The sequence below is a fragment of the Macrosteles quadrilineatus genome, unplaced genomic scaffold (genome assembly GCF_028750875.1).
Source record: "Macrosteles quadrilineatus isolate MER2022 unplaced genomic scaffold, UCM_ALF_1.0 Scaffold_1__1_contigs__length_201487025, whole genome shotgun sequence".
Taxonomy (NCBI): Eukaryota; Metazoa; Arthropoda; class Insecta; order Hemiptera; family Cicadellidae; genus Macrosteles; species Macrosteles quadrilineatus.
In genome coordinates this window covers 53364583-53494490 of record NW_026542594.1, presented here as the reverse complement: position 1 = coordinate 53494490, position 129908 = coordinate 53364583, and the positions used below count along the sequence as shown (strand labels likewise).

Below are 129908 nucleotides of genomic sequence, written 5' to 3'. Positions count from 1 at the left end.
CAAAGTAGGATCGTTTACAGTTATGTTTATATTTTTCATTTCATGAATAATTTGTGATATTTTGCGAATTGTTGATAATTTATTTTTCTCTATTGTTTAGGTGAAGTGGTAGAACATTATGGCTATGGTAGATGTGTAATACTATAGAATACTGTAAATTTAAAAAAGCAAATTTTATCAAACTGTGTCCTCCCTTATTGCAAACGCAAAGCTTGAGTATAACTGCAATAAGCATTTTATACTTATATTCCAACCCCGTACGAAGGACGGGTACTCTGCTAGTGTGTTAATAATTCAACAGCTTATTGTTATCTAATTAATTTTTCTTTATAAATGTTGTTGTTAACAATTTGCATTTGTAATTAAAGTGTGTTCATTAGGTTTAGTATGTGATTCTAATGTTATGTGCTTAAACTGTACCATTAATATTAGTGAGTAAAGTGGTGTATGGATTTCATAACTATTATTCTACTAGAGACCGTTGTGTTTAACCACAACGGGTACTGTTGCTAGTTAGTATATAAATGAGTTCTTTACTCTTTATTTGTAATATAAATTACATCATTATATTATGTAATGACATTTTTAAGAGGGTTGACCCAATTCCAACTGTAAATTGTATGTGTTGTTTAAATAACTGGGGTTCTGTCATTAACTTGTACAAAACTACAGAGTCTATATTTAAACAACTTAATAATCACTTCTACATCACAAACACAACACACAACATTGGATTGAGAACAGACTGTTGCTAGTAGATCTATAAAGCAATTCCTTTGCTTCCTTCATTAGATATAAAATATGGACTAACAAGATTGGGCAACATTTAATTGCGAAGCATTCGTTTTGGCTTGAAACTGTCAGATATTGTATTTGCGAAGGTTATTATGTATTCCTATACAGTAATAGTTTTTCCAGTATATCTGGAAAAGTGCACACTAAATATGGAAACCAACTCCTGTTCTGAATTTAAGAAATTTCTACTTACTCACAAGATTCCCGTACGTAGAACGGGCACCAGCTAGTAGTTAAATATACTTACTTTAATAAAACCACTCGGTCATTATAGAATATCTACTGTGAAATAGGGATGTGATTCCTAATTCCAAATCAACTAATTATTATTTATTATTTAATTATCGTCTTCAAATTAAGTGATGGTTGCTTTTAAAATAATAAATTTAACATAAGCAAATCCATATCTATCTGCAGCAAACCTTCAGACTAAGCGAATTTCCATTTACCTGGCTTAATTAATACAAAGATTAAATATTCCCTTAAAATGGTCATTTTTCCTATTAAAATAACATTAAGTTAATTTTAATATGAGTACTTAGGTTTGCTGCTACAGGGAAGAAAGGTGTGCTTTTGTTGAAATGTTGATAGCTAAGTATGATTGTTATTGGTCTGCCAAACCTGTAATACTTTACAATTGCTCGAATTCGAGCAACATGTACACTAGTACTTTTTTAATACGCAAGCAGGATTTTTGTGACGATTACTCCTCCGAAACTACTGAACCGATTGACATGTTTTTGGTCTCATTGGAAAGAGCGTAACGTGAAGTTGTGCAGGAGACTTTCATTTTAGGGAAATAATTAGAGAGTGAGGCCCTGGGGCCCTTTAAAGTTTCGTATTTCTCCATAGATTAACATGGGAAACAAAAATTGTTATGAGCCTCCAGCTGTGCTGTTGTCAGAAATTAAAAGTGAGAAGAAGAACATAATGTTAATTGTAAACAGTCAATAAGTTTGCTAATTTAACAGTTTGCTACAAACATTTACTGACTTGGTTGAAATGAAATGTTTACTATTTGAATTTGGGTTGGCGTCAATATTACAATAGAAAAAAGCGAGAGAGCCTGGATAAATTGATGTCTTCAAAAGAAAACTGAATTAACACTGTGCTGCATTTCTTAGTAAGCATTGAAAGAGCTGATTTAAACTATGGAAATATAGGAAAGTCATTTATAACACCACCAAGGAGAAAAAATAGAATTTTTTTTAGAATTTATAATTGTTATTATGGCAATCTAATGAGGCTATGAGTAAGGCTATTTGTAGAAAACACTAAAAAAAGATTAGCTTTTGACAAATGATAAGATATTTACAGAGATTATATCGATATGTTATGTAGCTACATCATGAGTATTTCCAAAATCTTTGAGTCGAATCTTTTTTACATTCGTCAGAAATTATGACTGTTATTCGTTTTAAAATAACGCCTTTAATACTTAGCATTTGCTCGAATTCGAGCAACAGGGACACTAGTTTAAAATATTGAGTCTTCTTGCAAAATTAATGTCGACATTATCTAGGGGTTGTTCGGCAAAAACTTTATTTTTAATGATCCCCCAAACAGAAAAATATAACGGTGTAAGATCGCAGTACCTTGAGGGCCAATCAATTTGCAAGAGAATTTGAAGTTTGAAACAACAATTAAAATCTATGCAAATATATAGTTACAATTGTAAAAAACCGCTTTGAAAAATGCATTGAAGTTAGTAAAATAGCATATTTTGAACAATTCCTTTAAGTTTACAACCTATGTGTAGTGTAAATTCAGTTTCAATATAATTATTATATAAGAGTCATCTGCAAAAATCGTCCCACTAAAATTAAAAGGCATCATGCGTGGGAACGCATATAGCTTCCGTTTCCCAGGAAATTTATAGACTTTTGAGCACTAACTTCTGTCACATTATTATTCTTAATTCCTATCCAAAATATAAAATTTGTTTAGTCGAATTTGACGCTTTGGTAAACTAGTCAGTCTACCACTTGAGTTTGACCGTGTAAGTTGGTGTCCGTCTAAATGCACAATGTTAAAATGGGCTAAAAAAGTTATAATAAGTTCTCATAACTTTAGAATGGATCAAGATTTCTAAAAACGGATTGCAGCATCATATTCAGCATAAAAATCTAGTTTAAAACAATGGGTCACAACTCTACCTTTACATTTGAAAAAAACTTTGTATCCAATATGGCAGATCCAAGATGGCGGCCAAAAATGTATACCCAGTCAAAATGAAGTACTTACTACTCTACAATGATCTGACGTGGTCCGGAGTTGATATCTTAAGAAATGTAGAAAAAAGTAGGGGGGGGGGACTCATTTAAAACTCACCCTGTATATATAGATATATATAGATGACCATACGTGGGGTTACGTCATACTCCCATGCGCGCGTTTAAGGGTTTAAATGAATGAATTGGTGATATGAACCAGCCATTACGACAAAAGCAGCAGCAGCTGTATCTTCGTTCTCCATGATGAAGGTGCACCGGTGTAGGTCATCGAACTATGGTGTAGGTAGGTGTGGATGTAGAGTAGAGGGCAAAGAATGTGCTTGCTGTATGAGGAGGGGTTGTAGGGAAATGTTGGCGCGTACTGTTTTGAATGGAAACAGCGCGCCAACATTGTTGGGACAAAATGTTTGATGGAATCACCCAGGCCCCGTGAGCTGTGCGGCACGGTCCGGGCAGTGCAGTACAGCACAGGGTAGCAGGGTAATAGTTAGCTGGTCCCGTATTCCGAGGGCCGAAAAAGGTCCGGATAATAAAACGACTCCACTGTTCCCAAGGGATCCAGGTTTGGGCGGCTAATCCAGCGGGGCAATGAGGCATGAAGCGTGATGTAAACAAACAATAAATACTTGCATTCATGTGCTCGTCAAAGAATGGTGTGAATTTTTGAATTCCCTCACCAGGTCATCATCTCATCACAAAGCTCTAACATGGATGAGGATGAGAGCTGTGTTCAAGTTTTGAAATAGACTAACTATGGAGTCTATGGTTTTGGTAAAGTAGGTGAACTAATGTCAATTCAGGTACCTACCTATTTAAAAAAAATGTGTACACAGTTTTTACTTTGATGTACACATGTAGCTAGGTCAAACAACGCATATAACCTCACTACATACAAAACATTCGGAAACACAACAGTGTCATCACATCTCATCGCATTTGTATAATTTGTTACCAAGGCTGGACTAGGTTATGGATTTGGTTCCGCAAATGTTCAAGATTTGTGATAAAATTTCCTACAATTATGGTTCATTCCAATCCACGAAATACATGCACAGCGTTATGTGATATATATGGCCAAGGCAAAACTACCCCACAAGTTAATGAATTATCAAGTAAGAACAGGATGATTAAATACATGGGTCGATGTGGCAAGAGAAGGAATTAAAATTGCTGAGATCGAAGTAAGAATGTTACTGCTTTCTGGAGAATCAGATATTTTTATGAAACAAAAAAAACTGATTTAATATGCTGATAGAATTCTGTATTTTTATGACCAAAGTTGATGATAACTTATAAATCCGGATACAATCTGAATGATTTTCCTAAAGCAGATGGAATTAGTGGTTAGTAATAAATATTGACTCTTTCCGTAACATTATAGACTAATTATATGAACTCATTCTTCCATATAGTGAAAGTGGCTTTGGTATGAAACAAACTCATGAACAAACTATTATAAGACTCCTAAAAAACCTTTTGGGCAACCTAAAGCCGATAAAAAGGTAGGAAATATTGTGTTAAACGAATTCATCAATCACGTTTTTTAGGGAACACAATCATCATACTTATTATTGCTTATCCTCCCTCCATTTAACTAAGATTCTAATGACTTCACTCTATCCATCGCAGTTAGCTGAATTCAAGATTAACCGTCGATTTCGACGGGGTTCCACTAGTAGAAGTAGAATAGTCAATTGAGAAGTGTATAGACCTAGTCAGCGATACCACCTTCCATAGCATACATGCCTCTTCCATAATCATTATCACAGATCACATAATCAAAATTCACAGTAGGCCTACACATAATTTAATTTAGGTGTCATAGCATCAAAACTAATCGTCAAACCTATCCTTAAATAGTATATTTCGTACCTAGGGCCGAAAATGAGGTTTTGCCGGCTCGAGATAGTTTTTAAGTTCGAGACGAAGTCGAGAACTTAAATCGATCGAGAGCTGCAAAACCATTTCGGTCCGTGGTACGAACGCTATTTTTCACCACACTATACCCTATTACCACTATTCACCACTATAATAATGCACACTGATAGTCAACACAACTACAACTTTAAGGTTATGTAAGGAAATAATTTGAGGAATCAGCAAAAATAAAAATAAATAGTTGCTAGGCAACGGTGACAATAACACAATTCTATTGCATTGCTATGGATTTTGATTGTGTATTTAAAATGCATTCATGTTTTAAGTAAGTAAGCGGACAGCTGATTTTGCGGCCCCGGCCTGCAAAAACCTGCTCGGTCCCCAAATTACGATGACAGCTGGCATGGCCAGCAAAACGTAACTTTCAGCCACCAATTAACGTATGTAATACAGCCAAAAACATCATGGTGTGGTGAAAAATCTATTTCACTGCATTAATTGCTAAATAAATAAGTGTAAACAAAGAAAAGTAAAAACAATAACAGTTTGTTTTGAAACAGCTGTTTGGTTCAAATAACATTCATTTGAAAAAAAAGAACTGGTCACATAGCACGTAGCAGGAATATAAAAAGTAAACACCCTAGTAAAGCTAATGACGTAATTGTCAATGTTTATTATCCATACCGTTATCAGTTCTAGCCTTGATAATTAACCACGCTCATTGAATAAATGTCCATCGTAATTTCCCATATTATAGTTAATTTAAACTACAATATATTCATAGTTGAAATAAAAGTGATATTTTCACGTTTGGGGGCGCTGATGTAGGCACCCCCAAACGAAACGTAACCACAACTGAACACGATTTCATAAAAGGATGGTTTGTCTAATTGCAGTATCCTTGGTCAATGTTGACGTTGTGTTCAATCTATGTCATCCATCTGTTTATCTTTGTATAAAACCCGGCTGAGGTAGTGGTGGTAATTTAAAATCGTGATTCCTGATTATTCTTGATCTTCTTTTTATGACATCAATATTTTCGGGCCTAATCCAAACAAAGTTAAAGCAGACAAACATTAATTGTAAACAAAAAGCTACCATGAAGAATGAAAACATGTAAACTTTGTTATTTTTCTATTCTTTCCTTGAAAAGTGGAGCAGTAAAATAATTTGCATTTTATCCTTTTTTAAGACTCGTGTACCGAGCCTCGATTTGTACTGTGGTTTAATTAATTTTGTTGTAAACTATTTTAAACTGTGGTCTAATTATCTCTACTAATCTTACTTATCCTTATATATAATACGTGAAGGCGATTTTTAGAAAACACTACTCCTCCGTTAATAATGGACGGATTTTTACAAACGACGTGTCAAAATAAAGTATTATTTGTGTAGACGCCCCCTTTCACCAATTCATGTAGTAAAAATCCTCGGGCTTTGCCCCACAGGCCATCAAAGTTGGAGTTTCTCCCATAAGATTAACATGGGGGAATCTAAATATTTGATTGGAAACTTTGTCCCCACTAATTTGAGAGAACGGTTGGGCGTAGAAACTTGGTAGAGGTGTCCAAAGAAAGGTCTTGGTCTGTAGATGAGTTAAAAAAATAAAAACTAAGCAAAATCCCTTAGGACTCTGTCCCAGAAGCCTTAAAAGATCCCTCCACAGAGTTGTTTACATTTTGGCCACGAGAATAATACTTTTTAATGAAACAGCTGTTCATTTTTAAATTGTATTTCAAACAACACATATTTATTGGGAGTTGAATTCTACCAAATAAGTATTTGTAATGTTATTTTCTGATTTTAAAATTGATTTTCTTCTTTATCATGCCATGTTTTGCAATATAACGTTCCATTACGAAATCAGTGGAAAATCCTTTTATCACAGTAATTCTTAAATTATTTCTTATTGAACTATCTTATATCTATTGTACGGGTTGGTGTGTGCATTTTTCGCCACTTTTGCCTACATTTTATCATATTATTCTACAAAATATCAAATATTTATGTAGAAATGTCTGCTCTTATTGAGTCTAATAGAATCCAAACTTAGAAACGTTGCCTAAAATGGTACCTATCTTGACAAATTATTTGCACCTGCCTATATTACGGACTTTGGCGCACTGAATTTGTAACATTATTGAAAATAACACAACATTTTGGCTGTAAAATATGGTACAAAGAGAAAATACAATTTAAGCAGCTACTGTCATGACAGAAATGTCATATTCCTTTTAAACTAGATCACATAATCCTTTGACTGGGACGGGTGGCGTCGTCCTGTAATCCAACTACTAGGAGGTCACGAATTGTGGATATTTATAGGAATGCACTGTGGATGCGATACTCCCTGGTGTGGATTAACGTCCGCACGAGTGAGTACTACGACTACCCGCAGTGCTATCCTGATAATTATACCAATATTCATAAATACCAATGCAAAAAAAATTGGTTCCAATTCAACTATAAACTGTAGGTCCCTTGGTTGCCATTCGCTGTATGGGCTATTAATTAACAGCTGTATCCAAGGAATGTCGGCCTTAGTCACTAACAAGACTTCAAGATCGTGCCACTCATCCTACACTCATCTCCATTCATACTTTCTTCATACATTCTTCCATTCACTTGGCTTACCTACTATGAATTGTCGTCATAAAAAAAAACGTATTAAAGGATTAAAGTATTTATCATATACGTTGATTAACAATATGTAAACTTCAATATATACGTAACAGCCATTTTACAGTATTTTTGCTTTTTGGAAATGTTCCATTGCTGCTATGTCATTTGCATTATTTATCGCCAATGAAGCCGCCAAGATCATAATATGAACTAGGAGGTCCCTAACAGTTCAAGAATAAAAGCCAACTTTACTTCATGTATTCCACTACACCTAACATTCCGTAGAGAGATTATATTGACAACTTTATGTTATTGATAAGGCCGAGACAACTAACTGACATCCCCCATGTCAAGGAATTCCAGCTTTATCAGTAACCCCATAGTCAATTTCTCAAAACTATGCTAGAGGGTTTATTCATTGGCACAGAAGTACGGTATGAGCTGACGCGACGTGACGAAGGAAAATCAAACTTACACTGTAACGGATATAACTCCCTTTGAAGTTAGAACGTGTCTTCTCAACAAACATATATTTTTTCTCAAACACTGATGAAGTCGCCGAAGTGTTTAACTATAAGATCCACCAATACGATTTAAATACTATTAAAAGGTTCTACCAAAGGAAGAGATACCATATAACATACTAATAATAACTCCGATGACGTACAGGATAGGAAATATTTTAATCATTGAATGAACAACCAAATTTGGCAACTAACGCAATATTGTTATTTTTTTACACTTATTACTCTTTGAACAATGTTAAATGTTTAAAATATGTATATTTCACCCAATTCATCGCAGTTAGATGAATTAACGTAAGCCTTGAAAGTAACCGTCGATTTCGACGGGTTTCCCCTAGTTTCCTACAATCAATGACAAAATAAGAGTAAATAAAATAACTTCATAGTTCCATAGTTTATATTTTACCAGCTGTTAGTTAAAACAAATTATATTGCCCCAAAACAAATCGAAGACTACAAAGATTGCTTTAAAAAATAATTTGAACATCCTAGTATTTTACTATGTGTAATTTAATTAATCCGTCATCCTCTTACAGAAGAATTGAACGTTTCAATGATAAGCATTACACATAGTATAAATAAGTCAACCCTAAGTATGTCTTTATATTTTTATCCAAATGCTGAATTTGTGACACAAAAGCTGAATGTTTACAGCTGTTATGTTAAGAAAATTATTTTATGCCAAAAGCTAGTTTAGAATCTTAGCGTCGGCTGCTAGACTTTTTAAAAATTAAAACTTAATTTATAAAAAACTGGGATCCTAAACTAAAATTATGGCTTCGACATTCCCTAGTTCTCAAAATAATATTTCTTTCAACACAAAAATCATGAAAATCCGTAGAGTGGTTGATTCAGAATCTTAAAAAAAAACACTGTTTCGTTTTAATATTATAGATAGATGAAGTACACTTTTTCACGTAGGTTAGGCCAATAATACAGTAAAATAACAATTAAAGTGATAACATAAATTAATACAAATCAAGATGAAAATGATTACGGGATGGAAATGCAATTTGCAAATGATTGCTGTACTGCAGATTAGAAGATATCCGATTAAATATCAAGGCAATAAGGATTGATAGTATTAATGAAGTAAAAAAAGTTAGTTTACACTAGATTGGTCGAAAACTTAGATATGTGAGACATGTCAAATGCCTGAAACTTCAAAGGGAGTTTTCCTTCGTCACAACGCGTCAGTTCTTATCGTACTTCTGTTCAACAAATAACCCTCCAGCATAGTTTTGAAAAATTGGTTGTGGGGTTACTGTTAAAGCTGGAATTGCGTGACATGGGAGATGGCAGTTAGCTGTCTCAGCCTTATCATTTTCATAAAGTTGTCAATATAATCTCTCTACAGAATGTTAGGTGTAGTGGAATGTACTTGAAGTGGAGTTGGCTTTTATTCTTGAACTTTTAGGGACCTCCTTGTTTAAATGGTTGCGCAGCTTCATTGGCAAGAAATAATGCAAATAACATAGCAATTTAGCATTTCCAAAAATAAAAATAAGTACTGTAAATTGGCTGTTACGTTAATATCGACGTTTACATGCATTGTTAATCAACGTATCTTATAAAGGATGATGTGATCTAAATTAAAAGGAATATGACCTTTACGTCACGACAGTAGCTGCTTAAATAGTACTTACTCTTTATGCTATTGTTTACAGCCAAAATGTCGTGTTATTTTCAATTTTGTTACCAACCCAGTGGGCCACGGTCCGTAATATAGGCCACTGCAAATAATTCAAGATAGGTATACCATTTTAGGCAAGGTTTCTGTGTTGAATGAATAAATCAAAGTAACCTCTCTGAAAAGTCTGCAGTAAATTGAAGTTTTCCAGCTTAATGACTTTCTAAATCATACACATATTTCTACATAAATATTGTAAAATGTTTTATCCAGTTGCTCTAAACTATTATTAATTTAACAAAATATGGACACGGCTCATATGGGCAACGTGTCCTTTTGCACTTGTATTATTGTGTATTGTATAACACAATCGAAGATTTGTCCAACGTTTGAAAACATGTATGACAATAATTTCATGAACCTATGATGATCTGTCTAGAATAATATCATTGATAGTCAAAGATAATATGATAAAATATAGACAAAAGTGGTGAAAAAGGCAGACAGCAACCCGTACAATAGATATAAGATAGTTCAATAAGAAATGATTGAAAGAGTTACTGTGATAAAAGGATTTTTAACTGATTTCGTAATGAAACGTTATATTGAAAAACATGACATGATACAGAAGAAAATTAATTTTACCTAACCCGCCATGTTAAACTTCCCTATCCCAAGCGTGATGTATACAACTTCCTTACTTCTCGAGTGATGTAAAGTATCAAAAACTCACTCGGTGATGTAATGAAACCCATTTAAATAACATTTAGTGATTAACTTAAAAAATATACATCTATGGAGCCAACGACGTTCAACGCTAGAAATCAGCTGTGCTCTTGAATTTTATTGTTATGTTTTGAAGAATTTTCCTAACCTAGCTTTTGTTTGTAAATGAACGTTACTGTTAGAAGATGAGTGAAATGGATAATGATTAATATTGTTCGTAACCTCCTGTATATTGTCGGGTCAGGTAAAATCTTGTACGTTAGCGTGTTTATACATCACTTAGGTAAATTATGCAACTCGCTTCCGCTCGTTGCACAACCTTCACCTGCGTGATGTAAAAACGCTCTTACTACACTTGTAAAGTAAATAGCTACCAGCTGCTATACCCGTGCTTTGCAACGGGAAGAAAATGTGACCTAGAGAGCTATTAAAGTGGTGCTGATGTGTGTTTTAAAATACAGCAACTCTATGATTTAGTTTGAAAATATAAACTGATTTAAAAGCGCAAACAGCGTAAACCTACTTACTTTCAAACCCCTACTTTTGATGTTAATAGATCCCTAAGAATATGGCAACATACCTTAGCATACTTTAGCAATACCCTTCATGAATAACATGTTTAACCATAATCCTTCAATTTTAGTCAAGCCTCTTGACATGTAGCTTACTCTTAAATTAAAAAATGAAACTTTGAGCAATACTTTACAAAACGTATACAACCTCACTAACCATCCTCAATCTACATTCACAACACCAACGTCTTTTTCGAGTAAATAAACAAACACCAGTTCATTGTACAGACCAGCTGTTTCATTAACTAAATTAAATTAAATCATTTAAACATTGAAAGCATGCCAGGCGTAGCCCTTTGGAAATCAGCCTGTGGGGCAGCCCCCTCAGGGAATTCGTCCATTTCAATACTTTTCGGCAAATCTACACACTCTAAGCTTCATTTTGATGTGCCATATGCCTATATTTTCATTTGGTAAATGACCTTAACCGTTTACATAAAATTTGATTGTATCACTTTAATAATATAATAGATTACAAACAGAAAATAACATTGCAAATACTTCTTTTGGACAGTTCAGTAACTCCTAATAAATGTGTGTTGTTTAAAATACAGTTTAAAAATTAACAGCTGTTTCATTAAAAAGTATTATCCACATGACCAAAATGTAAACAAATCTGTGGAGGGATCTTTAAAGGCTTCTGGGGCAGAGCCCTAAGGGAATTTACTTAGTTTTTCTTTTGATAACTAATCTACAGACCAAAACCTTTATTTGGACACCTCTACCAAGTTTCTACGCCCAGCCGTTCTCTCGAATTAGTGGACACAAAGTTTCCAATTAAATATTTAGATTCCTCCATGTTAATCTTATGGGAGAAAACTTAACTTTGATGAATAATCCTGCCCAAACTAATAAAGATTTCAAAAATTTAAAAACACTTTGCAAAACTACAGATCAGGCCATTTTTTTTTACACTTTATTCATTAAAATCGAAATTCAATCTATGCCTGGCTTGTTCTCAGCCAGGTCTTTGCCCATGAGAACGTGACTTGAACTTGAGATCTTGCGATCATCTTTACTTTTCATTTCTATGAGGGGTCAGTGAACGTATTGTATTGTTCATGAGTTTGTAAAGAAAATGATTTATTAATTTAAATTTTTAATTTTCATATGTTTATAAGGGCATTTAACAACTGCGCTATTAATAAGTACTGTAAACCATATTACTGTAAAAGGCCGGTCTTTATAAATTATATAGTTCTAAAAGAAATTTCTATTTGACCTCTTTGTCACAAAAACATACTTCTTTGTATAATGATTGTTATGTAAATGCAGTTGTCATCGTAATTTACAATTATTGATCTGTCTAAGTGTTATTTTTTCAATAAATGTAAATATCTTGTTTGGTAAACAAAGGATGTAATTGAATCTGTAAGTTAAGACAAGTATGCGAAAACTACAGTTTTCCATTAGCTCAAGCCTAAATTATATTGTATTTAATCTAGCTTGTTATATTTCGTTATTTTGTCACGTAAAAACATTTAAATTATGTATGATGTATAAATATAAAAAATGTAACAACAAATCCATTTGAAAGTAAAGTTTAGACATTGGTACGGTCGACATTGGTACATTATCATTGGCGAAAATGCTCATGCACATTAACATTATTGCGGCTATGTGTTTAAGTTGTAACATGGTTTAGTTTCATATAGAAATTTGAGAAAATAATTTTTATTTTATTTTTTGTTGTAATGATTTGAAATTAAAGATTTACATTTACAATAGTCAAGAGTAGTCTGCAGTGGAAAGACTTCTTGATAAGAAAGCTCTGGAAGCTTCCTTATCACCTGGTCCAGTGCATGTGCTGGCCAGAGTAGGGGTAGAAGGTTCCAGAACTGAGATATCTTATATAAGGGAGCTGCTTCCACCATGTGGGGTTGTTAGTTCAAGAGTGTAGATGTACAGTGTCCAGACCTGGGGTGAATTTTCTGCAGCCTACTCAATGAGTAGTAAGTTTATTTTATTTTTTTATGTTATTTTAATTCATTCACTTTTATCCCTCCCTCTCTGCTAATTATTGTAATAACAAGAAAGACCATAGATGTTTTCTTATTAGATATTTAACTTTTCTTTCAATTAGTAAAAGATGTAAATATAAAATGCACCTTTTTTATTCTTTTAGAATTTATTTAATAGAGTTAAATTTGGATCTAAAAATAATAAATGCTAATTAAAGTAAAGTTTTTAATGTTTCTAGAAAAGTTTAGCAATTGTAAATTTTATTTCATTCAGGAAGAAATTAATGTAACCTAATTTAATTTCGAAGGATTTTAATTCAATTGTTTAGCTTTTCAATTTAAAGAAGTTTGAAACATTAAAGAAATATGTATTTGTATTGTAGACAGATAAGCTAGGAACGGGTTTGTTTGTTCACAGGGCTCAAGTGTGTACCAGTGATTAATGGTTTTAAAATGTCCCATAAAAAATATTAGCCGAATGTTTTAAATTTGTTGATTTTTTATATTTAAAGAAAACTAATGGAAGTAAATAAATTTCAGTTTGATTTTGGGTTTGGTTTTGAAAGTGTTTAGAAGAAACTGTTTTATTTTAAATAAACCATGACTTTTGTAACAATGATGAATTTTTATTTTGGGTCTCCTCTTAAGGCCAATTCCACTAAATAGAAGATAATTGATCTTGGAAATAACGTTACAAAGTTGAGACACGTTTGTAGAAAACACTAAAAAGGCAATCTTCTAAACAATTTAAAAATATTTACAACTTTAATTATATAGAAATGTTCATAACACAGTAAGTAATTCCATTAGTTGCATAAGCTTTTACGTGAGTCTTTTTAATTAATTGAAAATTAAGTCTGTAATAACTCCTAAAATAGCTCCTGTAATACCGGTACTTGATAATTGCTTGATTTCTAGCAACGAGTACACAAGTTAAAAATTCAACAATGCATTAACATAACAAGCTCTCTTTCACGCTGCAAGACTAGTAAACGGCAGAAGTAAGGCAGAACGGCAGAACTGCGGTATTGGTTTACCATACACGCCTGCAACGATGCGCTGCAAACCGCGCGACGAGTAGCTAAATGAACCGTAGAGTAAGTGAGCCTTCTAATATTTGTAGAGGGTTCACTTACTCTACAGATCATTGTGCCAATGAACTGTAGAGTAAGTGAGCCGTCTTCTATTTGTGTAATAGTTATCATGAAATAGGCTCGTATAGTATACGAGCCTACTCCTGTAATTTATTTAAATTCAGTATTTTGGCTCGTATACTATACGAGCTTATTCCTGAATTATTCAAGAATTCATACGCTTGGCTCATAGGCACTATGATCTGTAGAGTAAGTGAACCCTCTTCATTTATTTGATATTTTTGATCGGCTCGTATAGTATACGAGCCTGTAGTGCAAGTGAACCTTCAATATTATTTACGAAGCTCGTATAGACTATGATTTGTAGAGTAAGTGAGCCATGTGTTTTAAGAATTACATATTTGGAGGCTCATTGTGTCAATGATTCGTAGAGTAAGTGAACCCTAACCGGGCACGATTTGTTTTTCAGGATTAATTTTGCCAACAGTGTCATTTGGAGGCTTCTGATTGACTATAATGAAGGTTTACTAATCGAAAAATTAGTTCTGTTCATTAAATAAAATCATAAATACCTCAAATTCAATTTTATATTTTTTAAATCATGAAATTAAACTGTTATAACCTAGCCAAACGAACCAGACTTGCTGATAATGAAAAATCGAATAAAGGTTTAATCGAAAAATTGTTCTGTTCATAAAGTAAAACTATAAATGGCTCAAATTCAATTTTATAATGCTTCAATTATAAAATTAAAAGGTCATAACCTAACCAAACCAACAAAACTTGCTGATAATGAAAAAATCTTACACAAAAAGTTAGTACTATTGGGGGGATTCGAACGCCACCAGGCCCACCCACCCGTTTATCTGCCCATCACTCTATCCACGACCGTGAAGACAGCTATCGCCAGCTAACGGCGGGTGGATAAATCCGTGCCCCCACTACCAATCCTCTGTACAGTCTAATAAAACGGAAATAGACTCCGAAATGCTAAATTGGGTAAACACGTTAAAACCCTTTTTTAAACAATATAACAAATGCTGTAACCATTTTCAACCACATTAAAACAAATAAGATGTTAACATGTACTTAAATGTTCCTACGAATGCTACGAAGTGAAGTGCTAAATTGGGTAAACACGTTAAAACCCTTATTTAAACAATATAACAAATGCTGTAACCATTTTCAACCACATTAAAACAAATAAGATGTTAACATGTACTTAAATGTTCCTACGAATGTTTCAAACATCCAGCCTAAAGTACCTCCGAATGTACAAAACGTCATAAAACTTGGTTGTAAACATATTGCGCAACTTTTTATTGTTTGAGATATTAGTATATACTTGTGTGCACAACATATAAAAAAGTCAAGAAAAAATAAATATATATATTTAGGTTAATTTGAGCTTGAAGTCTAGCTAACACCTCCACGCTACAGGTACTCAAAGTTTTTAAAGCATCATAAGACTAAGTTGTAAACATATTGCGCAGGTTTTTATTGTTTGAAATATTAGTATATACTTGTGTAGTGACAATAGAAGGGCGAGAGTTCGCTGCTCTGATAGATATGGGAGCCGTAGTCACGTTAATCGGTACGGCAGTTGCACGTCACTTAGAAAGGTCAGGAATAATGTCTGTTTTGACTCCCATGGTGGTGAGACTCGCCAACGGTAGTTATTCGAAGTCGGACAGGTCCTATCACTTCAAAGGTCTATTGGGGCGAATGGAAGAGTTCCATGCTGTGTATCTTCCCACACTTACCAGTGATATAGTTCTCGGGATCGATAGTTTTAGACCGACTAAACTTGGTGACATACCACTTGGAGGTAGAGAATACGAGACCAGACGCGGCTGATGGAGTGAACGAACGGCACGGTGTTGAGGCTCAGTAAAAAAAGGGGAGGCCTTCTTTTAGGCAACCTTTCACCTAGGTACCATTTCACTTAGATCACATATCAAGTTGGTACCGACAACTCAAATCGGTCAGCTAGGTCCCGGCCCCTCCCTTCTGGGGGAAGGGCGTGGCTTCGCCGTGGTCACGTGTTTCGCGGTGCGGTCGCTTACCCTCTACACTGCTGAAAATTCCCGCGACTTCTTTGAATTACCTCTACTCCACCCAAATTTCATCCTTCCTTCTTTTCGTTTCTTGTTCTGTTCTGCGTTTCTTCTTCTTCTTCTCTTCTAGATCTGAACATTCAGCAGTGTAGTGATGTGACGAGTCGAGTACTTTCCCTACTCGAGTCAATTCGACTCGATACCACAACTACTCGAGTCGGTACTCGAGTACTGGACTCGATTCCTTACCTGTATAGCACCGAAGCTCTGTTGACTCGTAGCTGCCGTGCGAATACTGGAAATGGAACTTATTTGACTCGGACTCGGGTCCCTTTCTTTACTCGAGTCGGACAGACTTAACTCGGACTCGTTTTATACTTTGTGTAGATTTAAGATGAGAGCGAGTTAGGTTATTTATCTCACATTGAGTTAATAATTAATTATGGATTTTATTCGTTATTATAAAACTTAGATTAATAACAAACAGTGTCTTGACTCGAGGAAGCAAATTACTCGAGCGCTATGTACTCGTAGCGGATAGTTTTGAAACTATATCTTGAACATTCAGCAGTGTCTTTTTGGTTTTTCTTGCCTTGAAGTTCTTGTTGGCTTTTGATACCTGATGCGCATTTCGCCACAGGTTGTGGCATCTTCAGAGTTCACTATCCTACACTTACATTCTAATATATACACAGTTTATATATACAAGAGTCACTGTACCGGTTCACATGGTAGCGTTTACACTCGCGGCGCGGCGGGCGTGTGTTGCGAGCGCGGGGTGTTTACTTGTGCCGGGATCGTTGTTAGACTGACAGAAACAGTGTCTGGTGGATGGACGGGTTGGGGTGTGGAATTCCCAGAATTGTTGTATCTGCGACGTTGTCTATTTTCTGCGGGGTTGCCAAATCGGTTGGTTTCTATTTCGTACATGGTCTTAAAGATGATGGAGTTATTGAAGTCCTCTTTTATGTTGAGTAGGCTGTCGGGTCCAGATTCGGTGACTTGTTTATAGATTTGGTAGCTTTCCTGTATTTTGGCTGTGGTTTTTGACTGGGTTCTGTTCAGGATAGTAAGGGAATCGGGGAATGTTATTGAATGAGTATGGTTTTGTTTGAGGTGTTTTGCTACTATTGAGGTTGGATTTTTGTAGTGACTAGTGTTGTGTTCTTTGAAGCGTTGGGAAAATGATCTATTCGTGTAGCCAATATATTGTTTGTTACATGGCGGATTGCAGGTTATTTTGTACACTCCTCTGTCTTTTTCTATTGGTCGGGCCTTTGTACTTGCTTCTATGTCGTATAGTGGTATGGGACAGTTTTTTACTTGGTATGCAGGTGTGTAGCCAGATTTCTTGAAAACTTTGCCAATTTTCTCTGATATTTTGCTAGTTTATTTGATTGATATATATTTTGGGTTTGGTTCGGGGTTTTGGGCTGTAGTCTCGTTTTCAGGTCCGTGTTTTATTTTCCTTTTCATTTTGTTTATAATGGGGTCAATTATGGTGGGGTTGTATCCATTGTTTTTTGCTATTGTTTTTATTATATTAATTTCTTTTGCATATTCCAGGTCGTTGAGGTTGTAGTTTAATAGCCTATAGACTAATGAACGGAAGGCAGCCATTTTTTGATTATATAGATGGTTGGAGTCGGCAGGTATTATGAGGTCCGTTTGGGTGGGTTTCCTATATTCCAATAGCTACCTTTCCTGTGCTGTTTTTTGTGATGGTTAAATCGAGGAAATTTATACGATGGTTTTCTTCTGTTTCCATTTTGAATGTGATGTTGTTGTGAATTTTGTTAATGTGGTTTAGAAAGAGATTAGATTGTCGTTTATTGCAGTTCATTACAAGGAATGCGTCGTCTACATATCTTGCGTAGAAGGTTATTTTGTTATAGAACGGGTTTGAATCAGAAAGGATGTGTTGTTCTTCGAATTCCTGCATATATAATTCAGCTAATGTGGCAGATAAAGGTCCACCCATGGGAAGGCCTTTGGGGTCATAGTAGATATTTCCCTTATATGAAAAGTAGCTCTGTTTAGTTATTATGGTAGTTATTTTAATTATGTCATTAATTTCATTTTCTAAAAAATTGTTAGATGATTTTAGTCTATTTTTCAGAACTTCTATTGCTTCATTGCGTGGAATGTTTCCGTACATGTTATTTACATCAATGGAAGCCAATGTATATATCTCAGGAATATTTTGTGATTGAATCTTCTGAATGAAATCTTTACTATTTTTGCATGATACTGTGGATGTGTTAGGTAAGTTGTTTTTGATTAGTGCGTTGATGTATTTTGTATGATGGGGCTGGAATTGCATTAATGACCGGTCTAATTGGGTTTCCTTCTTTGTGGGTTTTTATTAGAGGTTTGAAGGTGGGAGGGGAAGGGTTGGTGTTGTACAGATATTTGCTTGTGTCTGGGTTTATTATACAATTGTTTTCGATAAAATCTTTTCGTTCTTTAAACTGGGTTATATCATAAATTAATCATGGCCAGCCAAGCCGTCCCAGTAAATCAAACTATCAGCAAACTCACAAGCAAAATGATCCAATTGATGAAAACTGAGTTGAACATAGATTTTAACAAGACCTGTAAAAAATCCTCAGTTACTCCTAACTATGTATCAATAATAATTAGGAACAAATCAGAAGCAGCACAAAAAACTCTCAAACAAGCTAAATTAATTTGGATAAATAATGAAATAAAAACGTTATACAAAAAGAAAGCTCATCTCCACAAGACAGTCAATCATCTAAAAACAACCCTAATCCAAACAACACCCAAGGATGAATACCTCAGAATATCAGCACAAATTAAAGAAAGAGTTGACAAAGAAAGACAATGCAAACAATCCTCCCAAATTAAACAACTTGAAAACCTTCTGAAAAATTGTAATAAAACCACTAATACTTCAACAGACCATCCCTTTTACCCCAAAATAATTAACCTTACAGAGATCGAATTTGAAGAAAAAGAATCCAAATTACTGGAAAAAAATCCCAAATTTCATCCAAAACACAAACCAAACGAGAACCAACATATAGTTCAAGCACTAATAAACACCGAAATAGCCCTTAAAAAAGTAAAACCAATTGACAGAGATAAAATAAGATACAACACTGTGGAAATAATAGAGAAAGAAATTAAACGTACAAATTTAAAGAAAACCCAACCCCCAACAGAAACAAAAACCATCCATAGCATCAAACAAAAACTAATTGAAAACGAAGCACAAATAATCCCTGCAGACAAATCTAATTCCACGGTAATAATACAGAACAACGATCTAGAATCAAAGGTAGAAGAATACCTACAAAAGAATGATATAATCAAAATCCAAGACCAAACTAAAGAATACAACAAAGAAATTAAAGATTTTATCGAAAACAATTGTATAATAAACCCAGACACAAGCAAATATCTGTACAACACCAACCCTTCCCCTCCCACCTTCAAACCTCTAATAAAAACCCACAAAGAAGGAAACCCAATTAGACCGGTCATTAATGCAATTCCAGCCCCATCATACAAAATACATCAACGCACTAATCAAAAACAACTTACCTAACACATCCACAGTATCATGCAAAAATAGTAAAGATTTCATTCAGAAGATTCAATCACAAAATATTCCTGAGAGATATACATTGGCTTCCATTGATGTAAATAACATGTACGGAAACATTCCACGCAATGAAGCAATAGAAGTTCTGAAAAATAGACTAAAATCATCTAACAATTTTTTAGAAAATAAAATTAATGACATAATTAAAATAACTACCATAATAACTAAACAGAGCTACTTTTCATATAAGGGAAATATCTACTATGACCCCAAAGGCCTTCCCATGGGTGGACCTTTATCTGCCACATTAGCTGAATTATATATGCAGGAATTCGAAGAACAACACATCCTTTCTGATTCAAACCCGTTCTATAACAAAATAACCTTCTACGCAAGATATGTAGACGACGCATTCCTTGTAATGAACTGCAATAAACGACAATCTAATCTCTTTCTAAACCACATTAACAAAATTCACAACAACATCACATTCAAAATGGAAACAGAAGAAAACCATCGTATAAATTTCCTCGATTTAACCATCACAAAAAACAGCACAGGAAAGGTAGCTATTGGAATATATAGGAAACCCACCCAAACGGACCTCATAATACCTGCCGACTCCAACCATCCATATAATCAAAAAATGGCTGCCTTCCGTTCATTAGTCTATAGGCTATTAAACTACAACCTCAACGACCTGGAATATGCAAAAGAAATTAATATAATAAAAACAATAGCAAAAAACAATGGATACAACCCCACCATAATTGACCCCATTATAAACAAAATGAAAAGGAAAATAAAACACGGACCTGAAAACGAGACTACAGCCCAAAACCCCGAACCAAACCCAAAATATATATCAATCAAATAAACTAGCAAAATATCAGAGAAAATTGGCAAAGTTTTCAAGAAATCTGGCTACACACCTGCATACCAAGTAAAAAACTGTCCCATACCACTATACGACATAGAAGCAAGTACAAAGGCCCGACCAATAGAAAAAGACAGAGGAGTGTACAAAATAACCTGCAATCCGCCATGTAACAAACAATATATTGGCTACACGAATAGATCATTTTCCCAACGCTTCAAAGAACACAACACTAGTCACTACAAAAATCCAACCTCAATAGTAGCAAAACACCTCAAACAAAACCATACTCATTCAATAACATTCCCCGATTCCCTTACTATCCTGAACAGAACCCAGTCAAAAACCACAGCCAAAATACAGGAAAGCTACCAAATCTATAAACAAGTCACCGAATCTGGACCCGACAGCCTACTCAACATAAAAGAGGACTTCAATAACTCCATCATCTTTAAGACCATGTACGAAATAGAAACCAACCGATTTGGCAACCCCGCAGAAAATAGACAACGTCGCAGATACAACAATTCTGGGAATTCCACACCCCAACCCGTCCATCCACCAGACACTGTTTCTGTCAGTCTAACAACGATCCCGGCACAAGTAAACACCCCGCGCTCGCAACACACGCCCGCCGCGCCGCGAGTGTAAACGCTACCATGTGAACCGGTACAGTGACTCTTGTATATATAAAATGTGTATATATTAGAATGTAAGTGTAGGATAGTGAACTCTGAAGATGCCACAACCTGTGGCGAAATGCGCATCAGGTATCAAAAACCAACAAGAACTTCAAGGCAAGAAAAACCAAAAAGGTAATTGATTAAAACTGTTCTTGAAACTGGGTTATATCATAAATTCAGCAGTGTATTAATACGAACTGTCAGTGTCAAGCTAAGCACACAAGCGCTGTCTTTACCTTTACCTTTACCTTTACCTTCGATGTCTTCTCCACAATCTGGTGATTGGGGAATCGTCAATATTTGATTGAAGTAGCTTTGATGGGCCCTATTTGAGGTGTTGGTATGTATGTTCTTCAGTGAATTCTGATAGTGAGTAGTAGGGTCTGACTGTTAAGTACTCTTTTAGTGACTTTATGAAGATGTTTGGCTTGTTTATTTTTTTATGTGTTGTGGCAGGAGATTGTAGAGGGATGATCCTGAGTGAGATGGTGATTTACTGGTTTTATTTAGTCTGTGGCGTGGAAGGTGAATGTTGTTTTTGTTGCGGGTATTGTGGTTGTGTTGACTGGATCGAAGGATTGGATTTGAATTTACTATGAGGATTATGGTCTCCAGGATGTATGTGGATGTGATGGTCAGGATCTTGTGGTTCTTGAAGAGTGGCTTGCAGTGTTCATGGTAATTTTTCCGGAATATTGTTCTAATGACTTTCTTCTACGAGTAGTTGGTCTAATTTGTTCTGTGCTGAAGATCCCCAAGCCACAATGCCGTATCTAATGTGACTGGCAAACAGTGCATGATATGCCATAAGTGCTGTTTCTTCATCCGTTATGCTTCTTATCCTTCTTATTGCAAACAACGCCTTCGAGAGCTTCTTGCAGAGGTGGTCTATGTGTTGATGCCAGCTGAGGTGTTGGTCAACTATGATGCCAAGGAATTTCGTTGAGTCTGCTTCTACGAGTTTTGAGTTGTTGGTTTCAGGATTTTTTGTGCATGTGGGGGTGAAGTTGATATGCAAAGTTTTTTTGTTATTTATTGTTAGTTGTAGGTTGTTACAGATGGTTGTTATTTGATCTATTGTTGAGTTGATGATGCGGTTTCTATTTCCATTTCTCACAGTTGGGGTTATTATTGTAGTGTCATCTGCAAAGAGCACACATTTTTGGGTGCTGTCTAATTTGTCTGGGAAGTCGTTGATGTATATGAGGAACAGTAAAGGTCCCAGTATTGAGCCCTGTGGTACACCTCTTGTCACTTGTTTGATTGATGATTTTACTATATTGATTGATTTGGGGCTGTAATGATTTATTTCTGTATATTGAGTTCTGTCTGTGAGATAGCTTTTGATCCATTTTAGGGCTTGATTTTGTATTTTGTATTTTTCTAATTTTTGTATAAGTATTTTCCAGTCTAAGGAGTCAAATGCTTTCTGCAGATCGATGAATATGCCTGTGGCCGTTTGTTTTTCTTCCCAGATTTCCGCAATTTTGTTACAAAGGTCTGCTATGGCTGTTGTGGTACTAAGTTTTTTCCTGAATCCATGTTGGCATGACGTGATTATGTTATTTCTTTCCAGGTGTGCAATGATTTGATTGTGTATAGCTCTTTCCAGTGCTTTTGAGAGAGTGGGTAAGTTTGCTATGGGCCTGTAGTTACCTGGGTTCATTTTGTCACCTGCTTTAAATTTAGGAATGATCTTGGCTACTTTGAGTTTGGATAGGACTTCTTCTGCAGGATCTGCTAGGTTCTGCTTGCAGGATTGATGTGTTTATTAAGTGTAAGAGTGGTTCTTTTATTTCGTCAGTACAATATTTTACTATTTTTCCCGTTATATCGTCAAAGCCTGCAGAGTTTGTTGAGTTGAGCTTGGAAAGAATTTTTTCGAGTTCAGGGGTTGTAATTGTATTGAAACTGTCCAGAGGAGTGATGTCAAGATCTGTTGGGTCTTCAGCTGTGTGATTTAGACTTTGTTGTGATGTCGTAGGTCCCAAAAACGTGTTGTTAAAGATGTTGCTTATGTGATACGGATCAGTGACTATTTTATTGTTATGTAGTAGTTTGTAGTTCTCTTGTGGTGTATCTTGTATTTTATTCCTCTCTTCATTTATTGTGTTCCATACCATTTTTACTTTGTTGTCAGCTTCTTGTATTCTTTGTATTGTTTGTAGTTTCTTTTTATTCCTCACATCCGTGTCGTATTCTTTCTTTAGTCTTGAGAAGTTTTCTTTATCCTCAGGAAGTCCAGTGTCAGACGGCATACAATACAGTAGATGTGTTGTATGGTTGTATGCACTGCATCCATTAACAATTAATAAACTAAACTTTCTAAACACTTTTTATAAACAGTTGTTAATGTAACTAGGGAGCATGGGTGCTTAGGTTGCGCTTTTTATGATTTGTTTTACTAATAGAGCTAATAGTGACGGAAAATGGTTGCAATAATATGTTCAATGTTATAAACTCATCATCACCATCAATGAAATTTAAACAAAGTTGTTTAAATAATGTTGTGGGCTTACCTATTTTTTGCCTATTCTTGACCGAGCCAAAGAAGTTGTATTCCCCACGTTGTGTATATTAGCCGCTTACATATTAAATGAATGATCCGGTTGATATTACAGATCCACTCAAAAAATATTTATAGCGGCCTTCCGGCTTTTTTATTTTTTTTAACTCATTTTTATAATATTTACATATTCACATTCATCGTAAAAATACAGGATTAATATATAAGTAAGAATATCACAAATTTGTATATAATATTACACGTCATATTTACAGTACGTTAAACTAATTACAATATTAATAATAAAACACTATAACAAACCTACCGTACCGGTATATAAAAAATATATATAACACTATAAAACACATCAATACAACTCTGTACATTTAATAAACATGGTAAAATTGTAACAATTTTAACAATACAACACGAAATATGTAAATCATTTGCTGTAGTGGTATTGTAATGCCGCTCTTGCACTCCTCTTTCATAAATGTATAAACATTTGCCACGATTTCCCTACTCTGACTATTTAAAACCTTACCACCAATCCCTACTTTCGATTTAAATTCTGCCATGACAAAAAAACTCACACACGTTTCGTTATGAAAACAGTCCACTTCACGATCCACTGTGACACTGCACAAGCACAACTCACTACTGAGTAAAGACACAGTGCTTAGGAACGTACAAGATTTGTCATAACAGCGCCCTCTCTATTAGTCATAGTTTGTTTAGGACGTCAACCCCGTGAGTCAGTCGAGATGTTCGCAGAGTTGGCCGGTCGGAACGCGGGATCTCACGTCTGACAGTCCGATGTTCTCAGAACGGTCTTAAGCTAGTTTCCACCCTCCCCCCGCCTATGGTGCCGTGCCAGGCCCACAGGCCACCATGAGCCAGCTTAGCTGACGCTAGCTGTACCTGAAATCATGTCTCCTCGCTGACGGGATAAAAAATATAGATTTTATACATAATTTCAAAAGTTATGTAGCAAAATATGTATCATTTTGATAGTTTATGTTATTATAAAAACAAATGTAAAAAAAAAAAATTAAAAATGTTATTATATGCTAAAAAAGTTTAAAAGAATTGTTGAATTACGAAAATTGTAGGAAAAAATACCAAAGTTTGCTAAAAAATGCTAAAATGAAATAACTATTATTATTATAAACCACATGATTGTTTTGTGATCATGATTAGAATAATGAAAAACACAAACCCAAACAAATATTTTCATTATTTAAGTTTCAATAAGGAAAAACAAAATCATCCGCGAAGAGACAAGTGTCGGCGAGGGGGACGCGCCAAGGTCCGCGGCCAACAAGGTCTACGACCACCAACCTGACCTACGATTGGTGGTGCTAAATGTCCGAGCTGAACCAGTTCCGTGACGGGTGAAGGGGATGTAGTCGTGTTTGCTGCCGGTACACCTTGTTGCCAGTGGCCGACGCATCTGTTAGGCTGGTGCGGTCAGGACAAAGTCTCCTTTACATAACTAATATGCATTGTTTATTGATACTATCATTATTATAGTATTTAAATGGGATAAGAGTAAGACTAATACAAAAGTAACCCGTGCTATATATTTTTATTTTAGCATTTTTGCTACTAAGATAAATAAATCTGGTTTCTGCTTATTTTCTTAGAATAAAAAAATCCTTTTGTATTTTTTGAAGTTAATTACCCTTTTCGAAACCCTCCTATAGTAGGTGAATAATTTACTTTAAACTTTGTAATGTTAAATAAATATTTTAAAATCAGAACGATAATTAAACTTTTGGCCAGAAGATATCATAATAAGTTTTATTTTAAAAAAGGCAACTTAAATTTTTGGGGAATGCTATTATTGTATTAATTGTAATAATAGATGAGTGAACGAAGTGAACGAATCTTCTTACTACACATATATTAACAATTGAGTTATTTGATTTTACAAGGAAATCAATGTAAAAATAAAGCTTGTTATACATAGCCGGCACTTATTGTATATGTATGGCTGAGTACCATACGAAACAACGCCTGCAAAAACTAGTATACCTTTTGCAAACTCCAACTCCGCCGTATTGTGGGATGATAGAAACGCCTTTTCCATTCATTTAATCAATGGATTGTTAATCTTTGTTGCTTTTAATAATATTTTAGTTATGCGCTGCTATGTTGTAGTATTGTAAAATTTTTCAAAATGACATCATATTTTCAATTATTAATATAGTACTAGAGAACCCGTGAGGCTCAATGAGCCGCATAGTATGAAACATAACGCCAAGAAAAACATTAAGCTTAAATTCGAATAGGTAGTTTTAGTTACATCTTAGAGTTGTTTGAAAACTTATTAGAAACTAATTTTAAATATCTCTATTTGCGTCGTCAAGGCTCACTTACATTACCGGTATTTCTGCTCTCAGTTTTAACTGATGACTTCTAATGAATGCTAAACGATCTGCTTCAATTCGAGGTATTAACATGCTGCAACAAAGTGTTTCCAGAATCGAGAACTTAAGAAAACCTTATATGCCTTACTGATAACCTGTGTTAAGTAATTTAAGTCGAGTCATTTTATTTCTTTGATTTGAGACATACACCAACCTACTCAAACGAATTTTCTCCGTAGAGAATCCTGAAAAATGGGGTGATATCAACCATTTCATGTGCTACATGTTTTAACACAGAATACAGTACCTAATACAAAAAATCACACTTATTTTAATAAGGAAATAAATTGAAAGAATAACAAACAAATAAGTACAGCTAAGGTATTTTTAACATTAGGTATATGGAAAGTTCGCTTTAGAAATTAATTACGACCTTAAAGAGCAATTTACGAAATAATGGATAGTTTGGATAGTAATGGAAGTTTGACAGTTTAACAGTTTGCTACAAACACTTGGTTGAAATGAAACATTTACTACAAGTGTACATGTTGCTCGAAATCGAGCAATTGCGAAGAAGTAAAGTACGGTAGTTGTTTAAAAACAAATAACTTATTTAAAACCTAATAAAAGTCATAATTTCCGATGAGTTTAAAAGACTCAACTCATAGATCACGTACCTAACAGTTCCATATAATCAACATTTCTTGTAAATATTTTATCATTTTTCAAAAGCTGATCTAGTTTTTTAGTGTATTCTACAAATATTTCCCACTTCGCCGCATTAGGTTGTCCATGTTGATCTTCGTCAATGATATTGTAGTCTGCATGGTACTACCCATTGTTGCCAGTACGTTTACAAATTTCTGTAATTTTTTTACAACGATAACATTTTGTTTACATTACTTAAGAACTGCCTGATTTTCTGCATAACCTCTCTATCACAATTGTATTTGCTTCAATTGGCAATAATTTGGCTAGTTACTGTTATAACGTATGTTATATAATTGAGTACACGTATATTCAATTATATACGTGTATACTCAATGGATAAATTTACCTGAAAAAATGCAGAATTGAAAGGCCTAATATTGTTCAGATGGTTTTTTTGTTTCCCTTAAATGTGAATAATGCAAATCCTTCAATGAAAGTTTTATTAAAGTTTTTTGGATGTAGTCATATTATTTTAAAATCTCTTGACTTTTAATAAAACATATATTTAATGTCCTTGCCGTAACAGTTTAATTCAGCCTTAGAGTGTTTTCCTTTGCCAATAATCATAAAGTTAAGTCCGTGTTTCCTACAAAATAGTAACACTTCGACTAACATCCTTGTTCATTTTTTGTGGGAATATTCATACTGTAGGTGTTCTTCATTATCTAGGAGGTAAAATATATCAAATTACCAAGGCTTTCTCGATTATTTAAATTGTAAATTAAAGTAGTACATTTATTTCATTTCTATTCAACCAAAATCAGTACATGAACCCAATGCGTTTCGTTGAATTGAAAGATAAATAACAGCAATTAAATTATACAGCTGATCAAAATGTAAACAATTATGTTCTTCATAAGGAAAAAATGGGAACCTTTAAAGCCACTGGGGCAGAGCTTAAGGGACTTTTTCATAAATGTAAGGCCAGTTTGCAAATCTACTCGACACGCTCTTTCCAATGAGACGTCAATGGATAAAATCCGTTAAGAAATGGCGGAGGAGTTCAACCGACAAAGTTTCATGTAGCGTATTAATTAAAAAGATTTGAATTTGGGTTGGCGCAAATATTACAATAGAAAAAAGAGAGAGAGCCTGGATGAATTGATATACTAAAAAGAAAACAGCAACAGGGACACTATAACAGTATATCTTCTATTATTACTTATTTAATACGCAAGCAGGTTTTTTGTGACAATTACTCCTCCGAAACTACTGAACCGATTGGCATGTTTTTGGTATCATTGGAAAGAGCGTAACGTGAAGTTGTGCAGGAAACTTTCTGCTTCGGGAAATAATTAGAGAGTGAGGCCCAGAGGTCCTTTAAAGTTTCGTATTTCTCCATAAGATTAACATGGGAAACAAACACTGTTATGAAATTCCAACCACTGTTGACAGAAACTAAAAGTGAGAAGAAGAACATATGTTAATTGTAAACAGTCAATACGTTTGCTAAGAAACTATTGATTTCCTATAGGGAAATTCGCTAAAAAACCAAGTGTTGTCCAGTAAATAGAGATAAAAATAGGGGGGTTAACTTACAAACGGTCCGGTAAGTCGAAAATTTTTATATGTTGTCTAGGATGGTAAGCAGTTGTTTAAAATGAAAAATGCACAATTCTCCCCCTCCGCGCCCGCCTCCATATTGAAAAATCAAAAAATTCTGTACGTTCTAGAGATTTTCGCCTATATCTCCGTTTTGGTGCGTTTTAGCGAAATATATGTAATGACAATGTTGTAGACAATTAAATTTCCTATAAAATAAGTATAACAATTTGGTTCTAAGACTTATGGTTACGAAAATATTTAAATTTTTGTACAATAAAACGTCAATTGTTTTGTTATTTTGACAAATCTCTATTAGTCCAAGCAAACTAAAAAAACTGACACAGGAAACGTGAAAAAATTGCAAGAAAACGTTTTATGGTTTTATTTTGTAGTGATGGGTCTGCAGAGTGACGTACTAAAAGTTGCCAAAAATCGGCCAACAGAAAACCTCCTAAAATCACAATAAAAAATGGCGGCTTTTCTCAACATTGGACAAATTTGAAAAAAATATACCACATGCATATTTTATTCAAAATTTTGTGAGATTTTGACTTGGGACGACCACCGAAGTTTATTGGGTGGTTAGTACTTCATTTACATAGGGAACTCATTTTTGGCCGCCTTCTTGGATTCGCCATATTGGATATAAATAAAGAAAATTAAATGCAATGATAACGTTGTGACACATCATTATAAACCAAATTTTCACGCTGATTTCAATGCCGAAATCCGTTTTTAAATATCTGTTTACGTTTTGAAGATATATTCAAACGAAAACTCTCCCCCATACATTTCTTATGGAGGTTTCGTACTTGGAATGTTTTTAAATACCATCTTTCTTATATCTCCAGTTCTTATCAACGCTTGCAGTTCAGTATAGCCTTTAAATATTCTGTGATGTAAGCGCTTTCACCTATTAATCATTGAAATCGAACGAGTTAGTGATGAGCTACAATCCCCAAAACAATAACAAAGATTAAAAAAAAGTTAAATTTCATATTGTTTTGGGTTTGTAGCTCGTTGCTAACAAGTTCAATTTGAACGATTAATAGGCCAAATGAAAGCGCTTACATCACAGAATATTTAAAGGCTAGACTGAACTGCAAGCGTTGATAAGAACTAGTTTCGGGGTTAAAACCCCATTTTCAAATCTCTTCAGTCGTCAAATGTCAAACATATTTTCTTGCATAAGCCGTCGTCAAAATTACTTCACACATACACATAAACACACACGAAAACATTTATATTTACAAATCATGTACATGCGCGTGAGGCCGGCCGAGGACAAAACCAGACTGAACTGGAGATATAAGAAAAATGGTATTTAAAAACATTCCAAGTACGAAACCTCCATAAAAAATGTATGAGGGACAGTTTTCGTTTGAATATATCTTCAAAACGTAAACAGATATTTAAAAACGGATTTCGGCATTGAAATCAGCGTGAAAATCTGGTTTATAATGATGTGTCACAATGTTATCATTGCATTTAATTTTCTTTATTTATATCCAATATGGCGGATCCAAGATGGCGGCCAAGAATGAGTTCCCTATGTAAATGAAGTACTCACCACCCAATAAACTTCGGTGGTCGTCCCAAGTCAATATCTCAAAAAATTTTGAATAAAATGTGGTATATTTTTTTTCAAATTTATCCAATGTTGAGAAAAGCCGCCATTTTTTATCATGATTTTAGGGGGTTTTCCTGTAGACCGATTTTGGCAACTTTTAGTACGTCACTCTGCAGACCCAACACTACAAAATAAAACCATAAAACGTTTTCTTGCAATTTTCTAACGTTCCCTGTGTCAGTTTTTTTAGTTTGCTTGGACTAATAGAGATTTGTCAAAATAACAAAAAAAATTGATGTTTTATTGTATAAAAATTTAAATATTTTCGTAACCATAAGTCTTAGAACCAAATTGTTATACTTATATTATAGGAAATTTAATTGTCTACAACATTTACATTACATATATTTCGCTAAAACGCACCAAAACGGAGATATAGGCAAAAATCTCTAGAAAGTACAGATTTTATCGATTTTTCAATATGGCGGCGGGCGCGGAGGGTGGAGAATTGTGCATTTTTCATTTTAAACACCTACTTACCATCCTAGACAACATATAAAAAAATTAGACTTACCGGACCGTTTGTAAGTTAACATACTGGACTACACGTGGTAGGGACTTAAACGTGAAATCTGTCCATAAAACACATTCGTCTGATATAAGGTTTTTGCGTAAAACTTAAGCTCTTAATTAGGACATTGAACTATGATAATTATTATAATTCATTTTTATTTTAACAATATCTATCCACTACCGTCAATGCGTCGATGATATTATTTAGCTACAACTGCAGCGACCCTTGTCGCGGCTGTAGCTACCTGCCGCCGAGAGAAAGCTCGCACCCCAACACAACAGTCTTTGTTTGGGTTTCAAGGAACGCAAACTCTTTGTTCTCTTGCTCGCAAAACTGGACCCTCTGGTCATCGAACCGCCGCGCCGCTCCGCTTCTGCGGTGTTATGCAGCCCACGAGGCTTTGCACCCCCTGTGGCCACCCCGTGTTTTGTAGTAGGTGTTTGGTGTTTGAGGGCATTTGTCTCTCAACAGTTATTCTCTATTAATTGAGATGGTACTCAAGTAAGAGTACCGATAACGTGCCCGGCATGTCATTCCTTTGTGGACCGAGTAATTAGGGGTTGTTATTTAAATTAAATGAATTGTTGTTTTTACATATTTTATTTTACCCAATCTGGCTGCTTCCATAATTTATGTTATTTCAATTATACATACACTCACTCACATTTACGTACGGAAAACACTTTAATCTGTCATATTATTCGTTATTATAATATGTCGTATTATTATTATTATTATATTAAGAATCTACACGCTGAAGAAACACTCTTTTCCATTTTTAAATTCATAATCTCATATGTAATAATTTATTTATCTTAGGAAGGTGGCTAAGGGATGAATGCGTCCTAAAAATAGCCTACTATTATGGAGGGCCCACCACGAAAAACAGTTTTCTTTTAGTTAAAAAAAGTTTGCTCATTGACACTGGGAACATTGGGTCACTTATTCTTGCCCCATAAGGAAGCCAATGGGCCCCATTTTTAGGTAAATCTTCTTCTAATTAAATAACAAATACTTATCATTCTATTTTCACTCACAATTTAATAACTCTTTATAGGTGTATTTAATCTTTTAACCGTGATTGAAGGGGTATACTGTAAGACATAATAAGTGGGCCTACAACGTATGAAATCACTTTATAATGCAATGTAATCATTTTCGAATTAAATAATGCAAGAGAGGAGATAGGATTATCAAAAAACTAGCTGAAGCCGGCAGACGTTGTCTTGCCTTTGGCTATTTATATAATTTAAGTATCGAGTAATAAAAATCCAAACTAATTCCAGGAATATTACAAAAATGTGTACGTTAGCTTATATATTAAAACGTAACAGGTTTTTTTTCATTTCACGATTCTAAATCAACCACTTGACGGATTTTCATCATTTTTGCGTTGAAAGAAAGATTAATTTGAAAGAAGCCAATTTTGGGAACTAGGGAATGTCGAAGCCACAATTTTAGTTTAGGGTTTCAGTTTTTTTTAATTAAGTTTAAAATTTTAAAAAGTCCAGCAGCCGACGCTAACATTCTACTCTAGGTTTTGGTATAATACAATTTGCTTAACGTAACAACTGTAAACAATCAGCGTTTTCGACACAAATTCAGCATTTGGATGAAAATGAAATGACATACTGTAGCCTACGTAGGGTTGAATTTCTATACTATGTGTAATGCTTTTAATAATTGATACGTTTATTTATTCGGTTAGAGGACGAGAGATAATTTAAATACCACAAAGTAAAATTAAAATAATAGATGTTCTAATTTATTTTTTCAACAGTCTATAAAATCTTTAGATTGTTTTAGTGCAATATAATTTGTTATAACTAACAGCTGGTTGAATATACAAATATTCTAAGAACTATGAGGTTAGTTTATTTACTCTGTGATTTTGTCATTGATTATAGAAATTAAGTAAGATTCTATAACCATTGCTTTATACGAATCGAAGCTCAAGAGACTTCAAAAGAAAGCTTATGAAAATTGTTTTACCACCCGAATATTTGAGGACAGGTTGGGAAAGTAACAACGTCCAGAAGTTTTAATTAATCTTGGTAGCTTTTTCTTTACAATAAACTTTGAACTGCTTAAACTAAGCTTGAATTGGGAATAGACATATTGATATAACTATATACAATTTTAATGGACTGCTCGATTCCCGTACGTAGGACGGGCCAACAGCTCGTTTTAAAATAAAACTATTTATTCCCGAAACATACCATTAATTTACATAGCATGTTATAAATTATACTTCATCCATATATTTTGTTAGAAAAACAAATCTATTTAAAAATCATAAAATTTAAAATTCCTCCCGGACCGATTGGAAAGCCTAATTCGTGTAGATTTGCAAATAGTTATGAAAGTGTGATTTTATTACTTTTTGAGGAGAAAAAATGAAAATAAACAATAATACATTTAAAACGCCTTTTTTCCAAGTTTATATTTGTAGCCAACTTTAGACTGTCTTTATTGAGTATTTTCAGGAAATACATGATAGTAATTTGTAGGAAATTTTATTCTCTATCAAGAATATCACCGTCCACTTTGGTCGATTTCCTCACCATTTAAAAGTTACTCTATTTTCAAAAACGTTAAGCAACCTCCCAATTTATAGTGGTGAGAAAATACTGAATGAAAGATGTTGTTGTTAAACTTTGTACAATTAAATCTACAGTTCTACTGAACCGATTTTATTAATTAATAGGTCATTGGTAAGCCTAATTTGTGTAGATTTGCTAATAATTATGGAAGTTTGATTTTTTAAAGATTGACTAGATGAAACCCGTAAAAGTCGACAGTTACTGTTGAGGTTGCAAGCAAGATCGTTTGACTATAAATCGATGATAAATAACTCTATTTTTTGAACAATTTGTGTTGTTCGTGATTTAGCTGTGTCCTTTAGGTACGTCCGATCTTAATAATCAATAAATCAAATGGAAGCTGGTATTTCACTGAAGGTTCTTAGGTCAAAACAAATAGAATAACGTAATTTGAATTGAGTAAAAATATCACAAACTAAATTCCACATCCAAGATATAATCAAATTTATGTTTTCTGATTGAGCGATACAGTATCTTGAAGTTAACTGATTAAAACAGTGCTTTAGGTAAGATTATTAAGATCGGAATCTTAAAAAAAAAAAAAAAATAAAAAAAAAAATAAATATTTTCGTTGGGTAATACATTAGAAAAATTAATGATTATGTTTGATCACAAATATTTGCTTGCATAACTTTATTTTAAGACCAAAATTAAGAAAACGGGATGGGCAGAAGAGCCAAACGAACTTGAAAAAAAAACTAATTTAACTCCCATAAGAAATGTACAGGGACACATTTTGTGCATAACTCGAAATTTACGTAAATAAAAATGAATGCCGATTCTTGATTGCAAATCTGTAGTGCGTCCATACCTTTAGTTTGAGGCCAAAAATTATGAAAATCGGTCGAGTAGAAGAGCTAACCCGACTCGGAAAAGAAACCCCAAATATTATTATAGATGGCCATAGGTGGTTTATCAGTATGCATAATCTAATCATACGAAACCTTTTGTGTTAATAATTAAACGGCTTATTGTTATTTGATTGATTTGTCTTTAATTAAATGTTGTCGTTAACAATTTGCATTTGTGTTTAAAGTAAATTATCATTCTAATGTTATGTGCTTAATCTGTACCATTAATATTAGTGAGTAAAGTGGTGTATGGATTTCAAAACCATTAATAATCGTGGAATAGATATGATAATTGAATAATTATTTTTCGTAGCCAAGCAAGTTTACGGTACAGTTCTCGCAGCTAGTCTGGGCGCGCGGTCGCGCTATGGCAGGGGGTGTAGAGGGGAGTGTTTATTGCACATTTCTAAAAACATTCGGCCCACACGGCACACTGGGGTTGTTCAGCGCCTCACTGCTGTCTTCATGGCTTTGGCGTGGGGGACGGTTAGTACACAAGGGTCCGCGCGCCCAGACTAGCTGCGAGAACTGTAATTTGTACAATTACTACTTTACAGAAAACGGTCTCATTAGTCAGCCCGCAATACAGCAGTGTTTTGGTAAAGTATCCTACATTTTGCAGGCGTAGTTACGAGTGAAGTAGTCTCCAGTTGTCCGCCGCACCGTTTGGTTAGGTCGGCAAAACCAAACTGTGCGACTCAGAGGCAAGTGGGAGGGATTGTTGGTCTCATGCTCCGCCGGCCGCAGACCTTGCGGAAACTAGCGCGGGGGAGATTGACAGCGGGGGACCTAGGTATGACTCCGTCGGCGAGGAGACTAAAGGCGTCTGCGAGGAGAAGAAGGAAGTATGAAATTTACTGAAAACGTCAGCTATTGAAATATATAACCTGACAAAAAGTAATATTTAATAACAACACAAACTTGTAATATATATACAGTATAAAAGTACAAGTATACAAAGAGTGTCAGCTTTTGAAATAACAAAAATACAATATTTAGTCACAACACAAACTCATAATAATTAATAATTATATGGACTGTTCTTCAAGAGGAAACAAAGTTTAGATTTACTGAAAACGTCAGCTATTGAAATTCTGACAAAAAGTAATATTTAATAACAACACAAACTTCTAATATATACAGTATAAAAGTACAAGTATACAAAGAGTGCCAGCTTTTGAAATAACAAAAATGCAATATTTAGTCACAACACAAACTCATAATAATTAATATTTATATGGACTAATGGACTGTTCTTCAAGAGGAAACAAAAGTCTAGAACAAAACAGGTTTTTCAAAGTTGAAAAACAGACGGTCTCCCTGGAAAGTCATTTTAGGTGTCGGCAGAATTCCCAAAATCTCATCACAGCTGATCCATGAAATGTCACTTGGGTTAGGTTGAAAAATCTTGTTGTCGTTCGTTTTTAAGAACATCACTTCTGCCTCCCTGTCGTCAGATACCTCTCTTTGGATTACAGCTACATAGTTTTTTTTATTTTTATTCCCCAGATTGAAGCTTACAACTATGAACACTTCGGGTTTCAAATCATGGTAGTCAAATTTTGAATCGAAAGTGATGTTGATGAGTTCTTTAGGCTCATCTTCATCTGAACTGGAGTAAATATCTGAAATTCTAAGTTTAATTTTTTTTGTGTTTTTTTTTCACTTCAGGCACTTCAAACAAGGGACCGATTGTGTTGAAATGAAAATGTCCACATTTATTGTCACACTTGAAACAAGACATTGTTCGTCCGTACATATTTATTCCATTCCATAAGAGCTGACGTATTTTCATCATTCCCTTGATTGGGATCAACTTTTGTGGAACTAGTTTTTTGAACTTTTCTATTTCCGAGCTAGCCACTTCAACTACATGAGTAGAGCTAGTTTTGAAGGCATTGGTTAAGTCTTTCGCACACATAATATCTAAACCATGTAAAACTAGGTCGTCAGCATTTCTTTTTAAGGACTCTCCAACCCCGTCCATGGCCCCTTTCCCATGGCCGGCTTCCATGAAGTTCCAAGAAAACTTACTGATTGATTTAAAAATCGTCAGCAAGCGTTCTCTCATGAAGTATACATTTGTCTTAGTTCTGTATTGTGAGGAGGGGCTGTCCGAAAAAAAATACACAGTGTGTGTTTTCGGAAAATCTGTTGCAGCCTTTTCCAAAATGGGCTCTAAATGAGCCCAAACGGCATATGCCATGTGATCTATGTTGTCTGAGTTGGTACAAAAAGATTGGCATTTGATTTCGTTGCCATTCCTGTAGTGCATGACTCCTGTATGTAAGGAGATTTGGGACTTGGAAGCACCGAAGTGCATACTCTGTATTTCAGTGGAACACTTGCTAACATAATTTTGAGAGAAATCGATCTGAAATACCAGTTCTCCTTCCTTAAGATTCTCTAACACAGAGTTGAGTGCATCCCATTGATGCTTCATAGCATAGATGTGTTGTTTGAATTCAATGATTTATTGATTTGCTCCTTAAACATTTTTATTACTTCGTCAATAGGGTACTCTTTTGTAAATTTCACAACTTTCTTTATTTCTTTTTCTTTTCCCCTTATCATTTTCTTCTCCGTTTTATTCATCCACTGACTTAACTTGACCACCTGATCAGAATCTTCATCAAAATAAACTTGATTGACAATGCATTTCTTACATTTTCCAAACATACAGTTTTTGTTTCTTGTGGAACAAACTAATGACTTAACTACTTCATGGGCGGTTTGGAATACAATTGCCTTGGCTTTAGACAAAGCATTGACAACAAATTCAATATTGTCATGTTTTGAACATGCGCATGTTTCTCTGTCTCTGGGCTTAGGTTTTTGAACCCAAAAAGGACGAGCCAGAGTGAAGGTGCTATAAGAAATTGTTAAGTTTGTTTCATCAACAAATCTCTTGTGAAGATTTTTCAGTGAGTCTAGTAGAACTCAACGTTGCATTTTTATATTGCGTTTTTTAACAAAGTCTTTCTTTCCAGGCATCATCTTGGAAACTGTATCGTTCAAGTAGAACTTTCTAAGGGCCATTGCTTCTTTTACAGAAACTGTTGAGTAAGTCTTGCGATCAAATTTTAATTCACCATCTACCATCTTCTTATTTCTATCATACGAAACAATAGACGTGAACTGTTTTTGTACCCTGTATTTTCTGAGAATTTTTGTTCCAATGACTTTAGCCATTATTTGGCGTTCTTTAGATTTTGGTTTGCTTTTTTCTATTGATGATTTTATTTGTTTTTCAAGAACGTATCCTGCAAATAGTCTTTTTTTATTTTTGGAGATATTTTTTCGGATCCTACAAGATGTCTTACTTTCTTGCAAGGTGAAGGTGAATTTTTGTTCTTATTTTGCTCCCTATAAAGTCTTTTTTTATACTTTTCGACCTTGGAATTTAGTTTTTTATTTTCTTCTTTCAGCTTTTTTAGTTCTCTATATGCTTTTGCCCGGTCTCTCCGGGCGACCTTTCTTCCTTTTTGCCTTTGCCGTGAACTTGTGTTCATAACTGGTAGGCCTATGTGTTTTATTACGTTTATCATTGTTTTAGTGTTAAAAATAAAATGTTGTGAGATACGTGGTGCATTATAAGAAGATTTAAGTGATTTTGAAGGGCTGGTTGATGATCCTGAAGAAGTTGGTAGTGATATTGATGTAAATCATCCGCCAGATTCCTAGCTATGGTTAGGCTAGCTAACGCTAAATGTACGAAATCTGTTTTTCACCCATAACTTATTTATTTGCAAACCTACTTCCTTATATTACTATATTTTTGGAATCCTCATAAAATTTTGAACAAAGTGGCTATTTAAAAAAATTTGTAGACCTATGAATTATAAACATTTATCGAGCGCAAACATAAAATTGTTTTATTTATTTTATAATTTTTGAGAAATAATAACCCTACAAAAATGTTAGAATTTCTTTTGTAATGTTTTATATATAACGTTGAAACCCATAATTTTCCAAACAATATGATATATAAAACAGTATACTATAGAGTGTTTTTCAGTTTCTAAGGTACATTTTAATAAAGTCCTGCGATTGCGCAATAAATGGGCGGACATTAATACCATTACTATGGACACTTGGAGGGTTAAAATACCTTAAAATGAAAGTCTTCGGTGCCTTAGAAAAATGTTAAGGTTGTTTTCATGTATTATAAGATTGTACGAATTGGCCTACTTAATTTTAGGAAAAAATAAGCTGGCATCGCAAAATTTCACAGACACAGAAATTGGTGCTTATCAGCTAACTTATAACTTATGATAATATTTTGGCCTTAAAACTCAAGCAAACCTTACTTACTTGGATACTTGAAGTCTATGTCGTTGACCGATGATATCGGTATGACTGCGTCATATTTACCTATAACCCTATCAGAACTACAATACTACCTACTATAATATTCAGAAATAATTAGGCTGGTGCCCTATTAAAGAATACAATTTAGCCTACAGTGTCAACATTTTAGGTGCTAAGTGTCTTTATCGTTATTCATGCAATGTTTTAAAGTCCTCAGATTATCCTAAATCTTTCCTTCCGGATCGATATCTGCCATATGAATCTGTTGACAACCTTACCTAACATAGGCCTAACTGCCACAGTGAGAGTAATAGTGACACTAACTTATTACTCTTACTGTGGCAGTTAATAGTGGCTGTAATTTTAATGAAATCCCTGTAAAAAAAACAATAAATTGTATTAGCTAATTTTGGTTGCACTTACATATAAGGCCTGTGGCACAGCAACATGGAAGTATTTAGTGTAAAGTAATTTTGTTATCTGACGGAACTTTGAAACCTAACTATACCTGATTTAGTATTCTATTATTTTTACTTTTATTACTTCTACCTGGTGTCAGCGCAAGTGTAGCCTTGATTTTTAAATTTTTACAGCTCATTTCAGTAGAAGCGAATTATTATCTCACACTCACAGTTTTGTCTAGTTTGGTTTTTTGATTGAAACAGTTTAAAAATCTGAATCAGTAAAGGACCACCTCTTACTTTTTTTATCGAGTAATGTTATAAAAAAACTAAGGCCTTTTTTTGTTTCAGACTCCAATTGAACCCATGGAGATTAAGACGCCAAGACAAAGCACAGGGAAAATCAAACGGACATCAGCCAAATCCACCACAGCAAACACACTCAAATTGATAGCTCAGTTTCTCCAATAAAAAAAAAAACTCCAAATGTAATGATCTAAGACTTGGATAAAAGAAGATTCACTTTGTTTTTGTGAAATGTTTAAATACACTGTATTTGACTAATTAATCTATATCTATTCTATCTATACTTATTTAATACGCAAGCAGGATTTTTGTGACAATTACTCCTCCGAAACTACTGAACCGATTGACATGTTTTTGGTGTCATTGGAAAGAGCGTAACGTGAAGTTGTGCAGGAAACCTTCTTTTTAGGGTAATAATTAGAGAGTGAGGCCCTGGGGCCCTTTAAAGTTTCGTATTTCTCCATAAGGATAACATGGAAGATAATTTTTATTTACAGAAACATATGTTTGTTACTTGAAAATAGTCAAAGTCTACTACATAATAATTGCTGTGTATTATGACTGTTAATGTATACTACATTTCAATCAAGGATTGTGTACCTTAAAGTTTACTCATAATGGATCTCACTACTTTATTTTAATGCTGGGAATGGTAAAATTTAGTTGAGAATAAGTTACCATATTTAGAAAACTTTACTACAATAATTTTTGTATTTTAAATCACAAATCTTTGACATTATTAATTCATTAGAAACGAAACAGCTGATCGAGAAATCAAACAAATCATCTACTTCATGTAAATAATGTTTTTACACAAACATAGTTTTTTTTTTAACCAATAAATTGATTCTTTTTTACTTGTGGGTGTATTTTGAGTTTGCAGTTATGAAAGCACCAAGCCAAGTAACTTTTGTCAAATTTTCTTTATAAAATAACAGTATTAATGAATTACTGCATGACCTTGACAAGTCAGGTAATTAATTGTCAGTATACCAAGGGGAAGAAGAGTGGGTGCTCGAAAGCAGACGAAGGCGGAGACACCAATCTAGAAAATCCAACTGAGCTTTTAAATATAGAGGTCAGTGGATTGCCAAGACACAGATTAGACTAATAAAAGGGGGGCAGTGGTTTTATTGACGAGAAATATCAAAAAGGGCCTCATTAATAGCACAAGGCTTCATGTGATCAGAACGGTTAATGTAAAGTAGAATGTAAAGTCCTAACTGGAACAAATGAGTAGGGACATATTTTGATTTTGAGGATACAAATTTGCCTGTCTGAAACAAACTTACCTTTTAAAATGGAGAGATGCTAATTTCTGTTATCTTTGGCATTTGCGGCAGAAGCACTTTAATTAAAGAGCAGCATTGTTCTTACCCAGACCAATTTCAGTCATGAGCAACTATAATATATGTTGTTTTAAGTAAGGCTACATCTTTTAATATGATACGCATATTCATAACGAAAAATTCTGACCAGGAAAATATTCCTGAACTTTATGACTAAAATTGTAGTATTCATGGAAGTGCTTTTGTGATAAAAATATTGTTTTTTAGTCTTTATTTTAAAAGTGTTTTCTTCAAGCAGTGTATGACCCTCAAAATATGCTACATAGGCCTATTGGTATGATATGATAACAAGTTTTATTGAACGTGTTTTTAAAAATCTAAAAAAATAACTAAAAAATAACTAGAACACTTATTAATTTACTAAATATTATACGCATACAGCTAGAAAATGGCCGGACTGCTTCCCTTCTAAGGCTTTATTATTACCGTAGGGACCTATTTAATTTTCGACGTCGAGTCAATATTCTAACACGATGAATTCGTTTTCTAATTTCATATGTTTTTTGCGGGGCATTGAGCCGCACAGGTTCACTAGTTTGTTTTATTTACTAAACCTCAACTTCCTCATCAATAAAATTCCTATTGTGCCTGTTTCTAAATTGGTTAAGTTACTCTTGCAAAATATATTTTATTTATTTCAAAGTCATTATTTTTTAATATTTTCATTCTTGCAATTTGGAACTTTAAGTTATTCAAAATCCTTAACTGTCCTTCAGCATTGGAATTGTGCAATGTCAATGTCTCACAATAATTATAATTGCCTAATGAAGATCTCAACTTATAGCCAAGACAGTCAAGCGGTAACAGTGGTAAAAAAAATAACATTTTTTAGCACTCTAACATGGATTTTTACATAGCCTAACTTGAAAGAATCTAAGTTTCAGAGGTTTACTGTTTTCATGCCTTGTTAATTGCCTAAACTTGATATAATATAAGCTATTTTGAAATTCATTTAATCACCCTTAAAATGGTGATTCTAATCTAGTAAGGAATAACTTTTGGTATTGTGTCTTTAAAAGTCTGAAAAACAAATTCAAGAATTTTGTAAATGTAGCCTATTTGTGAGTGAATCATAGCCTACAGTAATAGGCCTTAAAATGCATGCATGGTCATGCCTTCTTAAAATAATATATTTGTTTTATTTGCTTTTACATACAGTTCTGCAGTGCTAACAGATTGTTATAATCAAAATTATTATAACTGTATAAAAAAAAACTACATCTATTACTTTTAGGTCATTAATAATTAGTTAGAAACGTTAAGTATGATTTTTAGCCAGGATATATACTCTCTAGTTATAAAACAAAGGAATGCTTGCCATACTAGAAGCTTGATTATAAATATGTTTAGAATTTTTGGCCCCAAGAACTGAATATGCAATGAAAACCTACTCACGTTCAGATGTTCAAATCAATTTATAATGTAGATATATTACATGTACCTCTGAATTTTTGGCTATGTCAGGTAATTGTAAATAAAGACTAGTATTAACAGAAATGTTATCACAACAAAACTCATTTATTTATTTTTTTTCTAGTAAGAACTCGAAGTCGAAGGTTGAAGATGCGCTATCAGCCCATTTATTAACATGCAATTTAAATTTCGCGCCAACTCCGGCCTCACGCAACCATGGCGGGCGTTTGACACGGCGGCGCGGTGGTGGGGGAAGGCGCGCTGGTGGGTGGTGTTACGAGAGACAACGGTTACTTAAAAAAAACGACTAAACAAAACACAACAAACAAAATACAAAACAACACTACAGTACTCGACGTTCTGTACCCACGAGCACCTTAGCTTCCACATGCACAGACAGTGCCGGATTTACCAATAGGCCAATTAGGCCGTGGCCTAGGGCCGCAAGCAAAAGGGGGCCACAGAGGATTGAAAAAAAAATTTAGATAAGAATCATTTTTTTAAATCATCAGTTTGCCGCGATCGCAGGTGACGATAATGATGTCTCCGTGATTGTGGACCGAGAGAGAGGTTCACGATTTCGCCGCGGCCGCGGGTGAAAGTGAACACGTCCCCGTGATTGCGGCCCGCGGGATATGTTCAATATTTCACCACGGTTGCGGGTGTCGATGATACATGCATCTTCGGCCCACGGAAGATTTTCTCGATTTCGCAGCGGTCGCGAAGGTCGGTGATGTCCGTGATTGTGGCCCGTGGGAAAAGTTCACCATTTCGCCGCGGTCGCGAGTGTTGAAGAAGATGTTCCCGTCATTGCGGCCCGCTAGAGATGTTCTTGATTTCTCCGCGGCCGTGGGTGTCGATGATGATGTCCCCGTGATTGCGGCCCACGGAAGATGTTCTCGATTTCGCAGCGGTCGCGAAGGTCGGTGATGTCCGTGATTGTGGCCCGTGGGAAAAGTTCACCATTTCGCCGCGGTCGCGAGTGTTGAAGAAGATGTTCCCGTCATTGCGGCCCGCTAGAGATGTTCTTGATTTCTCCGCGGCCGTGGGTGTCGATGATGATGTCCCCGTGATTGCGGCCCACGGAAGATGTTCTCGATTTCACAGCGGTCGCGAAGGTCGATGATGTCCGTGATTGCGGCCCACGGGAAATTTTCCCGATTTTACTGGGGCTGGGGGTGTCAATGATGGTGTCCTCATTATCACAGTCCACGGGAGATTATTTAACACGACTTTGCTACGGCCGCGGTTGATGGTGATGACGTCCCCGTGATTGCGGCATGCGCGAGGTGTTCACGATTTCACTGCTGTCGCGGGTGACGGTGATGATGTCCTCAAGGTTACAGCTCACGGGATGTGATGACGATTTCGCTGTGGTCGCGAGTATCAAGGATGATGCACCTTTGTAGCAGCCTGCGGGAAAAGTTCATGATTTTGCCGCGGTAATGATTACCTATGATGGCTTTGATATGATTTAGGAGGGATGCCCACGATTTCATCCACGATCACGGTTATCGATGATGTCCTGTTGATGCATTGGAAATATTCACGATTATTTCTGCGATCGCAAGGAATTTCCACCACAGGGGGAGGGCCGCCCAAGTAATTTGGCCTAGGGCCGCAAGTACCCTAAATCCGAATCCGGCACTGTGCACAGAAGGCCTTGGAACAGCTCCTGGGATAACAGCTATTTGTGTAATAGCTTCACTGTATATCTTTAGAGATCGATGATCTTTATTGGACCTGGTTAGATAGTTGTTTCTTGTTCCAGATGCGAACTGTGCATTGGGCATTGTGATTTTGTAAAGGTGTTTATTCTTTACTGTTTGTTTGTTTACTTTTGACTTGTGCTTTGAGCTGCTTGAAAAGGTGTTTTATGATTATGAAAATTCCAGTGCTGTGAGTGTAATGAAGCTGAACTGTTATTAGGGTATTGACAATTAAATGTTTTGTGTGCATGAATTATTTATGAAGTTTTAAATGTTCACTTAACCTAAAGTTATATATTTCGGATTCCTCAAGAAAGAGTGATTGTTATTATGTTATGTTGAGTTGTGTTTGTTTGTGTTGTCGAAAATTCTATACACACATTCGACATTCCAGTTGACATTTAGAGCCTAACTTAGGCCTACCTACTCTTATAAATAGATAAGTTATTAATTTATCTTTTTCATAGGCAATGGCTTAAACTTAGACCTAAACTCAACTGAAAGGCCCAACTAACTTAAAATAAACCTAGACCTACCACTACCAAAACTGCAATCTAACAAATTCACACACAAACACAACTCAACCTAACCTATTAACAATCACTCGTTGTTGAGGATTCCGAAAAATATAGGTTAAGTAAACATTTAAAACTTCATAAATTAATAATTCATGCACGCAAAACATTTAATTGTCAATACCTAATAACAAATCAGCTTCATTACACTCACAGCACTTTCATTTTCATAATCATAAAACACATTTTCAAGCAGCTCAAAGCTCAGGTCAAAAGTAAACAAACAGTTAAGAATAAACACCTTTACAAAATCACAATGCACAGTTCGCAACTGTTGAAAGAAACAACTATCTAACCACAATAAAGATATACAGTGAAGCTATTACACGAATAGCTGTTATCCCAGGAACTGTTCCAAGGCCTTCTGTGCATGTGGAAGCTGAGGTGCTCGTGGGTACAGAACGTCGAGTACACAACACTTTACTATTACCATTGACTCATAGTCAATGCTATTACCTTACCCTATTACCATAGACTAACCAGCACAAGTAGACTTCTCATGCCATTGTAAATTTTGAAGCTCGTTTTTCATGTCTAGTTCATTTACGCCACACTGGGCGCTAGTGTCGACGAAATTTTGTTTCTATTATTTTAGGATTAATTTCTTGATTTGTGTTTTACTTTTTGGTTCAATAACTAGGGGACAATTTATTGTTTATGATTGATCGTATTATTTGGTTAAACGAGGTTTTAAATGACTGTATTAACGGGAAACAAATTGTAAACAAAACACGACCTCTACTTAAACCGTACAGAACTAACAATAAAATTATCTTCAGCTGTTCGGTTGATTACCGTCGTGAAGTTAGCGGCTCTTTTCATCGGCGCTTTTTCGGATTGTAATAGATATGGGTTGGTACACCTGCGGGCCCCACAAACGTGTTTTGCAGGGATGTAGGAAACGTAATTCAATGACAATACGGTGCGAACTGATGTTTTTACATTTATATAATGTCAATTATACCTTGATAAAACATGTATACACGTTAAAACTAATTAATTGGCGTATTTTAAAAGGCATATTTGAGACCGTACTGTACATTATACGTAGCTATGGCTTAACATAACGCGATCAATTAAAACTTAGAACTTAAAAAAGTGCATAATCTTTTTCCTAAGCCCATCACACCAACTTTGAGCTATTCTAATGGTTATATACAATGTGTAGAATAACCAGTATGAGTATGATTGAGGCAGTCCCCTAAATTACGAAGTTATATGGCAAAATGTATATGGTTGATAGGAACTTGCATCAGGAAAAAGTGCACAATGTTGACCCTAAGCCCATCACATCAAATTTGAGGTATTCTAATGGAATATACAATGTGTAGAATAATCAGTATGAGTATGAGTAAAATGTAGGATTACTGGTGTCCCATTTGACTTTTGCCACTATTTCCTAATGAGTAACTTTGCCAGAATACAATTTTATGTGATGATTCATAAACAACATGTCCCATGCATTTAAAGAAAATAAATAAGTTTGAAGCAAAATGTATTGCCTTCATTCGTTTTACGGTATAATAGAAAAATTGAGTGTTGTTTCTAAAATCTATAGTGGAAATGTAATTATTTCGTACAGTAGTTTTAATGAATGGAATTCAAATTTTCCAAGTCTATGGTTGATGTAAATGAGTGTATTAGGCTATATGTAAAAATTGAATATATAATTTAATTATCTTTCTGATGGTATAATTAGTTTGTGATGGGCTTAGGCGCTAAGGGCAAACATTGTACACTTTTTCCTGACGCGATATCCTATCAACCATATAGACTTGGCCTTTTATAGCTTCGTAATTTAAAGGACTGCCTCAATCATAATCATACTGATTATTGTTGTTGCTGTATATTACAATTATAATTGCTCAAAGTTGATGTGATGGGCTTAGGAAAAAGATTGTGCACTTTTTCCTGACGCAAATTCCTATCAACCATATAGATTTTGCCATATAACTTCGTAATTTACTGGACTGAATCAATCATACTCATACTGATTATTCTACACATTGTATATTACCATTAGAATACCTCAAATTTGATGTGATGGGCTTAGGGTCAACATTGTGCACTTTTTTCTGATGCAAGTTCCTATCAACCATATAGATTTTGCCATATAACTTCGTAATTTAGGGGACTGCCTCAATCATACTCATACTGATTATTCTACACATTGTATACTACAATTAGAATACCTCAAAGTTGATGTGATGGGCTTAGGAAAAAGATTGTGCATTTTTTCCTGACGCAAATTCCTATCAACCGTATAGATTTTGCCTTATAGCTTAGTAATTTACTGAGGTCCGTGAAGTTGGCATACCCATATTAGCGTATCCACTTTTGATCATACCAATCGTTAGTTCATCGTTAGTTCTCGATAGTTCCCAAATTTTTTCGTTAGTTCTCAAAAAATAAAAAAGTTATAGCCGATTATAAGTGGGTACGCTAACTTCACACTTCCGGGTTCTAGCACGCGCCGTTTTCTGAGGAGAAATGTTTACATCTATATACCAATCGTTAGTTCTTCGTTAGTACTCGATAGTTCCCAAATTTTTTAGTTAGTTCTCAAAAAATAAAAAAGTTATGAAGCATACAAAGTGGGTACGCTAACTTCACAATTGTAGAATTTCCAGCGGGAACAGTTTTTTTACTATAAATGCCTATATCGATATACCAATCGTTAGTTCTTCGTTAGTTCTCGATAGTTCTCCAAAATTAACGTTAGTTCTAAAAAAATAAAAAAGTTACGAAGCATAAAAAGTGGGTACGCCAACTTCACAGTTATAGAATTTCCAGCGGGCACAGTTTTTTTACTATAAATGCCTATATCTATATATCAATCGTTAGTTCTTCGTTAGTTCTCGATAGTTCTCCAATATTTACGTTAGTTCTCAAAAAATAAAAAAGTTAAGAGGCATACAAAGTGGGTACGCCAACTTCACAATTATAGAATTTCCAGCGGGGACAGTTTTTTTACTATAAATACCTATATCTATATACCAATCGTTAGTTCTTCGTTAGTTCTCGATAGTTCTCCAATATTAACGTTAGTTCTCAAAAAATAAAAAAGTTAAGAGGCATACAAAGTGGGTACGCCAACTTCACAATTATAGAATTTCCAGCGGGCACAGTTTTTTTACTATAAATACCTATATCTATATACCAATCGTTAGTTCTTCGTTAGTTCTCGATAGTTCTCCAATATTTACGTTAGTTCTCAAAAAATAAAAAAGTTAAGAGGCATACAAAGTGGGTACGCTAACTTCACAACTATACAATTTCCAGCGGGCACAGTTTTTTTACTATAAATGCCTATATCTATATACCAATCGTTAGTTCTTCGTTAGTTCTCGATAGTTCTCCAATATTTACGTTAGTTCTCAAAAAATAAAAAAGATAAGAGGCAAACAAAGTGGGTACGCCAACTTCGCAATTATAGAATTTCCAGCGGGCACAGTTTATTTACTATAAATACCTATATCTATATACCAATCGTTAGTTCTTCGTTAGTTCTCGACAGTTCTCCAATATTAACTTTAGTTCTCAAAAAATAAAAAAGTTAAGAGGCATACAAAGTGGGTACGCTAACTTCACAACTATACAATTTCCAGCGGGCACCGTTTTCTGACTATAAATGCTTATATCTATACACCAATCGTTAGTTCTTCGTTCGTTCTCGATAGTTCTCCAATATTTACGTTAGTTCTCAAAAAATAAAAAAGATAAGAGGCAAACAAAGTGGGTACGCCAACTTCGCAATTATAGAATTTCCAGCGGGCACAGTTTATTTACTATAAATACCTATATCTATATACCAATCGTTAGTTCTTCGTTAGTTCTCGATAGTTCTCCAATATTTACGTTAGTTCTCAAAAAATAAAAAAGTTAAGAGGCATACAAAGTGGGTACGCTAACTTCACAACTATACAATTTCCAGCGGGCACAGTTTTTTTACTATAAATGCCTATATCTATATACCAATCGTTAGTTCTTCGTTAGTTCTCGATAGTTCTCCAATATTTACGTTAGTTCTCAAAAAATAAAAAAGATAAGAGGCAAACAAAGTGGGTACGCCAACTTCGCAATTATAGAATTTCCAGCGGGCACAGTTTATTTACTATAAATACCTATATCTATATACCAATCGTTAGTTCTTCGTTAGTTCTCGATAGTTCTCCAATATTTACGTTAGTTCTCAAAAAATAAAAAAGTTAAGAGGCATACAAAGTGGGTACGCTAACTTCACAACTATACAATTTCCAGCGGGCACCGTTTTCTGACTATAAATGCTTATATCTATACACCAATCGTTAGTTCTTCGTTCGTTCTCGATAGTTCTCCAATATTTACGTTAGTTCTCAAAAAATAAAAAAGTTACGAGGCGTACAAAGTGAGTACGCTGACTTCAAAATTATAAAATTTCCAGCGGACACCGTCTTCTGACTAAAACGCTTATATCTATATACCAATTTTTAGTTCTTCGTTATTACTTGTTAGTTCCCCAATATTATTACTAGTTCTTAAAAAATAAAAAGGCAATAAGGTCTTAAACGTGGTTATGCCAACCTCACACCCAAATCATTCCTAGCGTGCACCCTTGTCTGACTAAAAGTGCCTATATCCTAATATTAATCGTAAGATCTTGATAGCTCACCGATTTTTTTGTTAGTTCAAAAAAAATTAAATAAATAGCCGTATAGCCAGTAATGAATAGATAAACTTACTTAATACTTCTGATTTCCAGCGCGCACCTTCATTCAACGAAAAATGCTTACAGTATACGACTATACAACTAAATAAATATTGTCTCGACCCCGCCATACCCAATACGCCATGCTAGTGATGTGTTGTACACATTTATTCCATCCACCACTCCAGTCTCCAGTTTGTTCAGGTCCGTATGACCTTCCAGTCTCGATCCGTGCAACTGTCACTCGTTACGTGTTACGTTTAATGATGTAATTTTATAATACTAATACCGAACACAAACAAATACAAACAATACAAACGATTAGTTCAATTAACCAAACAGAAGTTCTTTGATCGTACATATTTTATCTGCTTAGTCCAATTCAAATAATCACTGCTTATAAATTACTTTATACCATTTTACTTAGCAGACTCTGGTTTTCATTTTGATGGATAGTTTATTTTGTTTCCATGATGGACTTTTTATAAAATACACTTTTTCACACAACTAAGTAGGTATAAATATGATTTCATTGCTTATCTAAAACCAATTTTTGGAAGTGTTGTCTTTTTTGGATGTTCTAATTAACTGAACATATTCAACTGTTAAACATTTTGATACCGTAATCAAAATTATCACTCCTAAAAAATAATCTAGCCGAGTGACACCTGCAACTACTATTGCGGATATCACAGATAAGCGCTATCCTGGAACTGATAAGCAAACCTTTCTCTTCGAGAATCATAATGTGATAGTTATTCTAATGTCAGTGTTACTTTGATTTTCATTGTGTGAAAATGAATCAAATTACAGTGCATAGAACTAAAAATTGGTATATAGATACAAGCGTTTTTAGTCGGAAAACGGTGCCCGCTGGAAATTTTATAATTTTGAAGTCAGCGTACTCACTTTGTATGCCTCGTAACTTTTTTATTTTTTTAGAACTAACGTAAATATTGGAGAACTATCGAGAACTAACAAAGAACTAACGATTGGTATATAGATATAATCATTTGTAGTCAGAAATCGGTTCCCGATAGAAATTGTATAATCGTGATGTTAGCAAACCCACTTTGTATGCCTCGTATTTTTTTTTTTTTACAACTAACGTAAATATTTGAGAACTATGGAGAAGTAACGAAGAACTAACGATTGGTATATAAATATAAGCATTTTTATTTAGAAAACTGTGCCCGCTGGAAATTCTATAATTGTGAAGTTGGCGTACCCACTTTTTATGCTTCGTAACTTTTTCATTTTTTGAGAACTAACGCAAATATTGGAGAACTATTGAGAACTAACGAAGAACTACCGATTGGTATATAGATATAAGCATTTATAGTCAGAAAACGGTGCCCGCTGGAAATTGTATGGTTGTGAAGTTAGCGTACCCACTTTGTATGCCTCGTAGCTTTTTTATTTTTTGAGAACTAACGTAAATATTGGAGAACTATCGAGAACTAACGAAGAACTAACGATTGGTATATAGATATAGGCATTTATAGTCAGAAAACGGTGCCCGCTGGAAATTGTATAATTGTGAAGTTAGCGTACCCACTTTGTATGCCTCGTAACTTTTTGGTTTTTTGAGAACTAACGTAAATATTGGAGAACTATCGAGAACTAACGAAGAACTAACGATTGGTATATAGATATAGGCATTTATAGTAAAAAAACTGTTCCCGCTGGAAATTGTACAATTGTGAAGTTAGCGTACCCACTTTGTATGCCTCATAACTTTTTTATTTTTTGAGAACTAACGAAAAAATTTGGGAACTATCGAGGACTAACGAAGAACTAACGATTGGTATATAGATGTAAACATTTCTCCTCAGAATACGGCCCGTGCTAGAACCCGGAAGTGTGAAGTTAGCGTACCCACTTATAATCGGCTATAACTTTTTTATCTTTTGAGAACTAACGAAAAAATTTGGGAACTATCGAGAACTAATGATGAACTAACGATTGGTATGATCAAAAGTGGATACGCTAATATGGGTACGCCAACTTCACGGACCTAATTTACTGGACTGCCTCAATCATATTTATACCGAGTATTCTACACATTGTATATTACCATTAGAATACCTCAAAGTTGATGTGATGGGCTAAGGAAAAAGATTGTGCACTTCTTTAAGTTCGGAGTTTTAATTGATCGCGTTATGTTAAGCCATAGCTACGTTATAATGTACAGTAAGGTCTCAAATATGCCTTTTAAAATACGCCAATTAATTAGTTTTAACGTGTATACACGTTTTATCAAGGTATAATTGACATTATATAAATGTAAAAACATAATTTCGCACCGTATTGTCATTGAAATGCGTTTCCGACATCCCTGCAAAATACGTTTGTGGCACTCGCAGGCGTACTAACCCATATCTAATACAATCCGAAAAAGCGCCGATGAAAAGAGCCGCTATCTTCACGACGGTGACGGTGTTCCTTAGGAGGATGAGAAATCTGTTTTATCTATGCTATTATATTACGGATGTGGATGTGTGCTTGTTGAGTGAAATAGTCTAAATAGGTGAGTTGCTTTTGTTTGTTTACATGTTCAGGTTTAACAATCTAAAGATTCAGCTAAATAAAAACAAATTTAAAAAAATAATAAATAAAATGTTGGGTATTATAACGGTGTATGGTATTACTTAAGCATGGGACCTTAATTATTGCAATCTTAATTAAAACGTCGTTTTGTTGTTTAGCTTATTACGTTAAGTCAGTCAAGTGAGTTTTCAAAACATAGGCCTAGGGAACTTAAGTTATTTAGTTATTAAGTAGGCTGGCCTATACCATAGACAAAAAGAATTAAATATAGACCGTCAGCTGTGCTGCGGTTACCATAGGTTCTGGCGCACACCGCTTGGAGCACCACGGTAGTTACGGCGTACGCGCTGCGTAAACTACAGCGGTGTGCGCCGGAACCTATGGTAACCATGGCAACCGCAGCACGGCTAGTAGTCTATATATAATTCTTTTTGTCTATGCCTATACATAACATAACAGTCCTAAGGAGTACAGTTTATTATAGTGATCCACGATTGTGAGATGTTACAATCAAAACGTTTTGATTGTTTGAACCTCTCGAGACGTTTTGATTGTATTTTTTCTTAGCGAGAGGTTCTTACTGGGAGGTTTCATCGAGATATTCGTGGTGATTGTTTCTTTTCAGCACGCTTCTCTTGTAAGTATCTGGTATTCGTCTAAAAGAGAAGCGAGAAGTCCTTAACGAGTTCATGACAATTGTTTCGTTAAGTACGGTATCGGCAATTATCATCATTCAATTTTTATTGCATCTGCCGGGGATTGACCCCCAATATGAGGTCTAGCCTAACTTACTTAATTCAAAACAGAGGAAGGTTTATGGATATAGGCTAACTTATTACTTCCTTTATCTAGACGGAATAAGTAGTGACTAAACCACCCTTAAAAGACTATTGGTCTTTTAATTGACGAGACAATATATTTTACTAACAAAATGTTTGTATTTAAATCAAAATGTTGACAAGGAGACTAAACGTTCTCGTATATGTTATGTTAAGGCCTAACCTTACAGGCACACGGTGTGACTGTTTTACAACTTACGTTGCAAACCAGTTGCGCTTGCAACTGCTTTGTGACCTCGGCAATGTATTGCAGTCGGGAGGCGCACACGACGCAACTGGTTGTATGCGATATCAAAAAAAGTTTGAAACCAGTCACATGCAACCGTGGGCCCAGTGTTGCAGTTGCGTTGCAGACTTCAGTTGCAAGAGACCACGGGGTGTTTTTGTGGTGTTTGGTGGTATTTTGACGGCCGTATAGTGTTTTTAGTGTTTATAATTTTCTATCCGAATAGCTCTGGCTGCTACAAACAGCCTAGGACTAACATTCTTTTCAAATAAGGGTGAACCCAATGCTCTCTCAGTACCTACTCTTCGCTGTCTTCGGTACTGATAATAGCTGATATCGTCTTCTTCGTCTGAGTCTGACATAGTAAGGGCACTTAAGGCCTTAAAACAACGTATCGTCACTAAATTGACACTCCACTGATTGCACAATAGACGCAACTGTAGTTGTAAAACAGTCACACCGTGTGCGGACAGAAGAAAACTTTTTTACTTTAAGCCTAAATGGTATTTTTCTCATAGGCCATTTCAAACACTTTTTTCTTCTTCCATTTTTTTGGCAAACACCTTTTAACGTATTTCACACCCAAAAATGCAATTTAAAATTGAGTAAAGTGTAATCACTAATTGGCACATTTGACCAGTAAATGTGTCAATAACACTAACCTAACTTAACTTAAAACCTAACCTAACCTTGGGTTTTTATGCTAAATCGGTAATTTTCAGCACTTTGCTAACCTAAGCATGGATTATGTTGGGGTGGGTAAGGTTAGGTTAGATTAGATTAAACTTAGATTTGGATAAGTTACTTAGGTTGGATTAAGTTCTAGGCCTTATTTGGTTTACCCAAAAAAGGTCATTTTTGGCAATGCTATAGGTATATATATTTTTTTTCAAACCTGATCGGCATTTGCCGAAAAAGTGTTTGAAATGGACTAAATAATACAAAAAAATAAACACATAAAAAAGTAAAAAAGAAAATTTTTAAGCCCCAAACTTAATTGATAGGTATCTAGCTTTTATTGCGATGTTCAAACACGATTTTCAGGGTGAAATAGTAATTTCCCCCAAAAGTGCCAGAGGTTAAAATCTGATTAAAATAGCCTAATTTTGGCAGATAAAGTAAAAAAAATGCTGTAGCCTATAACATAAATAGTAGGTTATTAGGTCAGTATTACCTAATTCATTTTCAGTCTGAGAATTGTATTTGTAAAATCTTAGTCCAGATTTATAAAATTTGCACACATAAATTGTGCATAGGGATGGGGTTCAAATCATGTGCTTAGCCTACATGGTTTCCTTAATTTAAATGAAAGAGGTTTACCAAAACCTCAGGCCTACAATTATAGAAGAACGTAACACATTTGCTGAGAGAAAATTGTTTAAGAACTAATTTATAAGTTAGGTAAGTTAGTATAGTAACTTGAATGCTAACATTTTTTATTCGGTAAAATCCTTCTATTGTGTCGAAAAGTCGAGAACGAGTAAGCAATAAAAGTCAGGACCAAGAACTAATTGTTGATTTTTGAAGCTCAAAGCTTATCAGTCATGTATACTGGTGGACCCCACCTCCCACTGTGAGCTTAAAACAGCATAGGCTGGCCGCTGCCATAGCGTTCTACTCTGACACGCCACAACACTGTCCCACAATACAAGTCCACACACATCCAAACTGCATTAGTTTTTGTATAGTAGTGTTAGCAAATAACGAGCACCGATGAAGGCCAGGTAAAGTCCCGTCACACGCACACACCCCCACACTCACAAGCGCAAGGAACAGGTAGGTTGTTCGACCGATGAATAGCGGCCTTTAAATCCCATTAGTCACGCCTCATTGAATACTCTACTTAAAAGCGGATATGAACCAAATCATTATTTGCTAAAGTAACTTACTTGATACTGTGTGTGTTATGAATGTTTGGAGTATTTCAATAACCTAAAAACTGCTTAACCAATTGAGCTGATTGTTTTATGAGTAGAGCTAATATAACCACAAGCTTAAACAGGGTTGGTACGGTCAGGGAAAACCTGGAAAACCTGGAAATGTCAGGGAATTTTGTTGGTCTGGAAAAGTCAGGGAATTTTGGAAAAAATCTGGAATTTCTCTTGAAAGACTACATTTTTTACAGATATGCTACATTTTGCATCTACGTCTCAATACTTGGTCAAAAACATCGAAGTTTGACGAAAACATCGATGTAACAAAAACATCTGGAACCTACCATCGATATAAAAAATATCGAACATCGACAGACATTCTATCATCACCCTCTGATTACTGGCTTAATTGAACGCACCGAGCTCCCAGTGTTTCTACACGACCAAAAGAATATAATCCTGGTCACTTGGTTAAGAAATCCCGTTTAATCCCTTAAGATTTTTTATGTTAAATTCTGAGTGTTGAATTGGACATATTTAGTTTAAATAGTTGTTTTAACATTGCTATTATATTTTGTTAAGGTAATTTTTTCGATTGGGGTTAGTTTTTCACTAAAATAAAAGCATAGTAAATAAAAACGGACGTCATAGCCAAAACTCCTGTTTTATCCCACATCCCCTTCAAATCCCGCTCATGCTCTAAAAATCCTGTTTTCGGGATCTTATCTTATCTTATCTGACAGGGGCAGGTCTTTAAGAGACCTTTAAGCACTTCATCCGAAATCGAATTATTTGGGGTGCGCAATAATTGCTTTCTTGTTGACCTACAAGTTAAGGCGCCCAATGAATGCCTGTAGCTTCCCAATTAGTTCATCCTCAGGAAGGTATCTACCTCTAGCCATATTTCCAAGAGTTATCGATCTAGCGTCAAAGAGCTTGTTACAATCAAAGAGTAAGTGATCAGCTGTCTCTTCTGACCTATCACAGTACCTACAGATCGGTTCACCATCATATAAGCCCATCCGTTGTAGATGTTTCCTGAATCTTCCATGACCAGTTATCAGTTCAACAATTAATTTAATTCTTCGTCTGTCTAGTCTCAAGAGGTCACAGGCAACCTTTTTAGAAGGCCTAAACAGAGTAAGCTGGCTGACCCTAAGAAGGGGAACATCGACCCAGCGTTTGCGATGCTTTTCCTTGGCCCATGACGCAATCGCAGAACATGCACTGTTTCGTGAGATGCCACAGAAGGGTTGTGGGCCTATCATTGAAGTCGCAGAGGCAGTATTTGCCAATCTGTCTGCAGCTTCATTTCCTTTAATGCCTGAGTGTCCTGGCACCCAGCAAAGCGTAAGGTCATTTCTCCTACCCAACTCAGACACAGAAGCAAGACAATCCCACACGAGCCTGGAGTTGAATTCGTAAGAGTTTAATGCTTTTAAGGTCGCTTGACTATCAGTATAGATATTGATTGTTTTGTCTCTGATATCTTTGTTAAGATGTTCTTGAGCACAAACTAGAATGGCAGTGACTTCCGCTTGAAAGACAGTTGGGTACACCCCCATTGGAAGACAAATGCCAGTGCCTCCATTCATCCAATGCACACCTGCTCCAGTGCCCCCATTTTTGATCTTAGAACCATCAGTATAGCATTCTAAATCACCTGTGGGTATGGGTCCTTTTCCGCCAGACCAATCCTTCCTATCTGGTATTAGTACTTTGAAAGGCTTTCCAAAGGAGTATTTTTTGGACATGTGATCTGAAGGCAAGTGCAATTCATCATTATGTACCACCTGAACAATTTTGGAGTGCCCTTTATTGTTTCCTGAGGTTATCCATAAGTATTCGCATCTAAGGCGTTGGGCTGTTTTACTTGCTACCACCTTGATGTAAATGTCGATAGGTAGCATATCAAGCAGACAGTCAAGAGCCGCTCCAGGACAGCTGCTTACTGCCCCAGTTATCATTATAAGAGCAAGCCTCTGAACTCCTGCTAAAGCTTTGACAGCTATAGTAGATTCCATCTTTGGCCACCACACAAGCGAACCATATGTAAGGGCGGGTCAAACAACAGATACATACAGCCAGTGCATAAAAGTTTAGGCTGTAACCCCCATGTGCCACTTACCATCCGCCTGCATGCCATAAGGGACCATTTGCCACGCTCAGTGACTTTTTGAAGATGTGGTCCCCAGTGAAGTGATCTGTCCAAAATTACACAAAGATACTTCACCTGATTCTGAATTGAATGAATTGAATTGAAAAATTCTTTATTGTTCATTTCAAATACAACAGGTAAAATACAATACATATTTATACACTTAAGTTGTACATAAGTATTGTATTAGTATTACATGTTTATTGTATTTATTCGAATATAAACTAAAAACACAATACTCTTCACAACATAAATCTAACTAATTATTTTATTAAATAACGAACAATAAAGCCCTGAGGTTACAGAACCTGTGCGGGAAACAAACATTTTTGGTAGTTGGAGCAACTCGTGGTTGGAAAGTCCAGCCCGTCACCATTACCACACTATTTTTATTACAAAATTAAAACAATATATAAAACTAGGCTTCAAACAATAGCTTTAACACAGCAACCTATCACAACAAAACCTTGTCTACCTATCTATTTGAAAACTGACCCTATACTGTCAATCTTCGTGATTACAGTACTATTTTGGAGTGTCCTGAACTTACAGCTTATTTGGACATATCGAGCATCCCTGACTTAATAAGTGCAAGATTATTAAAAATAACTATGATGTACTGTTAGACCAATGAGGTAAAAAATGTGTTTATACTATCTATTTCGAGCAAGTAGTTTCGTGTTAATTTGCTGAATACATTGACGTTTTCACTTGCTTTGATGGGCTCGGGAAGAAGGTTATAAAATGTGGGAGCCAAATATAAGAAGAATTTTTTAAATATTGTTAGTCTAGGTTTGGGTACATAGACGTTGTTTTTACTTCTTAGTCTAGTATGTCTTGGATTTGTTCTATCAGTGCCACATCTATTGAAATATATTTTCAGAACTTTGTAAACATATAGATTCCTGATAGGTAATATTTCAATAATTTTGAAAAGTGGGAATGAAGGTTCAGTTTTGGTTTTATTTAGCATTATCCTGATGAAAGATTTTTGTAAAGTAATGATTGGTTTTAGGCTGGTAAAATATGTTCCACCCCATATTTCTATTCCATAATCTATTTTAGAGTTTATAAATGCGAAATAAATTGTTCTCATCAGTTGAGTATAGCAAACGGACCTAAGCATATAAAATATTTGTATGTACTTGACTAATTTTGTTTTTAAGTAATTTATGTGCTCTTTCCAGCTAAGTTTGCTGTCAAGCCATATCCCTAGATATTTTATACTATCCACTTGCTCTAGATTTGGACATGTGCAAAGATTTTGGGCAAGGGAGCAAGTTACTTCATGATATTTTAGGCCGGTACAAAAGGACAATTGTTTAGTCATATTAAAAATAATATATTTTGTTTTCGGGCTCATAACCATAAGGTTACTTGAAAACCAATATCTAAGCATATTAATGTCATGTTGCATTTGATCCTTGAGGTCTTGAATGGAATTCGCCTCATAGGATAATGCAGTATCATCAGCAAAAGCCACCAACTTGCCTTTAAAATTGCCATTACACAAGTCATTGACATATATTAGGAAAAGTGGACCAGACAACACTGACCCTTGGGGTATTCCAAACTCAATTTTACCCTCTTCACTCACTGTATTGTTTACTTTTGTGACTTGCCTTCTACCCTCTAAATATGATCGAAACCACGCCAGTGGAACTCCACGAATTCCTGCATTGTACATCCTACACAATAATATGCCGTGGTCTACTGTGTCAAATGCTTTCATTACGTCTACAAAAATACCGGCACAAAGTTTACCATCATTAATGGTTGTGTATACTTCATACATAAAGTTTATTAGAGCAGAGCTTGTATTTAATTTACTTTGAAAGCCAAATTGATTTTTGCTAAAAAATCTATGCTTATTTAGAAAGTTAACCAATCGCACCTTAACAATCTTTTCTAGAATTTTTGAAAAAATAGATAAAAGAGCTATTGGTCTATAATTGTTTGGGTCATGTTTGTCATTTTTCTTGAATAATGGTATTATTACAGCTTGTTTCAATTTTGATGGGAATTCACCACTTGATAAACTTAAATTAAAAATATATACTAGTATGTTTACAATGGAGTTAGATATTTCTTTTATTACAATGGGTGTTACGTTGTCATATCCTGGGGATTTGTTATTTTTCAGATTCTTTATTATCGTTAGTATTTCTTCCTCGTATGTTGGGTAAAAGAAAATTGAGTCATTGCATGCGAAACTTTGGAATTTATCTTTGAGCACATTAAATTCATTATGAAAACAATCTTTATCACTATCAATTTCTTCTCTTAAATTCTTGGCCACTGAACAGAAGAAATCATTAAGCATGTTTGATACATTGGCTGGAGAGCTAATCATTTTATCATTATTATCTTTCAAGACTATGTTAGATTTATTAATTTCTCTATTTCCTGTTAATTCTTTTATAAATTTCCATTGTGTTTTACTATTGTTTTTGTTGGTTTCAAATAGGTTTGAGTAGTAGCGTTGTTTTACGTATCTAATATGATTTATCAAGGCATTCTTTTGACTTTTGTACATATGTTCTTTTATAGTGTCGTTAGGATTTTTTATATGTTCCCTATAACTTTTGTTTTTTTGGTCAATACTATTTTTTATTGTAACGTTCATCCACGGGGATTTAAACTTACACTTAACTTTGACAATTTTATATGATTTATTAATGCAGGAGTGTAGTTTGTCAATGAAATGATCAAAAACAATTGAGGCTGAGCATGTAGTAAACACTTTACTCCAGTCCATTTCGTTTACAAACACTTTAAGAGAGTTTAAGTCAAGTTTCCTCAATTGATTCTCATTGCTTTCGTTCCTTTGTGTAAACACTTTATCATGACTCCATTAACATGACTTCAGCAGCTCTATTACAGTGCCCTGCAGTCTTAGTGGGCCGATCCCATCCAGTTTCCTCCTTCTTGTGAAGGGTACTATTACAACTTTCCTGGGATTTATAGAGAGCCCATCTTCCTGGTACCAACGGTCCACTACCCTTAAAGCTCTATTCATAAGGTCAGTTATGGTTCCGTGGAACTTTCCAACCACAAGGATTGCAACATCATCAGCATAACCTAAGGCGAAAACCCCACTTTTGTTGAGTGACCTTATAAGGTCGTCTGCTACCAAATTCCAAAGGAGAGGAGAGAGAACCCCCCCCCCCCCCCCTGAGGGCATCCTCGAGTAGTTCTTGCCTCGATCGTGTCATTATGGAGTGAGAGCCTAACCTTCCTACTGTGAAGCAAGGATTCAATCCATCTACATATTATACCGTGAAAACCTCTTCCTCTCACCGCATTAAGAATTGCTGGAGTACCAGTATTATCAAAAGCACCTTGAATATCGAGAAAGGCACCCAGGGCCACTTCACTGCTCTCTAGAGCTTTCTCAATCTTGCTTACAAGTTGGTGCAACACAGTCTCGCATGATCTTCCTGAGACATACGCATGCTGATTATTATGAAAAGGATGTGTCCTAAGAGCTGTATCCATCATATATCTTGAGACCAACTTTTCTAGGATCTTAAGGAAGAAAGAAGATAGATAAATGGGTCTAAATGACTTAGGATCAGTGTAACTATCCCTTCCTGGTTTAGGAATAAATGCGATACGTGAATTACACCACCCTAAGGGAATGTGTCCTAAGGCTAAGCTGGCTCTGAAAAGTTTTCGGGATAAGTTAATAATCCTACGTATGGAAACACTGCTAGTACCGGGATGCGCGGAAGGATAGGCCAACATTCATCGTTTCAATTTCAATACGATACTGAATACAATTCCTCATTGAATTTATAAAAAGAGAAAAGAATTTATTTATAAAAATAAATACATCTGCCTTAAAAAATAAGGTTGCCAATGACACAGAAAAAATTATACAAGATAAAATTGTATAAGACTGATTAATTTTGATGTTTGCCATATAGATGATTTCTCATTATGCTCAATGAACCTCTTAATGTTTCATGAGTAATAATTTTCAAAAAGGATCTGTCCAAATCATATTGTTTCCAAAAGTTCACAAAAAATTTTGATAATGTTCCTCTTGAACCAATAAACAATCCAATCACCTCAACTTTCCAAATTTTAAAATTTTGCTTGAAATATTCAAAGGTAGGATCATATTTTTTTTTCTTTTCTTCATTTACTTCGTTAGGTTGATTTATGTTTATTTCAAATCGAATTGTTGAATCGAGAATTATGCCTTTGTTAGTTTCTCTTTCTATCAATAAAATATTTACTCTTCTGGTGCTTCCTTTAGAAGAAAGACAGTGTACTTCTTCTTGCACTTCCCATGTGTTATACCTTTTTCGGAAGGCATTTGCTATGATACTTCTTATTTTGTGATGCCTAGTGATTCTTAGAAGTTCACCAAACGGACAGAAGCCAAGGGCATGTGCAAGGGTTTCAATCTCACCACAGGCATGCCTGCAGCGGTTATTGCCCTGACTTCTGCTGTGGAGAACACGCACTGGCACCACATTTGCAATCATTTTTATACTGTCTTTCCACTCAGATTCTGACAAGCCTTCTTTATTAATAATACTTTTATTTCCCGGAGTATAGTCTTTGAAAAGTTCAACACCTTTACCCTTTCAATACTGATTCAACCTTTAATAAACTAAAAAAAACTGCACTTGTAGGAGTTCATAAAAAAAATGTTATCCTGTTAGTTGAAACATTTAATAGTTTAGTTTGGTATTACTTTTTGTCTCCGGTACAAGCATGGTAGTTATTTTTCCTATATCACATGTTTCTTCCGATATAAGCCGATGATATCGCAAGCAAAATATCGATATATATATCAGTATCAGAAGCACCGTATCGTCTATCTGCTAGTGTCAAGTCAAGGCCAAGTAGAACATAAAGTGTGAGGTTAAGTTAGTTGGTACTCTTAATTTTCCAGATTCCAGATGTTTAATTCTTTTCTTATTGGTTTTATGAGTAAACTATTTAGGCCTACATTTTTTCTAATAATTCTCGATTCTGACTATTCGATATTTTGACTGATATTATACTTGACTGATATTAGACTGATATTATACTTTTTCCTGGAAAAAGTATAATATCAGTCTGGAAAACCTGGAAAAGTCAGGGAATTTCATTTTCCAAAATCAGTACCAACCCTGTTAAAGGAAATAGTCATCTTTTATTTTAATATTCTACTAGTCTTCTGCCCTGACAGTTTATTAAGTCCAATGTTGTTTTCAAAGTAACCATGAAAAGCCTTTTGAAATGTCACTCAAACCGGTACGGCAATCAATAGTTTTATTAACACTTATGAAGTCAAATGGGGCAAAGCCCGTGGGTAACAGCTAGTATATATATAATTAATAGGCAAGCATTTTTCTTTAAAACCTATTTTCTCAGCTCGTGCACATTGTAGGGAAAATCCACACATATTTTAGAAAGATATTTTCCTGTAGCAACCTGTTTTTTCTATACAGAACCTCAAATTAAAATAGGCTCAAAAATAAATGCGAAAAAGGAATTAAAAAATTATAAAAAATTAACATGGGTCTTATGGTTTGCCATGCTGGTGATGAAATGACTATGAAATATGAACAGGAAATCAAAACAAATAGAAGAAATTCCAATTACCGGTTTTATTTAAAGCATGGGGTGAAAATAGAGAGGTCTGTAGGCTACATTACATATTTTTGGCACTGTATTACACTGGACGACCTCTAGTATATATTAGGCCTAATATAGGCCTAGAGTTATATATGTGTCCATGAATGCGATAACTTGGGTAATTTATGTCCGATTTTGATGAAATGCGGCTTGAAGGTGTAAGACAGGATAAACTTGAATGAATTAACGAGCCAGCATGATCGGACAATGGGAACAGGGTTTTACGGGGGGTCTTATGGGATAAAAATTGGTTTTTCTCATTATTGACCCTCAAAACACAAAACTTCACAATTTCTCTGTAAACCTTTTTAAATAGTCCGAAAAAAATTTAGGATATCAAAGTGTATTTATTAAGTGTTTTTGATGGTTTAATATTTTAGAAGTTCAACTTCGGTCAGTTTACAGTATTATTCTGGAAGTTTTAAAATTATTATGTCATACATAGACTAGGGTGGGTCGATAAAATCAATAATTTTTTGTTGTTGTAATACCTTGGAAAAGTTGCCAAAGTGTGAGACCAAAACAGGGTAAAAATATTTAATATTAGTAGTTATCTTCCGGTCGCGCATGTGTTCTAAAGATTGAACAAAAAATGAACAAATTCACTTTAGCGCGGCACTTTTGGGTCAGTGACCCGGGTGACGCCATGTGATTCCGAAGTTTAAGATTCTGAAGTTGAACAACAAGATGGTCATGATGATGTATGTGCTCACAAACTAAAATTTACAATTCTAGTGACAGCAACCAAGAATATTAACCTAAACTTCCAAAAAAAGACCATCGTAGGCAAATGAGGATGGACTTTAACTCTACTGTATTGGTTAGTGTTTCCGATCGTTCTACAACTGCAAGTGTTTTGCACGAAGTTGGCATAATAACTTTTGACAATTTGATAAGTGCAAAGCAACATACAGTTTTCCTATTTTCAAATTTCCCTGCCATTTAAAAAAATGGTGGCCATTTTTGACACAATAGAATCAGTATTTTTATGTATGTTATGGTGTTATTAGAATCTAGATGCATTTTTAAGACTTTTTTACTCTTTGCTTTTTCGCTCTGAACGTACTCGTTTAGGAGCTACATGATGCAGAATGTACACCGCAAGTGATTTTTTTCTTAGTTTTAACACGCTGTAGCTCCCAAACAAGTAGCTTTAGAGAAAAAATGCCAAGAATAAAAACGTTCTTAAATTGCATTTACTTTCTAAAACAATCATAAAATATAGGGTCTTCTATAAGAGAAATCAAAGTTGGCGGCCATATTGGAAAAATGGCGGCTACAATTATTTTTTGAACTGGACCAAAATTATTTTAATAAAAAATCCAAGGCAGTTACAATTTAACATTTTGTTATATCTCTTTTAACTTTGGAATAAAATAGATGGCACACTTATATCAATCACTCTGTATAATGAAGAACACAGCTACAATATGAAGATTACCACAAACGATGAACGAGGAGGTTAGCCGAAGTGTTACTATTTTGTACTTTGTAGGAATCACAGACTTAACTTTATGATGATTGGCAAAGGAAAACACCCTAAGGCTGAATTAAACTGGTACGGCAAGGACATTAAAAATATTTTTTCATAAAAGTCAAGTGATTTTAAAATAATGTGACTACATCCAAGAAACCTTAATAACACTTTCACTGAAGGATTTGCATTATTCACATTTAAGGGGGGAAAAAACCATCTGAACAACATTTCCTTTCAATTCTGAATTTTTTCAGGTAAATATAACTTACGTTATAACAGTAACTAGCCAAATTAATGCCAATTGAAGCAAATAAAATTGTGACAGAAGGTTATGCAGAAAATCATGTAGTTCTTAAGTCATGTAAACAAAATTTTATCGCTATAGAAATCAGAAATCAGAAACGGTTATGCAGAAAATCATGTAGTTCTTAAGTCATGTAAACAAAATTTTATCGCTATAGAAATCAGAAATCAGAAACGTTTTATTGTCCTTCAACATTTACAACAAATGCAATAGACAAAAGTCAAGAAAATTACATAAACAGCCTATTTTTAGGCAAAACAAAACAAGCCTAAAAACAAGTCAAAATAGGCTATACTTATACATATGCTCACAAATAAAAAAATAATGTGGAAATGTGAGGACATTAAAAGTTAACTTTGTCAACCTTAAAATATTCTTCTATGTCATAAAAAGGATTTAAAAGTAACCAGTCCTGAGCTCTTTTTAGCGAATTTCCCATATAGGGAATAAGCTATTACCGTAGTACTCATAGTAAGACCTGGACCCGGGACCGATTTTTTTTTTCGTTTTGAGGTCCCTAGAGGCCAAAAACACCATCCGTTCAAATTCATATATATATATATTTATATATATATACCGGGTGTCCGAAAAATAACTCCCTAGTTTTGATAAACGATTGTTTATTGTAGAGAATACATATTGTTATATCTAATACATGAAATTAAAGAGGGTTTACTCAAGTTTATTTTGACATTAGTACACCTCGATATGTGACCCATTTGTAGCTCTACAGATATCTAACCGGTATTCGATCTCTCTCCAAGTGTTAGTTAACATATCAGGTGTCACTGATTCTACTGCAGCTACGATTCTTTGACGAAGATGGTCAATGTCACGTATCTTTTCTGAATAAACCAAGTCCTTAACGTAACCCCACAGGAAAAAATCCAGTGGTGTTATGTCTGGGCTTCTTGGAGGCCACGCGATCGGGCCAGCTCTCCCCATCCATCTTGCCGGGAAACGAGCGTAGCCCAGACATAACACCACTGGATTTTTTCCTGTGGGGTTACGTTAAGAACTTGGTTTATTCAGAAAAGATACGTGACATTGACCATCTTCGTCAAAGAATCGTAGCTGCAGTAGAATCAGTGACACCTGATATGTTAACTAACACTTGGAGAGAGATCGAATACCGGTTAGATATCTGTAGAGCTACAAATGGGTCACATATCGAGGTGTACTAATGTCAAAATAAACTTGAGTAAACCCTCTTTAATTTCATGTATTAGATATAACAATATGTATTCTCTACAATAAACAATCGTTTATCAAAACTAGGGAGTTATTTTTCGGACACCCGGTATATATATATGTGTGTCCGTTAGCGCGATAACTCAAGCAAAAATGATCCAATTTTGATGAAATTTGGTACAAACGTGTAAACCTACGTTTATTCAAACGAGTTCGCGAACCAGCATGATCGGACCATGGGAACGGGGGTTTATGGGGGCTTTTATGGGGTAAAAATGGGTTTTTCCAATTTTTGACCCAAAAAACATAAAATTTTGCAATTTCTTTCCAAACTATTTTGTAGAGCTTAAAAAAACAAATAATTTAGTATATTGAAGCGTTTAATGCGCCTAATAGTTACGGAGAAAATTCCCATCTTATTCTTATGGAGAATAAGTAAACTGTTGTAGTTTGCTTGTTTATTAACATATTTTGCCCAAATTTGTAAAATGTTTTAATTTCTTACTAACTATTAACATTTTACATAAAAAACACTTTTACCCTCCCTGTTGCAGCAAACCTAAGTATGTGTTAAACTGATTCTATTTAAATAGGGAATAAATGTGTTATTTTTAAGGAGACATTTTAGTGTAAATCCAATCAGGCAAATGGAAATTCGCTTAGTCTGCAGGTTTGCTGCGGCGGGGGTATTTTAAATGACTTAAGGTCTAGTTCTTTGGCATTGATGCTAAGCTTATTAAATAATCTTAATGAAATAAAATGGTAACTATTTTTACATTTACTTAACCTACGATAATGCACGTTTAATAGAACTGATTACGTGTGTTGTGTTAATGGATATTAAACCTATAAACATGGGAACTAGTATTTTTCTTAACCCTAAGTAAACACATAAATATGTACAGATTTATCACAGTCAAAATTCTACTTCTTATGAACAATGGCTTGCAATGCTCTTCAATTAGAGCTTTGTTTATTATTCTAACTACCTTCTTCTGGAGTATTAACACTTGACTACTATTTCCCCAAAGAATCAAGCCGTAGCTAATTATGGATTGGAAAAATGCAAAGTAGGCTAGGCTACCCTTATGTGGATTTCAGGTACAACACCCATAAGATTTCTAAGCAAACAGATTACTCTGGACAATCTTGCACAAACCAAATTCAAATTCAAATTCAAACATAATTTATTCCATGAATCAAAATATACAACAGTAATTCTAACAAAAATGGATCCTCCCCACATAGGCAAAGCCTGTGCGTGGGGAAACGAGTTAATCAGTCATCCATATTCTACAATCTATAATCTAACATAATCTATAATCTAATTTACAAAAAGGGAAAAAACAATTTTACTGGGAAGCCACAGCAGATAACTTAAATATTATGGAAATAACTAAAAGGTGTAAAAAAGGGAAAGTAATAATAATAAAATTAATTATAAAAAACCAGTAAAAAGGGATTTAGATAATACTGTCAAAAATCACTGGGACTTGGAAACCATTCATACAACTTCTACCCACATGCACGCACAACACCCACACACACACACCAACACCCACACGTACACGCCAAACACCCATGCAACGACTCACTACAGGTACAGGCGGCTGGTAGCCCCAAAGGGCCGTCACTGCTTTGTCCCTGTGGGCCAGCGGCGAGCCGACTCACTCTCTCTCTCTCTCTCTCTCTCTCTCTCTCTCTCTCTCTCTCTCCCCCTCTCTCTCTCTCTCTCTCTCTCTCTCTCTCTCTCTCTCTCTCTCTCTCTCTCTCTCTCTCTCCGTCTCTCTCTCTCTCTCTCTCTCTCTCATGCAACTCTCTCACTCAGTCACTCTCTCTCCCCCTCACACACACAAACACATCATCGACGACACACGCACACGCACACGCACCCTACGAATACAATGACACAAGATAACGATCAATCTGGCCACGGCCTGTTTCCACTACTGTAACCATTTGTCTACTAGATTTTTAAATGTTTGCAAACTGCAAGGTTCGGGATACTTTAAACTATTAGGTAATTTCGAGAACATTATTTTTGCAATGTATCGTGGAGAAGTTTTATTGATCAATTTATTTACTTTTGGAAATTGGATACCAATATTAACTGAAAATCTAGTTGGATAGCTGTGAGTTGGTCAGGAAAAAATATATTGCTTATTTAAAAAAATATATATTAGTAAAGATCTGGTATATAGTTGATGAATGTTGAGTACTTTGAACTCGTCGTAAACAGAATCAGAGGGATAGTGAATAGGCTTGCGGAGGGCAATTTTGATGATTCTCTTTTGAATAATTTCTATTGGTGCAAGTATACTTTTGTATCCACCACCCCAGGCCAGATTACCATACTGCAAGACAGATTGTACATAAGCATAATACACATTCTTTAACAATTCAATTAGTAAAAGATTTGATAAATTTGCAAAAACAAAAATAAATTTACGTAGTTTAGTTCTGATTAGATTAATGTGGCCAGACCATTTTAAGCGTCGATCAAAAATCACTCCTAAATATTTAAACTCACTGACACATTCGATACTTTCACACCTGTCACATACATTCCCAGCGCCACAACTATGTTATTTTAATTCTAGGTTTCTAGGGTCGTAGTCAGCTCTGAGGGAGATTGGCATATACTTAGTTTTAGATATGTTGACTGTAAGTTTATTTTGATCGAACCATCGCTTGACGGTGAGTTCTATCTATTGAGTTCTATCTTCTAAATCTATCTGAGGAGACCAGCTTAAACAGTTATCAATTTTTATTCCTAGAACTGTAATTACATTTTCATTGTTTACATCCTGTGACTCTACTGAAATGTTTTTTAGACTACACAATAGATTTTGAGTTTTATTCTTATTAAGACAAAGGCTATTAGCATTAAACCACATATAAGCTGAATCAATTGTGAGCTCAGTTACTGACATGAGATCATAAAAGTTGGAATGAACACTCAAAAAATTGGTGTCGTCGTATAAAAAATGACTGAAATTTTTAAACGTACTGGCAACAACGGTTAGTACTATGCAGACTACATTATCATTGACGAAGATCAACATGGACAACCTAATACCTAATACCTAAGTGGGAAAGATTTGTAGAATACACTAAAAAAACCAGATCAGCTTTTGAAAAATTATCAAATATTGACAACAAATGTTGATTATATGGAACTGTTAGGTACGTAATCTATGAGTTGAGTATTTTAAACTCATCGGAAATTATGACCTTTATTCGTTTTTAAATAAGTTATTTGTTTTTAAATACTGTAAATACTTTAATTTTTTGCAATTGCTCGATTTCGAGCAACATGTACACTATTTTGAATTAATACATTAAAATAATGTTTACTAGATAACCTGTTGCTCGAAATCGAGCAAAACCGTAACTTGTAATAAAATAATGGAGAACAGGAAATATAAACAGCAAAACCTCAATCATAGAGTCACTCTAAGGTAATATCTATGACTGATTATAGAAATGTGAAAAATATTATATTGTAAAACATTATAAAAGTAATCTACGGTACAATATTTAAATACAGATCTGTTCTCATACTGCTTTGGTGATGTCAACCACACACTGTAAAGTGAGCTTTTCAGACCTAATCTAACAAGCTAAATCCCTCTCTTGGTGCCAACCAGTACGACATGTATGCCTACTATAGCATTGTTAAATTATTTCCACGATTTGTTCTGTTTTGGGTGTGTTTAAATTAGGTGTCCCAACCAAAGTCTCCGGTTGGGAACATAAGAGTTGATTTAACAACATATCTAGAACGGATTCACGTTTTATACTAATAGTTTTTGAAAAAAAACAAAAAACAAAGATTAATTTGACCAGGTGGTGCTCTGTTTTCAGCTTTAAAATAGCTGCGACATCTATACAGGTAGTATCATTGTAGCGAGGGCAAGTCACTTCTTTTGTCTCCTACTATGCACACGAATCTCACTTGACTCCTGTAAAGAAAAATAAAAAACTATTGACTTATATATTTAAATATTGTATTTAAATATATTTAACTCCTTGTAGTGCTCTCAATAGTGAATTCTTTACAAATCTTGGTTGCCCCTGGGTTGGAAGAACTTGGAAAGTAATAATATCAGACAGAGGTTTTGGCAGTGGAAGCTTGATGTTAAAAAATATTTTGTGGGCCCTGTAAAATAGCAGCAACTTAGCAACTTAAGCAACTTAATGAATATTTTGTTAATGTATCTAGTCATTCTTCTACAGAGCAAAACAATAGTCTTGATGTGAGTAACCTTGACTACTCAGATTATTTGAAGAATTGTGTTAGGAAAACAGATTCTAGTAATAGTAATTTTAATCTAAAACTAGTTGACGAACAAACAATATTGTCTGTGGTTAGTAAACTGAGCAATTCTCGTTCAGAAGATGTCTATGGAATGTCAAACTTTTTGTTGAGGAACATTGTTGATGTAATATTGCAGCCTTTGACTTTTATTGTAAATTCAATTCTTGCCACTGGATGTTTTCCTGATTGCTTGAAAGCTACCAAAGTAATACCTGTTTATAAGAAGGGCGATGTAAACCAACCAGAGAACTATAGGCCAGTAGCGATTGTTCCCATATTGAGCAAGATTATTGAGACATGCATTGTAACCCAACTTAATGAGTATTTTGTCAGCAATAGCCTCTTTTATCCTTCTCAATTTGGTTTTAGACCTAACCTTTCAACAACAGATGCGATTGAAAGGATTGTGGATTTTGTTTTAAATGGTTTTGAGAAAAAACAAGTAGTAAGTTCTGTTTTAGTGGATCTAAGCAAAGCTTTTGATACAGTCTCGCATAATATTCTGTGTAATAAGCTAAAGCATTATGGTATTGTTGATAAAGAGTTGAATTTGATCCAAAGTTATTTAAGAGTCTTCTTCACCCCTGCGAAAAACATTGAAAACATGCCTCGGGCGTCCCTCGCTCCTGATGGAATTCGTAAAGATATATTGCTAAAACTTTTTTTCCTTACAGATTAATGTTGGTTCTAGGTCCCTCATACACGATATATCCAAGAAAATCAATAGTATAAGTACAAAAAAATCTTAAAAGTAACGTAAATTCAGTTACTTTTAAAGTTCAATAAAACTATTTTTTTGTTTAATTTTCAATTTTTGAGGTATAAGAGACGTAGTATAACTATTCAACTAAATTGTTGCCAAGTTTCAAGAAAATCTGTTGGAAAACAGCGTCCGAAACGAGGGACGAAATTAACATGTTTTCTCCCAAACGCCGGTCTGCCGAAGGGAGGCTACTGCGCTACTAGCCTTTTACAAAACTTGGCTCAGACGCAGGTGAGTCACCAACACGTGGTCGCTATTCACCTACTGCCACTGCCACTGTCACTGTCCACACACCACGCTAGAGGACTCGTGCATTACGTGAGTGAGGTGTTGGTATCCTGTTGCTTACTACAATAGTTGTTTCTATATCCAACATCATATTGTGTTGATTTAGTATTATTTTCACTGTTTGATGCAAGAAAATGGCAAGAAGGCGCGGCAAGAAATCTAGGCTTTTATTGAGTGCAACGCGGAGGAAAAAAGTTGTGAACGCAGGACTTGTAAAATGGCGACAAGACAGATGTATGAACAGGTGAGGCATTTTTGTATACTTTGTAGGTGTACGTATAATATGATCAATTTATTATTAGATTGAAGATAAAAACAGGGCGTGTTTTTCATGTCTTAAGTAAATTTCAGTGTCCCGTAAAGCATGCATTCCTACCTCTAGCAAAAGTTATTCGAATATTTTTTAGAAAGCATAGCTTATAACAACCTGACACCAAGTTAAATTATAGTAATAGTACAATAAGCTGTCTGAGGGTGACAAACATTCGGTCAACTTGTACCGACAATTTTAATCTAATATGATTTTAATAATGTTTATTTTGTACACATATTAACAATTTATTTTAAACTTTTAGGTTGCAAGGTGGAAGGGAATTGATTGCTAATGAAATCGAGCCACACCAAGTAACAGATGAAAATTCCAACAATTTAAACTCTGTTGCAGAATTACAACCGTAAGTACAAAATCGATGGAATATAATAGTAGGCTATCGCTGTATAATAATTATTCTGAGGGTGTAAACTCTTTGTGAGGTGAAATTCAAAACGTTTACAGTTCTTTTGTTCATTATTTCCTTAACAAAAACGACGACGAAAAAAACCTAACTAACATAATTTTTAAGCATTATTTATTCTACATAAATAATTACAATTTTAATTTTTAATTTTAGGTTGCAAGTTGAGAGAAGTTTGACTATTAGACAAATTATACCAGTGATAACAAATGGAAGTTCTAAAGATTCCACATCTGTTGCTGAATTTCAACCGTAAGTACAACGTTAAACTGTCAACAATAGTTGACAAACAATGTTTATAATACTGACATAAAATGCGGTACAGTGATAGGTAAACAAAATCCACATACTTAATTTGCTGTGAAACTTACATCTAAATTTAAAATTCAAATGCGAATGGATTTGTATAGAATGAATTTTCTAGACGAAATAAATAACAAAATTGAACGAATGTTTAGAACTAGTGGCTAACAAAAGGGCGTGTTCAGGGGCAGTTGTGAGCTTCTATGACAGGTGCCGGGATTAACTGTTACAGTGATAGTAATGTGAAGAACTCATTTGCATAGCAAGTTCGCTGATTTAAATTACAATGGGAAATTGAATTGAATTTCGTAAAAAATCTATTCAAATTGACTACTTATCTATTATTAATCACTTTGGCTACATAATTTTAATTTTAACACAAGTAGGCCTACAATTAAAAATTCGAAATCGTATATATTCATTTTAATTCCATTTTTCAGTTTGTGTAGCAGTACGCCGTGCGTACCTCGCAGCCGTAGGAGTTTACCGTACAGCGTCCCTACAAAACCAGATGAAACGTTGAATGATGTAATTAGTTTTGACAACAGTGACAGTAACGAAGGAGTTCACTCAGTTGATGAGTACGGAGATGACATCACCCCTTTAGATATTGTTGGAAGAAGAGTAGTGGGCTTTAGTTATTTTTTTCAAGAGGTTAAAAAGATAAATGACCACAACAACACGATGGGATGCACAATATCAAACATGAACTGCATCAAAGAAAATAGATTCGGTTTAAAATCCGTGTTTACATTGAAGTGCAATATGTGCAATCTCATTTGTAAACTAAGCACAGAAAGAGATTGCAATGAAATAATGGACATAAACACTGCTAGTGTAGCAGGTACCATGGCAATTGGCATTGGTCATTCTCAGCTGGAGGAGCTTTTATCAGCCATGGAAGTTCCCTCTATGTCAACCAACACGTACATAAAATACCATGACCAAGTTTCCGATGGTTGGCAAGCTGCGGCTTTGGCGGAAATGGAAAAGGCAGCCAAAGAAGAAATTCAACATGCGATCGATGAGGGAAGATTTACTAATGATGGAATTCCGGTTTTGACGGTTGTCGCGGATGGCAGCTGGTCTAAGAGATCCTACCGTACAAACTACAATGCATTGTCGGGGGTGGTAAGTAGGCTATTTATTCTATCAAAAAAAAGAACTACAACCAATAACAACCCTCACATTTTCACAGTTTACCCTCACTTTACCTTACTCTTATTTCTATATAGGCTAATCTGATTAGCTCACCACGCAAAAATTCCAATATTCGCGATGCATTGTTTATTAATATTTGTTATCAAAGTAGATAGTACATGTTCACTTACTACTGCCAATATTCGAGTCTCCAACCAAGCACATTTTTAACAATACTTTTGATGGAGAATCTTACACTTTATTGACCATTTTGTGTAAGGGATCTTTACAACCTGCTCTTTACCTTACTTCTAACGGGTGACGTTTTACTTTATTTATTTTTATTTATTATTTTTTTACTTTAATTTAGCATCTAATTAATAAAGCTGGTAGCCGTTTAGAATGTGTTTTGACATGGAAATTCAAAAGAAAGAACAAAGAAATTCTATAAATCTTTTTAACTATTGATTAATTTTGTAATTTTAACTTGTATCTTTGTTATAATAACTGTAATCTTATTTAATTTTGTACAGGCTGCTATTGTTGGTGCACACACAAAAAAGGTGTTGTTCTTGGGCGTTAGAAACAAATATTGTACCATTTGTTCTCGAGCAGAAACAAGTGCGACCCCAGTGACAGACCATAGGTGCTACAAAAACTGGGATGGATGCTCAGCCAGCATGGAAGCAGATATAATTGTGGAAGGATTTAAAAGGAGTGTGGAAATGTATAATGCAGTGTATGGAACTATTCTGGCTGATGGAGACTCTAATGTGTACAGTCAAATTTTGGACACGAGACCATATAATAATTGGACAGTAGACAAAATTGAATGTTCAAATCATCTATTAAGAAACTACTGCACGAAACTGCGTGATATTGCTTCTGATACAAAATCAGGTCCTCTGGAAATGCGGAAATTGCTTAGGAACAATATTTTACGCCTAAGATCAGCAGTGACAAAAGCTGCAAAGCACAGGAAAAAAGAAAGTAGTACGGTCGGTGGTAAAACGGTGTTGCTTCTGCAGCAAGATTTGACCAATTCCGCCAGCCATGTTTTTGGTGAGCACCTCCATTGCAAGAGTCTCAAGTATTTTTGCCAAGGACCGAAAAAGTCAGAAAAAAACTATGTTCCTGCCATGAAGCAATGTGGAATGTATCAGAAGATAATGAAGCACATAAGCTTTTTGGTTGATAATGCCAGAAGTTTGATACTGCAAGACAGCAACAATCCAGCTGAGCATTTTAACTCAGCCGTTGCAAAAGTAGTAGGTGGAAAACGAGTCAACTTCTCTAAGGGCAGGTCATATGAGGCTAGATGTTCTGCAGCGGTTGTGTCCCATAATACAGGACAATCACTGTACACCCTCTACAAATCGATGATAAAACATAGTCCAAGAAAAGTCTTAAAATCAATGCAACATAGAAGAGCAATGAAAATACGCAAGGCTGCACTTAAAAGAAAAACACAAGTAAAGAGACACAATTTGAAAAAAAATTCTATTGTTGAGAAAAGAATGTCGAAAAGTAGCTATGGACCCTTAGCTCAAAAGCCAGACATACAACCAGACGTTCTGGAGAGAAAGAAAAGGGAATTTATCAAAAGCCTTAAAAGAACAGATGAAGAAAGAGAAGAGCTTGAAAAAGCTACTGTTATGCAATCAGAATGTGGAATGTGGAAGGAAGAAAGGAGGAAGCTTCTCACTGCCTCTAACTTTGGAAGTATTTGCAAAAGGCGAAAAACTACTAGCTGTGAAAACATGGTTAAACAATTGTTATATACCGACATTGATTGCCCAGCAATGAGGTACGGAAGGGGTAATGAAATTAACGCTATAGAATGGTTTGAAGAGCACAATGCATTATCTGTTTCAAAGTGTGGACTCTTTGTAGACAACGAAATTCCTTATCTCGGTGCAACACCAGACGGGCTTGTGGGAGATGATGCAATAATAGAAGTAAAGTGTCCAGAATCCTGCAGAAACTTGACCCCTGAAGATGCCATAAAAGAAAAAAAATTCAACTTTTGGACTGTTACAAAGACGGGTGATGTGGGCTGTGTAAATAAAAATCATAATTATTTTTACCAAGTCCAAGGCCAGCTTCACATTACAAAAAGAAGCATGTGCTTCTTTGTGTTGTGGACACCTTTGGGAGCTCGAGTGGAGGTTATAGATCGGGACGACACTTTTTGGCAAGAAAAAATGGTAAATCCTCTAAAAGCCTTTTATATAGATTGCCTACTGCCAGAACTGATCGATCCACGGCACACCAGATCAATGCCTATTAGGAATCCAGCAAACTATGTGCATCCAAAGACAATAAAATCGAAGAAGGATTAAAAACTGTAGGCGTACATTAATCAAACCTACATTTCTTTATGCTTGTTGTAAATAGTTTTAATTTATGTAATGTAAATTATTGTCTCATAGACTTGATTATTAAATACAAATTAAATAAATTGTAATTCAAAGGCAATAATGTATCCATTAAACCTACATTTTGTACATTGTTTGAGGTTGCATATCATAATTTGTCAATAGTAAAGTTCAAATTTGTTGTCAGTCTAAACACATTTATATTGAAACACACTCATACAAACTATTATTATTTTATATTTGTTCTGAGCTTACGTTGTATTAAATTTATCTTTCCATGATGGGTGCATAATTCATTATTACCTAGGTCTTTTATAAAAAAACTACTTTGAAATTTATCTTGATTGTATCTGTTGACACTATTGACATAATAACTAATTACTTTAGAGAAATTGTGATCTAAGCTATGTACGCACGAGAAACATATTATTGACAACTTATTCACAACTGCACATGCCAAAATAATGAAACTTTTAAGTAATTGCTGTTTTAAGCTAGAATGAGCAATTCGAATTATTCTAATAATACACAATTTCATGGTATTTTAAGACTAATTAATTTTACTTTCTAATTTAATACTTTCTGAGATTTAAAAACTACTTATCTCATGACTTTGAAAATTCGTAAAATGTAAACCAAACGTCAGAACCTAATAAAACTTTAATACAAAATGAATTAATGCTTGTTTTGAAGGTCATTGTATTTATTTTGTAAATATTCATAATGCTAAGGCACAATGTTACGCATATTATTGATATTAAATTAACAAACAATATTAGTTGCGCTTGCCACAAGGGCTCCTCACGCTCACAGCTAGTGAAGTAAAAGATCGATAAGACCGCCGCTGCGCGTGCGTAGGTGCGGAGTCGCGTCTTTAGTAGTAGTTTGTTTACACGATGTTTTCAGAAAGGCGCGCATAATGACCCCGCGCTACCCGCCCGTCCACACCACCTCCCCCCCAAGGCTATCCCCCCAAAACGGAATTACACCTAGGGTGATGAAGACTCTTAAGCAATAGAAAGCAAATGGTTAGTTGTAATAATAATGATTCTGATTACTTACAAGTTACAGTCGGAGTGCAGCAAGGCTCTGTGCTATGCCCTTTTTTATTTTTAGTTTTTATTAATGACTACAGTTCAAATGTTTCTGTGATGTCTGTTTTGTATGCGGATGACACCACCCTGATACATTCTGATGTAGATTTTTTCACTGTTCAACACAGACTACAAATAGCTATGGAGGAATCAAAATCATGGTTTCTAGCAAACAAATTAAATGTTAATGAAAGTAAAACAGAACACATTGTATTTACTTTAAGCAGTCAGCTAAATCTAGTATTAGATGATAATTATTTATTAAAACCTGTAAAACTTCTTGGTATTTATTTAGACATTAAGCTGTGTTGGGAGGAACATGTAAATAATTTATGTAAAAAATTGTCACGTGTCACTTGTTTGTTAAGAAAGTTAAGGTCTTGTGTGTGCTCAGAAGTAATTATTATGATATATTATGGTCTTTTCCACACCCATCTCAACTATGGTGTCAGATTATGGGGAAATTCAGCTGCTGCCAAAACCGCCTTTGTTTGGCAAAAAAAGGCTATAAGAGCAATGTTTGGTTTAGATGCAGAGGCCTCATGCCGTAACCTTTTCCCTAATCTTGGTATACTTACTCTCCCTAGTTTGTTTATCTTTCACAATCTTTGTTTTGTCAAGAAGAATATTGAAAAGTTTAATACAAACTCATCTGTCCATTCCTATAACACTAGGCAAAGAGACCACATAGCTAGGCCTAGTATTAGATTGCAAAAATATTTCAATAGTCATAGTTACCATCAGATTTTATTTTACAACAAATTGCCTTTAGATATAAAAATGTTACCATTTAAGAAATTTTGTACCACTATTTGTAAGTTGCTTAAAGATAAGGCATTTTATTCAACTGAGGAATTTTAAATCATGTATTTTAATGTTGACTTTAATGCTTACTTTGACTTTCTATACAAAAATTATATGTTGACGAAGCCTATTGTAACTGTGTTATCTAATGGCAAATAAATTCTTGATTCTCGATTCTTGATTCTTGAAATAAAAATATTTCCTAGAGATCCTTATGGGACGTCCCTGATACTGTTTGAAGTTCTTCCAGACTAATATTAAACTTAATAAATAATCTTAAATCAAATCAAATCAAATCATGTTTATTAGCACATAAACGTACAGAGGTTTTAGATAAATGCACAGGTGCTTCGTCATTCTTCTTATAGTCTAATATAATGTCCTTTTTTACAATGTATTTATTAATAATAAATAAAATAGTTTTTTTAACATTTGAGGAACTCTTTAAATAGACTAGTCAAAAGGTTTAATAAAAAAGATAACGTCAAGCTTAAAACTAAATAACAAGATTTATAGAATTGAATTATAAATAAAACATAAAAAATGTACAAAACATGTAATTTTAGTCAATAACAAGGTCTTCATTAAAATTTCACAACAAAAACGATATATATATTATATATAAAATATGCAACATTTAAAAATCAACAAGATTAACATGGAGAAACTAGTTTAACTTTTTACCCTATAAAATATTATGGAAGTAACAGGACCTGCTTATAACATTTGAGAGTCATTTAGAAAATCGTCAACTTTATAATAGGCCTTTCTGATCAAAATACTCTTAATGTTATCTGCAAATTGTGCTGGACTCATTGCTGTGTTTTTTAAGTGATTTGGAAGTTTATTGAACAATTTAATTCCCATGTAATGAATACTTCTTTCTAAAGATGTCGTAGAATGATGAGGGTGTATAAGCAAATTCTGGTTTCTAGTATTGTAATTGTGGCTATTTTTTTCTATAGAGTACCAATTTAAATTATTTTTTTACATGACACAGAACCTCAAAAATGTAGATACATGGTACTGTAAGTATTTTTAAACTTTTAAATACTTCTTTACATGAGCTTCCAGGCTGTTTGAGGGTCATGGCTCTTAGGCATTTCTTTTGTACTTTCAATACATTTTTTATTAAATTTGTTGCGCCCCATAATGTTATTCCATATTTCACTAGCGGGTAAAAATAGCCATAGTACAAAATAAGTTTTGTTTCCATGCTGATACAGTGTGTAAGGCAACTCATATTAAAACAAATGCTATTTAATCTCTTACATAATGGTACAATATGTTCATGCCACTTCAGATTTTCATCACATATTACCCCTAATAATTTCACAGACTTCTGATTCTTCAAATCATCATTGCCAACTGTAACCTTTATTTCACCCTCTCTATATTGCATACTTCTGAAGTGAATTATATTTGTCTTGTCTGCATTCAGCAACAGTCCATTTATTTTAAACCAATTTTCTAATTCTCTTTTATTATTGTCTCTGCTGTAAATTTAATTTTTTCTGTGCTATTATCTCTAATTAATGCTGTAGTATCATCTGCAAACATTACTATATCTGTCTTTATATTCATTGGAAGATCATTAACATATATTACAAACAAAGCTGGGCCTAAAATTGATCCTTGAGGGACTCCTGAATTTACAGTACAATATTTTGATTCATACGTCATGTTATCTATACTTAATGATGTTTTTTGCATTCTTTTAGTTAAATATGATCTAAACCATTTCAGACTGTACCCTCTGATTCCATGTACCTCTAGCTTTTTTAACAGAACATCATGGTCTACACAATCAAAAGCCTTTGACAGGTCACAACAAATTGCTGCAGTGGTCTGTGACCTGTCCCATGCCCTGTAAATATTGTCAGTTAGAGAGATGAGTGCTGAGTTGGTGGAATGAGATTTTCTAAAACCATGTTGACTTTTGGTTATTAATTTATTTTTCTCTAGATATTCCTGTAATTGAACATTTACAGCTTTCTCAAATATTTTTGAAAAGACAGGTAACAATGAGACTGGACGATAGTTTTCAATCAAGTTTTTATCCCCTTTCTTATAAATTGGCCTAACAATTGATATTTTTAGTTTTGATGGAAAATCACCTGTAAACAGTGACTGATTAATTAATGTGCAGATTGGCATAGCTATATAATCTTTACACTCTTTGATTAAGGTGACAGGAATCTCGTCCCAACCAGTAGATTTTTTATTTGGTAGTGATTGTATAATCTTTAAAATTTCATGAACATTTACTTCACTGAATTCAAAAAACAAACTTTCTAGGTTTATCCCTGTTTTGCAACTGTCAACTGCTTTTTCTGGTGAACTTTTAATATTCAGTTTTTTCCTAATGTTGAGATAATGATCATTAAAATAATCTGGAATAACTTTGGGGTCTTTTACTATGGATCCGTCAATTAGTACTTCTGTCAAAACGCTCTTTTTCCTTGTATTCATTCCTAGCTCATTCTTAATTACTTTCCAAGATGCTTGACTTTTACACTTCGCTTGTGTGATGTACTTACCATTTGCCCTTCGCTTTGCTGCTCTAACAACTTTTTTGAATATCTTTCTATAATTTCTGTAATAACTTTCCGCCTCGGCACACCCACTCTCCTTAGCCTCTCTGTGGAGACGCCGTTTGTTCATACTTGAAACTTTTATCCCCTCTGTCACCCACTGTATTTCTTTTTTATTTTTTACCCTCCTAGGTCTAGGTGGAAACACTTCATTCATGGTCAATATGAAATCGTTTAAAAAATTGTTGTAATTATCGTTCATACTTTTCCCAAGCTCTACCTTCCATTTCAAGTTTTTTATTTTACTCTTAAATTCAGCTTTTTTACTTGAAGTAAAATATCTTTTAAAGGTTTGTTCTTTAATTTTTAACTTATCCTTAAATCTGGGTAATGTGGCCCATATTGCACTATGATCAGAAAGACCTATATCCTCAACATGAATTCTCTCTATCTGATGTTTCTCATTAGTTATAATATTATCAATGCAAGTTCCACTACTAGGTCTTGTTACCTCCATAACATTGACTTTGAAACCATTAAAATGTAAAACATTTAAAAATCCATCAGAAGCCTTATTATCTAATACATTTATATTACAATCAGTAGCTATCAATACATTTAACCTTTTCCTCCCTTTCAACTTATTTAATAAAAACTGCATATTTTTTAAAAAACTAGCTAATGTGAATTTATATGGTACTCTATATAAAGATACAATTATTGTAGGCTCAACAAAATTTAGAATTTCAATGATGGAACATTCAAAATAAAAATCTTCGTTAAACTTTTTAAGGTCATTTCTAACTTTATATTTTATACCTGCATTTTGTTTTAAAGGAAAAGTCATTCTCTTTCTCTAAAGTAGCCTAAACTAAAAAATTGTTGGTTGTAAAATGTAAACAAATAAAAAGAAGAAGGTAGCTTCTAATGTTATTCTTTTGGGACAAATTTAAAAATGCAATTTTTAGGATTTTATAATTACTGTACTACTGAGCGGAATCGTCTAGAATTTTAATGGGATCTTGCCAGTGGTGTTATAATTGTTATTTGTGCAAAATTTGAATGCTATATATATTAGTGCAATGGTTCTTGAGTTTTCACGAACCTAACACACAGGGACACAGTGACTCACAACAGATAGGCTAACTAATCTCTGACTCCGCTATACATGATACATAGATTCATTCACTTCGTTTACTCATCTATTAAGCTTAAAAGTAGTGGGGTGACTTCTCCTCTAACCACTTTTATTTTTTGAATATAGTAAGTTTTTTGTGTAGTTCTACTTTTGCAGCTATGTAGCAATAATGACAAACCCCATTGCAATGTAACATGTTAAAAGGGTAATAAAGATTCTTATTCTTTTACTTTCTTACAGATATATAAATAATGGGCAATGAAGAAATGTCTGATATGGAAGGGAGCTGCTCTGATTCACGATCATCAGGAGATCAAATGAGCGAACATGAAGAAGACATCATGGATGATGAGGAAGCAGTTCAAGATAAAGATTTCAATAGCAGAAAGTTTCATGAAAATTCCGCTTGGGCAGATGCAATGTCAAAAATTCTTAAAACTAATAAACCAAAGAGAAGAAAGACAATTGTTCTTTCTAGAGCAAAGCGAGCAAACCAAACAAAAGTCTCAAAAGAAGAGAACGTTGATTTTGATATTGAGAATGATATGAAACCAGATGTAACTGGTATTCGTTTAGATGTTGTCAAAGAAGAAAATGAAACTAGAAAGCTAAAGGTAAGGCCGCTTAAAAGATCCTCACTGTACAGTTTTGTGATTGAAAAACCAGCTCGCACATGTTTATGTAAAGCATGTTTACTAACATTGAGTCACCTAGGCAATGAGCACTTTTCCTATAATCGCCGTGCCGAGACTGTAGATATTGATCGGACATCGTTCGTGATTGTACCAACCACTCGATTGTCCCAAACCATTGTCACGATCCAACTAATTAAACACAATCCAACAATCGCATTGAATTTAGTTTGGCATGTACATAAACTTCAAGCTATGAGTTTATTTTGATAATAGGCAACAGGCGTTCCAGTTAAATGTACTGTAAAAACTAGGGATCTGCGGTAGAGAAAATTTAAGGTCGGTACGGTTAGGTACGGTACAATATTTTGTACCATAAATGGTTTATGGTTTACGGTACGGTACGGGGCTACCATTAATTTTTCCATTTTCTTCTCAGAATTGTATATAAACCAATATTTTAAATTTTAATACATTGACATTACTATGAAAATGGATAGTATCGTACATTCATGGTTTTCTAACGACAATAATACAGTCCATACATTATTAAAACCTTTACTCAAAACAGGATTGTGTCAAGAAAGAAACACAGTTAAGATGACTACTTATGTTATTACTAAGATAAGGGCATAGCCAAAATAAAGAGGTTTTAAAAATTAATTTAAAATTTTTAGGAATAAATATTATGTTTGAAACAACAGTTTGATAAGATAGTTTCAATAACTACCTAGGCTACTGGTAAATTATTTCTCACTAGGACTATAAATACAATAACTGGGTGTTCCTTTTATCTGAGGCTCAATTCAATTTTCTTAGTATATTTTAAGGCTTTTCCAAAGAACCAAAAGACCCAGGCCTAGACCTTATTATTTAGGAGAGATGTTATTGGCAAATTTGGTAAGATTTTTTTATATTATCAAACACTAAATTTAAAATTAATCTAAACAAAAATGGCGGTTTAAACTACTTATGTGATTTAAAAGCCATAAACCTTTATCAAATAAAGTGGTATGGTTGAATTGTATTTCTAAAAGTGTTGGCGGATGTCTAAATATTTTATACAACATAATAATGTAAATATTAAATTTTTCTATTTCATCCCGAGGTACAACAGATAGTAAAATATAAAATTCATAAATATAAAAGTTTGCTGATGAGCTACATAATGCTTGGTAGTCTCTAGCGGGGTGATTAGTAACCATGGCAACTTGTTGAATGTGTGACTGAAGGGAAACCCAAGAAAGAATGATTGAAAAAATAATGATGTTGTATGTTTTTATCTTTATGAGTTATCTAATGTTTTATAGGTTTACAAAATAATGTTTTCAACTACAATAATTTATAATTACCCTTCTCTTCTGAAAATACACAACCAGATACATAATAAAGGTCAATTAACCCACCACATAGTCCAACACCTAAAAATCCTAATAGCTAATAGTATACGACTTTCTGGACCTAAATATCACGATTGTGCATGTTGTATTTCAATGTAAAAATGCAAATCATGGCATTAATTTGAATATATTTGTAGTTAAGGTCAAGTGGGGTAAGTGTACGCCCGGGGCAAGTGGGGGGGACTTCCGGCTAATAATAAATTTGTTTATTAATAAAAAATTTGAAAACTTGGCCAAAGGTATTTCAAATTATGCTCTTTTATATTCTAATCACAAAAAAATTCTCATGCTATGATTTCTATGAGTTAAGACGTGTTTAAGAAGCTCTTACGTTTCTACTCAAAACACAAGTGCCGCTCAGAAAATGTAAAAAATTACTAAAAATTGAAATACAAAGATAACTAACTGAAATTTGGTGGTCTGACTTGTTTTTTTAAGGGGAATTCAAAAATAACATTTCTATATTCCTAAAAGTCAATTTTGGGGATTTAGAGGGGGGCGTACACTTACCCTGTGTACCACCACATTTCACGGGCCCCCACAGCCCCCAGGCCCCCACGCATTGCGGGCCCTGCAGGCCCTTCTGTTACGCCACTGACGTCCTTGTCCTACTTGACATTCCTTTTCAGTCACTTGAAGATGCCATTGAATACTCCTTCCAGCATTTCTTCCGGAATCTTTTTAGTTTCTTGGAAATTTAAGAAAATCTCTAGGGCAACTTTGAAAAACCTTATACTTCAAGTAACTTTTAGGGAGAACCCCCAAAGAAAGCAAAGAGCTAACTTAAAGCTTCCAACAACGAAAGCATTCTGGCAAATCTCTTTGGACCTACTGCGACTCATACTCTTTCAACATTTGCTGGTGTACAAAGAGTTTTGCGGGACCCATAGATTATTTTTATGGTTTAAGCTGTTATCCTAAATAATTTTACCGAGTTCCCTATTGTTTTCCAATCCGGAACAGCGCCATATTGACCAAGTATGGAATGTGGTCCAAACAATCTCTGTTTGTTTGCACAAGAATCACTATTTTAAAAATCGGTTTCTTCATCAAAATCTCAGTGTTACAAGCCTCAGGCACAATGTTTACTAAAATGGCATAGTTTGATTGATGTTTTTTAAACACAGCTGTTCATTCATTGTTGCTTTACTTATAATGTGACAACAAAAGAAAATCAGGATGCTTTCACTGCCTCACTCTGTACAACACAGTTTACTTTTATTTTAACACTATGTCTTTTTCTATTCAAATATTCCACTCGAGTCATCTCATGTTCTTAAATATTGTCAACTCGTGATGTGGTAATCTGAAATTATATTCATTCCTTGTATCGTAATTATGTATAAATTTTACTTCATCCAACAAATTTTCTTTAGTGCTATGCAATTTAGAATTTAATTTATGTATAATAAAAAATTGGTTTGAATTTTAGGATTTCCTGCTCATGCACACTACCATCTTTTGCTACTGTGCATCCTTTTGTTTTGTTTTTCTCTTGCGAAACAAACTATACAGGGTGGGTGAAAAATTATGCAGCATGTCCTTGACTTCTTAAAAATGAAATGTTTATGTACTTTAATGTACAAGCTCTGTACATTAAAGTTGCGTGCAGCGTGACACGTAGTTTGTTTGTTGTTTTCCACAACAAGCATGATGCCTCAGTCAGATATGAACGTTACTTATGGGTTCTCCTTTGAACCTTCAAAAAATGCTTCAATCATTCTTTAGGAACAAACCATAAGCAAGAGGCGTTACACTGACGAGTGTAGCGTTGAATTCATTCTACATGCGCGGTTGTGAATCCCATGTTCAATCCATACTAAGCTCGATAATATGTGGCTTAGAGGCCCACCTTAAATAAACAGTGTCTGGCTTGGGTGGAAGTTGACGGAATTATTGAGTTTAATAGGGATTGCACAAAACACCTGTTTTGCTTCTTTAGAGGGGGAAGAAACAGATTTTTCTTTTTTTGCTTTTATTTTAGTTAAATATGGACATATTGTTTTAAAATAAATATACTATAAATTACATAAAAGGAAATAACCTTAAACATAATATTAACCGAGAAATATGAAAATAGGCTTGGTTCTTAAAGTGTTAAATGATTTGAAAGCAACCTAATTCTACTGTGGTGTACTTTGACAAACATTTCCTTAATAATTTCTTTAATTTTTTTTTAGAAAAAAGAGTGGGCTTCTAAAGGATATGTTAAACCATCCGTTTTGGAGAAGGATAGGGAAAAAGCATTGGCAAAAATTGCAACAAGGTGAGTACTTAAATTTTTAGTTTAGTACCCTACCCAGTTATCCAATAGCTTTTTAAACTTTCTAGTCTAGTGCTCTACCAGTTGTTAAATCATTCTTTTGTACTATAAAATATAAGTTGGTATTTATTTATAGCTCTGACAACTAACTAACAAGCACAATAAAAAAAATGTTTTCCATCATTTACAGTAGTTTGATTAACTTAGTTTGAAATATGTTATTATCATTTTAAACAAAATTTCCAAGCTTTATTTCATCCAATAGAGCCCCACTAATCCGACCTTGACTAGTCCAACTCCTTGCTTTATCCAACCTCCCACATTATAGCGGTAATTTTAAATAAATTATTTAGTCAGTATGCCTTCAAAATGAAAACTTAAAATTTTGTTGTCGCTAACTTATGGTTTCCTCAGGTAGGCTAAAACATAATATTTCTATTTAAAATTTAAAATTATTTTATTTTAACAAATTGTTGGATATTAGTCTCTACAAATCCCAAAGTCTCTACAAATATTGAAGTGGCAATAAGGTAGTCCTACTGTATTACCATTCTTGGTATAGTAGCTATAATTTGTAAAATTTAAGCACAGTCTGTCTAGTAGTTTTTACTATGTTGAATAACACACATATATACGGACACCATGAGATTGTTATATAATAGTATAGATTATCAAATTAACAAAGAAAATATGTAAAGTCCATCTATTTCCACATTCATCGTACTTACAATACGATAAATGCAACCAAAAACATTATGTTTGTATATTTTTAGTTGAAGACATATTGTGGTACCTATGTTGCAATTCATTTTTCACTAAATAAACAACCTAGATTCTAATTTTTCTTTTTTACCACATTCAAACTAAAATATGTAATTTAAATACTTTCATTCATTGATACAGAGCAGCAATACTCTCTGTTACGTATGAGTTTTAATTTTGTATCACAGCTACTTGGTTGACATTAGCTAAATCACAGAATCAAATTGTTTAGTTGAAACAGCTGTTAAGATTCTTTAATTCCATTTAAATATGGGTACTCATAAGGTTAACATGGGAAACTCCAGAGCCACTGAGGCGGAGCCCTTTTGACGGATCTGCACCAAACTTCACACAAACCATCCTTGAATAATCCTTAATAATGCTTGAAAGTTTCATTACAATCTGTCGAGCGGTTTCGGAGTCTATAACGTTCAAATATATATACATACAAACTTCCTCTTTTATAAATATACTGTAAGCGTACAACTTGTTTGCGAGCCGGGTGTGCGGGGGGGAGAGCGGTACCAATCTCCCACCGCGCAGCCAAAGTTTCCGTAGCATTGGTCGGACCACGCTTTCTAAATACATTCAACCAGCGCTGTTCGCGTCGTTTTTCCTTTTTTTCGTACATTTTTTTAGAAATTAAATTTTAATTTAATTTAAGTACCATACAATGTAATTACTAAGAGTTCTATATTATTGTTTTGGTACTGTAGTAGAGTATTTTATTTTGATATAACTATGTTTTTACTTATTTAAATGTACATTGTACACCAAACGGTAAAATCATAGTAGGCCTATATTCCAATTTAATTGTAAAGTTTGACTTATAAGGTGTAAATTATTAACTTTTATAGTTAGAGTTTATAGGCGATATCTTAAGATATAGTATTTTATGTAAAAACACATACAGATATACCTATAAACAGAAAACCATAAGGCTTAGTACAAATAATTATGGACACTTTTGCTTATTTTCATATTATGTACAATAAGTCGCTGGAAATATTATAAGACCAACAGGTGCCGTGTGTTGGTGTTACGCATCCGCTGGGAGTAGAAGTAGTATAGACAACATTTTTAGGGCGACTAGTAGCAGATCGCCAAGCGCCCAGCTGTGGTGGGGGTCCCTCCTGGCTAAGGAGGCGGTGGAGGGGCCATGTGCAAACAAGTCGTGCGCTTACAGTAGATTATCTAACTGCCACAAATGTTTCCCGCACTCCGCACTTCTCGCCTTTACTACTTACTTCATCGTCGCGGACCGGTTTATGTTTTTTATTTCTGAGATGGATCCATTAATGTGATTCACATTGTTTAAGATAAAATGTTTTTTGTTATAACCTTATTTAGCTACGTAAATCAAATCTGTTAAATACCGTTCCTAAGAAAGTATGTTTTATCGACGACTGCACCTATTTGATCAGTGGTCGTTTCCAAATTGGCAAATTGCGACTTAAATGTAAGACTTTCTCTGTATTTTTTGATCAGTTGTCATCATCCAAATTTTTCCTTTGTACTGTGTTTAGGTCGTGGCTTGATTTGAACATATGCTATGATTATTTGTTTTGTTTACATTTACGTAGTTATTTTGTAACCATCATTGCAACCCTTAAGACTAATGTTAAAATATGAAAACTAGTTTGGCTAAAATATCTTCAGCCGTTATTGAGATTAAGTGTTTTAAAGATTGCATTGAAGTTGATTCCAAAGAGCTTTGCTTCGCTTCGCTCAATCAAACGGAGATTTTAGTGAAGGTTGTCATGATGTTATTTTAATTAGATCCTAATGATGTTTTTAAGTATACAATATGCACTACTTCATAATGTGTCCATAGAAGAAAACAGTTAAAATTGCACTGTTTTAAATCTCGGCATTTTCCAGAAGCTGAACAAACTTAGTTTATATTAACGTGGGTTTATATTAATATATAATTCCTAACATGTTTTGAAATTGTTTTATAAGAGGAGTGGTGCAACTATTTAATGCAGTTAAAGAACATCAAAAGACTTTAGAAAAGGATCTAGAAGATGCAGGACCTTTGGAGCACAAGAAGGACAAAGTAATGAAGTCTTTGGACAAACGAGCCTTCCTGGACGTTCTGATGGGACCAGCCAAGAGTCAGCCTGTCAGCAAACTTGTTCCACAAGAGATCAAAGAGGTTAGAACAAGTTAGAATAGTATACAAATACAAACTTAGAAGGATCCACAACCGTCTTTTGTTCACAGATATTCTAGCTATTACCTAGTCTTTTTTTAAATAGCAGAGATAACAAGCAAGTTCTTACTACTTTTAGCGAATTTCCCATATAGGGAATAAGCTATTACCGTAGTACTCATGGTAAGACCTGGACGCGGGACCGATTTTTGTTTTCGTTTTGAGGTCCCTCCCTAGAGGCCAAAAACACCAACCGTTCAAATTCGTATATATATATATATATGTGTCCGCACGATAACTCGAGCAAAAATGATCCGATTTTGATTAAATTTGGTATAAACGTGTAAACCTACATTTATTCGAACAAGCAGAGGTACCCAGAGGGTGGGTACTGTGGCGCGTTTGCGCCACAGGAATTTTTGGGGGGGACTATTTTTGAGGGGATTTTGGGGGGATATTTTTTTGCTAGCTGTCATAATGAATGTATAATTTTGTATAAGCAGCCCGAAAAAGTGTTTCTAAGTAGCTCACTATCAACACCAACAACATTTTGCCGTCCGTAATTAATATTGCTTCTAAGAATGGTAAAAACGCACCTTGTCATACAATCCTTAACATGCCAGTGTCGAATTTTACTTGCTACATATGTTTTCGTGGTTCTTTAACTCCAACATCGTCAGGATTTACACTAATTCCTAAAATAAAAACTAAATAATATAAAAATAATAATATAAAATATATATACAGTCTAACCTTGATATAACGAACCTCGATACAACGAATTCCTTGATATAACGAATTTTTTTAAATCCCCTAGAACTCTCCATAAGACACAATGTATATTTTACCTCTACATAACAAACAAACCATAACAACGACCTTGATTTAACGAACTTTTCGTGATTTCGGCTGAAATAAGACAACTCAATATAGCGAATTTATCATTGTCAGAACCTCTACATTGCGAATTTAACCTCTGCATAACGAATTGTCTACGTCTTTCCCTCGATATAACAAATCCCCCACCCCATTATTGTTTTTGAAAAATCTGTTTCTTTATCAAATGAAATGGAAAGGTGACGTCATCGCTTGCGCTAACATTCGTCTGCTCCGTTTTACGTGGTTTTACACATCTCTGTCTGTCTGCTTTCGCTGCGCGCGCTATGTTGCAACTGAGAACTGATTTCATTCACTGAGGACTGATGACGACGTAGTGTTTAGTAAGCTGTGATTGGGCGATAAGTAACTATGGTGAATTGTAAAATTTTTGGATGAAGAGAAACCTAAGAAAGAATATAAAAACAAAACCAAAGAGATAGAATAGCAACATCGTTATTTTAACATTCCTTTTTCGAGTGTTTTTATTATCTTTAAGTTGGCTATGATTATACACTTTTATAATGTCTTATCTAATAATTTACTGTATTGTTTTCAATACGATTTGTTTCAACTAGCAACACCAATGCTATAGTTAATGATTATTATTGACATTCCTCTGTTGTGATAAATCAGTACTGTACTAATAATAAATAATAATAATAATAAATCTTTATTTCTCCACAAGTAATACAATAAAATTACAAAGATCTATAAAAACAAATTATTTTACAATGTAATAAAAACTTATTGTTAATTAATTAAATAAAAACAGTTTGCTTTAACTTGTGAAGAAATATACACACCCAAAGAAGATTAAAACTTCTGTGTGTGGGCGGGAGTCTCAACTAATACTTAACAATACGGTAACAAAAAATTCTCCGAAAAGGGTAACAAAATGAATTATAAATTAAATTTACCTTTAGTCCAATAACTTTTGTGGAAAAGACAACAAAGAAAACAAAAATTCACCAATATCTAGGAAGTAAGACGAAAAGTATGTAACTATATAATGAGAACATTTTAAGAAATTGAAGGAAACAATGAAAACCCAGACTCTGAAATACAGATACTTACAAAGATAAAGCAAATACATTGAGCTAGACATTACTTACTAATATTATTAAGAATACAACTGTTCTATTTCATCATATGACTTGGTTAATAGCCACTTTTTCAAAGATTTCTTAAAAACACTAAATGACCTACTCTGCTTTACAGAAACAGGAATGACATTAAAAATTTTAATTGATAAATAAATAAAACACTTCTTAAACAAGGTACAGTTTGGTTTGGGTAAACGTAGAATGTTATGTGAAGTTTGTCTAGTTGAATAATTGTGAATGTTATCAACTGTTGGTCCTGCATTACCACTTAATTTGAAAAATATAGTCAATACTTTAAAAATATATAAATATCTGAAGGGAAGGATATTATGACTTACAAATAAAGGTAGAGAATGAGAATAAAAATTTACATTACATATTAATCTGACAAATTTCTTCTGTAAAGTAATTAAAGATTTTAAATTCGACACATAGGCACCTCCATACAAAGAAATTCCATATTCAAGCTTAGAATTGATTAAAGAGTGGTAAACCTGTTTTAAGATGGGAAGAGGACAGCAATATTTGAGGTGGAAAAAAGATCTAAGTGAGTAACGTAATGAATTCTTTAAATTATTTACATGCATCTTCCATGATAGATTTTCATCCAAAAGTACACCTAGATATTTGGTAACATTACATTGTTTTATAGAATCACATAAGCAACTAGTTTTATTACAATCTGTTTTATGTAAAATTAAAGGTGCATTAAAAACATTTGACTGGGATAAAGAAAAATTGATAAAGATTGTTTTAGAAACATTTAGACAAAGTTTGTTGCAACTGAACCAAAGTGATATTTTATGTAGATCATCCTGCATTATGTGATGAAGCTCATCCAAAGTGCTTGCACAGTATGACAATGCTGTATCATCAGCAAACGCTGTTAGGCGTCCATTCAAAAGACCACTGCACAAGTCGTTGACAAAAATTAAAAATAAAATAGGACCAAGGACTGATCCTTGGGGAACACCGAAGTTAATACTTTGGATACTACTTTTGCTCTTCTTAATTTTAACCAGCTGCCTCCTCCCAGAAAGATATGACCCAAACCATGAAAGTGGTACACCTCTTATCCCTGCTGATTCTAGTTTGTTCAAGAGCAAAACATGATCGATAGTATCAAATGCCTTACTAATATCTAAGAACAAACCAGCTGTTTTATTATGAGTTGTGCTATTTAAGTTTCCGTAAATATTTGTCAAAAAGTGTTGAAGTGCTAACTCTGTACTAAGGCCTTCTCTAAATCCAAACTGATTTGGTGAAAAAAAATTATTGTTATCTAAAAATCCACTGAGTCTATTTTTAACTAATTTTTCTAGTAATTTTGAAAGCACAGGAAGCAGTGATATTGGGCGGTAGTTCTCTTCGTTACACTTATCTCCTTTCTTAAATATGGGAACTACTGTGGCAGTTTTTAAGATGTCAGGGAAACAACCGCTAGCAATACTTAAATTGAACAATTCTGTTAAAACTGGAGTGATCTCGTCACATATATTTCGAATAATAGCTGCAGAAAGGAACTCATCACCTGTACTTTTGTGAGGGGAAAGAGTACTAATTAATTTTGCAACTTCATGCTCAGTGATGGGACTAAAAAAAATAGAATTTAAGCTATTCACTGTCTTAAAAAATTGGGAATAGACTAACTGACACTGAGGAGAGGGATCTTGACATGAGGCAGCAACTGTTTCAGGAACTTGAATGAAATATTCATTAAAAATATTGGCTACATCTCTATCACTACTAATAAGAGAACCCTCTTTCTTAAGCAATATATCAGAATGCTTTGAACCTTGACCTTTTATAATACTGTTTATTACTCGCCATTGCTTCCTACTATCCTTAAAATTGTCATGAAACAATTTACTGTAATATGTAAACTTAGCAACCTTAATCCAATCTCTTATTTTGTTCTGATAACTAACAAATTTATCTCTATTTTTTTGGGATGGATTTCTTTTGTGTAACTTGTATAATTTATCTCTAACAGTAAAAGCCTTGAGCAAACCAGCATTCATCCAAGGTTTAAGCATTTTTTTATTTTTTAAATGCTTAATTCGAGAAATTGTACAGCTATCAATCAAAGTTAAAAGTTTGGCATAAAACATATCATAAGCATAATTAACATCTAATGTTTCAAACACATCATTCCAAGTAGTTTTAACAATTTTAGTTTTTAATTCATTATAGTCTACATAGAAGCTTGAAATATTATTCACACATGTACTGTAAGTAGCCTACCGGCCTATCACGAGCAGTAGCTTACAAAACTTTCTACTACTGTTTTGTTTTGTTCTTTACATGGCTTATGACTACGCAATACAGTGTTTGGCTAGGTTTTAGGAGGGTTAGAACAAGCTGTGATTTTATACTTACAGTTTTTTAACCTGTACCAAGGTCAATGCCATTGTCATGATTGCGCAATATTCAAGATCCCTCCCCTTTATTATGCCGGATAATTTAGGTTCTACTGTACAATGTAAACACTGTACTGTAAATTATTGTGGCCTATGCTACTTTAATTGTGTTTTAATGATGTCTAATCCCGACCTATATTGACCGACGCTGGTTCTGAACCTCGACTTAGCGAAATTCCTGCAAACATAACCTCTATATAACGAACCTTGTTTTAACGAAACCCTTGATATAAGGAATATTCAGTTCGGTCCCTTCAGATTCGTTATACTGAGGTTGGACTGTAAATATAAAACTAAATCCTTCAGGATTTACTAATGAAATCACGTCACTGATATTTTTCACTGATACTTGAAAATCACTGTAGTAACTGATACTCCAAGGCGTCTAGTATCAGTGATTAACGGTGACGGTTTCTCGTTCACTGTCTCACTCTGTAACTGTGGTGTGACTGGGACTGTGACTGACTGTGATACACGTTTGCTGCTATCGGTGATGGGCGTGATGGGTAGCCAACCGGCAACCCAACCCATATACCTGTGCTGTTGCTGGATTATTCTGAGTTCTGATTTCTATTATTTCGCAATTTCGAGCACGTTTTCGTCTACGTTCTCTGTTTCTTAGGAATAACAATGAATAGGCCTAAAACAAGTCATGTAAGGAAATCTTTTACACCTGTTTTTATTTATGTAGATACCTTTTTGTATTTGAACCTTGTTTGATACATAATTAAATTACAGTGAACCTCTTTAATCCGAACTAATTGGGACCGGAGGTAGTTCGGATTATTGAATAGTTCGTATTACAGAACATATTGTTGTTTTTACATAACAATAGATAAAACATGGCTAAATTGGCTCTTAATTGTTACAGGAAAAGTAAAAAAATGCTTTATAAAGTAAAATACAGTTTCTATTTAATACAGTAGTAAACACAGTGAATAAACAGTACTCTACATTATAATAGAAACAATTAATTTACTGTGTGTACATATACAATAAAGAACTACTGTACTGTGTATGGAGTACAGTTCAATGAGGCGTTCGGATTAGTGGACGTTCGGATTACGGGGGTTCGGATTAAAGAGGTTCTACTGTATTTTCTCATCTTAAGGATTATTTCATGTATTTACCTTTACTTTTGTCTAGTAAAATAAACCGGACACATTTCCCAGCAAAGGAATTCACATTACATATCAATTAACATACATATTAATTAATTACATTACATTTATTAAATTACATTTATTTGTTTCATATTAATTAATTGTTGATGTCAAGCATGCACGAAGTTAGCATGGTAGGTATGGTATTAGCAGAAATAACTTCCAACAAATGACGAAGGAGCCGGTAGCAGTATAATCACTAGGGGTCTGCGGTGCACCGAAAAAGTCGGTACGGTACGGTACAAGCTTAATTACCGTCATCGGTTCGGTACAGCATTTTACACGGTACAAATTTGGTTCGGTACAGCCTATTATAATAATAAATTACTTTCAGTTTACTATCGTAGTCAACGGCAGTTGGTTCCAAGCACATAAAAGTCTTATCAGTTGTTTGTTTACGATCTTCATAATTTATTACTAGCGTGATGATGCAATAAAAAACCCATTAGCAGTCCCAAATCCATTAACATTTTATCACGACAATAATTGTTGTATTGAAGTACTTCCAAGAACTGTTGAGTTTTATCACTTTTATTTCTTTACGACTTTCCCCAATTCTGTTTTATCATAAAAATAATAGTTTTATGATGACTGTTAAATGTTATCTCTAACTTAATCAGTATTTTCGAGAATATTGAATTTGCCGCTGGCCATTGCCTACTGCCATAAAACTGTTTATGGCTACATATTAAACTTGTAACTAATCTACAATCTTATTTTATAAATTAAATATTTGTTATGGATATTTTATCTTTCTATTGACGACCATGGATATATACAAACTTTTGCCGTGATTTTAATTTTAACATCAAAATACAATATTGCACAATCGTGATATTTTAGGCCATTGACCTTTATTATGCATCCGGTATTGCTGTTTCAGAAGAGAAGCACGTTGATAAATTATAAATTGATATTCCCGTAGTTAAAAAGAATTATTTTATAAACCTATAAAACAAAATCATAAAATCTTACATAAAGATAACAATAACGGAAATTGTAAAAAGGGTATAAAGATAACAACGTCAATCTTTATCTTTGTTCTTCTATTTCTTGGGTTTCCCTTCATCACGCATTCAACAAGTTGCCATGGTTACTAATCACCCATGTCGTTATCAGCTTTTGTGACATAGCGCACAGCAGGGGGTAAAACTTGACGAAAATCGGTTAATTTTTACCTATTATTTAATTACCAATGAATGTACGGTACTACTTTATTAGTATTTGGTATTGTATTAATAATCGGTCCAAATGGCAGATTTTTGTCAAATTTTACACCAAATTTATTGAAATTTCAACAATTATTACCAAATATTTGTATTCATTTAAAAGATTGATTTGTGGTATTGGGTTCCCCACTGAGTGCAGCCGAGCGGCACTAATGAGGGTCGGACCTTCTTGGGGGTGAACAATAGACGGCTTATCAGACCCTCCCCTCCCCCGTGGTCTGGAGAAAGCATGTAAACAAACTATTGCACAAGCGTGACTTTGACTTGACATTGAGCTGCTTCAACTATAATTTTGTCAAATTATAGAACTGTGATGTTTCAAAATCAAAAACAATAATTTGGGACCATACTGCTTAACAATAATGGACTGCAATTATTGTTGAACATACAATCCATTTTTTAACAAACTAAGATTATATGATTAAAATACAATTATAAAAATTATCTTGGTATTTTACTTGGGGTAATGAAGTTATGTAGGCTAGTGTAATTCTCGGTTCATCAAGGTTCTACTGAATTATGTTTGGCAGTGAATAAGTGTAGAATGCAATTTATAAATTCAGGGATACACACCTTTTACACAGTTATAAAGTCTAATTGCCCAACATCAAATCTTACTCTGTGATAATCCAAATTTTAGTTTCAGAAAAAAACTTTGCAAGAATTGTATCCATCTTATAACTTAACTAGTTTTGAAGCTGATAAAAAAAAAATGGTCTTTGCCATTACTTCATCATAACCTCCAGTTTTTCATTGTCATCTGCTGTGAACAGCTGGCAAAACCACACTGTCTTCTACTGGATGCTTTTATATGTTTTTAAAATAAAAAAAAAACAACAACTAGACATTGTGTTGTTTGGAAATAATTTACCAGTTTTGTGAAATTATCTTGTCAATAAATGTTTCAAACATGTTTATTCATAAAAACTCTTATCCTATTTTTAAACTACTTTATCATGGCTATTCAAAGTATCTCAGAGTAAAATAGGTAAAGCCTTTATCTCAACTGTGATTTTTCTTGACACAATCCTCGTAGTAGTAAAAGGTTTTGTTTTAATAATATGTGGTACAGTAATTGTTGTTAGAAAACCATGAATGTAGGATACTATCCATTTTCATAGTAATGTCTATGTATTAAAGTTAAAAATAATGGTTTAGATACAGTTCTGAGAAGAAAACCGAAAAAATACGGGTAGCCGCGTACCGTACCGATTTTGTACCGAGAACCGAGGTACAAAATATTGTACCGTACCGAACCGTACCGACCTTAAATTTTCTGTACCGCAGACCCCTAATAATCACCGTTAATCACTGATACGAATCACTGATACCAAATAATCGCGGTAGCAGTGATCACCGATAGAGCAAAGTAACTGATATTTCCATCACTCTCATGGAGGTGTCGTCAGAATACGTTACAAACATTTAACACAACACACGAAACGACTACAGATAGGCCTATCAATTCACGCGTGTACATTGCTGTCGGCAGGACTGGAAGTAAAACTGAATCTCAGGTTCATGTTATGACGGACCGACGTGGTCTCTGGATTGTCGTCTGCGTTTTCAACAGCTGATATTGGACTATTGTAGTGACTGAGAGGAGTGTTGAAAATAAAATGGATTCATAATTAATTGAGTGTTTTCACTCAAAAATGTTGTGCTGTCCCCAGTTTTATGTATGTATATATTTCAATCTCCTCAAAGTATTTAATAAATTTCCTTTCGTGCAGTACTGTAGAATTTCGAGACCATCATTTTATATCCAGCATATAAATTGGTTATTATTGTCAATAATTTTGAATGGAAAACTCAATTATGAATCCCATTATATTTTCACACTCTCCTCCGTCCCTACAATTAGTCCAATATCAGCTTTTGATAACACAGACGACAATCCAGTGACCACGTCTTTCTGTCATAACCAGATTCAGTTTACTTCCAGTCCTGCCCGCGGCAATATACACGTGTGAATTGATAGGCCTATCCGATCGCTTTGTGTTTTGTGTACAAACGGATTGTCTGACAAGATGCGTTTCTACCATTATTATTCATAAAAGACAATCCTGGGGCTATCAACATGTATTATAAGATTACTTCGTCACAAAAACTTTTTGTACTGGTGGCAATTAAGGTATTGTGGGTATTTTGCCCGGCGATTTTTGTAGAAGGCAGCCTGGGAGTGGCGAGCAACAAGTCAAGTCAGTCTTATTTGAAGACTCTGTCTATAATTTTGAAACAAGATACTTTTTCCAAAATATTATTACAGCACTCAAATGCGGTTTGAATTCTTAAGCCCTGTAAAAATTAACGCCATCTAATATATTGTACAGTTACAGTACACTGTGTTGGAGTAGAGTAATTCACCGAGTATATTGTTGAATGTTTTGAAGACGTTGTCTACAACAAATGTGTCAGACGTTGGCTGACAATACAAATTCGGAATTGTAAATTGAAAAACTTCTAATTCAACCATTAGTTAGATATAATGATGTATTGTTAAATGATGTTTCCTATTAAACATTTAATTTTGCTTATCAGCAAGTTTGTTTTTTGTACCTCCAAGTTTACTAAATACTTGAAATGCTCGTTCTATGAGGTAAAGGGGAAATTGTCAGATAAATTGGTGGGGGAGGGTAGGTTTAAATAGACTACAGCATAAATTGGGGGGGATTACTCCTTTGGTTTGGGGGGGATTGCGCCTCTGGGTTTGGGGGGGATGGGCACCTCTGCGAACGAGTTCGCGAACCAGCATGAGGGTTTACTATCTTTTATGGGGTAGAAATGGGTTTTTCCCATTTTTGACCTAAAAAACATAAAATTTAGCAATTTCTTTCCAAACCATTTTGTAGAGCTTAAAAAACAAATAATTTAGTATATTGAAGCGTTATTATGCGCCTAATGGTTACAGAAAAAATTCCAAAAAATTTAAATTTAAAATTCCCATGTTATTCTAATGGAGAACAAGTAAACTGTTGTAGTTTGCTTGTTTAAGAACATATTTTGATCAAATGTGGAAAATGTTTTTATTTGTTACTAACTATTAACATTTTACAAAAAAAAACAGTTTTACCCTCCCTGATGCAGCAAACCTAGGTACTTGTTAAACTAATTCTATTTAAATAGGAAATAAATGTTATATTTTTAAGTAGACATTGTTTATGAACATATTTTGATAAAATTTGGAAAATGTTTTTATTTCTTACTAAAACTGCATTTTTGAACGTCCGTAATTTTATTTACAAAGTAGTGAGGCCATAATGGCTAAAGACACTCTCGCCAATCCAGTGAATACATTAAAATGACTTGGATCTTGATATGTACTCTCGTTTTCCAAGAGAAGATAGCGTAAAATGCCATCATGAGTGTTACAGACAGACAGAAAGACAGTCAGACAGACAGAAATAGAGATAAGACTCGTTTCTGTTTCTTTAATGTATAACACGCAAAAATAACCTAAAAATATATAATTCTGAGCAATGTACAGACAAAACTTTAATTTTATTTATATAGATAACTTCACATAAACATAAAACAAAAACAACAACAAATAATCAACTGATCAGCTGGATTAAAAATAGGGACAGTCTTTGGAAATATGTATCAATTATATATACCATTGCTCAGTAATACAACCTAAGAGTAGTAATCAATGATCAATGGTATTAATTGGACTGTTCTCTTTTGTACTGTATTTTGTAATTTGCTAGCTTACTGTAGATGGTGTGTCATAAAAATTACCAAATGTCATTAGCCTTTCTTAATTTACATTTCCGTTGTTCTGTTAATTGGTAACCTGATGGTTACCAAACCAATCACAGCAACCCATAAGGCCAATGTTAAAAATTTTAGATTAGTTTTATTTTGTACAGACATTGTCAAATTGAAATTTGTTTGTGTAATAACATTCTCACTGTTTGTCAAAATAACCTAGGAAAGTTTGGAGTACAGTAGACCCCCTCTTAACCGACCCTAATGGGACCGGACCTAGGTCAGATAAAACGGGCAATCCCTAAAATCATAAAATAATGAAGTGCTATTCATTTGGAATTATATAATCATTATTTTGAAATCATACTTGCATTATTTACCAAATAAACTACTCTTATCTCCTTTTTCATATTGATAGAAAAGTCACAAATAAACACAAAGCACGGTTAAGTCAAATAGGCCTACTTTCAGTGGAATATATTATAATACTAGGCAAGAGTCAATAAAATTCCTATTTTAATAACTTTAGTACTGTAATGTATTAATTGATGCTTTCCAAATACATCGTAATACAGTACAGAACCTTTTGTCGACATTAAAGATACCAGCGACCATTTTGTTACAAGACAGGACGTTTATTTATAGCCTCTCACTGGAGGCTCGAGGCACAAAAACTATCTTGACCTTGGAGTTGTTAACCCCCCTTCCCTGCCTTCCCTACAAGTTGCGTTGTTTGTTTACTCCGGCGATAAGATAATCAGTTCTCAAAATCGTAACGCAGTTTATGATATAAATTTGCCGCACAGATAACAAATCAGATCAGATGTGCTTGAGCTACGAACGATGATGACAAACTGACAATAGGCTATGCTATAATTTTTGCGATCAATACAAAATAATTTATTCTTAGTCATATCCTGTGGAGATAAGCGTATGGTTCAGTTCTCATCGCCCAGCGTGGGAGCGGAAATGCTGAGATTCCTAGAAAGCGGCGGTTAAACCGAGCTGCTCTCAAAGCAAGGTCGGTTAAAACAAACTGTATTATTTTACGATCGAAGGCGGATAATCCAATTATCGGTTAATACGAGGTCGGTTAAGAGGGGGTCTACTGTAGTTATTTAATGATTCCTTTGAGCGCGGGGTGAGGGTGAGAGCCCTGAAATGTGGTACATTCCTGAAGGATTAAATTGTCATGAGAATTACCGTTGATTAAATTTAAGCTATTGATTAAATTTTAAGCTATTGATTAAACTTTAAGTTATTGATAACATATTAAGCCATTGATTACATTTTAAGCCATTGATTAAATTTTAAGCCATTGATTATATTTTTGGGAATTGTTATTAATTAAATTCTAGGATTTCCAAGATTTCCAGGAATTGTTATGAGTTTGTTGACCTTTGATCCTTAACCTACCTTTGACCTATGTTTGACTAACCTTTAACCTACCTTTAAACAAGCTTTGATTTACCTTTGGCCTATAGTGAGGGTTTTTTTTCTGGTGTGGTATGAGGTATGAATTCCAGGAATTTGTTTTTTTTTTCATGATGGGTTAGCCTCTGGATCAAGGTAATGCAAATATAAAAGGTTTAATTTACCTGTTGCGTCAATTGATCCTTAAGTTATGAAATAACTACGGCCGTTTCGTACTGCTAAACGAGTACATCTTCAGGTCATGAACGTTAAAATACGGCCTTCTCATCCATGGGTGGAGTCGTCAGCACATTTAGGACACATAACACGAACACATACGAAACAATAAAATATTTACAATTAAAAAACTTGGCCAAGTAGTCCGAACACGAGAATTGTGTAACCGGTAGCGTTAGATGATGAGTCATGACTCATCATCTAACGCTACCGGTTACACAATTCTCGTGTTCGGACTACTTGGCCAAGTTTTTTAATTGTAAATATTTTATTGTTTCGTATGTGTTCGTGTTATGTGTCCTAAATGTGCTGACGACTCCACCCATGGATGAGAAGGCCGTATTTTAACGTTCATGACCTGAAGATGTACTCGTTTAGCAGTACGAAACGGCCGTAGTTATTTCATAACTTAAGGATCAATTGACGCAACAGGTAAATTAAACCTTTTATATTAGGAATTTGTTGTTGTTAATTTGAGGTTGTTTAAGTAGAACCATATGTAAACTCCCCATACCGTCATAATTAGAGTTATTCAAGATAATGGAAGGTTGACTGTTTTGAAAATTAATACTATAGTAGACCTATATTTTTCCTGGGATGCCTAAAAAGAAGAAAAGAAATTTGTCATAAAAAAACAGTTAGAGCTAGGGCAACAAGCCATGCTCGAGCTTCAGAGAGTGCAGAGGAATGCCAGGCCCTGAGGCTTTTAGCTGATTCGATCAGGCATGCCTCCCATAGAGCATCTTAAACACCTAATGAACACCATGTTAGGCTTATAGCTGATTTAATAAGGCACATCTCACATAGAACCTCAGAGACATCTGATGAACGTAACGTTCTAGTAGCAGCCAACATAAGTAGAACTGCGTCACACAGAACCGCTGAAACACCTGAAGAGTACCAGGCTAGAGTGGCAGCCAACACAAGTAGAATTGCATCACTTAGAGCTGCTGAAAAGTCTGATGAACAGCATCAGGCTGGATGACATCTCCGCCGTTGTCTTTCCTGTATAATAGTAGGGGTTTCCTCTTGTGCTTGTGCAGCTCTTTGTAAAGCCATTCTGTTATTGTTGGCCACCACTCCAGCCTGATGCTGTAGGTCAAAGGTAGGTTAAGGATCAAAGGTCAACAAACTCATAACAATTCCTGGAAATCTTGGAAATCCTAGAATTTAATCATTAACTATTCCTGGAATTCATAACTCATACCACACCAGAAGAAACCTTTACTATAGGCCAAAAGTAAGTCAAAGCCCAATCAAAGGTAGGTTAAAGATTAATCAACATAGATCAAGGGTCAACAAACCCATACCAATTCCTGGGAATCCCAGAATTTAATCAGCGGCAATTACTGGAATTCATACCTCGAGAAGTCAAAGCCTGATCAAAGCTTAGTCAAACGGAGGCCAAGCGTAGGCCAAAGATCGAAGGTTAAAGGTAGGTTTAAGGCCAAAGGTCAACAAACTCATACCAATTCCTTGAAATCCTAAAATATAATTAATATCGATTCCTGGAATTTATACCTCGTACAGCCCCATACCAATTCCTGGAAATCTAGGAAATCCTAGAATTGAATTAATAACAATTCCCAAAAATATAATCAATGGCTTAAAATTTTATCAATGTCTTAAAATGTAATCAATGGCTTAAAATTTAATCAATAACTTAAAGTTTAATCAATAGCTTAAAATTTAATCAATGGCTTAAAATTTAATCATTGCTTTGAATTTAATCAACCGTTATTCTTAAAATTTTATCAACAGCTGACAATTTCAACCTTCAGGAATGTACCACATTTCAGGGCTCTCACCCTCACCCCGCGCTCAAAGGAATCATTATATAACTACTGTATGGCTTTAATATGTTCAGCTGTTATTGAGTTATCTGATTACATAGTTTGCATAAGGTCAAATCACAAAGAGCTTCGCTCGCTCCACTCAATTAAAACAACAGTGTAAATGAAAATGGAACACTGAACATTTAAAACTTCTTGAGGCCCGCTCGAAGTTTCTAAGCCCATTCAAGATGGCCGACATGGCTTCAATTCCCGCAATGTAAAGGCGTATGTCATAGCCAGTCTATTTTAATTCTGTGGTCGCACGATTTCCAATTACCACGGCAAACACATCAGATTTACTATTCTGAATTCAAATTTATTTTGTATTTGTTGTTTCTTTTTTTAATTATGTAAAATTTGCACCCATTACAGTTTTAAACAAAAATCACAGATTTGGAACTCTAATTAAGGCTAAACATCCCAGGTTTGGTTCCAAATTCTGCCACCACGTCGCAGCACCAAAATGGAGTCATTTTGTGTTGGTGTTTATTGGTGGAATTTTCATCCGATTTTCATTTTGAAAACTGATTTGTGAACGGGATAAGATAATAATTCACGCCATTGAAGATAAATTTGAAATAAGTTGCTGGTTAAAAAAATTATAGTAAAATAATTGTGTTACAAAATGAAAAATGAAAATTGCAGGTAGTCATTTTAAAGACATTAATTATTAATTAATTTTACTTTTTAAATTTTTAAAATCGCTTGGATGGTTTAGTCGGTATCGTTGTTTAAACATTTACAGTAATTATAACAAACGCGAGAGAGACATGAAGCAGGTGCAGGACAGGGCCGCTGTGACTCATTCCAAGGTCACACTCACATTTGCTACCCCTCCCCCCCACAACGCGGCTGGGGTGTTGCTTGTACACCGGTGGATGACGGTTTCCCGCGCTTCCATACACGAGCAAATACAGAATTGAATTAGGGGTTTCGCTATGCTTTAACCAAAGCAAATTGCAAACAAAATAATTATTTTTAAAAGTTTTGATAGTGTCATCAAATTTTTAATTTTATGATAATCGTATTTAGGCCTAATCAAACTGTAAAATTGGTGTAAATCAGTTGGCAAATATATAAATCTATATAAATAAAATTACAGTTTTGTCTGTACTGTACATTGCTTAGAATCATGCAGTTTTTGGTTATATTTACGTTTCATAGCCTAAGAAAGCCAAAACGAGTCTTATCTCAATTGTCTGTCTGTCTGTTTGTCTATTCTTTCATTCCGTCTGTGACGCCAAAATGTCATTTTACGCAGCCTACTCCTGGAAAAATTAGAGTTCCGATCAAGGTTTTAGTGATTTTTCCGTATTTATTATCCGGATTGGTGAGAGTGTCTTTGGCTATAAAAACATGGCCTAGCTTCTTTGAAAACAAAATAACGAACCATCAAAACCCCAATTTGGTTCAAATTTTGTCAAATTTTCTCCTAATGTTTACTATTACGTTTTATGAAATAACGATCAGCTGTTTGGATTAGTTCTCACTTCTACTTGTCACTGATATGTTTTAAAAGTTGTTTTACAAATACCGAAACCATTTCCGATCAAGTTTTGTTAGCACATCCAAACCAAAAGAGATTAAAAACGTTGTGCCTTACTTAACCGGTTTAATTGATCGCAAGTGCAACAATTGTTCTTGAGTTTTGATAACCGGGGAAAATACCGTAAAACAGGGCTGTATATTAGTGCTGGGAAACTTAATTTTTTTTTATCATCGTCACCAATAGCTTACAAAACAGGTTTCCGCTCATTGACGGTGCTTCAAGGACAGTTGTGTAAAGTGCAAAGTAAAAAATCAGAACTGCAGTGGGTGATCGTGGATTTTGCTCCGATCTTTGAAGATCTTTCTGATTTCGCTGTGATCAGTGTGATCGTAACAGAGAAACTTACAGATGTAGCTAAACTCAATTCCAATGTGCCACTGGCTGCAATTTTTGGTTTCTACTTACTTACATTTCGACAACGATATCGGTACTTTTCCTGTTTAGGAAGTAAAACTACTAACGTCTGAAACCCCTGATTTGTGCGTTTTTTGTCACATTTCCTCCAAATGTTTGCTAGATATATGTACCGATTATCGTTTAGAGAATACGTAATCTATTTGCCAACGGATTAACACCTATAATACAGTTTAATTAGAAGGACAGTTTGAATTGGTTGTAAGTACTAAAGTTCTTTTCTTAAATGTAAACGTTGGTTTTTGGTACTGCTACTTTTCCTTAGAACCTTTTAGTAAGAAACATTTTTACGTACAAACACATCACTATTTACAACTATAGTTATCGTTAGTGCTGCACCTTATTTCTTATGAAATTAAATTGATGTCTTACTGTATAATTTTTGCGTTTTCTGTCTGGACTCCATAATGTTAGTTTATGCTATGAAAATGAAAAACCATTAGTGAACGATTTTTTTAGCAAACCATCATGAATTTTTAAAGCTTGGCGTTGTTAACGTATAAATGTTTTGTGGACTGTGTATTTATTTACTTATTTATATATTTGCCAACGGATTTACACCAATTTTACAGTTTGATTAGGCCTAAATACGATTATCATAAAATTCGAAATTTGATGACACTATCAAAACATTAAAATAATTATATTGTTTGCAATTTGCTTTGGTTAAAGCGTAGCAAATCCCCTTATTCAATTCTATATTTTTGTTTGTATGTCTGTTGGTAACGCATTAATGTCCTTATTTCTCAGTGTTCGTGGAAAAGACTGAGCATCTTTGTTAATGAAAATTTCAACCCGAATAAAGTGTACAATAGTGAGGTTGAGGTAGTATTTTAACTACTTTTAACCTGTGTGAAAAGTAACTTTCAATTACAGGCCTACCTTAGGGCTATGCCTCATAGATCTATGAAGCAATTCCTTGTATCATTAGATATAAAATATGGACTAACACGATCGGGTGACATTTAATTTCGAAGCATTCGTTTTGGCTTGAAACTGTCAGATATTGTATTTGCGAAGGTTTATATGTATTCCTATATAGTAATAGTTTTGCCAGCGTATCTGGAAAAATGCACACTAAATATGCAAACCAACTCCTGTTCTGAATATAAGGTTTCAACTTACTACAAGATTCCCGTAGGCCCTACGTAGAACGGGCAAACAGCTAGTAAGTAAATAAATGCACAGTCCACAAAACATTGATTTGTTAACAACGTAAAATCACATTACTCTCAAACATATCAAAAAATTTTGAAAAGGTTATGTGTGATAACCTAAGTAGATTTCTTGAAAATAATTCTTTCTTTCACAATTACCAATTTGGCTTCAGAAAAAACATGAACACTCAAACAGCTCTATCAAATTTTGTTAACAAAACCATGTTGGCCTTGGATGAATCGCAGTATGCAGCTGGTGTTTTCTGTGATTTGTCTAAGGCATTTGACTGTGTCAATCATGAACTTCTAATTCACAAACTTAGTAAAATTGGAATAACAGGTAACATTCTTAAATGGTTTAGATCATATTTGGCAAACCGTAAACGGCGTAAACAAAGAACTCTCATCATAAAAAAGGGAATAAAGTACTATTCAGACTGGATAAATATAGAATGTGGAATTCCTCAAGGCTCAATTCTGGGGCCTTTATTATTCATCATCTATATCAATGACTTGCCCCAAAAAATTCTTTCAGAATTAATACTTTTTGCAGATGATACCACTGCTTTTGTGAAAGGCAACTCAATGTCAGAAGTGCAAATTTCAGTTAACAAAACTTTGGAAGATCTCCGTGAATGGTTTACAGCTAATGGCCTGGCACTAAACAGTGATAAAACAAACGTCTTATTTTTTCAAAAGTCAAACATGACAGATATTTCACAACAAAAATTTCTCGGAGTGATCATTGACCAAAAACTAAATTGGAAGGAACATATTGATTATTTGTTAAAAAAATTAAGATCATTCTTTTTTGCTTTTTCAGTTCTTTCTCAGTGTGCATCAAAAAATGTTATCAGAATAGTTTATTTTTCCCATGTAGAATCGATTTTGAGGTATGGCATTACCTTATGGGGAAATTCAAAAAATAGTAAAAAGATATTTTCAATGCAAAAAAGATTCATTAGAAATATGGCAAACGCTAAATTTAGGGCTTCCTGTAAAAAACATTTCAAAAATCAGTCCATATTAACTTTCCCCAGCCTGTTCATTTATGAAAGCCTTAATTATGTCCATGAAAATAAAAAAGATTTTGAAAAGTTCTTAATAAAAAATAAATACAACACTAGGAACAAGAACCTTTACAGTTACCCAATCCATCGGACAACAAAATTTGAAAAATGTCCTTTTTATACAGGCCTGAAGCTGTACAACCATTTGCCGAATAAATTTAAACAATTGGCAGTAAATGTTTTTAAAGTTAAAATTAAAGAAATTCTACTGGATAAGGTTTATTATTCCATCTCAGACTTTTTAGCAGACACCTCCTTGGGTTAGTCATTGTACATTTTTATTGTTATTGTAATCTTCTATGTTTTATGTAAAATGTTTTTTCCATTGTATTTTATTATTAAGATTTATGTAATTGACAAGACACCAGTTACTGCTATAAGCACCCAATGTAACGTTATTTGTGTCAATAAATTGATTTGATTTGATTTGAATGGGATTGTGGAACAATGTGCCCGCGGCATTACCTATAAAGAAATTATAGATAATAACTCAGAAAAAGTGGACTTGGTTTTCACATTGATTTACTCACTCAACTCATATTGTATTTACATTTTTGAAAGTAAACACTAACATTTTAATAATTAGAAAACATATGACTTAAATAAAGAATTTATGTTAAAGTCTAACCATTCTCCCCCCCTTGAGATACCCTGTATCTCAAAGTCAGTCCGTTGGAATGACAATCAGTTTTGAGATGGATCGTTTGATTATTTCACTTGTCGTTTTGAAGGTGACCACACGTACTATTCCATCAGTTCCTGGGTGTACTTGTTCTACTCTGGCAGTGTGCCACTTACATGGAGGAATATTTTCTTCCTTGACAATGACTAGATCTCCGACTTTTAAATTCTTTGTTACCTCCATCCACTTGCTTCTTTGTTGTAAGTTATTTAAATATTCTAGGGACCACCTCTTCCAGAAATGTTGGTTCATTTGTGTTACAAGTGTCCATCTTTTTACGAGATTAATTTTATCACAAGTCAAATCTCGGTTAGGAACTGAAGTTAAAGGAGCAAAAATAAGAAAATGCCCAGGTGTAATAACATTTAAGTCTCTTGGGTCATTAGACATAGACATAGTGGTCTTGAATTAAGGCAAGCTTCGATTTCAACCAGTAAAGTTGAAAGTTCTTCGAAGTTTAACACTTGATCGCCCATTACTCGAGTTAGGTGAATCTTCATAGATTTAATTGCTGACTCCCACAATCCACCAAAGTGTGGAGATGATGGAGGAATGAAGTGCCAGTTGATACTTCGTTCTTGAGAAAATTTTGAAATTGAATCGGACTTGATAATTTCACGGTGTAGTTGGTTATAGGCACCTTTAAAATTGGTTGTGTTGTCATAATACACGTTGTTAGGAAATCCTCTTCGACCAACAAATCTTTTGAAAGCACTCAAAAAGGCATCTGAAGTTAAATCGGAAACTAATTCAATGTGGACAGCTTTGGTAATCAAACAAACAAAGAGTGCAACATAACTCTTTAAGAATACTTTTACTCTTCCTCCCATCCTTTTTGTTGTAATAGGCAAAGTTTATTCCTGTTTTACTAAAGGCTCTTCCAACACTGACTCTGGAGATTGGTAAATTACCCATTAAGCTGTTGACGATTTGTACCTGATACATGTTGTACAACTCCGAATAACTGACTTTATTTCATTCTTGATGTTAATAATCCAATATTTTTGTCGTATTACATTCTGAACCAATTGAGTGCCAGCATCAGGTAGATGTCTGATATTTTCATTTCTAATCAGAAGTTTTGAAAAATGATGCTTTCCTGGCAATAACAAATGATGTTTCATGTCAAACGGTATATTTGCATTTGCCAATCTGCCTCCAACTCGCAAGAGACCCTCCTTGTCCAAAAATGGGAATATATTTTTCAGTTTACTCTTATTTTTGACATGTCCATGTTTTTTCAGTTGCTTTATTTCATCCTGAAAACATTCTTCCTGGATAAGTTTGACAATTGTTTTTGTAGACTTCTCAATTTCACTGCTGTTTAAAGACTCCTTTTCTCTTTCTTCTGCAGGTTTTCTTGTGTTATTTGTAACTCTCAAGATATAAGCAACAATACATATGATCTTAAAATAGCTTGAGAAGTTCATCAATTTCTTATAGTCCAGGCGCTAAACGGGTTGAGTATGCACTGAAAGTCTGACAAAATTTGACTTTTGATTATTGTTGGGGACATCTAGTAGATGAAAAAAATCGATGATGTCGCATTTCTAGGGTGGTCACAACTCGGGTGGGAGGGGGGGAAGTTGCGCGGGTCATCGGTTTACGTTTCCGCGTCTAACTCACAAACGGTTAATGATAGAAAGGTGAATTAAGCGTCTATCTACGCCTAAATATATTGTCTTTTAAAAAGGTTATTACAACCTTTCTTCTATCTCTTATACTTTAGGCGCTAATCAACATTTATTGCAAAAAATAAAATTTAAAAATACTTAAAAAAGAAATATTGGAAATATTGCGCTTGTTTAGGGCATGTTACAAACTATTTATGGTTAGAAAAACTAACAAGTAGTACAACAACACCAAGTTTAAAGAAATCCGTGCAAAAACAACAGAGCTACGTTGATTTCAGTAAGAGTAAACGTGGAAAATTCGTAGTAGTACCGAGGCGCGCATGAACGGTACGTAGCCCACAGTCGATATAGGTTTGATGTTGTAAGTAACTATGGGGAAGCTGAATTTTTCTATTCTATTAGACCATGTTGAGATGAGCATTTTCCCAAAAGTCCCCACTCCTAACTCTTTGTGCTTTCCTCTACCCCCCCCCCCTTTTAGATAAATTTACAGTCTCTTAGAAATTAAGCTATAACTTTAAAACGGGTAAGGATAATAACGCAATCTTTTATTAATAATTTTGCGTTACGATATTCTACAACAAGTGTTTACCATGGTATCCTAAATATTCATAGTTAAAAAAATATCATAAACATAAAAAAATATTTTTTACGGATTAATTTATGAAACTTTTCTTTGTAGATTTTTTACACGAGGTCGCACAACAAAATGTTTGATACAAAATTTGGGGTGCATAGTTTACATTTGAAAATGATACATAGTTATTAACAGTTTGTTTGCATATAGTAGCTATAGATAGTACAGTATATTGATTTTACAGGATTCAGGCTTTTTTGTGCACCGCAACAATGAAAAAAATTACGTATATTATGGTTTTTGTATTTGAATTTGCCGCTTTATATAGATTATATTAACGTTATGTAGCTCATTCAGTACATATACAGACTGTAGTGGATACATATGAATGAATATCGTGCATTTGCTGCTGTACGCCAGAGCCTCATTTTATTATACAGGGTGTCTCACCTAAAGTGAACCAATAGATAACTGTTTTATTATGAGATATAGAGTTAACTTCTTGTGGGACACTACCCTTTATTTTAAGATGTTTTTTTTAGTGGTTTCGAATTTTAAAAATATGTTCGCCATTTTCCAATATGGCTGACAACTTTGTTAGTCCTATGGAATACCCTGTATTTTATGATTGTTTTAGAATGTAAACGCACAACTTTTAAACCTTTTTATTCTTGACATTTTTCTCTAAAGCTACTTGTTTAGGAGTTACATCGAAAAAGAAATGGTTTGTGAGTACATCCTGCATCCTCACAGCTCATAAACGTAAGTTTAAGAGCGGAGATACAAAGAATAAACAAGTTTTCAAATCACATCTACATTTAAAAAAAACCATAAAATAAATTGTTCCAATATCAAAGTAAGCTAGCATTTTTGAAAATGGTGGCCATTTTTAAAACAACAAAATCAGTATTTTTTTTAACGTATTTTATATATTTTTTTGAACGAGGACTTATATGTGACTTATTTATTCTTTGCACTTTCTCTCTCAACTTACTCGTTTATAAGCTACAGGATGCCGAATGTACACCACAAGCCTTTCTTTTAGATATAACACGCTGTAATTCCTAAATGGGGTAGGTTTAGAGAAAAAATTTCACGAATAAGAAAATAGCTTTTAAATTGTAAAAGAATACTAAAATACAGCGTGTTCCATAAGAAATAACAAAGTTGTTGGCCATATTGGAAAATTGTGGATATATATTTTTTATTCGTAACCATCCCTAAAAACATTTTTTACAATTAAAAGGGGTCGTCTAATAAAAAGTTAACTCTATATGGAAAATAAAATGTGTGTATGTTCACTATGTAATCTCAACCGGGATGAAACGTGTACTCTTTTATAGCAGAATCTCCAATTTTTGGTCTAACAAGTTATATTTAAATGAGTATGAGTTGTTTTTTTTATTTTTAAATTGCAAAGATTGGCGGGCACTTGGAAATTTTCTTAAAGAGGCGTGGAGTAAAGGGTGGGAATTGATAATGGAGTATAATTATTAAATTTAAGAATTGAGATATCGATACAAAAATTGGAAAAATCTATGTAATTTAAAAAAATTATAAAATATTGTTTGTTAAGTATCTATCAAAGTAAATTATAAAAGTAACAGGTTTGTTTTATGAATTATTAACTGTTTGTAGGAAAAATTCAGACTCTCAGTAGACTACATTTAAATTTTATTATTCATTCAATTGTTATCTGATCTTTATTAGTATGTAGTGCTATTTGTGTATGTTCTGTAGTGGAAATCAGTTTATTTTATGAATAATTGTATGTGATTCATGGTATTTTTTTTAACGGTTTTAAAATATTTTAAAATCAGTGTGTCTAACACAAAACAGACGGTCTTTGACCATTGTTCTTTGCATTTAAATAAAAAAACACTGTATTGATATTTTATTACAATGAACACATTTTCTTCTTCTTTATCATCTATCTTCTTCATTATTTATTCATCTAATAATTCTTTTTGTAGATTATCGTAACGCAAAATGATTAATAAAATATTGCATTATTATCCTTACCCGTTTTAAAGTTATAGCTTAATTGCTAAGAGGCTGTAAATTTATCTAAAAAGGGGGGTTAGAGGAAAGCACAAGGGGGGAGGAGTGTTGACTTTCGGGAAAATGATAATCGCAACATGGTCTAACAGCATAGAAAAATTCAGCTTCCCCATAGTTACTTACAACATCAAACCTATATCGACTGTGGGCTACGTGACCGTCCATGCGCGCCTCTGTACTACTACGAATTTTCCACGTTTACTCTTACTGAAATCAACGTAGCTCTGTTGTTTTTGCACGGATTTCTTTAAACTTGGTGTTGTTGTACTACTTGTTAGTGTTTCTAACCATAAATAGTTTGTAACATGCCCTAAACAAGCGCAATATTTCCGATATTTCATTTTTAAGTATTTTTAAATTTTATTTTTTGCAATAAATGTTGATTAGCGCCTAAAGTATAAGAGATAGAAGAAAGGTTGTAATAACCTTTTTAAAAGACAATATATTTAGGCGTAGATAGACGCTTAATTCACCTTTCTATCATTAACCGTTTGTGAGTTAGACGCGGAAACGTAAACCGATGACCCGCGCAACTTCCCCCCCTCCCCCCCGAGTTGTGACCACCCTAGAAATGCGACATCATCGATTTTTTTCATCTACTAGATGTCCCCAATAATAATCAAAAGTCAAATTTTGTCAGACTTTCAGTGCATACTCAACCCGTTTAGCGCCTGGACTATTAAGCAAAGTTGACTTTTCTTGGGAAAACAAAATTTGAGTGGATGTTTTTCGTAACTCTGGGATTTCTTTTAAGTTAACATTCATGTTATTTCGAGGCCAACTTGATTTCTCTTGCCTTAGCCATTCCGGCCCATGCCACCAAAGACTAGATTGCTTCAGATGAGAACCAGAAATGCCTGTAGTAGCCAAATCAGCTGGAACTAACATGATTCCAATTTGAAGGCGGAATAGTGTCTTGTATTTCTGACACCCTGTTAGCAACAAACGTCTTTCATTTATTTGGCAACTGAGATAACCAACACAAAACAATTGTGGAATCAGTCCAGGCACAACACTTATTTACATCAATATTTAGAGAAAAGGCTACCTTACTTAATTGAGAAAGAAGCAAGGCACCACAAAGTTCTAATCGTGGTAAGGAAATTTGTTTGGTTGGGGCAACTCTTGTTTTGGAACAAAGCAAATTAACATTTACCTCATGATTGGTTGAAATAGATGCACATACACGCAGCTAGCATAAGCTTTCTCGGATGCATCACAAAATCCAATAATTTCAATACTTTCACGTAAGTAATTGTGAGTTGTGACTTGTCTTGGAATGCACAATCTATTGATAGTAAACAGCTCACCTTTGATTTGCTCCCATTGTTTTGCTATGTCTTCACTCACCGGCTCATCCCAAGTTAGTCCAGTTAACCACAGTTGTTGTAGCATGATTTTTGAAACTATTACTAAAGGACTTATTAGTCCCAGTGGATCAAATACACTTGAAATAGCCCTAAGAATTTCTCGTTTGTTTAAACTGGATTTAATTTGAGTTGTGACATTGATGTTTACTTGAAACATGTCTGATTTGGGTTCCCAAGCAACTCCTAAAGTTTTAATAGGTTTACTCTCTTCTAAATCTAAGTTCATAGCACCAACCTATTTGTCCTCTTCTGGTATCCTGTCTAGTACAGCAGAACTATTGGAACACCACTTACGTAGTTTGAAACCTCCTGGACGTAAAAGTTGATCAAGTTCTTCCTGCAACTTAGAGCAGTCTTCTCATCGTGACACCCGGTTAGTAAGTCGTCCACATGCCCGTGCCGCATGTCCGTGCCTGCAGCAGCGCAAGCTGTAGGGAATCGTGTCTTCTCGTCTTCTGATAACTGTTTCAAACACCTAGTAGCTAAGAAGGGAGCACTAGAGGTGCCATATGTTACTGTTTTCAGTTTATATACTTTGACAGGCTCATAACTGTTTGTCCTCCATAATATTTGTTGAAACTTACAATCATTTTCATCAACTAACACCTGGCGATACATTTTCTCACAGTCAGCAACCATAACTATTTCATGTAGTCGGAAACGTGTTAGGACGGAAAACAAGTCCTGCTGGACGTTTGGACCTACCATAAGTGTATCATTCAAAGATACCCTTGTGCTTGTAGGACAGGATGCATTAAAAACCACTCTCAGTTTGGTTGAAGAGCTTGACTCCTTTATTACTTCGTGATGAGGTAAGAAACAATTTGTTATGTTACCTGTGGTGGTTACTGATTCACTGTAATTTAGCTTCCCTATTAGTTCCATGTGTCCTAGGTTCAGATACTCCTGTAAGAAACTATTATACTGCTGTTTTCTCTCGAAATTTAATGACAATCTTTGTTCAACTTTTTTGAAACTACCCAAAGCTATGTGTTGTGATTTTCCTAACTCATTTAGACGTTCATTGAATGGTAGTTTTACAATAAAGCGTCCAGATTCATCTCGTTTGACATTTTCCTTGAAATGCTGCTCACAATATTGTTCCTCTTTAGTGAGAACAGGATCAGTAACAACTTGCTCGATTTCCCAGAATCGCTTAAGTTGACTCTCAATAGTCAAATTGCAAGTTGACTCAGTCTCATTTGGGCACTGTGTAGTGTTATCGTAAGTTAAATTAAAATATAGTTTTAATAACACAAATACTTTATTAGATAGCTTTTACAATCAATCAAGATTCAGAATGTTTACCAACAACAACTAAACAAATAATATTCTAATACCATATGTTCTCAAACACATATGAATAACAACACATCTCCCCTTTAAAGATCGAACCTCCGGGTAGGTTTGAATTGTCTTGTTGATCTTCTTAGATTCGCTAAAGGATTTGTCTGCGATGCCATTGCAGGATGATCGAAAGGTTCTTTTCTTCTGAGGTGTTCGGAAGGACTGGTCTGCAGTGCTGGTTGAGAGTGATCAGAAGGCATAGTAGTGCTAAATCTTTGCAGTGATCTTCTGTTCCTCCGCAAACAACCATCTTGCGTTTGAATGATATAGGATCGAGGTGCAGGATGTTTGTTTAATATAGTTCCTTCTTGATTCCTGTCCTTTATATGGACTTGAGCTCCGACAGGTAGAGTAGGCAGTTCTGTGGCTCTATGTCTTTTGTCAAAATAAATCTTTTGACGATCAATTCTTGCTTCTTCCTTTTCCCTTAATTTTTCAGCGTCTACCAGATAGGGTCTTAGTTGATCAGACATTATTGGAACATAAGTGCGGATCCTTCTCCCGAAAAGTAATTCCGCTGGACTTTTCCCATTTTCTAGAGGGGTTGCTCTTAACATAAGTAGCATTTTGTAGGGATCATCACTTTTTTCTAAGTGGTACTTAAAGTTTTTTACTTGCGCTTCGATGAAGCCGTTGCTTTGTGGAAATTTTGGGCTTGATGTAATCAATTTAAATCCATAATCACGACCAAGTTGTTTGAATTGACAGCAGTCAAATTGGGAACCACAGTCTGCTCTCTCAGGTACACCATGACGTGCGAAGATGGACTTTGTATATGTCACAATAGTGCCCATTTTTAAGTCATTTAGTCTAGCAATCTCCATAAACCTGTAATAATAGTCTGAGATTAAGAGATACCAGTGACCTTTGCACTTCAGCAAATCGGCACCCACTATTTGCCAAGGTCTGTCCGGATAAGGGGTTAGTATCAGCGGCTCTGCTCTCGTAGCTCGATTTTCTGCACATATCTTGCAATTTTCTACTAGTTCTTTGATTTGTTGAGAAAGACGAGGCCACCACACAGTCAATTTTGCAAAAGATCTATATTTTGTTATGCCTTGATGTCCTTCATGAATACTTCTTATTACATTAGGGTACATTAGATCTTAAAGAATTTGGTATTATAATACGACTTCCAAAGAGAAGTATACCATTTTGCTCACTTATATCATCTCTATGATACCAATAGGGCAATACGTCCTCTGGAATCTTAGATTTTTCTGGCCAACCTTTCACACAATACTGAGACACATGTTTTAGAGTTTCATCTATCATAGTTTCTTGATTTATTTCTCGCAACCTTTCATCCAAAACTGATGGTAGAGTATTGTCAATATTTTGTATATAAGCAAGGATTTCCTCTGTAAGTTCCCATTCCTCTTCAGAGTTCTCTGTGTCTCGAGACAGTGCATCAGCCAAAATCAACTGTTTGCCGGGCGTGTAGGTAATATCATATGTATATCTCATCAGTCGGAGTCGTATTCTCTGAAGCCTGGGAGTAATATTGTCCAAGTCTTTTATCTTGAATATGGAGAGCAAGGGCTTATGGTCTGTCTCAATATGCAAATGCAACCCTAATATGAAGTGTTCAAATCGTTCACACCCCCATGCAATTGCTAGGGCTTCTTTTTCTATTTGAGCCCAATTACGTTCGGCTGATGACAAACTTCTCGAAGCATAGGCCACAGGACGTTTAGTTCCATCTTCTTGAAGCTGAAGTAGTGCAACTCCAATACCGTATGACGAGGAATCCGCTGAGAGGAAGGTTTCTTTAGACATGCTGTATAAAGCGAGACACGGTTCGTACATCAATGACAGTTTAATCTTTTCCAAAGCTTGGTCTTGATCAGGCCCCCAAACAAATTCTGTATTTCTTTGCAGTAAAGCATGTAGTGGATGAACTATGGTTGCCAAATTATGAATAAACTTTGCTACGTAATTGACAACACCTAGAATTCTCCTTCTTTAACGTTAGTTGGCGTCTTGAGTTTTTGGATAGCCTCAACACGAGAGGGATCTGGCTTAATACCATTTTTAGTTACAAGGTGGCCTAGTAAACTGATACTGTCATGCCGGAACACACATTTTGATCTATTAAGTGTCCAGCCCTTTTCCTGTAGCCTATACAAAACACTATGTAAATTTTTGTCATGTTCTTCCATATCTTTCCCGTATATAGTGATGTCATCGAAATGGCAAACAACACCTTGAAGGCCTTCAAGTGATTCAGACATTTGACGCTGGAATACTTCTGAACCAGTGGAAATCCCGAAAGGGAGTCGTAAAAATCTGAACCTTCCAAAAGGTGTGATGAAAGTAGTAAGATATGAAGCTTCTTCTGTTATGGGTATTTGCCAATATCCCGAGTTAGCATCTAGTTTCGAGAACACCTTAGCACCATCTAATTGTCCCAGAGTGTAGTCTACAGAGGGCACAGGATATAGTTCTCGTTTAACACTCTCATTAAGTTTAGTAAAATCTACGCAAAGTCTTATTGAATTGTCCTTTTTAGGGACAATGACAAGAGGTGAACACCAGTCAGTCGGAGTGTCTACTTTCACGATAACACCTTTATCCAACATTGCATCCAGTTCTCTTTTTACAGCATCTTTATAGGTTAGGGGAACACGCCTTGGAACTTTGAGAGAGTACGGTTCAGCGTTTGGCTTTAATTTTATATTATAATGAGCTTGTGTATTACCAAGACCGCTGAAAAGTTTAGGATATGATGTATAGGGATCAAATGAGCCAGTTGAGTTGACTCGAAACATCCTTTTAACTAGACCCAATTTTTCACTAACTTCATTGCTCAAAAGGGTTCTATCAGCACCAGATATTACATAAAACTGAGACTTACAATATTGATCCTTGTATTGGATTGTACCCTCGAATACGCCCAAAATATTAAGGACAGATCCGTTAGGCCCAATTAAAACTTTGTTACTTGAATTTAGTGGGTACATAAATAATTTCAACTTATAAAGTGATTGGGGCAAGACACAAACGTCAGCTCCAGTGTCTATCTTAGCTTGAATACATACTCCATTTAGTTTAACTTCAGCAGACCATTTTGCTTTAGGATTCTTTTGAGGATTAATAGACCCCACAAACTTGTCACTCTTAATAACTTCATCTTGAAGAGGATTTGAATTTATTTCCTTGACATTTTTGAACTGGCAACATTTAGCAAAATGGCCCTTCCTGTTACAGTTTCGACAGAAAATATTCCGGGCAGGACATTTTGGTCGTTCATGTTGAGCGTTACCACACCACTGGCATTGATTGTAGTAATTGGTACTGGACGCATTGGAATCAACTGGAGGTTTCTGAGCAAATTTAGTGCCCCAAGTCCTTGAAGTGACTTTATCTGCAGTTAGTGCATGTTTAGAAGACCTGGACCTCATCAATGATTGTTGAATTTTAACCGATTCGGCTTGCTTAACATTTGAGACAGCAGAATTGAGTGTTAGATCTGCATTCATTTGTAGTTTTTCAGATAAACTTTTGTCTCTAATCGCTACAACAAGTTGATCTCGTATAGCCTCATCTTTATAAGAAGCAGGAAAATCGCATCTAGAAGCCATCTCATTTAGATCATGAATCAAACTCTCAACACGCTCTTCCTCATGTTGAACCCTAGTATGAAACATGTACCTCTCAAAGATTACATTTTTAGAAGGAGCGAAATATGTATCAAATTTTTTTAAAACAGTTTTGAAACTTTTACTTTCCTCAGATGTCAAATTAAATGATTCAAATATGCTTTCGGCCTTTTCGCCCATCATATATAGTAAGGTGTTTACCTGATATGGTTCGTCTTCATTCATGCGCAAGAAACGGGTTTTCCATTTAGACCAGTTTTCTCCTTTAAAATCAAAATGTTCTGGGGAAGGAACACTAAAACCTTTCATCTTTATGTACTGTATTGCTAAAACAATAAAAAAACCCGCTGCCACCATGTAGTGTTATCGTAAGTTAAGTTAAAATATAGTTTTAATAAGACAAATACTTTATTAGGTAGCTTTTACAATCAATCAAGATTCAGAATGTTTACCAACAACAACTAAACAAATAATATTCTAATACCATATGTTCTCAAACACATATGAATAACAACACACACTGTTCACACCTGCCAGCAAACAATCCAGCCCAAAACACTATTGTGAAGAGTAGGTGTTTGTTTGGTACCTGATATCTTTCCTTCAATGATAAGGCCGAAGTAAACTTCTGCTCCCAATAGCAGATCGACTTCACCTGGTTTGTAGTACTCCGGGTCTGCCAGGACAAGTGTAGAGATGTGATGAGACCAGTTGGTGTGGTTAATAGTCTCAGCAGGTAGTTTAGTGGAGATGGTTGGCAAAACTACTGTTGAAATGTTGGTAAAATACTTGCTAACTCTTGAAAAAAGATTTAATGATACTCGTTTTGATGCTTTTGTTTTCGATTGTCCTATACCATTAATAGTTATTGAAGAGTTTAAAAATTTTAAGCCAAATCGATCAGCGCATGACTTAGTTATAAAGTTAGATTGTGCACCTGAATCAAGTAGTGCACGCACTCTTACACGTTCTCCTTTTAGCAGTCGACAGCAAAACTTGTGATGATGACATTGGGTCCTCTGCATTACTTAGATCAACAGAATTAGATGCAAATTCTTGTTCAGACGCATTATGACTAGCAGAGTTAGATGTTACTTTATTCTTGTCACATGTTTTGCCAATTTCCTTTTTCAATTCAATATGAATCATTGTGTGATGGTTTCAGTTACACAGTTTGCAAGTAGAACTCTTGCAATCAGTAGCAGAATGGTTGAGTTTTAAACAATTAAAACATAATTTACTCACAATTTCACTCATGCTACTAAATTCGTCACACTGATAAATTGCATGATTAGGTTTTTCACAGATTACACAAACATGAGTAAAATAAGACTTTCCCTTTGCTTGGTTAAATGACCCTTTACTTTGAATACCTCTATTATTAGAATGACTAATGTTGGATGCAGATGTCTTAGATATGCTTGAGGATGCCAAGGCATTAATTCTTTGGATAAGAAACGATTTTAGCTGCTCAAAATTAGGACTATCCTGTGTAGTTAAGGACATTCCCATTGTTTTCTCGTCTCACTATCTAATTTGCTAGTTAGTATGTACACAAGTATGCTATTCCATTCACCTACATTTTCACCTAACGACTTTAGAGCCCTAATATGGGTTTCAGATTCATCAACTAGTTTTCTAAGTCCTTGTGAGGACTCATTTTGTAAAGGTACTTGACTGAATAATCCTTTTAGGTGAGAATTTACAATCAGCCTTTTGTTGTCATACCTGAGCTTTAAAATGTCCCAGGCCTCAAAATAGTTTTGATCTGTAGACGGAAGTGACTGCAATAGTTGGTGTGCCTTCCCTTTTAGACAAGATTTGAGATAAAATAGCTTTTGGATGTTTGGAAGCGACTGGTTGTCATGGACAATAGATATAAATAGCTCTCTGAATGAAGGCCATTCCTCAATATTCCCATTAAATGATGGTAGATGCAAATTAGGTAATTTTACTTGAGGAATAGGGTCAACTGAAACACTTTGTTGAATAGAATTAATCGAATGAACGGGAACTAGATTAGGGACATTAGTTTGATATTCACCCAGTAAATTTAATAATTTAGCTTTAGTTGCAAAATAATCATTCTCGAAAGCTCCTAAAATGTCATCATTAGCTTGTTCCTCATCTATACTGCTAATTTCTTCATGAATTTGAAGATACCGATCAAATAGTTCATCTAGTTTTTCTTGCCTTACAATCAGGTTTGCCCTATCTGTATTGGTATTACTCACATTTTCTAGGTAGGTTTTGATTCTGGTGAGAGATGATTTCACTGTACTCCTCTGTTTCAATAATGTTGTTACTCTTTGCTGGATCATATCGCGTGGCGTAGAAGAACCATAAAGAAATTATAGATAATAACTCAGAAAAAGTGGACTTGGTTTTCACATTGATTTACTCACTCAACTCATATTGTATTTACATTTTTGAAAGTAAACACTAACATTTTAATAATTAGAAAACATATGACTTAAATAAAGAATTTATGTTAAAGTCTAACCACTATACAACAGCCATGACTTTTCCATAAGACTCTTAGTTCAATATTAGTGTAATGTGTTGCAGTAAAAAGACTTTGTATTTATCCCACTGCTTGTATAATCATTGCTCAATGGTATTCATCGGAATGAACTTTTCTTTATTACTGTTTTTTTTGTGATTTGCTAGTATACTGTTTATGGTTATGAACATATGTTATTTATAGTCTTTTATTTACATTTTCCTTGTTAATTTGTATACAGTTGTGGCTACTTGGCAACTCATAAGGCCAATGTTCATAATATTAAAATTTAATTTAAATTTAACAACAACAAAAATGGGAAAAACTAATTTTCTCATAACAGAGACTATTATAGGTATTGTTTTAGCCTCAAACTAAGATATTTCTAACAATTTAGAAGAAATAGGAGCCGCTTTTGGAATAGTTTTTCGGGCAAACATTACTCGTATCATAGTGCAGTTGACCCCTCTTTAACGGGATTGGACTTAGTTCGCATAACTCAAAGGGTCGGTTAAAACGGCCAATCCCGAAAAACTAAAAAATTAAGTGCTATTCATTTTGAATTAAATCATAATTCTGAAGTGGTGTGTGCATTATTTTCATAATAAACTAAATAATAACTAACTAAACATATGATACATATTTTTATCTTAAGTATTGACCATCATAAACAAACCCAAATTACGTTAAAGTCAAATACTTTCAGTGGAATAAATTATAGTTGTAGGTAAGAGTCAATAAAAATGTTTATTTTAATATGTTTAGTAATATTAATTGATGCTTTCCAAATCCATCCTAATACAGTTGTACATAACTTATTGTCGAAATTAAGATAGAATCAACAATTTCGTTACGAGACAGGATGTTTATTTATATCCTGAAACATCCTGTAGAGTTTTATATATTTTTCTTATCACCGCAGAAATGCTGAGATTCCTAGAAAGCGGTGGTTAAATCGAACTGCTCTTAAAACTAGGCCGGTTAAAACAAACTGTTAATATTTGACAAGCGAGGGCAGATAATTCGACTATCGGTTAATGGGAGGTCGGTTAAGAGGGGGTCCACTGTGTAGGATAAGCCTTTAAGAATTTTTAATCACGTTCTAGAAATAGGTTCAATAAAAATTGTATGCCACAGAGAGGTGAAAAGCTAGTTGACAGGTAAATTGTTGGACAGCGCTAATATAGTTTATAAGTATACTATTAAATCTAAATGTAATTTTACTAATTTGCTTCAAAGTCAACTATAGCCAACATTCTTCCTCCTAGGATGCAGATAATCCAACTTGGACGATTCTAAGGGATGACTTTATGATGAGCTCAAAACTCAAGGACTGGGATAAACATGATACTTCAGAAGTGAAAGACGAGCATTGAAATATTTGTGTCTCTGTAATCAATGGTAAATGTATATATGTAATAACAATGTTTTTCTATGGCATATATGGATTTATTACACCTCTATACTTAATCCACAAATATTTACTCTTACCTTATTGACCTCTGAACTAGGGAGATAACTCCAAAGGCAGTCACTTTTGTAAGTATCTCTTGAGTGATTTTTATTATTATTTGTATTGGTATGTAGAACGTTTTCTCCGTTTCTTATAATGATTCTAAGAGAAACTGTTCCATCTGAGCATTGTTAACGTTGCATCTGGCAGTCACAAAACTATACTGACATAGAAGGTAATATAATATTAGACGTGAACTTATTTGTCTCTGGTAAAACTTGACTAAAAGAAAGTGACACACTAAATGTTGGGCTTGAAGAAATTATACAGTTTTTAAAACAAATTATTTATTAATAAATATAATTTTTTTAATAATACATTAGTTAACAAGAATAGTACAAAATCAACAACAATTTTGATTGGATTCAGTACCATAATTAACAGCAAAACTTAACTGTTACCAGTTAGAGGAGAATAAAAATATATTTCTCTACCAAGTTGATATACAGCATATAAAAAAATAATGTAATTAGATTGACCTACATGCAGTACTGTAAGTCTTCTTCTTGCCTGAGTTTTTTCACAACTATAGAACTATTACACAATACAAAATACTCTACCTGAATCTGGCTAAATAAAATATCTAGGCTTTTTACAGCATCAAGACACTGAATATAAAAATGAAAGTTATCTAAGATATAAAAAGTCAAAGACTGATATAAAATTAGTTATTTGTGCAACTAGTGAGAAAAGTGAGCAATTGACTCACTCGAGAGATATCCTTAATCACGAGCCGTAGGCGAGTGAGGAATGGTTTCTCGAGTGAGGCAATTGTACTTTGAACTCGAGTTGCACATTATACTTTTCCTACAGTTACCATAAAACAAATAAATTGGTGAAGAAACATAACCTATTTTTACACAGAAGTGAACTTTTAACATAACATTTAATGTAAAGTGACAAATACAACAGTACAACAGCTGACCAGCTGATTTACAGCCAGTGCTGCCAACGTATTTCGCGCGCATACGACGTTGCCTGCATGTTACGCGCTCACTATTTCGTGCCTTCACGTTGCAAATCTGGAGTGAGACAAAGTAATTAGAGTGAGACAAAGTTAACATTGTCTCACTGATGAACAAATTGACCACTTTGCTTTCTCAAATCAGTGAGAGAACATGTACATTGTTAGGTAACTGTAGGAAAAAAAAATAAACATAGTAGTTCATTGTGTACATTTTAATGGTCCACATTATAGTAGTAGTCGATTATAGTGATTGTTCAGGTTATAAGGCATAATCCCCCTCCTCTCACTTTCTGATTTAAAGTGCTATCAAAATGTTTTGAATCAAATTAGTTCTTTGGGTTTCTTAATGCTTTGGGTTCTCATTTGATACTTATCTCTGGTATTATTGTTCCAATACCATGGAAGAAGTCATAAATATAGTGATTAGTGAAACAGGACAGAAACCTCAGGTAAAATAGTGTACCCATGACACTCAGAAGACCTCAGAAAACCGATTTCTTGTGGGTTTGTGCGGGCTTAGTATACTTATTGAATGGTAACCATCAAGTACGTAAAGACAAGCCAAATTACAAAACCTATTGTTGGACATCCACTTCTTGTCATATTAAGACACACATAGAAGGATCAAAGTGCCAGTGACTAAAAATAGAAGACTGGGAATGTTACAGTACTATGAATTGAAACTCAAGTCCATAATCAAATCCCTTCATATTTTACCCTATTTTTTATCCAGCCGTATAACATTTCCAACTCCTTTTTCTTCAGTTCGTGCAGCATGTTTGGAAAGCGGTGGAATTCTGCAGTGACTCCGAGATTTGTAAGTGTGTTGAACGTTTCCTCAACCCACTCCATCTTGACCAGATCATCACGTTCACCATGACACATAAACAATGGAGGGAGTTGTACCGTTTCACCTCCACTGGTTTGCTTCGTCTTCAAATCCTGCAAACAATTAATGTTTTTAGAGAAGTATATTTAAATGAGACGTGCTGTTTATAAAAGGATTTCCACGTTTGAAATCAAAAACTTAATTACATATATATGAATTTCAACGGTGTTTTTGGCCTCTGGATCTCAAAAAGGGCTGGCGGGCACTAGCCCGATCACAACCACAAACCCGAAAGGTTGTTGTCGTTCACCATGCGACCAGAGCAAGACCCGACCAAGGCAACAAAATGTTTACCAAACTTCAGTGTCAAGATGGATGTTGAAGGAGTAGCTGAATGAGTAACGTTCTCACATCCACGAAACATCAGCGTGATCTCCTACAAAGCTTCCTTCTTCATCCCTCTGAAGCCATAATCTGCTGATATATCCCATAAACATTCATAATAAAACACTCAGTGTCAAAATCCTGGCACATTTTACAAAAGAAGTCACTTCTCAAACCACACAAAAAACAAGTACTTACCATTATATTGATCTAGGAATACTTTGGGTTGAGTTATGTACTGGTCGGGTCGGAGACAAGTCAGGGGTAGTGCGCGTCGTCCCATTACAATGTGTTATATTTTTGGCTGCAACAGCTAGCGAGTCGGGCCCGACCAAACTGCATGGACTTTGGTCGCGCGACCAGGATCCGACCAGTCGACCAGTGTGCGCTGTTCCATATACGCATATTTTAAAACTGGCCTTATTTGACCGGTAGGAGTCGTTGTCGTGGTCGGGCTTGTGCGCGCCAGCCCTTACCATTAGGCCTACTGCGGTAATAGCTTGTTTCCTAAATGGGAAATTGGAAAGTTGCTAATAATGCAAAACTTTTACTACCTACCTTAAATCATAGACAAAAAGAATTGAATATAGACTGTCAGCCGTGCTGCGGTTACCATGGTTACCATAGGTTGTGGCGCACACCGCTGTAGTTTACATAGCGTGTATGCCGTAACTACATGTCGCTCCAAGCGGTGTGCGCCAGAACCTATGGTAACCGCAGCACAGCTGACGGTCTATGTTTAATTATTTTTGTCTATGCTTAAACTAATGAAACATATCCCTATTCATTGTTTTGAATTTAGGCTCCTAATCGCATTTAAATACTATAAATTGGGGTAGAATACATGCATTTATGCGATCCAGTGTGTGCATCTGCGACGCATTGGATTGCATAAATGCAGATATTCTATTCCAATTTATAATATCTATATTTTTGACTAATTTATTAATGTGAATCAAACATCAACCAACAACATATATTTGCTATGGAACCTGAGAGGTTCAAACAGCGTTTTAGTATCAAATTCGGGATACTAAAATACAGTAAATAATTATAAGGACCAGCTGTAGCCTTTTTTCATTCAAAAAGGACATCGTTGACTGAGTCACTTACAGAGTGTGCTACTGTTAGCCCCTCCCTTAATTTTTGTTACTGATATAGTTGATGTCTCCCTTAATTTTTGTTACTGATATAGTTGATGTGATACTATCAGTTTGACTCGGTTAAGAAGTAGGCATGTTGGACATAAATCAGTAATTTACATCCATGCATTCTGTCGGTGGCTCAAACCAACTAAGTATAGTAGGGCCTCAATAGCTTGAACCTTGATTAACTATTTAGAAATCCCCATGAACCACAGTGTTAAAAGTAAAAATGATTCAGCTTGAAGGTTTTCTCAGCTCAAATTTACGACCTGGAAATTGACTTCCAGGCTAGCAAACCAACTTGTATGTCCCGGAATTTCAACCCCCCCCCCCAACATAGAAAACCTATTAGGTTCACTCGTTTATTCATGTAATGTAAGTTATTAAGGCTGACACCCGGTTGCACCGATGGTCAAAATCTGCCTTCCCCGCGCCCCACCACCCTTCAAAGATCTTTTAACCCTATGCCCATGTTTCATTTGAATTTACGTACTAGTGTCTTGTGTTCTCGGTCACCTGAAAACGAAACAAGCAGGTATTGGTGTTCGGCTATCTGTTTAACGACATGATTGATTTGCACCTAAACCTAGAATGTTAAAGTATGTGGTCATACCGGAGGGAGTCGAGCGCACTGGATTATGACTTGTGTCAAAAAAGGAGGTTGGCTTCTAAAAATTCCAAATGACCCGGTGTTTTGGACCATTGCTAGGTTTCCTCGATAATCAACAACATTTGAGGGTCTCATCAAATGTTGATTGCCAACAGTTAATCTAAACTACTATGGAATGATCCTTAGAGAGGAATTGAGCAAGATGGCGGCAGATATAGACATTCGTTGTGGTTGCTGCAATGAATTTGTTGTTACATCTGACAAATCTTTGGTGTGAGAAGGTTATTGTAAAGTAAAATACCATGTTAAATGTGCTAAAATACTAGTGAAAGAGAAATGAATAAAAAGTTATCAAACCCGGTAAGATAGTCTTGTGAAACTTGTGCAAACAGACGCACACACAGTGAAGTAAACGATGACAATTCTTAAATGGAGTAGCCTGTTAAACAAACGGTTGAATATTGTACAAGTTCTAGCGACGGACAACTTAGCCATTGTCGGACAGCTACGTAAACTGGATTTAGTCTTAAATGATTACAAGATTATCAAAAGTAACCTATCAACCACATCCATGAACCAAAGTAGGCCTAGGCCTATAAGTCCAATTTCCGACCATGGTGAAACTTCAACAGAAGAAAATATTTTGACAAGGCCTACTGGCTTAGGCTCTCTAAACCTACTCTCGGCTCCTAAACCTAAACCTACATTATGCTAAAGTCGTTGGCGACTACAATACTTTGTTCTGATGGCAAACAGCCGTAATGACAATTTTTAGATTGATAAATCCAGAGAATTTTAAAAATCAACCAAGAAGGTAGGTGAAAACTATAGTGTAAGACTAAATTACTTACGTAATTCCCATCACAGCTCAATAAAATATGTCTATTCAGGACATGTTTCGGTGTTAAAACACCATCGTCAGCTTCAGGTACATAGAGTTGATCAGTTGTTAACATCGTCAGAAGATAAACACAGTACGGACACGAATAAATACATAAAACAATTAAACATTTAAAAAACAGGCCTGTTCTAACAAAGATAACCGACCGCACAGGTAGCAAGGGACAGACTCTAAACAAACACCGAAACATGTCCTGAATAGACATATTTTATTGAGCTGTGACGGGAATTACGTAAGTAATTTAGTCTTACATTATGTCCAACAGCTCAGGGGCAACACACATGGATTTAAATTAAAAAATATAGGCCTAACGTTCGAAAGGAAAGAAAAATCACGGGAAATATGTAAGCCAACCATAACCTCAATATAGTGGATAAGAAAGTTTTCTTATTGGTATCTAGACTTAGACCCTCAACACAAGATATAGTGACCTGACTGATTTTCTAAAAAATCAAACATCTAGTAATAAACAGTTTTGTTGTAGAAAAGCTACCATGAAAGTATCCAAAAGAATACCCTTTGTTTAAAGTAGGATTGTCGTCAACCCTCTTAGACAAGGTGTTCAATGCAGACTTTTGGCCTAGAAATGTTTGTTTCTAAGTTCCAGGGTTGGAGATCTAGACAAGTAGCCAATAAACCTAAAGATCAGGACCAAAGTGTTTTTTTAGGGTTCGAGAGCCCAGAAAAGTTACCAGTTACGTAGAAGACGTACAAAGGTACATAGGAGACACAAAGTCTGCTGATACCAAACCCGAGGTGATGTATGGAGTGCCACAGGGGTCGGTCTTGGGACCATTTCTGTTTTAATAATGGTGAATGACTTGTCCAAAAACATATCTCCAAATACAATCAAGTTTGTGGATGATGCAATTTTTTTTGCATCAGGAAAAAATCATGAAGTCTTGTCTAACCAAATGAATACTGTAATTTTAAAAGAAGCACCTGAGTGGTATGCTGCTAACAAATCTCTTCTTAATGTAAATAAAACACAGACAATTACTTTTTCTTTAGATTTAAACACCCTTAAAACTCCGTTAAACTTCTAGGGTTTTATCTGGACCCAAAGTTAGGATGGGTTGATCATGTTGTAAAAACCTGTTCAAAACTATCAAGGGTGGTTAACATGTTAAGATGCCTGAAAGTAAGCTTCCATGTAAATATCTTTGTTCATGTTATTTTGCTTTCTTTCAAAGCTTGTTGCTTTATGGTTTATTGTATTGGGGTAATAGCTCTAAAGTTCAGGATTTGTTACAGGTTCAAAAAAAACTGTTAGGATCTTGTCAAACTCAGTTTCCCCAGAGCACTATAGACCTCTGTTTAAACAACTTAAAATACCCACTGTTGTAAATATGTATAGGCCTATTTTTATTTGTCTAGTCTATGTGAAACATAATTATAAAAATCTTACGCTATCAAATCAGGTCCATTACCACTTTACCAGGACAAGTCACCAAATATTTATTGAGGAAGCGAGCGGCTTGAGGCACATGTGCAACTTGCATGGTGACCACACACCAGAGACCCATGCGCACGCACCACTATCTTGACGAAGCAAATAGTGAGCATCAAACACAACAGTTTTATTGATATCATTATAATAAACACAATTGTATCGTGACCTTGTTATTTTTCAACAATTTGTTTTTCATTTTGTATTTTTAGTAGGCCTAAGGACTATTTTTAACGTAGCTAGCAAAGTCACTATAGAATAAAATTGGCAGACACAAGGCACCTCGCATGTGCATCGCGAGCATGTGCACATTTACCCACACATAGGGGCCCATGAGCCTCGAGCTGTTCGCACGTCACATGTGCCCCAGTGTGTGGGCCGCTTTAGGCTGTTTAATAAACTAACTCTTAAAGGACAAACAGCTAGACAAGCAAGTTTCAGTAAAACTGTTTTTGACTGGCTTGTAAAAAACCCATTCTACGATGTTAATGAGTTTTAAATATGTCATTACACCAGTGGGGGGTCAGGAACCCCCTTCCGGTCTTAAATATAACATTTTTTTGTTAAATTAAATGTCAAATTATTGGACGAAACGAAGTTGAGGACTCAGTATCGACTTTTAAAAAAATCCATGTTATTTTTTTGTTAATAAAAGGCTTTTTTATTACAGCATTAAAAAATCTGATTCTTGTACCACGGATATATTTTTTTGTGTAGTTCTTAATAAACTATATTCGAATAAATTTTGTGAATGTTTCCGATTTAACTTAACTCAATAAAGTTTGTTATTTGACATGTTTTTTTCGGTTCTTTAGTGTTTCATTTGACTAGCAAAATCAAAATCACTAGTGCTAAATCAGCCGTCGTCTGCCATGAAATTACCAAAATATTTTTGTTTAGTGTTTACATTGTTTTTTTTTTTAAGTTAGTAATTCCATTGATTTAGTTGCTGTGATTTCAACTTTTATTTTATCATAGTCGGTTTTTTTAAATTTTTCTGGCGTTACATTAGATCTATAAATTATTTTACTTACTCTATGATTGAAACTGTGTTTACTCGTTTACTGCATTTGGAAATTATGAATGAGACCACGAGACTTAACCAAGCGCAGACTTCTTTTATAGACAAATCTCATCTATGATTCTATTCTCAGATATTATTCTTTAGATATCAGTCTAAAGAAATCGGAGTAAATGTTATGACTGTTACAAAATAAGACAATCCAGTTGTCAGTAAGCGAATGGACCATAATTTTTCCAAATCAAGGTACTACTAGGCCTAGGTTAGGTATCCACACAAACAAACATAGAATGAGTACAAAGTAATACTTGAACTTTCCAAAGTTATTTAGCCTGAAGTGGTGTTTATCTTCTTTATATTTCAGATTATTCTAGAAATGTAGCCTAATAATTTTCACTAACTTAAGGCCTTAGTTTACCATAAAGTTCTTAAGGTAGGTAAGTTAAGCTTGGCCTGTAACTTAGAGGCCTAGGCTAGAGGTATAGTTAATTACATTAAGGCATCAAATTAATTTGTAGATATGCCTAGGCCTATCCTAGGTCCTAGGCCTTGGCATATGTTTTTAAAATTAGTGGCCGGCTGCACTTTAGGGCCCTTTCACACGAGGCCACACCAGTTACCGGCCGGGAAACTGCAGTGGATGATACAGGCAACTTACAAGCCACTTTACTACAGCCACTGTACAATGGTAGTTGTGAAAATGCTGTTGTACAATGAACATCTCCTTCTTCTTGCGTTGATAATAAAGAAAATAAGGCAAAGACACAGGCGTACTATACCAAATTGCCGGTTACTTTTCAATTTCCCAAATTAGATCTTCAGTATCCACTTTGTCTTCTATTATTTTGTTTATTCTCTTATTCTGTTGTTTTCTTTTGTCTTTTTCTTTTTCAGCAACGTCCTCTTTATTTTTCTTCTAATCACTAATTTTCACAAACAAACAAGTCAACACGAAAACACTCAACAACTACCATAGTGCGTTTGTCTTTGCAGTCTGCACGTGAACTGATTCAAAATAGGAGCTGCGCGCTCATCCACGGTGGCGGCCACTGGTTGCTACGTGTGAAAGCTCCCATTTAATTCAATGCCCCGCGACGAGTTGCCGCCACTGCAGTTGCCGGCGGTTGCCGACTAGCAGTTGCGCGAGGAGACACTGCTCGGCCACTCTGTAGTGGCGGGCAACTACAGTGGCTGTGTGTGAAAGGTCCCATTTAAAATAATGTTAAAGCTGTTGCGGGCAACCAGTGGCGGCTACCGGTGGCGGCCACCAGTGGCCTCGTGTGAAAGGGCCCTTAGTCTCAATCTTTAATCTCATTCAAATGGAAATATCAATAGCCTATAAGCTACAGATTATATCGATTATTTCATTCGGTTAGTTATGTTTAGGTTAGGTTAACCCAACTAACCAACCAAACTTGATATGTGGAATGAAATAATCGATATGCCGATCAATAAGTTAT

The 129908-nt window shown here is 34.6% G+C and overlaps 3 protein-coding genes across 5 annotated transcripts; 1 reads left to right on the top strand and 2 right to left on the bottom strand.

The window, feature by feature from the left end:
* Positions 1 to 51108: 51108 nt before the first annotated feature.
* On the top strand, positions 51109 to 121068 carry LOC128983092 (RRP15-like protein). Of its 3 annotated transcripts, XM_054402251.1 has the most exons (6): positions 51126 to 51237; positions 70911 to 71009; positions 80701 to 81074; positions 84673 to 84758; positions 87480 to 87675; positions 120897 to 121068. In XM_054402251.1, the coding sequence occupies exons 3-6, from the start codon at positions 80712 to 80714 to the stop codon at positions 121002 to 121004; spliced, it is 753 nt and encodes a 250-aa protein (XP_054258226.1). In that variant the 5' UTR covers positions 51126 to 51237; positions 70911 to 71009; positions 80701 to 80711; the 3' UTR covers positions 121005 to 121068. The 3 variants fall into 3 exon arrangements, with proteins under 3 accessions (XP_054258224.1, XP_054258226.1, XP_054258225.1); XM_054402249.1 differs by lacking the exon at positions 70911 to 71009 and having other exon boundaries at positions 51109 to 51237; XM_054402250.1 differs by lacking the exons at positions 51126 to 51237; positions 70911 to 71009 and adding an exon at positions 51333 to 51437.
* Positions 54317 to 56220, bottom strand: LOC128997081 (uncharacterized). Its single transcript, XM_054422662.1, has 2 exons — positions 55351 to 56220; positions 54317 to 54355 (listed from the first exon to the last, which is right to left on the bottom strand). Exons 1-2 carry the CDS (start codon positions 56218 to 56220, stop codon positions 54317 to 54319), a joined length of 909 nt encoding a protein of 302 aa, XP_054278637.1.
* Positions 121069 to 122804: 1736 nt separating the features above from the next.
* On the bottom strand, positions 122805 to 127503 carry LOC128997071 (lysophospholipase-like protein 1). Its single transcript, XM_054422653.1, has 2 exons — positions 127408 to 127503; positions 122805 to 123050 (listed from the first exon to the last, which is right to left on the bottom strand). Exons 1-2 carry the CDS (start codon positions 127501 to 127503, stop codon positions 122805 to 122807), a joined length of 342 nt encoding a protein of 113 aa, XP_054278628.1.
* Positions 127504 to 129908: the final 2405 nt, after the last annotated feature.

Bases quoted from the DNA above. Each gene is read 5' to 3' on its own strand.
- LOC128997071 (XM_054422653.1), bottom strand. From the start codon at position 127,503: ATGGGTCTCTGGTGTGTGGTCACCATGCAAGTTGCACATGTGCCTCAA. The intron at 123,051-127,407 runs GTAATGGACCTG...AATTGTTTGCAG, and splicing joins TGACTTGTCCTGGTAAAGTG to GATTTGAAGACGAAGCAAAC.
- LOC128983092 (XM_054402249.1), top strand. From the start codon at position 80,712: ATGGGCAATGAAGAAATGTCTGATATGGAAGGGAGCTGCTCTGATTCA. The intron at 81,075-84,672 runs GTAAGGCCGCTT...ATTTTTTTTTAG, and splicing joins ATGAAACTAGAAAGCTAAAG to AAAAAAGAGTGGGCTTCTAA. The intron at 84,759-87,479 runs GTGAGTACTTAA...TTGTTTTATAAG, and splicing joins TTGGCAAAAATTGCAACAAG to AGGAGTGGTGCAACTATTTA.
- LOC128997081 (XM_054422662.1), bottom strand. From the start codon at position 56,220: ATGGAATCTACTATAGCTGTCAAAGCTTTAGCAGGAGTTCAGAGGCTT. The intron at 54,356-55,350 runs GTCAGCCAGCTT...TGACATTTCCAG, and splicing joins TCGATGTTCCCCTTCTTAGG to GTTTTCCAGGTTTTCCCTGA.